Here is a 130421-nt window from a genome sequence, read left to right on the forward strand (position 1 = left end):
ATAGAAAGGAGACACTTGCTCTAAGTTGGCAGTTAAGCATGGATGTTTTCAGGTATTCAGGACAACAGTGCTCAATAGCTCAGTAGTTCCTCAAAGAACCATTTCTTTCATAGACAGTTTCTGCTGCACAAGCCACAAAGCAGTTTCTGCTTTGTGGCTTAAACTTAATTTTCGGTAGACTTCTATGCTGAAAAAAACATAAAACCATTACAGAAAATTCTAATGGTTTCCATTAAAATACTAATAGGAACCATTAGCTTTTACCATTAAAACCACCACACTGTAGTGTGTTTTGGGCCATATTCCATTAGAACCAATACAATTACCATTTAAACCAATAAAAATAGAATTTCTGTGATGATGTCTATTGTTTTTTTTTGTTTTTGTTTTTTTGCAGGGTTCTGCATAGAAACAATAATAAAATCCTTCTAGATATTTTTTTTATAACAAGCCAAATAAATAACCAGTAAGTTACCTTAGTTCAAATCACAGCTAAAGTGTATCAATGTTTACACTAAGCTAATGCTTTGTTAATCAATTTATACAATGTTAGCCACAGATCCTTAAATTCTTGCCTGCCTGCCAAATTTGCTCAGCGATGGTCCATGCTTACTGTGTCCCTTCATCTTTTGGAAACCAAAAATTTTTTATTTTCCACAAGGTATATGTTCCAGAAATCAGTTTAGTCGTTAGCCAGATCGATAAACAAGCACAAACTGGTAGTTAACTTCAGTCCCAGATGTGTAACAGTGGCAACACACTAATACTAACTATAGACATTTTCAGCAGTAACAACATAAACAAACGGTTTCTGTGGAACAAACGTAACTTCCTTTAAATGCCGCAAATAAAATCAATAAAACAAAATCCCTGAGTAGCTTATTTCTGATAACAAGCTAAATAAACAACAAGTAGATTACCTTAGTTCAAATAATCGCTAAAGTGTATCAAAAACTACACTTAGCTAATGTTACTGTGTAAAAAGTGTAATGCTATGTATTCAATCTTAACTACAGGTCAGCTGACAACCGGTAATCCACAATCGCAGTCTTCCCTCCTCTGTATAAAACCCAAAACATTTGTTATTTTTCATGAGGTATTTGTTCAGTTTAGCAACTAGTCAGAGCATTAAACAAACAGAAACGGAAGTAAAGTTCCGCTCAATTGCTTAATTGCTTCACCACACGCGCGTATAATGAAACCGTCTATAATTTAAACAACATTTTCACCACAAAGACCGAAACAGGAAGGTTATTTGGATGTTAAAGGTTTATAGAACCACTTAGACAAAAAAATTCTTCTGTGGCATCGTGAAGCACTTTTATTTTACATCAATGCCAAAATCAGAAGTATTTTTAGATTTCCAAATAACTTTTTAGTCTTAAAAGTAACATTTCTTTCTTTTTATTAGTCTTTGAGCCTGTCCACTACACTGTAAAAAAATTCCGTAGAATTTACAATGTTATTGCAGCTGGGTTGCCGGTAATTTACCGTAGATTTTAATTTATGTTATTTACTGGCAAGAGTTTGTTCAAAGTTAAATACATTTGAAATATTAACAAGTCTTTATCTTTACAGAATAAAACTATACAGTAACAGCCTCATGCAAAGCATTCTGGGAACCAGAAATCATCATCAACCTTTTTCTGTTTTTGCTCCAGATTTTGTTTCCCAGAATGTTTTGCTGGATGCTGTTTTTTTAGTTTTACTCTGTAAAGATGAATACTTGTAAATGTTTAATGTTCATTTAACTTTGAACAAAATGTTGCAAGTAAAAAACATAAAATTAAATCTACGGTAAGTTACCGGCAACCCAGCTGCAATTTCTACGGAATTTTTTTACAGTGTACTAAAATTTTGTGGAACCATTTAGACTGACAAAGAATGTTTTTAGGAATGTTTATTGTAGTGTAGTTTGCAAATATTCATGTTTTGTATATTTTTAAAAAATGATCTCACAATTTATTTACATTTTGCTACTGTAAGATCAGGCCTACACTTTTAATTTTTGTATGATTTTGGATATTTGTTATTAAATGCTTATCAAAAGTATCTTTGGTAAAGAGCAATGTCATTTTAACAGTACTGAATTTGTTGTTCCCTTTATCTATTTGTTTCATTTACATCCTTAACATCCTCTAGGATGGATAACTTATATATACTAATATTATCTAATATGCTTCAAAAAATTTTCTCACACAAAGGAATTTGCAATGACGGTCAAAAATTCAACTTGATTTATTCTAACATTTATGTTTTTGACAGATGCCTCTTTACAAAAGCCATTTATACAAAGTGCACACATTGTTTGATGCTTATCAGTTACGAATGCTGTATTGCGTCGCAGTGTTTTTCCTTCCTCATCTAAGCTTGTACACCTGGCAAAGCTATAATTGTTTGTGTTTTGGTGCGTTTCTAGTGTATTCATGGCGCTCACTAAAAGGTTGTTTGCGTATACAAATATATCCAGTATCTCATTGGCATATCTAAAAAGGAAAAACAAAAAGGTATGCATGTCCATCTGTCTGGAAACCGGGTGACCGTCCAGGCTCCAGATAGAAGGATGCTAAAACAGTGAGCGCTGCCGCTGCTTCTGCTTCTCACTTGTTTTGGACATTTGTGTTTTGCTTGGCTGAAATGACTGATATAATCATCCGAGATGTGCACTGACATGGCAGACAGCACTCTCCGATGAATGAGAGAATGAGAAAGCGTCACATCAAGTCGTAATGGCATGTGATGTGTTGCTCACGCAGGTTTGGAATCAAACTGATGCCACCTTAATGTGCTAAATTAAAGGCATTCTTTACCGAGTATTTATTTGTTTGTTAACTTATTACACTTAATCCTTTGCCATAATGTGGTGGAATGAGCCCAAACTGAAAGAAATAAATCATTCTCCTTCTGGGAGGATAGTAGGTACCCAAAACGCCCGACCCAAAATGTACCTTTTCAACCATATCATAAAGTTAGATGCAGCTTTCAGAAACTCTCCTATGACTTGCCTCTAATAGAAAGTGACACTGCTGTTTTTCTGTTGTAATCTCTGCTTTGCACTTCCGAGAAGGATGAGGTGGAAAAAATAACAAATGCAGAGCGTGATTGTGCAGGCGGTTGTGAAGACGCCAGGCCATTGAAAATGGCAGCTGTCAAGACAAGCTGACAGAGTTAGGAACTCGCGCAGGCTCTTGCTGTCTGAAGCCTTTGTCACATTGAAGTAGAAACCTCAAGGAGTTCACAGGAGATCCACAGTGGCAAGCTTGTCATATTTATTAAGGAAATATTCCCCAAACATGTGAACTCATGTGTGACCACCTAGATAATTGTTTTATTTTTTGCCACTGTTCAGAATATTTCAGCATTTCAGGGGTTGAAGTAATTGAGGTATTTGTAGTAATTTATATGTGTAACATTTAAGTGAATTTTAGCTAGTGGGCCCTGTATCCATGCTAACGATGTCTCAGATGTCTACCACATTTACCAAAGATTGCTCTTGTTAGCTTCATTAGTTGGCATGATACTTTAGCTAATAGTACATTATTAAAAAGACTTACAAATAAATAACACAGCTGATTGCAAAGATGTGGCAGACCTGTACATTCCAGAATGAGAAAAGCACCCCAGGCAAATGTAACTCGAGCATGTATAGGGAATACAGTTAAATGGCTGTTTGTTTTCTATTACATCAGCTAGTCAGTCATGAACTTGTTTCTTGCGAGTGTGTTTTCCCCTGAGGGATTTTTCTGTGTTTTGCAGCCATTAAATAGTGAGCAAGATTTTTCACAGTCATGTTGTGAGATACAGGAAAAAATCGTATTTTAAATTCTACAAATAAATCTTTTTGTATGTGATTGTATCTGATTATATTTGTGTTATTGAAACATGGCATTATTGATAATGTTGTGAATTAGGGATAATGCATAGCAGGATATTATTGCAAAAATAAGCCCAGTCTTGAAGGTTTATTTCACGATAAACATATCGAAATGGCTTAATCCCGCTTATTACACAGGTATTTAACTCATATGTACGGTAAAGAAAAATTTCCTACATATTAATTACAAATATTTTATTTGCTCATTTGAATGTAGACCTTCGCAAGGAAAACCTGTTTACTTTCGGTTGTTTTAAGATAAGACAAAACCTTCAAATGTCATAAAAACACTATTTTGTTTAATGACTTGTAAATATAATGTCATATATGTTATTCAATACATATTTATATTTAATTTGTCTTTAATATTAAAGAGCAACTATGATCCGATTCACAACTTCACCTTTGGTGTGTAAGTGTGTATTAACGATATGCAAAAGCCACAAACCCCAGAGTAAACGATGACGCAAGTTCTCTTTTCTTGGACTACAACAAACACCCGGATTGTAGGCAACCGTTTACTTTCTGGATCTGTTGATGTGGACAAGACCGACATTATCATAATTCCTCCCGTTTTGACTCACAGCCTGTAAATTAACTCGTGTCAGCTTTGCATTGTGACCGAATCTTTCAAACATGGTAAGGAGCGTCACATTTCCGAGGTATTCAGGCCAATCACAACATACAAATTAGCTGGCCAATCAGGGACACAGTGTTTTTCAGATTGATTCGTTTTTTTACAAAATCAAGGAAGGCAGGATATCTGGAGCTACAAAAATGTACGGTATGTAGAAAAGAATGTGTTTTTGAACCATAAACCACGCAAACACATTGTATTACATCAAATACACAAAATAACATTGTTTTTAGCAATAAAATAAATTGTACCTAACAATGATTTGCAGCATCGTGTGTAATTAGTTTCAGGCGGTAGTTATCTTGGAACAACATACCTTGGAATGTTGCAACAGGCCAATCAGAATAAAGCATTTTAGAGTGTCGTTTAATAATGAAATAAGTGCTATACAGTATAAAAACACATGCGATTTTATTTTCAAGCACATCCAGTTATTAATCACTGCATCAAAGAAATTCAGAGCTAAGTAAATGCGTATGAGGCTCAGGCATGCCGTTTTTATCCAGTTGGTTATTCACAAGAGCCAAAAGACATTTCGTAAGATAGAAAAGTTAAGACAGCTAGAGTAGAATACTGACATTTATCTACAATGCTCTGGACAGGAAGTTGAGCAAACAATCAAGAGAAGCAGGTGTCATTTGATGGACAAAGCTGCCAGCACAGGCTGCTTGTCAAGAGAGAAAACAAAAAGAGAGATGGAGAGAGAGAGAGTAAATGACATATTCAAATTGTGCTGAGAGAAAGATTTTAATTTGCCTGTCCTCTGAGTGCTTTCAAATGCTGTTCAGTGGGCAGATAGGTGACAGATCTGGTGGTTGTATAGTTGATCAAATATTTTTTATAAGAATAGAAATAAACGGGGGTGATTTCCAGGCACTTTGTGTACCAGCACTGTAAAAATTGCAGCTGTTATGCAGTTAGTGTAGTTATGCAGCTGTTTGCCAGTAACTTACTGTAGATTTAAATGTATATTATTTACTTGCAACAGTTTGTTTAAAGTTAAATGAACATTAAACATTAACAAGTCTTTGTCTTTACAATAAAACTAAATAACAGCCTCATGCAAAGCATTCTGGGACCCAGAAACTCTCATCAACTTTTTTCTTTTTTTCCCCTTCAGATTTTCGTTCCCAGAATGCTTTGCATGATGCGGTTGTTTTATAGTTTTATTCTGTAAAGATAAAGACTCGTTAATGATTAATTTTTATTGAACTTTGAACAAACTGTTCTGTAAATACTGTAGTCTGCCAGTAAATAACATACTTTTAAATTACTGGCAAACAGCTGCCAGTATTGCTACAGAATTTTTAAACAGTGTAGCAAAATTTGTTTTGTTTAGTTTTTTATATAGACTATGTAGCTATAAATCTGTAAAGTATACATTATACATTTTGTTATACATTTTGGTTATGTTTGTTGTTTGACCTGCAGTATCAGTAAATTCACAGACAGGTTTTTATGACAGCCCTTGCTGTTAGAAAATAAGAAAGGTATTTCATTAACCTCCTAAGACCTGGATGCCATTTTTTTGTTGTTGTTTTCACCACAATACTTAATTCTGTGTAACTGGAACCTGTTGTACACAAACGTTCAGTGTTGAACGCACTGCTTCATGTTCAAAGAAAAATATTTGGTTATTATATTTATTGGTTCTTCCTAACCCCAAAATAGCTGGAAGAAATCTGAAAAAAGACAAACCAAAGCTCTTAGGAGGTTAAAGGCAGAGTAAGAACATTTTGTCTTTAATATGTTTTTTTTTTATTTAATGTAGAAATTTATTTTATAAAAATTGTCTCTATAATAATTATAATACGATAACACATTATGATAGGTTGTATTTGATAACATCAGCAAATGCATATGGGATTGAATACAATAGTAACATATTCATGGTTTGTTTTAATGGGCTTTTTGATATGGCTGTTTGTCCAAATAAGACAAAACAAACAGAAACCTTGGAAACTCCGTAAAGACTAAATCCATTTTAAACATTTAAACAAGTTATAAATGTTTAGAATATTTACCTAAATTTTCCTGAAAGAGAGATCCTTCAGCATCTTTTACCTGCTCTGATTGAGTCTTTTAGCAGGTCAGTCCTCCTGAACCCAGCCCTGTCTGGTTTGATTTTCCCCTTTTCAGTCCTACTCAGGCACGTTCATGGACGCCTGCTCTATGCACGAGGAAGGACGAGCAGGCACTCTGCAGAACCCTCTCATTAATATGGCAGGCCCAACCATGGCAACAATTAATTCCATTCAGCCACAATTCATCCTTCTTTTCAGGATGCTCAGAAGAGATGAGAGGAGACGTGTGGGTCAGACTCAGCTGAGTTTGAGTCCTGGGCTGTGAAAGATAATATACTGATGGCATGATCGACATGGATCAAGGTCTGGTTTCTAAAACGAATTTAGATACAAAGAAAATATACTAGAGATTTTTAAGTGAGCCAAACCATGAGCCAGAGTGGTGGAAAACAAAAACATGAGGTCAAATAGTTTCAGCTAAAATTGATCTCTGCTTTTAGAATTTTCAAACTGCCCCTAGAGGCAGCAACTGAAACTACAGTTGAAATTGTGTGCACCTTTTGATGCAATGGACATAAAACATGCATCCAACAGGACATTTACCAGTGAGTTCGTGTGTAGATGAAAAGACACAGCAGTAGGTGCATATATAACAAAAAATATGTCTCAAAGTTTCTTTTCAATTCATAAGCGGGAGAGTTGTTTGCTTTGGGAAGACCTTTTAGTATTTGCAACTTTCAGTTTTTTACATTTATAATTTACAATGTAAGTACAAATAACTGTTACTTACTTTTAACCCTTGTGATTTGTATGTTCCGTTTTACTGTTGTCTTGTCACAGTTACTATAGCTCCATCGTGCACTTCTGTAAAAATGTGTACATACAGTAACAGTTAATAATTTCCTGTGAATTCACAAATAGAATTTTCACATTAACTGGCTGGATTTACTGGTATCTTATCTACTGGTTTACATTTTGGCACTGACGCAAGAGTTCTTTTGAAGACCATAAGGACATCCAAGATATTCACACCCTTTTTATGCCCAAATAGAGCATTGCTAACTGAGGTCTTAGCATTGCCCAATGTGTTGCTTAATGATTTCAGACCAAAGAATTGAGTCAAATGAATACACTGATTTGTCATTTGTTTTTTAAATTGCTTCTGCATTTATCTCCCATGTTTACGTTATATATCAGACAGTATTACAAACATTCACACATGCCCAAATCGCTTTTCACATAAAGAAGGGGTTCGATGCAAGAATTTACTTACAGTACCTATTTTTTTTTCTTGATGGTTGTTTACTACTTCACAGTGAATGCAAATGCTGGATACTGAAAATTATGGTTACACCTTTGTATTTTGTTATGGACTCCCCTGATAATGAGTTTCAACACCTCAATGCATTTCACAATTAGTTGGATTGTTTTCCCTGTCATTTCCAATTATTCTTACAACTAAAATGTCCATGACAAACTACTGGAATAGAACTTCGAAGATTCCAAGGAAATTTTCAATACATCACCATAATCAAGCATGTAAAACAAAAACAGTGTTTACAATACCACAGCACTTCAGATCCTTCATCTGGATATATAACAATTAACAATATAATCTATGCTTATTATGATGATTTAACTTTGTTTTATTATGGCCTTGATTAAAATTCATGATAGTTTATGGTGGTTTCAGCAACTCAACGCTTGACTAATTATGCATTGTTTTGGATGTGACTCCATCATAAAATGACTTTTATTTTCAAAAGTTTTAATCAAAGGAAATGCAACAATTGTTCTTTCATTGATATTGCTAATTATAGCAATTAACAGTGTGAATGAAACTAAATTGAATGGGGCATTTTTGTGCAGTGAAAAGATTGAACAGCAGTTCTATGCCCTGTGCCCATGTAAGGTGGATTATTTTATTATATTATATATCAATGTGCTGGACATAGATTCATCGATTGTAAATAAGGCTTCACTAATGTAACATATATCTTATTGAAAGTAATAAAATTGAGGGATAATCTCCCAAATATGTTTGAAATATTGGGTGAGGTATGTAAAGTAACAAAAAAAAGTAAGATATTGCACTCTCAGAATAAGAAGGTACAAAAGCTGTCACTGGGGTGGTACGTTTTTAAAAAGTAGACTTAAAAGGTGCATACTGGTACCCAAAGGTACATACCTGTACCAAAATTGTACATATTAGGACCTTTTAAGGGGTACCATCCCATTGGGCGCTTTTTTCCTGAAAGTGTGGAAAATGATTGATAACAGTTTTGCCGTTATCAACACAAGGAATTAATTAATGCTTTTGCACATAAGGTTCTCTGCTTTAAAGTAAATTCAAAGAAAAGGCACACATGTGTTGTGAAGCAAATAACTTGGCAGTTTTCAAATGAATCTGGCTTCTAGTCAGTCATATCTATAGACAGGAAGTGGTTTCTGTTAAGAAATCATCATTCCCTTCGAAGGCCCTTTACAGTGAGAACTTTATTTTTGTTTAGACAATTAACATGGACATGTTTAAGAAACTAAATTTAACCAGCCCAGATTTCTTTATTATTCTTGGTTTCTTATATATTATTGTCTTCTTTTTTTTGCAGTTGGATAATACAAAGAATTTACCTCTTTTTTATCACAGCGTGGCTTCTAGGATTGCCCAATATGAGTAGTGTGTGAATCTATAGCCGTAGGGCTTATTGCATGCACACAAAATTTCCCATAAACAATGACTCAAGGCTATGTTGCTACATGTATGAGTTAACAAAGGCTTGGCTGTTTACATTTTGTGACTTAACAAAGCACAAAGATTATGTTTAAATAAGAATATTTCTAATAAATACCTATTATAGCCTATACAATAAATTAAGTACATGTTCTCTATTATATTATATTGTACTGTTTGCTATTAACTTAAGGTGCATCTGCTGTGTGTGTGCTCGGGCCAAACAGCATACTACTGACCTTAAAAACCTCTGTTGCACAGCTGGGCGGTCGCGCATGCGCATTTACATGAACAATAGCCTTTGTGAATACCAGAAGTCGCAAGCAACTTTTCAAACAAGTTGTTCTTTTTGTTATCCTCTTACTCATTCGCAAAAGTTGCGTCCGCTGTAGTCGTGATGTAAAAACGGAAAGGTGAAGTAATCTGATATGTGACGTTGCATATGCTTCAAAGGAAGAAGTTGGACTTTTCTGCAAAGCTATAAGACCATGTTGAGCCAAGCCGGGGAATACATTGCTCTTTTTTTCAACTTCGCACTGGTTTTATTTCACATCGTTTAAGGAGATATCACTGAAGTCAGCTGAAGGCCCACTCGTGTGATTTCTGTCCGTAATGACAGCGAAAACGCTCATCGCAAACAAACACTGGAGCGTGGCAATAACCGCGACGCTTTTCTTCTGTTTTATTTCATCCTTTAGAGCAGAACATCCATCTTGCCATGGAGCTTACGACCTTTACTTTGTTTTGGACCGGTATGTACTCTCCAAACACCTAGTATTTGCTTTGTTCTGTCGTTTGCTAGTTATGAAAACAAAATAATTATACAATTTTATCATCTAATGTATACAGCGGGAAACTGCAGTAACATCTGTAATAACGTGGTAGCCTTCAATCCATGTTAGTCGCTGTTTTCCAACTCTGTAACTACTCGTGTCAGCTATTCTTTAGTTTGACCTGATTTTACATCATTGCAAGACATCCCACAAAGCAAAACACTTACGTTAGGTGAAATAAAGTCTTCTGTAAGTTTTTGTGGGCATCTTGTCGTAAATCCAAGTTATTTCAACTGAAAAAGTGCAAATAAAATACAAAATGTGTATGAAGACGGCTTAACCATGGCATTTATACACTTAGCAGACGCTTTTATTCATAGCGAGTTGCAGTGCATTTATGGTATAAGCCAGTGGTTCTCACTGGGGGCCGCGCGATGGTGCCCCCAGTTTTATGACATTTTATAAAATAAATTAATTTACCATGAATTATGTGTTATTAAACCTAAAAAAAACAACAGCACTGCTTTGTATAATTTAATGTTTTGTTTAATTAAATGTTACATTTAAGAACTGTTTATTTTCATACATTTTCTTTGGGGAGGGCCGCAAAGAAATCACTGTACACAAGGGGGGCCACATGCTGAAAAGTTTGAGAACCACTTGTATAAGCTACATTCATAATCAATGTTGCCTGGGAGTTGAACCCACAACTTGGGTGTTGCTAACTTAATGCGTGTGTCAGGTTTCAATCAAAATGTATCCACATAGTTTTTGTAAAGTTACATTATATGAGGATTTGAATGTTATAGGCTATGAACAGTTTTATAATTCCTTCCTTGTTTAGTTGAATGTTTTATATACCATTCCACCCTTTGAGAAATGTTTTGGAATAAGTGTTGTCCAGCATCCTGTTAAAGAAGATTGCAGGATGATGACACAGATATGATCATCTTAGCGAGGCATGATGATATGGTCTGTTGATCCGGCCTCAAGCGGCTATGGCCGGAAATGAAACTTTCCTGTACAACAGACTGTTTCACTTAACTGTGGTTTGGTCTTATTTGATGCTGACCATAACCTATTTAGATCCTCTGACCTTGCTTTGAGATGAAGACTATGCATAAAAATGATTTTGTAATTACCTATCGCTGTCGCTTGTGTTTTATGTTCTCAGCACATGTACTGGACTATAATTATTAGTTCAATTACCTTGTAGCTATTAGATCAAGGGCACATTTTACACACTTTTCTCATTAAAGACACTTCCATTGCATTGAGGTTAATGTCTAAGGTTTTAGAAGTCCCTTTCAACATTAGTTCAACAGTTTCATGTCATTTATTTTGTGAAATGTACATCTTACTGTATATTGGAAGCATAATCTCAATGATTGGGTATCATCTCAGTCTGTACATTAGCAGTAGGACTATGAAAATGTATTAACTTCGATAACAGTTTCATTTGATGTTGATTCGTCAGGTGTTCCAAACCTACCCAAGGCATTTCGTGGTATAGTCACAAAATAATAGATTTATTGATTCGTTTTCATTGAGAGGATTTTCCTCTTTTTTTCTTGTCATTGAGCACGAATGTCTATAAATTGGTTTTCGTGTCCCTAGCACGACTTTCTTTTTCGTGTCAATTTATGTATAGTTTTTTCATTTTTGTTCAAATTTTTAAATCATTGTCGCTTGCAGTTAGATTTGGGGTTTGGGTTAGGATGTCATTTTATGTTTTGGTTCCTAATATTTTTTTCTCCCGATTTGTAAACTATTTTTGCTTGGGGTTAGAGTTGGGGTTTGGGTTGGGATGTCGGATATCTAACAGAAAGTCATTCTAACCCTACAGGGCTCGCAAAAATTTAAAATCCCTGGTTGACACTCTTTAATTTTTGGTAGCCCGAAATGAATATAAGTAGCCCGGATAAAAAATACACTGTTTAATGTAGAATATTGATCAATCCTGGATTTCCATGTAAGCCAACTATTCCTGCCCATCCCCAACTAACAATTTGGTTCCCAAAACGTTCCCCTATTTTCCAAGGTTTTTGGTTAGACAGGAATGTTTTCTTTAAGAAAATAAACATTCCCCTAATGTTATTTTTAGGTTATTTTAACGTTCCCCTAACGTTAGAATAATTTAATTGTTATATTACTGAAATATTATATGAATGTATTATAACACAGGTAATTTTTTTTATAAAAAATACCTCAACACATCACACATTGTATTTAGATAACATGGTATTTTATCAAATATATAAACAACCAGTGACTTTAACCCAATATAGAAGACTTATAGCAGATATTTATTAAAAAGGAATAAACATTTAATTCCCTTTAGGTTAACAGATCTTACCATAGCCGTTTATTTTCGCTAGAATAATGTTAGACTCTGAGGTAAAACGAAATGACAAACACACATTTTAATCGCTTAAGGTAAACATAATATCTTACCACTGCTGTTTAGTCGCCTATCAAAAGCTTAACATCATATTCTCTTAATAGCCTAGAAGCGATCGGAAATCACTCAAATTTATTTTCCTTCTCACATATTTAAGTTACTAACTGAAGAAAGAAAAAAGAAACCCTAAAACAATGTTAGTCTATGAGGTTATAATAAAATGACGCTATTTTATTAAATGTCTTAAGTTCGCTTGCTTTTTTGCTGAGCACAAAGCAAGCAGGTGCTCGTGAAGAGGGAAGCCGGGAGAAGCGCGTGCCGTGCAGAGGGTCGCGCGCATATCAGACGTGCACATTAAAAGGATGGGTTTATTTATGCTTTCACTTCATTTCCTGACAGTTTCACTTGTTACGTGAGGATAATGACTGACAAGAGGTCGCCGAAATACATGCAATATAATGACCTAACTAAATCTGAGACAAAGCAAAAACATTAAATTATTATTTCCTCCCCAAGATAGCCCGATGGGCAGGGCAGAGATACATTTTGGTAGCCCGACAGGGATTTACAATAGCCCCGGGACGTCGGGCCTCAAGTGACAATGGTAAAAAATAGAAGCAACACAAGAACAGTATTCTTGTGTATATGTATATGTATTGCTGTTCTTGTGTTGCTATAACTGCTTCTAAGTGCACTGGAAATAGTCTCATTAAGTCCAACACAGTATACATAGCCTTGGGTTGGTTAGTAATTTTTTTCTTTTTTTTGCATTCACTTAGAGGGTTTTGCAGCAAAAGACAGTCAAAAATGTTAAATGCCACTGAATACAACCCAAACTTGTCAGTCACATGGATCAAAACGCCCACTAATGTGTTGTTCAGTTTTTTTACATGCTGACTTTTCATAATATGCAATGTTTCTAGTTGCATCTTTAGTGATGTAAAATTTTGGAGGTTTTAGCCAAAAAAGCTTGCATGCACTTAGAGGGTTTTGCAGCACAAGACAGTCAAAAATGTTAAATATCACTGAAATGACTTAAGTGAAATTTGTAAAAAAAAAGGCATTTTTGATACTGACTAATACAATTTTTATTGCATTGTCATTTAAGAAAAAAATACTGATCTTAAACATTAGAGCTTGATAAAAAATTTCTCTCTCAAAAATCAAGTCCCGTCAAAATATGTTGATCGCAGCCAAAGTTATAGGTGTATAAAACATTTGTCTGGCCACTAGGTGGCGCTGCGACGAAACTGTGCATGCACCTTCAGTTCCTGACTGGCATCACAAGTACCAAGTGTCGTCTAAGTTTGACGAAGATGCAGCCTAAAATCTGTTTTTTGCGCTCTACATAAAATTTGTTGACACGGTTTACGGAAATGGATTGACGAATCGACATGAATTCCATAACTTTTTGCCTTAAGTGTTTGTAGATGCTACATACCGATTTTCGTGGCAATCGGGCAAAAGCTCTAGGACGAGATTGCAAAAGTAGGTTTTATGAATAATTCAAAATGGCGGAAAAATTTTCATGACGGAAAATGACGTCATAGGGTCCAATCGAATCGTCTTGAGCCAAGGAATCATTTACTGTACAATAAAGCATGTCAGATGCACTTTGAGGGTTTTTGCATCTGAACTCCTCAATTCTTTATCTGCAATTTGATGCTTTCTAGATTTTTGTGTCAACACTACCCTATCTACTGTATATCAGACATTCGCTACTTTGTTGTTGAAAACCAAACTGGTCATAATTTGTAATGAAGTGACATGATGACTCATATTGTTATATCATACCATAGGGTCTGTGCTGAGCCTTTTTTAGACTAGACTCCATCATGTCTCTGAAACTTACAGTATCACTGAAAGTTAGCTGATTCAACAGGTTTGTTGCTACAGTGTAATGAACAGCACATTTCTTAAAATAACCACGTGGCAATTTCCAATTCAGTTGTTCAACTGATGGATTCGTATAATTGCATCAGGCTGTTTTTTTCCTTGGATGCTCTTATGATCAGTGCTGATTTCCATCATTCATTTTTTTTACAGATCTGGAAGTGTTTCAAATGACTGGGGTCAGATCTATGACTTTGTCAAAAATCTTACAGACAGATTTGTGAGGTAAATAATTTTCTAATTATTTTTGTTTTCAATTAATGCTACCAAGCTTTTAACTTGTGTGCAACTAATTTATATGCAAGTAATTTAGCTAATAGATATGAACCACTAACATGTTTGCTTTTAGCCAATAATACTGTAATAGTTTGCATACCTGTACATTTTCAAATCATATAGGTATATCCCTCCAAACATCCACCACAGCTACACATCCGGTTTTAAAATGGACCTGCATTAAGGGTGGGGTTATACTGTACACATGGAATTAAACAAAAAGCATAAAAAACAACAGCAACAAAAAATATCGGCAGATGAATGTGAACTTATGTAACGTTGACTCAATGTATGTGCCAGTACAGACGGTAGCGACCTAGCCAGAAGAAAGCAGTCTGCTTGAGAAAATAGCAAAGGGAGCAGGTGGGAGTGGGTGGCAAAGAGGCTCAGTCTTCTGGGCTGTGAGAATGGCCATTTGCACTGCAACCATCCAACGACACACTTATCCCTCACACATGAAAGGAGAAGACGCAGCCAACGTACTTTAAGTCATGAGTGCAGGAAGACCAGTGCAGTCTGCCATAGAATGTGATGTTCTTCTGTTGTGCCATGTGGTCTGCACTGACACTTTTAGGGTCCTATTTAAGCGCTGAATGGGCCAGATTATGAATAGATCATGTTGATGGTTTCTTTAAAAAAAAAAAACATCCCAAGTAGTTTTATGTGGTGTTTTTATGTCCGCAAAGAACACATATACAACACGTTGTGCCGTTAGAATAATTCGCCAATTTTTGTCTGAAGTAACATTCAGTCTCAATCATTCAGCTTGTTCCTCCTTTGCTTTTCATCACATTTTGGCTGCTTGAACATATTTGGAAGTTCTCCCTGAGTATCTCAAGTGGGGGATGGTTGTAGATTGGATGTCATACTGTGTGAGAAAAAGCAGCACCTCTCCTTATGCTCAAAGTCCTGAGACCTGACTTCAAATGTGTAGAGAAACCCAACATGTTCCTTTGTCGTATCAGCTTCCAGGACAGAAGGTTGTGAAAAAGACCAACTGCTTCATTGAAATGTACTTGTCATAATCAGCAAAATAGCTGTCAGATTATGTGTCAGTTATCTCTGAGAAAAAATGCTATATGAATATAAGATACAAATCCCTAATTGTTCGGCCAAGCATGCTAAAATGAACAAAGAAACACGCTGGTATTACAGTAATGTTTTTATTTCACAGTTTGGAATTTGATGGCACCTGTTTTTCAGAAAAGTTATCGTTTGTCCTACCTATATTAGGAAAGATAAGAGACAGGTATAAATATACTCTTAAACAGGATGTGTGCATGAGTCATACACAACAACCTGTTTCCTGTCTGAATATCAATTAATCACTTCCTTGGTCCAAGCAGAGGGGGATTTTTGCCAGTCTCAAGCTTTTATTAGCTAGTCGCATCACGTTGAGTATCTTACTCATAAACAGACTCTGATGGTTGAGAAATTGGCATCTTGGAAGTTGTCACAGGATTTCTCTGAATGCACTTTGATTAGATAATTTCCTCTTATTATTGTCTGTAATTTTATTTATACAGTATTATAACAATTATTATAAATCATGACTTACAATTATAAAATAATAACGGTTCGGTAAAAATAGTAATAGTATCTTATCAGATTCTTATCAGATTTTCAAAATGTTAGAGACCACAAACATGATGGAAAAAAATTGAAGATTTTCGATTCGTTTGTTCCTACAGACGGTTTCATCGGACAAATGTGCGGTAACGCGATACGTGTCTGGTCCGAACTTTACATACGGTTTCAGTTTTTTTAATGGTCTGACTAGTTGCTAAATTGAACTCTTGAAAAAAAAACTAATCGAAAATAAAAAATGTTTTGGTTTCCTAGGTAATCTACGTGTTGTTTATTTTGCTTGTTATATAAATAAACTTCATTTAAAGTGCTTAGTTGTTATTTATTCTTAGCAGAGTTAACTGGAAGTTACGTATTGACCACGAAAGCCGCTTGTTTATGTTGTTATTTTCTGCTGAAACTGTCTATAGTCTGTAGACTGACGCTATTTGGTCATGACAACGTGAGTCACTCTCCGCTGAGAACACAGGAAATCTTGCAAAGTTTTCGCAATGTTTCCCGCATCCAATTGTGACTTCACACATGGCATACAACTGGCATAAAGAAATATCATTAATACAATGGACTGCCTTTTTTACATCTCTGATGTCCATCTCACTTTGGACTGTGCATGCTGCGCCATGTAGTTGTCTCGCTTTCTGATTGGGTACAGCGTGTGTGTGCGTTTGTCTGCTTCCCCCCACACAACAGGATTTCTGATCATGTTGAATATTTACGATTTGCGTTCGGAGCGGCCCCAGACATGCTTCCGAGCAGATTCAGATGCTCTTATTGCACCGTGCATCACAGGAAAAATTTTTAAGATAATTGGTGCAACCACAAAGACGATCGGGACTCAACCCAAATTCAGCCCCATTATCTTGTGGCGTGTAACCGGCTTTAGTGAGCACTTCTCATTTGCTGAGATTATCCATCCACCTCACAGGTGGCATATCAAGATGTTGGTTAGACAGCATGATTATTGCACAGTTGGGCCATTGGCTGGCCAAAATAAAAGTCCTCGCTGTAGTGTTAAGAAAACTGGACTGTAACTATTTGACGTCATATAGTTTGAGGCAAAAAAAACGGCCTCCTAGTAAAATATATTTTTTCAAAATGTATTAAACCTAATAGTTACATCTGACATGTTTTTATCTCACATTCATAAAGCCAATCTGTAAAGCATTGTTCAATCACTACAAAACATCTCTATTACATGATGCATGAAATGATTTTCTTGATTTATCACTAATTTCTACATTTTCTTATTTTTGAATTTCAGTCCAAATATGAGAGTGTCCTTCATAGTATTTTCCGGAAAAGCAGAGGTCATATTACCACTTACTGGAGACAGGTACACATTCAAATTTGCATGAAGTGTTTGTAGTCCCATAGTGTAAAAACTATTAATAAACCATAGGGTGGTTTCCCAGACAGGGCTTATCCTAGTCACAGACTAAAATGCTTTTTAAAGCAGCCTTAATTAAAAAGTATATCTTACACTGGCATATCTTAACATATATCAGTGCCATTGTTTTGTCTCAAGATGCACACCAGTATTGTTTTTTATAAGGCATGTTTATAATAACTAAGGTCTAGTCCTGGATTAATCTAAACCCTGTCTGGGAAACTGCCCCATATTTTATATTTAACCTGAAGATGCATGTATATATGATGTTTAAAGGCTAGCTTTGACTAGCTGTTGTTAGTAAACTAGTCACTTTTGGACTTGTGAAAAGTCTTATCTTTTTACACAATCATTGCATATACGTAACATTTAGTAGACTCGGTTTTCTGTTGATTAATGTTGTTTTCTTTTCATCATCAGAAACAAAATTGGAGATGGCCTGAGAAGGTTAAGTGAGGTCAAGCCAGCAGGTGAAACCTACATGCATTATGGAATGGATGAGGTAAATAATGCCATTTTACTTTACATAAACAGTGAAATGTAATTCAGGAATAAATAATAAAAACTAAATTAAAAGGCTAGTCAATGCTTTATCAAGTTGGTTCGACTCATGTGGTGCGTTGGAACATGAACACTTTAAACGCATTTCCTGTGCCTTTGTCTCATACTTAAGTAAACAAAATTAAACTAGGTTAACTTTTTCAGTTGTTTATTCCTTTGGTGGCCAAGATAAGACATAATCACATGTTTATCTCTCTACATATACTGTACACATCCCCATCTAGATTAAAAATTGAGTCTTTGCTTAAATGATAGATAATGTATGCATCTTTGTCCCTTTTTAAGAACACAATTGATTGAAATTTCTTCTTTTTAACACAAGTTTTCTCTTGCCAGGCAACTAAACAAATTAAGGAACAGGCTAAAAAATCTTCTAGTATCATTGTGGCCTTGACTGATGGAAAGCTTACACCATATATCTATGAACTTACTTGCAAAGCGGTAAGATGGTATCTAATAACTAAAGGAGTAGTTTCCTAAAAAAATGCGAATAATTTACTTACCATAATATTGTTTCAAACTTTGCTTTTACTGACAGACTATTTTATTTTACTGAGTTTCTTTCAACATGCTTTAAATGTTTTCTTTTACTGAAAAAAGTCATAAAAACAGTTATGCAATAATGACATTGTGTTGTGATACAGGCTGATGAAGCAAGGACATTGGGGGCTCGTGTGTACTGTGTTGGTGTTTTGGACTTTGATGAAACACAGGTAACTTTAACAGACAGTTTTCTAGTTGTGTGCAATTTCAAGATCAACTTACAGTATTTGTATTTGATTTTGCTTACACACTACATACATTGTATGCAGAATGCTTGTAAGATTATTGTACAATACATATTACCATTTGCAAGTGGAGCACCACATGAAAAGCTCTATAAAGCTTCTCTGTTGCACTAAGTGCAGGGGTGTTGCTGAGTTGACTCTAATTATAGGAGTGCTGCTCGCTTCCTGTCTCTCTGGTGATGAGAAACCAAGTTAAAGAAAAAGGAAATCTCAGCAACTTTTTTTTACTTGCTATCTGCTCTGTTATTATTATATCTCTTTTTGCCTGCCAACAGCTTGCCGATGTGGCTGATAGCAAAGATCAAGTGTTCCCAGTCAAAGGAGGCTTTCAAGCTCTTAAAGGCATCGTGAACTCGGTAGGTTCTCTCTGTCATGTCTCCCCATCCCGCAAAGGTGATGCATGTCTTTGTATTTAAGTTAACCGGGGGACACTTATTACATGCACAGCCCCCCTGTAGCATCCATGGATTAATGCTTCGCTCGGGGGCAAAATAATGGTAGAAATTGTGTGGGGTTTAAAGCTAGTGTTTTGTCAAGTAAACAAACTTTGTAAGATGGTCTAGCCCAGGGGTGTCAAACTCATTTTAGGCTGAGTGCCGCATGGTAAATAACGGCACAATGTGAGGGCCGGATAATTTTTTAAACCTTAAAATGAACTAAACAAACTAATTAATTAGAAAGAAAACTAGTGAAACACACAGCTCTGTAAACTACACTTCATAAGTCACACTCATACTGTACATACTAGACACACAAATTTACATCTGTACAAAACCCACTGGCCTTAGGTTGAAAAGCCTTAATTTTACTTCCTTTGCATGAAACCTTAACAAAATGATACCTTAATGCCAAAATTATTTATAAACCATTCACTTTTCTTTGGAATATATTTGTAATGAGAACAGTCATTTAGAAAATGCTAGATGGGGCAGTGGCCCAAACCAAAAAGGGCACTAAGGGGGTGGTACTATTATCATGGTTCTAATAAAGTATTGTAAATATGATGTGTTATATTACCAGCATCAACTTAGACAAGTGATTATAATGGGAAATATAATAACACGAATTAAAGTGTGACAATCTGCTAAATATTCAATATGATTTACCTGCTGGCTTGATGGAGCTTTGAATCCATGTTTGCAATGTTGAACTGCCTTTGGCAGCATCCCTTACTGTTCTCTGTCTATATTTTCTGAAGGCATTTGTGTTTTTTGTATATTTTGTCTACAAACTCTGCCAACAACAGCAAATTTTGTGTTTATATTAACTTAGATCTGATCGGGAACATTAAATCGACTAGACAAGCATTGTAACGTTAATACTACGAATGTGGATTACTGGAATCAGTGGATCTTTAGCGGAGCGGTAACATAAAACAGCAAGATTTTTGGGCACCGTGTTTAGTCTATGTTCCGCGTTTTGCTGCCTTCCGCAAGTCTCTCATATTAAAAACGAACTAGACATCCGCCTAAAAGAGTTTTTAAAATATGTATTTAATATTTAATAATACTGTATAAATCATCACGCGGGCCGGACTGGACACCTTTGCGGGCCGTATTCGTATTCAACCCATTGTTGGATCAAATATAACCATTTTGAAGCCTGGGTTCATCCCCTATTTGACCCAATGCTGGGTTGAAAATAACTCAGCATTTTTTAAAGGAAATAAATCAAATTCAGCCTAATGCTAATATGTTATTTAAACATCCTGTATGGAGTTTGCCAAGCTGCTTCCTCCTGTGCATGCTTCTAATTTATTTGTGATGTTTTCCATTCACTTCACAATGTTTCCCTTTTTAGATGTTTTAGTGCAGTTTTGCTCCTACATATACAGGTCATTTAGCAATATGTAGCTTTAACATTGTAAACATGGTCCAAACAACAGTCTTTGCTCACGAGTAAACCACCACCAACAGCTGAGGTCAGTGTTGTTGTTCTGTACGGGTGTGTTGTAACATGACCACAGACATCAAGTTCTGGAATATTTTTCAAGGTTTGTCACACAAGACAAATGAGACACATTTTTGCAATTTATTTTTTGTCCAAAGAGGAGATAAAATTTTAAACCGTCATCTCATATTGAGTAAGACTGTTTGGCCAAGTGGCGTTTTAGGGCCAATAAAACAAGGGCATTCTCCAGTGATTAGTAATCTTGGAGGCTGGGTTAGTTGGCCTTGTGTTGCTCTCTGCTCAGTTTTCCTGGATTTAAGATAATCTGTGCAGCTTTGCAGTCTAAAGTATACTTGAGGTTTTGCAAAGGGCAAAAGGATTGATTTAGCTTAACTTTTTAATAGTCCAATAATGTTTGGTAGACGGGCATAGAATGTTTAAACTTATGACAGTGTATGTCCGTATGGGAGGGCACCACTACTGTAAAAAGCTGTTCTTCAGAAGTACAGGAAGATGTATGAGCCAAATCATAACACGAAGAAAACCAAGATTTTGTGGTCAGATTAATTTATCCAGATTTACATTTAAAATGGGTATTTGTGGTGCACACTGTCACACAGCCTACAACTCGATATCTTTCAACGAGATCATCGCACCATCATGCTAAGGAACTGATTATGCAAAACACAAGAAAACATAACAACAAGACTGCATTTTATAGCTTGGAAGACTATATTTTATCCTTCAGCAGAAATTGAAAAGTGATCTAAACATTAGGCAGGGAAAAACAGGCCAGTGTCAGATTCATGATCTCAGTTAAGTTGTGTGTGTGTATGCGCACTACAATTTAAACATAGCTTATAAAAAAAAATACAGCCCTTTACTCCCCTATTGAAATACGTCAATTGTTTGTCTGCTCGCCTCTACGCCTTTCCGTCTGTACATCAACTGTCCGCTGATCTCTCTCGTCACGTGGCATGCTCAAGTTCAACCACTAGTTAATATATTTCAATCATAAATATTGATTTTTAATCGTATTCGCAGGTGCAAGAACTGGACAATGTATTCCACTTTCAAAGCTAACCTGACTGACATTCTAACCTAGCAGTCTATCACCCAACAACAGACACAGAGAAGCTCGCAAATTACTAAACTTCTGGTAGATTTTACCGTTAAACAACTTAACATTTCCATTCATGAGGATATCAACAAGTTAAAAAAAACGTACCTGTCGACAAACCGCAGTTCTCCCGTTGCATGATATGAAAAAAGGTGACTTAAGTCTCGCCTGAATGTTGATGCATGCGCACTTTGTGGTGCCAAAGCTAATATTTTGGGGTATATGATATGTTACTTAATTCTTTAGTATTGCAGTTATTACTGTTAAAAATTGGATAGTGAAGTTAGAATGTACCCATCATTTTTTATTTTACTTGCTAGCACATATTTTTAAATAAATGATAACTTATTTTCATGGGTTATATTTAACACCCCCAGAGTACTTTTTTTTACAGTGTGCTAATCCTTTTTCACAATATAATAACAATATAAAAAAATTTTGTACCTCTTCTTTTTCCTATGATCAGTCTTTTCATGAGTTTAGGTAGTCCAATCAAAGAAAATAAGTTGCAATGAACCCTTTTTTTATTGTGCCACCTCATAGTTCATTAAAGACCTGTATACCCTATCGTCAGTATCTTTTATCTTTTATGTCCGGGCTTCTCCTCGATAATGACAGCAGAGTTGATCAGTTGTCATATTCAATCAGCTTGTTTTATATGCCTTCTCCACTTCAGTCTAAAGCCTCATCTCCACTGCAGGTGATTCTGAGCACCATATCTTTCTGTTAATATTGCATTTTTGCCCGTTGTGTACAGAGATTTGCATAGTTTGTCCTCTGTTGATTTATGTGGATGATGGGAGAGGCGACGATGGCCCCTCACAGGCCTGTTTATATGATAATGTCAGCCTGCGCTCTCTAATCGAGCCGAAGAGAGAAAACGGCACCGCATAATTTCCCCATAACGTCTGACATGGGTCTATCCCACAATGCACCGCACCGCATGCCATGCTCCCCTCATTGAGGTTGATTTGGCATAGCAAACATCGCAGCGTGAATGCAAAAGACCAGGGCACTGAGAAACAGACAGTGATAGCTGATACAATGATTCAGCGGTGACATGTAATGATTCGAATACATTTTTTATCATGCAGATCCTCAAGCAATCATGCACGGAGATACTAACAGTGGAGCCGTCCAGTGTCTGTGTGAACGGTAAGCATTTCAAGAGGTTTCACAGCTATCAGAGGTGGATGAAGTAGTGTTTGTCTGTGTGTGTGCGTGTGTGTGTGTGTGTGTGTGGATGTGCTCGTTGATTTGGGTGAACGCCCAGAAGTGCTTCTCATTATGTCCTCATCTGGTTTACATACCACAGAGTCCTTTAACATTGTTGTGAGGGGGAACGGGTTCAGGCTGGGGAAACAAGTCCTCTGCAGTATTAAAATGGATGGTGTTACTTACAGTAAGTGTTACAGTATAAATACAATACAACATGCAAACTTCACCTTTACTTCACATGCATCACACAGGAAGTGACTTGCAACATGCAAGATGTCCGCAAGATGTTTTTGTGGCTTAACGATTGAATTACTTTTGTTGAATACGTTTTATTTGGGTTACTAAAGACATAATACTGTATTTAACTAAACATGAGTTCCTTGTGTTTAATTTTCTTCACAGTGCACAATTCACACTCACTTTTGTCTCCTACCAGAATAGGGCAGCATTATCACCTCATAAGAAAGAGTCACATATGCGATGCACATGTTTCCTAACCCATTTTGTAACTAGACAGGAAGTACATATTAGTTGAATTCCATGTGCAGAGCGAATCATTTTCAAACGGGATTTGACAACATGGCTCTGATTTTTTGACTAAACTGCACACGTCAGCAGTTCCAATGAGCCTAAACTCTAACATAAGGTCTGATGTTACACAACTATTTTCCCAGGGTAGCATAACTCATAAGTTACATTTTTTGTCGTTTTGCAGGCGAAAAGTCATACGAAGGGGATGATAACTATGCGCAATGTCGTGCTCCTGTGCTGTATTCATTGGGACAGTGAGTATCCCGTGTGCATGTGTGTGTGTGTTTTGGGCAGCAAGTGTCATTTACTAATAAATGCTTAGATATAGTCTGAAGTGGTCAAGGTCATTGGAATGCACACAAGAACACCAGTGCATCAAAATCAATTAAACAAATCTCCGAACAGACTTTTACGGCCTTCAGATCACGCACAATTTCGCTACAACATTGCGACCCATTCAATTATCATGTCATATACTGGCATTTGTTGTCGTGTCAGAGCATTATGTTATTGAATTGAGTGAGAGACACAGCACCTTGTAGGTCTGGGATTAGCTGTGAGCAGCTTGTGTGAAATTATGGTCCAGATTTACCCAGGATGTTTGAACCTCCATACGTGGTCGCCATTCAAAAGGCTTGCTTAATTAACTCTTGGCTGGCAACTGTGACCCATTAAGTAGTTTGCTGCTATGAACGGCTAGTAAACACATCTGGTGGAGGGCTTTAAAAGGATGTGCGACAGATGCACCGATTCTCTTTTTCACGCTCCTATTTAAATAATTCACCATAGGCACCAAATAACACCTGCAACATGTCTGACTGAGTGCTAGAAATTTCTCTCCTCTTTTTCTCTTTCTGTCTGTCTCTCTATATCTATCACTCTCTGTCCCTTTCGATCCATCTGTCCAGTTTTCTTTTGGAAATCTCCCCATTTTTGAATGTCCAATTGTATTGTTTGTACATGTGTCCAAATCTATACTTGTAATAATATTTGTATGTGTCACATTGGTTATTTATTTTTCAAATGCTCTGTATTATAATATCGTATGTTTCTATCCAAGCATGCAAAAATTACGTGCAAATGTATAGATGTCATAATAAGATTATAAGCTGAGTTGGAACTGTCCATTGGGGAATATCAGAGTTTGTCTTTTGGATACTCCTGGAAGGGTCCTCCTGGTGACGTAGCGCCAGATATCAGGGTTTCATCTGCAATGACAGCTGTTGGTTCGGCAGACCAGGATCTAGGGCATCTGTCAGCCTGCCCATTAGCGCTGGCCGGCCCTGTCCCTCTGAGTCTTTGGCTGGAGGGGGTGAAGAACTTTTGTCTGGCAGCAGCGTGTCCTCACCTGCGCTTTCACAACAACGGCGGAGTGAGAAAAATAACTGAGGGACAGACCTGACACCTGCCTGCAGCGCGAATGGTGAAACGTGCATCATCAATAATCAATCTGATCTGTCAGGCCGCCATTTTAGTTCCATCTGCGCTGAGGGTGGGACACGAGCCCAGAACATGGCAGTGCTGCCTCTTTTAGAGCTCCTCTTCTCATTCTGCCAGATGATGGGAGGATAGCGTCACAGTGTTAAATAGCGTTAATGGGCACCTATTGTCTGATTCACAATTTTTCACTTTCTTTTGGTGTGTAAGTGCGTGTTAGTACATGTTAACGATATGCAAAAAGTACATACCCCAAAGTAAACGATCACGCGGGATATCTTCTCCAACGTAAATCTCTTTTCTTGGACTACAACAAACACATGGATTGTAGGCAACAGTTTACTTCCTGGGATTCGTGATGTAGAGAAGACCGACATTATCATAATTCCTCCCGTTTTGGACTCCTGTTAGCAGTGCATTGTGAGCGAATCTTTCAAACATGGTAAGGAGGGTCACATTTCCTGCTGACGTCAGAGGTATTCAGGACAGGTCAATCACAACGTACAGATTAGCTGGCCAATCAGGGACACAGTGCTTTTCAAATCGATGAGTTTGTACAAAATCTGCATGTTTTAGGAAAAGAGAGAAATCTGGAGCTACAAAAATGTTAGCCTGGCTCCGCCCTCCTACGTGCTTCCGCAGAATTTTCATTTTGCTTCAGCAGTACGTCTGGGATGGCTCTATAGAGTTTCGTTTTCTCCTGCAAAAATCTGCAGGACCAATCAGCGAACAGAGGGGGGTTGCTAAGAACGATGACGTTGAGGTCGTGCGTCAGTTTGAGATGTAGTTCAGTAATGGCCGCGGAGAAAGACGTGAGAAAAGCTATTCGGTCCGTTGTTGCAAAACTGACGAATATACAGAAGTTAAAGCCGGAGCAAGAACCAGGTTTGCTAAGTTTTGTTTGTCTGATTATTCTGACTTGTTGTTTCCGTCCGGTTTCGGTGCATGATATACGTCACGACCACACGTTAGCGATTGGCTTTGGCAGATCTTGAGTGACTCTGGGCATATCCAATAGTTTTAAACTTCAACAATGGACCCTCCTTAACGGAAGTAAAGCTTTGCAATGGAGCGTGGCCAGACTCTCTGTACAAATGAAATGAATGTACGAGAGTCTGGTTGGACCAGGCTACAAAAATGTAGGGTATGTGGAAAATAATAAACCACGTGAACACATTGTATTATACCAAATACACAAAATAACATTGTTTTTTAGCAATGAAATAAGTGCCCTTTAAGGAGATTATGTGACAATAATTGCTTAGTAGTGAATCTAACAAATTTCCCTTAACGTTCTTGAGGAGGGATGTCATATGTTGAAAGTTGGTTCAGGCCTGCATTTCCATTGTATTGCATCCCATCAAAGGTGATGCATTTGTTGGGCCTTCAATAATTCAGGATGTGCGATTTTATTTGTAAGGGGAGTTGAAAAGCCTTGAGTGGCATTCGTGTTGTCCCATTCAGCTATGTCGGTTTAGGTTTTCGTCAATGTGTTTTGTGACCTCGCAGGCCTTTCTCAGTCTTCTGTGGTGTAACAGTGGAACTTCTGTTATAGCAAGAGCACTTTTGTGCTTGTGTGTGTGTGTGTGTGCGTGCGTGCGTGCGTGCGTGTGTGTGAGTCATTCAGGCCAACTTCTGTCAAATTTTCTTCTGCTCTGCATTTCTGGACGAAAGAAAACAATTAGGCGGTTGATCCAGGCAGTCGGTTTCGGGAACAGCTTTCTCTGTTGTGCGTGGGATTCACCTGCTTTGAATATACATGTTATAATTGGGTGTCTCTTGGGAATGCCTTTGCCAAGTTTTCTCCTTTCATGTGAAACATTTTGGCACGCATTACAGTTTTACTGTACCTTTGAAAAAAATAAACAGATCAGCTATTATAGCAAAGTACAAGCATTATGCTGATTTCGAAAGGCATTCGGCCTTGTACAAATGCTGATTGAATGCAATTAGTGAAGATTTAGAGGTCCCGTTTTTCCTTTGTTTTCGAAGCTATGATTGTGTATATATAATTATAATGTGGATTTTACATATTATGAACGCATTATAATGTTCATATTTTATGTGGAAAAAAATGCGGTATTTTTTCCCACACTTTACATATCTCTATACCGCTGTTTTCACTGTCCTTAAAACTAGCTGATGTCTTTCTTGTTCTATGAAGTCCCTCCTTTAGAAATACACTGAAAAAAATGTTTCATTCAATTTACTCAATTTTTTAAGGTAAGTGGTTGCAATCAATTTATTTAAGCAAAAAAGATTAGTAAAGTAAAATAAAATAAAACACTTTTGTTTATATGTAGCTTAAATAAATTGTTTGCAACTACGTACCTTAAAAAAATTGAGTTAAATGAAGGAATACTTTTTTCATGGTACATAACAATTTCTAATTGTGTAGCTTGTTTAGTGTGTTGTGATTGGACGGCAGCTTAGCTTAGCAGAGCCATTTGAGCTTAGCTGCCTTAGCTTAGCAGAGCTGTTTGAGTTTAGCCCTATATATAGACTCCGTTAAAAACCCATCTCTTCCCCCATTACCTCACTTCCTAATAACAGACTTACTATCTTTCTTTAGTTATCTTTCTCTTTATCTCTTTCTCTATTTGTCCTTTCTCTTTATCTATTAAAAAAAATACTAACAAACTCTTGGCTATTGTGATGAGTTGTACTGAGTCTTCCTGCTCTTTCCTTACCCCTCAGCGTTCTCTACCTGACAGCTATGTATATTGTGTTGGACTTGATGAGACTCTTTCCAGTGCACTTATGTATTTGTTCTTGTGTTGCCATAATTGCTTCTATTGTTTACCTCATTTGTAAGTCGCTTTGGACAAAACAACTGCTAAATGACAAAATGTAAATGTAAAAAAAAAAATCACTTGGCATTGAACTTTTAGCTTTATAATTTGCAGGTATTATTTATGCACCAACAAAGGTTTAAAAAATGGGATCACGAAAAACGTCCACTTTAAATTGTCCTCAAAATATTTACTGCTTTGCAGAATTTGAGTGTCTAGTGAATTTCAAAGAAATATTAGTTTTGTGAAATACTTTTCCTTCATCAAACATACATATATCCAGCTTGATTAACAACCTGACTCTTATTTGCATGTATTGAGTATGTCAGCTAAATTAGCCTCTCCTCTCATCCATTCAGCACACGGATCTAGTTAAAATGCAAAAATCCTTTTTATAAGCTCCCTACAGCATCTGGACCAGATTTTACAGTGGCTACAATTCATGCTTCCATGTCCTTCTAATTTTTTGTAATCGCCTATCCCAGAACCCAAACTCTAGTGAAACCGTTCTTGTCATAGCTAATTCCTCTTACTGTATGCTTCTCCACTGCATCATCTTTGGTTCTGCAGACAGTGGCCTGTCTTTTTTTGTATTCTCTCATTTTGGGAGGGATCTCAGGCGTTCAGTCAGTCGATTTCCTGCTTGAGGATTCTCATTAGCCCCATGGTAATTGTCTCCTGCATAATAGACATATGGAAATTACAATGCCGTTCATCATTAGTGCCTTAATTGCAAGCCACCTTCAACTCCCTCCTTAGTAAATAAGTGAAAATCTTTTCTCAAATTTTGTACCCTGGATGAAACTTGAATAAATGCTTATGCTTTCATTGGGCTTCCCTATTGTACAGAAGGTTTACCATCAGTTACTTTTTTCTTTTTTTATCTATATTTGTTGTTATGTAGTATATGTTTTCATTGGAAAATGGTTTGTTTTTAGGTTTTGGTTTCATCTTCCCTTTTCACAAGTACTTCACTTTACAAATCACTTCATACTGGTGGCACACTTCCTTTCGGGGATTGCATAATAACTTTTCTTTTAATTTGCTTCTTTATGTATTTATACATACATACACACCCACGCACACACACACACAAATTCTGGTTTCCGTGTTTTGTGGGGACATTCCATAGACGTAATGCATTCTATACCTTACAAACTGTATATTCTATTCCCTTCCCCTAACCCAAACCCTAACCCCAACCATCACAGAAAACTTACTGCTACTTCACATTTTCAAGAAACATCATGTTTTGCATATGTTTAGGTCCAGTGTTTAAATGTTAAAATGTTCTAATGTGTTCTATTCCTACAGACAAATGGAGGTTTCGATCAGTTTGAACAATGGTGTATCATATTTGCCCAGCCTTTTCACCATCACTGCCTCCTCATGTGTAAGTCAAAATAAATTAGATTTCAAGAATAAAATTTGGATTATCATTGCACTCAGTGTTCTCTCTTTCTCTTTATTTTTTGCGTCATTAGTCAGACGGTACTGTTCTGGTCATTGTGTTCCTGGTGTTACTCCTGCTGCTGGCTTTGGCTCTGATGTGGTGGTTCTGGCCCCTCTGCTGCACTATTGTAAGTGTTTTCTAATCGCCACCTTACAGTGATCGATTTTGTCTTTTTTTTGCCAACATGTTTTATTTTGAAGGTTTTCTTAAAGCACCTATTGTACGATTCACGCTTTTACATGTCCTTTGGTGTGTAAGTGTGTATTCGTACATGTAAACGCAAAAGGAATATACTCCAAAGTAAATGATGACACGAGTTATCGTATCCAACGTAAATCTCTTTTCTTGGACTACAACAAACACACGGATTGTAGGCAACAGTTTACTTCCTGGGAATTGTTCTGTAGACAAGACCGAAATTATCATAATTTCTCCCGCCTCGGACTCAACCTACTGTATAAGTTAACTACTGTCAGCAATGCATTGTGAGCGAATCTTTCAAACATGGTAAGGAGCATCACATTTCCGGCTGACGTCAGAGGTATTTAGGCCAATCACAACATACAGATTAGCTGGCCAATCAGGGACACGGCGCTTTTCAAATCGAGGAATTTTGTACCAAATCAGTCCATTTCAGGAAGAGAGTGAAATCTGGTGCTACAAAAATTTACTGTATGTGGAAAATAATGTGTTTTTTAACAATAAACCACGCAAAGACATTGTATTATACAAAATACACAAAATAACATTGTTTTTAGCAATGAAATGGTTGCACTTTAAACATATTAATCTCTTATACAGGGTTCCCACGGGTCCTTGAAATCCTTGATAGATTGTAAATCTTGGGGGGGGGGATTCAAGACCCTGGGAAGTTTTTGAAAAATACATGCATAGATACAGGTAATTGAAAGTGCTTGAATCTATTATGTGCAAGTAGTTTTTTGGAAAAATCCATATTATTCCCTGTCTAGTGTAGGATAATGACATAAAAATTATAGACTTTTTAAGCACAAGTGCTAAATTGTTAGCTTTAAATGCTTATATCTTCCGTATGCGAATGTTGATGAAAACGTCTAAGGTTACATATGTAACTGTTGTTCCCGGAGAAGGGACCGGGATGCTGCATCTCCCTTGCCATACTTCCTGCGTCCCTGTAAAGCTGTTTTTGGCAACATTTCAGATAGCGAAATACTTCCTGGTTCCCCCGTCACCCTTGCTGCGTCCGAAACGTTGGATAACTTTGTTGGAGTTATCCAACGAAGAAGAAGAGGCATGCAGCTGTTTTCGCGCTGAAATGACATGACGTGATGACGATGTATGTTACGTGATGTAGCAACATGGCGGATGTAGTCCGAATCTCATTCATACTACCAGGATTCATACTATACAGTACCTACTGTTTTAACGGCAAGTAAGTAGGTACTTCATCTTATTCAGTACCTACTATACAGTATGCGGTTTCGGACGCATCGCCGTCTTTGTCATTAAGCCTCACCATTGGTTGAATTTGATAAACTGTACACATTCAGATGCACTTACCCTTGGAGGTGTCCCCAAAGTGTCACCGCAGTGACGCAGCGCGAGTTCCCTAAAAAGGGAACTTTAACAATGTATCTTTAAAGGTAACGCGATGTAACCTTGCTCTCACTTGAGATTTATTATTGAATTTGAGGGTATTGGATCTGGAAAGTATTTGAAAGGTCCTTAAATTTGAAGTTAACTAAGGTGTGGGAACCCTTTTATAATTCAAAACCCTATTTCTTTCTTTCCCCTGGTTTCACAGACAAGGCTTAAAGCGGAAGTCAACCCTAAAACAACATTATGCTCCAACACTATATTTCATGCCATATATGTAGTTGATTGTGCTGCCATCAAATGTACTAACTCCATATAAAAAATAAAAGCTTTTAACTGCTACAGTAACGGTGATTTGACGCGTCATCAAATCACCGGAAGAAAAATGCACGACTACATTAATTCTGAATGTTTTAAATGGGGGCGGGTCTTGAGGCGAGATGATTGACAGTAGATGATAACGTTTTTGATTGACAGCTGCACAGGAGCTAACGTTAGCTTGCTTTGCTCGTGTTTATAATAACAACAACATGATAATAACTTTCTACGTAGTATGTTTACCGTAGTTACACAAAACAAGCAACAACTAAGCCAAATGATGTTTTAGATATTTTAACAATTTTACATTACCTGAGTCCGCGGAAAAACTGGGCTGAAAACAGTACTCAAAATCTTCCTGACGAAAGTGCTGGCTGCATATTCAAAGTAGTGTAGTGGTGGGTCAGCTGAGGGTCGCGTTGATGTCAACAATAAAAACTCCCGGTGGCCTGAATTTGTTGTCCTTACATCCACATACTGCACAGGTTCTAGTCATCTTTTATCGAGGGCTTTGGTGATTTCCCCCTCAGAGACGGTTAAAGCGGAGTTACTCTTTGGATGGGTTCGTCTGCCGGCTAACTTCAAGTTGACTTGAGTTGATTTGAGAGCTAGTTGAGCGGTAAAAGACGTTATTAGGCTTGTTCAACTTCATGTGGCGTTGCAAGAATCGACAGCGGGATGACGTCAAAGTACCGCGAGAGCGATTCGCGAAATCATACGGAGGAGTTTGCTTTTAAATCCCTTTCGCGGAACCTTGACGTCATCCAGCTGTCGGTTCCTGCGGCGCCGCATGAAGTCAAACAAACCTGACGACTGCATCGAACAGTGGTTAGTGGGTGGAGCTAATGACTCAGTTTCGCGCAGTGCATTCTGGTTAATTGTGTCCATTAAAGACCGTTACGAAAATTCCGCTTCAACACACTATCAATCTAATAATCGAAATCGTGCAAATTTATTTATTTTTCCTCATGTATAATGCAAAGTGGACATAAATTACCCGTGATAAACAGGCTAAAATGTCTAGATTGGACTTCCCCTTTAAGGCTAGTCCTAGACTAAAACACATGTTTAAGCAGCCTCAAATAAAAATAAATTTCCATGACATATGCCAGTGCCATTGATTTGTCTCAAGATATCAGTAATGTTTTTTAGGCGTGGTTTTAAAAGATGCCTTAACCTCTTAATTTAAGGCATAGGCCTAGTTCTGGCTTTAGCTAAGCCTTGTCTGTGAAATCAGGCCTGTTATTACGATATAGATTTTTGTGGTTTAGATCATTTACAGGAATAATCTTATAAAAATATGTGTTCTTTAAAAAGCACATAACAGAGAAGCTACTTAGGAAGCGTTTTTTGTTATTTGTGTCTTTCATTTCTCCTTTTTCCACATGTTGGCAAGCAGTCCGTTTTCATTTCATATTTTTGTATGTTACACATCCGACTGCATTATCTACATTATAACACATCACAAAGCAAAGTAAACAGTTCACTCTCCTACATTTTAAATAATAATTAAAATATAAAGCAGCTACACTTCTCCAGCTTTAATGAGCATGCACATACAGATGGTGCACAAAATATCTAGAATTGAAACGCCCGGCGAGCGTCGCTATGGCAATCAGCATCAGAGCACAACCGAATGATATGCACCACCTCTCTTTGAGAACCTGGTGGGAGCCATTCCAGGATGAGATGGAAGCATATTTTGGAAAACCAACAAAGGCATTAAAATGTAAACCCCCCGCAGCATGTCTGGACTCGGCCCTGTTTGTCTTGGTGGAGGAGCTGCTGTTCCTCTCCATCAGGGACCCCGGCACAAGAGAAGGGCCATGTGTGCTTTGTTAATATTTAAACTCAGCCTTGCCAGTTTTCAGCAATCAGAGAAATACTGGAGCACCAGCAACCCCCCAACTCACGCACACTTCTGCGGATATGTCATTTTGGACAAATACACATCAAATTGAATGCGGATGTTCTGTTTTAGTTGTGACGGGAAAACGACGGGTCAGATGAGGTTTAATGTTTTTGGCACTGTAAAAATGATCAGCTCAAGGAAATGCTTTTTAAAAGATGCTCTAAAAGTTTAGTCTTTGGATACAAGCATCAGTAAATTTTTGTTCTAATGCCAGACATTCTCAGATCATTAATTTGCCGTTTTAATACAAACGGGTTAATTTTATGATAATGAAAGTGCACCATTTTAATTTGCAAATATGCTACCTGCTACTTGTTCATGATCGTGTTAAGCCTGAGAAACAGCTTGACACAACAGTGTGTTCAGAGGGGTGAAATGGACAGATTATAAACTCCAATTGGACAATTATCCCGAAAGCCATATGGGGATGTTGCACAACTGGACTGTGATTGGTCGATTCCACAGCTGTGCCGCTGGTTCTTAGGCTCTCGTCCGAGTGTCAGATGGCTAAGTATACGGGCATTTTGGATTTAATTATCTGCACTTCATCGTCCAAACCGCGTTTAAAGGGTTGTCTCGCACCGCAGCTGTCTGTCAGGTAGTTTAAGAACCTAACAGCCTAGCGTGTCATTTGTGTAATGCCTTATTTATCCCACAATATGTCTCGCAAATATAAATCTGCTTTTTAATTACTCAATAAAAAAGCTAATCCTTTAGCACAAGGTTCTGTCCAAAGTTATGTTAATCATTGCACACCGGGACCCCACGGATGGATATGACTGGATTTGCAGACAGTTAGTTATGAGTCAAAGAGCAATTAATTAACTCTAATTGATCATTTTCCATCATTATAATGGTAACACTGGTGAAATGGTGTCAGTGTGCTTAAATGTGAATGAAACAGCTGTTCGACCCATGATATGTGATAATTAAAAGGCATTTTTTTCCTGAAAACTAATTTAGTAAATGCGTAACCTGCAATGGCAGCGTATCCATCCTTCATATTTAATGAGACAAGGCTTACTTTCATTTTGCATTGATTCTGCAGCTGAAGGAGTTGCATGGTTGACAGGTTAAATCCAAGGCGTTTTATCTAGATTGTTATATGTGCTATTGTGTAAATTAAAGGGCTCGAGTTTCTCCTTTTAGCCTTTTATTTTATTTATTTATTTTTAGGCCGTTTTATTGTTTTCATTCACAGTGTGAACAACAGAGAGAGGACAAGGATAAGAAAGGGGAACAAGATTAGCTAATGGTGACAGATTTCAACAAGTATCGACCACATGAGCTCTATACTGTAGCTCAACTTTGAACCTCTGCTAGGCCCCAGCAATAATGAGGAAATACACAAATATAGGAAAAGAAAAATCACATTTAAGATCTTTTTATATATAACCTAATATCTCATTTGTTTTTTTTTCTAAGATGACACAGACTTCACATACAGTAAACACCTTAAAGGAAAATACCACCGTCTTTTAGTATTTTACTATGTTCTTACCTCAACTTAGACAAATGAATACATCTTTTTTTAATGCATGCACTTAATCTTTGTACAGCGCGTTGTGAATGTGTTAGCATTTAGCCTAGCCCCAATTATTCCTTAGGATTAGAGGTGTAACGGTTCAATTTACTTACGGTTCGGTGCGTATCACGGTTCTAGGTTCAGGGTTTCAGTACGATTCGGTGTGTGTATGTTTCTGAGGACAAAAAGGCTAATGTTTACAAATTTAAATAAAATAAAATAATTTATTGGGTTACAAAAACCTAACACTTTGGTCACAATAGGCTTCTTTACAAAAATAAAAACCTAAGAAGTTTTTAACCTCTACCAAAATCAACATTTTCACTTAAGTGCACTTGCATTATCATACTACATGTACCAACATACAGTGCACTTTAAAAATGAACATAAAATAGCACACTGGGTTACTTTTTATATTCTATGCCGCTATCTTCTTGTTTTTTCGCAAGAAGATCAGTTTGTTAAAGGAATAGTCTAGCCTTTTGCCATATTAAACTATGTTATTACCTCAACCTAGACGAATTAATACATACCTATATTTTTTTCAATGCGTGCACTGTACAGCGCATTGTGAATGTGTTAGCATTTAGCCTAGCCCCATTCATTCCTATGGTACCAAAAAAAAGTTTTATTTTGTGGCACCATACTTGCTGGTATAACTCCTCATGTAACAGTCTTTAAATAGGGAAAACACGGAAGTGTTTGGTGGCTTCCCTGTTTGGTACCATAGGAATGAATGGGGCTAGGCTAAATGCTAACACATTCACGACGCGCTGTACAGTGCACGCATTGAAAAAAGATAGATATGTATTAATTAGTCTAAGTTGAGGTTATAACACAGTTTAATATGGCAAAAGGGTAGACTATTCCTTTAACATTTAAACACGGAAGGCAATGTGTGCTGTTTTTGTCTCACCTGTGATCGCGTGCTATCAATGACATGCTGGTGATGACGGAGCAAGTGATTTGTCATATTAGATGTATTGCCTTGAGCATACGCCACTCGTGAATTTTTGTTAAAGATTGAACGATTTTACTCATTAGTTGTTTGGTTCACAATAAATAGAATGCACATGTAGACAAGAACTTTTAGGGTCCACATAAACTCTGCAATCGAGTGAATTCAGTAGGATTGACAAAAATAACTCTCATTTTGTCCTGAAAAACAGATTTTGGTAATGTGTGTCCTGTAGAGTTTCACAAGAGATCACAAAAATGTTGCATAAATTGGCAAGGCACCAAAGTCTTAACATTACAACATTATCAAAGATTTCGACATACTGATATTCAAACCTCAAACTCATAGACCAAATTGTAAGAGCTGGGCTTACTCTGTCTTCAATTGTCTTGTTATTTTCCTAAGGGACTTTACAAGAAACATGAGACAAAGTTCATACATCAATTAAACATAACTGAGAACACATATTTCCTCAGGGTATTTCTCCATGTTATCCGGGGCAAAAGGATTTGTTTTCAAGTCTGTTAGTAAGGTATTTTCTGACCCATCACTGATATAATAGCAGAGCTACAGGCTGCCAAGGACAGTAATGAAGACATTATCAGTGAAGAAAATCACCTGCTGATCTAAGCTTCATGTTTCTCAGAGCAGATATACTGTTCAGTGATAGGAAATGCTGCAGGAAGGCATCTCATCCTGTTAACTTGCCTCTCCTTTGCACTAGGGATCAGCCTGGAGTGAAGCCCAAGTTTCCCTTCTGCATTTCATTGAGACTAATTAATTCCTCAGGACTTTATGACTGTGGGATTGCTGGGGAGCATTGAACCTCATCCAATTAATTAAGAGATAAACGGACCACCACGCTCACCCCAAAGGCTCCCCTGTCAACAAGTAGATTTTTGGGCTTCCTTTATTTTGCACCAGGGGCCTACAGTGTTAGTTTACAATCAGATCTCTGTAATCAATTGTGGCGGAGCAGGGTTCCAGTTGTTCAATTGTTAATCGGGTCTTTAGAGTACTCAGGAAGACTGATAACAGCAATCCTCTCGCATACTAAATGTAATTTCCATTATTGCTAAAAGCACCTCTTTACTTCATTGTCAAAATTTCCATGAGTTAATTTAAATGAACTTTTCTTCTCTCAGGTTATTACAGACCCACCTCCTAAAAGACCTCCTCCACCACCACCTGTAAGATCAGCTTTTTTTATCATATCATATTTAGTCTAAAATTCTTGACATCTTACACTGATCCATTTTCTGTTGATATTTATTATTGCTGCAGGCGCCAGAGCCCAGTCCAACACCTAAGAAGAAGTGGCCGACCGTGGATGCGTCTTACTATGGTGGGCGAGGTGCTGGTGGAATCAAACGAATGGAGGTAAAATATGCGTTATATTTTAATGATGCGCAGTGCCCTCGAGACTGTAAAGGTGTATCATAAGCATTTACTATTTGTCTACATCACTCTTTTGAGAATGTTTATGACCTACCTCATTTTAAATGCTTTGCAGTTTTTACAATCGGGGCTAACATGGCTCTAATTTATAATATTTCTAACATAATTCTAGGTTATGCAGATCATTTGATAAAGTATTAGTCTTCTGGTCGGGTAATTTTTCTTTATTAGTTTCCATTCCTAGATTAATGACTTCAGTATTGTATTATTCTCATTTGTAAGGTGTCTTATACAAAATATCTATAAATGGGTTCCTCTGTAGCTCAGTGGTAGAGCATTGTGTTAGCAGCCCAAAACGTCATGAGTCAAACCCAAGGAAGTTGGAGCACAAATGTTGATAAAATGTATACCTTGTGATGCACTGTAGGTTGCATACAGTAAATAAATACAAGGTATGTGAGCAGAGATTTGCAATACAATACATTAATACTGATGTTTAGGATTTAAAAAAGTGGACATTTTTGCTTTATATATATTTTTTTTTTTATACATTTTTTCAGATGTATTGGAATTTTTGACTTATTTGTTTGTCTGTGCCGATTTTGCTGCACACTTTAAGAATATACAATAATTTTTGTAATTTGCTTATTACCTTGATCCAGTACCAAATAATAATGTAAGAGGCTGTTTACACTTGGCATTAACATGCGTTTTCGTTGATCGGATCACAAGTGGACGACGTTAATGCCAGGTGTAAACGGTGTTCAAAACGTTTTGAACGCATTCACTTTCGACCACTTTCAACCACATCCAGAGGTAGTCGAAAACACTTTCGATCGGATCGCTTTGGAGTTGCGGAACGCATATGTGGTTGAATGTGTTCGAACAGCCACACGCGACCGCCTTCTCTCCGCCCATTTATCTAATCTGAGGTATTAAACACAAGTTTTACGTCTTTTTTTTTACTTCTGGCTTGAACATACGGTGAACAGCGCTATTTTTAGCCTTTCATTGATAGAACTACTGCGGGTGTTCTCCGTAGTTTCGTTTTGAAAGCGTGAAAGTTGTGCGATCCTATTTCATCAATTGCGCTGAAAATTCAGAGAAAGCTCCAACATATAAACGTACAAAACACTGTGCAGCATATATACTTGCTAAACAAGCAGCGGACTCCGACATAATATTAGTTTGCGTCCATATAAACTCATAATTACTCCCGCTCGCGTTTGAATGACAGCAGAGAGACTCGCCCACCGTCTCACAGACCACTCCCTCACAGTATTCAGGACAGAAGCGGTCGAAAGTGGACAAAAGAGACTGATTTAAATACCAGGTGTAAACGTAATGTGTCTCTCTCGTGCACTTGTGATCCGATTGATGAAAACGCATCTTAATACCAAGTGTAAACAGCCCCTACAAGAGTGCATGCTCGTCTTACCCATATGAAAGTTGTTACGCTTGTGATGTCATTCCTAGCAGACCTCAATGTTTTCTATTAGACATCTTCTTAAGTGTAGCGCAGCTACTGACTGATGGTTTTGACGTGACAGGACCCTGCCAGTTCAGCTTTCACAATGTCCCGCTGTCTTAAGTCATGTGATGGTGAAGGATTGAGGAAGGCTCTGACGAGATAAATTCATCTTGCTGACTTCCATTCTGTCATCTCACTGTGTTCAGATGAAATGCGCACTGTGTACAGTAAATCAAAAAGGAAGTGGTTTTGAAAGGGTTAGTTGCTTAGCTTCCATTTTCTCAGGCCTTCAAAAATGGAAGGATCACTGAAGATCTTTCAAAAATCTTTGGAAATCTATTCCCATGAGTCTTCATGGCAGTGAGAAACTCGAGACTGAATCACAGCATCTTTCTTTCATATCTCAAGAGCTTTTATTCGTTCAGACAGCCATCTCCATTTCTTAAGTTGTCTGTGTACCTGGGGAGGAGGTGTATCTAAGATCAACTTGCTTGCTTTTTCTTTGCTTAAAACATATGCTGACATGTGGGAAACATGGGATGCAAGGAATGTTTTATTAATTGAGAGCTGGGATGTTCAGGGACATTGTTGAAAAGCTGTTCTGGTTTGTTGCGTCTTAACTTACAGCTTGAGGACTGCAGGTTTAATTAAGCCTTCATTAATATTCTCATACTGAGAGGTTTACTATCATAAAATATTTGATAAACAGCATTAACCCTGGGATGATGAGAGAGACAACGCATCTACAAAGTAAAGTTACTTTCCATCATGGCAGTGCCAGTCCTAGATGCTTGGAGGCCCTTAGCAAACCTTTGGACAGCTCCGTTTGAAAGCCATGGTGGGCATATGATATGCACTCTCCAGCGTCATCGCATATGCATGCTGCATACATCAGCAAACTTGGTTGATTTAAGTTAACTGAGCATTTCATTTGCAAGTCATAAGCATATTATAACTATTTACCATTAGCTAAGAATAATAGTCCACTTTATAATTGTTAATATTCTGAAATACATCTTTATTATGTATGCAGCCTACAAATGCGACATCTGATGAGTTCGGATTCTCTGAGTAAATATCAGTGATTAAAGAAATCAAGTATTTTTAAAAACCCGCATAAATCGGCATGTTTGCAAATTATTAAGATTATAGCATCTTGTTAACATTAAACATAGTAATCATTTTGATCTGGTAATTAATGGTATTTAAATTATTTTGAGATCAAGGGGCCCCCTAGTGGTGCGGGGGCCTTATGCAAATTGCGTAATTTGCGTATAGGAAGGATCGGCACTGCTACTTAGTTTCTAAGTGTACTTAGATTGTGGTATTTAGGCTTTTTAAACACTACAACACTTTTTTGACCACTTTTTGATTACTTTTACAGATGTCAAAATATCGAGAGATGAAGTTCATCACATTTAGGGCCAGATTTACTAACAGCTTGCGCCAGTGCAAACCATAATTTTGTTGTTAAATAACAACTATCGGGATTTACTAAAGATGTGCAGTAGATAATTAGCGCTGAAAAGGTGTTGTTAAGTTATTTTTGTGACTGACCTTATTGCATATGCATCAGTGATGCGCGGGGTTGAACCAAAATGAGTGCGTGCCTGCGGTTACCCGCGGTTATGAGTCATCCAAAAATATTTGTAAAGATATTCCTGTCACGATCGTTCAGGTCATTTGAAATAAAGATGCCAATTAAACCTATGTAATTTATATAGTACTAAAAATGCGTCCAGGAACCGGGTCGGGTACAATATATAAACTCGAGTTGTGGGCGTGTTAGTTAAAAACGTTGGTGGGGTCCGGGTTGTTTATAGATTGACCCGCGCATCACTGATATGCATTTCTAGGAGTTTACCTTTCAGACGCAAAATTTATGGGAGGAGACTATTTAAATGATTAACGCAACGTGATTTACTAATGTTTGCGCGTGTGATGTTACTGGTATTTGAGCCATTATTTAACGCTTTAAAAACTTCTTAAATCATTTTGCGCCTGAAATGGCTGTAATTGTTGCTGATAATAGGAGGCTTGGCAGAGACAGTAAAATTGTTATTTTTTTGAGTCACAGGAGAAGTCGTCACAAAAAACCATGTTGTTCAAAACTTCTTGTAAACCTTTATTTTTTTGTGCCCTCCGTTTTTTTTCAGTGTACAATGGCTTCATTAGCTGTTTTTTTTTTTATTGCGCTCTCGTGCTTATTTGCCCGTTTTGTAAATCTGTCCCTTAATGTGAATATGCTCTAGCAACATTTCCCAATCATAAACTGTTTAAACATTGTGCTTTATTTATCAGTATATCTTTATTCAGACTTTCTGTGATTTAGTTACTTTTTGTGTTGAAATCTGTGTTTGTGAATTACATTTGTATAAAGTTCAATTTGTTTTATTAGTAGCGATATGTTTATATACTTGAGCATGTTTAATATTTAATGCAAATGACATTCATACATTTTTAGGTGTGGCTTAAACGTTCAAATTCTTTGAGGCCACTCTATATGACACTGTACATCTATACAAAAGTTGCTGTATGTTCTTCTGAAAGGTCAAGGTCCAGATTTGTTTAAGCCCTTAATAAGTTCAAAACCACTCAATGTTCAAATTTCTGTATAGGTGCGTTGGGGAGAGAAAGGGTCCACAGAGGAGGGGGCAAGGCTAGAGTTGGCTAAGAATGCAGTGGTGTCTATACCAGAAGAGGCAGAAGAGCCTATGATCAAAAAGCCAAAATCACCCCCACCCACATATCAACAGTCTGAATCCAAATGGTATACTCCAATCAGGGTGAGTCACTTCCTGTTACCCATGAAAATAGTGTTGAGAAAAGATACCATCTCTTATTTGCCTCGAGTTTCATTCTAAACTTGAAAGCACCAGTTTACATATCTGCCTTCAAGAGAAACCAAGCTGAGCTGTCTCAATATTTCTCACTTCCACACAGGGCCGTCTTGATGCACTGTGGGCACTTCTGCGGCGGCAATATGACCGAGTTTCACTCATGAGACCCACAAATGAGGACAAGGTATGCCACTGACGCTTCGCCTCAATGTTAAATACAACCAACTGTGGTAATATGATTCAACAGGTCTTGTGGTAATATATTCAAGACGTCATATACTACAAACTGGAGCTTTCCAGTGCTAAAAATTGGGCATTTTGAGTCGTCACTGTGTGTTGTAACAGTTCAGGAGTTATTCGTTTAATGTGTTTCTCTGTGTGAACATGCAGTTGTTTCATCACTTACACCAAACCGGTAGCTGCAAAGATTTAAAACAGGATGCGACTCTCATGAGTTTGTTTGCAAAGCATCCTGTTTTGTAACAGTACGCATTGATATGTATGTACAAACAAGTTCTGATGATTGCGCAAAGACACCGAGTTTGTTGTGGCTTTGGTTTTCGAAAGATTAAAATGGGGGGAAAATGACATGAATAGTGTTTTATTAGACAAACTGATCATCTGCTTTTGAGATGATTTTTGTTGTGGCCTAAAGTAACCAAACTTTAGAAACCGAGCAAAGTCTATACTTGTTTTCAAAGTAGGACATAGTTAGCATAGTTGTTTTGGTTCGTTTCATCTTGAAGAAGTCCTCGCTGCATCTGTGCCAGCGCAGCATCCCAGTCACGCTTGAGCTACTGGTTCTGTTTTACTTTCTTCAAAGAAACTATTAAAACCTTTGTAACTGAATTCGTCTGAGAGGAGGGTCTGGAAGCCTCTGAGCGGGTCCCTGGCACACATCAGTCAGACCACAACTCGATTGTGCAGACTTTCAAGCCCTTGATCAAGTGCACTGGGTGCAGGCATGAGCTATCAAAGCCTGAGGAGTCCCTCGTCAGAGCCAAGGTGGGCTGCGTACGCTTGGCTTGAGAGATGGGGGCTTTGATGCCCGACAGGAACCCTCCGGGGTCATGAATTTTTCAGCGCCGGATCTGTGGGGTTACGAGGACTCATACAGGTGTAAGGAAGCAGGTTGTCGCAGACATCTGTTCAGCTTTGAGACCCCCCGGTCCCTCCCTCCCAGCCGACCCACACCCCGCCCACAGCCAGACTGCTGGATTGTCAGCAGATGTAGTTTTTTCAAGACAGCCTGAACACTTTCTGCTCTCCCATTTACCGCCTGAGGGGCTCCAACACCAAAGGTAGATCGGAGGGTGGACACAGCTGCACTGCCGAACTTGCCTGGGGCACAAATAAAGAGATCTAATGTGGTTTGACTGTGTTGTTAGGGAGACCGGGGAACCAGAGAGGCACTTCAGAGCCAGCTTAGTGCTGCAACATCTGCCGTCAAGTTTCCGGAAAAATCGGCAGGGGACAGCAGGTAGAAAAGGTGGCAGCGCGTCAAGGGCTGGCCTATTACTGGCGGGGGCTCTTTTGAATGCCTGCCCGTCCCTCCCTATCTCTCTCGTCCCTGCCTCTAACTAACAGTCTCAGCAGGGCTCTGTGTTATTTTACAAAGCGGCAGTCGGCAAAACACACTAATAAACACCTTTATAAATGATACATTAACCCCAAAGATCCACCACACAAAGGCAAAGTCAAGACAAGGCCCATGGAAAAAGCTATTGTTGTTCCCATCGGATCTTAAGTCGGATCTCTGCGTAGTTTATTGCTTTTCCAAACTAAAGACTTCTTGGGGAGGTATGAGGTAATGATGATAACTGATGGTGATTATGGATATGCTGGTTTGACCGTAATAGTTTTCAGGATGTTGTTCGGCAGGAGTTTTTGTTTTGAGGAAATCAATCCTCATTTTCCTCTTTCCCACACGGGCCGAGACATTATTGTCAGATGTTTATAGCCAAGGAAACCTGTGACACATGCTCGGTGCGCATGCAGTCTCTGCAGATGAGAGTCCGTTGCACAAATAGCCCCTCACCCCCGGAAAGCATTCTGCCCCATTGTTCAAGACGTATAATGTCACTTTAGCGTATAGCCTATGCATACATTAAACCCTATTAAAATCAGTCTCTGTATAACATGTACCTTATTAGCCCATGCAGACTGCTTGCTTCCTTAGGGCAGTGCTATAATGAGGTGGTGTGTATTTTTAAATGGTGTAAATTCCGACCTCAGACAAAGAAAACATGTCAGCTCGTGGTCTCGAGGCCTTATGCTCACGGTGGAGCGCAAAAAAAATAAAAATGTACCGTCGTGGCCCAGTGTGACAGCATCTTAATTTAACAGTCATCGGTCACATAAACAGAGCAGTGGGAGCATTTTAATTAAGAGACCGCGAGCGGGTGGCTCGGCGGGCCGGTTCTCTAAGAATGCGGGAGAGGAAGAGAGGGAGCCATCGCTGGCATGGACGAATAGCGACGGGTGGATGACAGAGAAGAGAGTAAGAGATTAAGGGACTATGCTGGCGGGCCGGCTCCCTCAGGTCGTAGGCACACATGGCCGGGCTTAGCCGCAATAGTGTTCAAGAGCCCAGTCTCATGACTGGATTAGGGTGGAGAGCACCAGACCCCGAACTGTTTGTATTTTATCCTGGGAGCCAAGAGAGCTAGAAGTGTCCTAATGAACTAGCAAGGCCAGTATGAAGTGAGCCTGGCTGCTTTAGTGAGGGACAACTGCCTAATGAGTCACACAGAGATTTGCTGAACAGCTTCGCCATACAAAACCATCAGAACTGTGGTTTGCTTGGCAGCAGGCAAAAGCAGCACAATTTAGATTAGTGACATTAGATTTACTTTTATTCTCATGGTCTGTATCTAGAGCTGGGAGGTTCGATTGTATATGAGGAGTACAGATACAAGTGCGTCTGACATGTTTTCTTCTAAATTATCATTTTTTTTATGTTTAGGTTCAGTAATTTAATTTTAATGGCAATGAAAAGGTTTGGACATAGGTAACAGTTGCACAATCACTAAAGATGCAACTAGAAACATTGCAAATGATGAAAGTCAGAATGTAAAAATAAAGGAACTGAACCACACATTACGATCCATGTGACTGCCACATTCGGGTTGTATTCAGGTCCAAGTACTCTGTTTAAATGTGATCACGGTCATTCATCCAATTTGTCTTCTGTGCACTTAGAGGACTTTGCTGAAAAAAATCAATGTGACGTTTAGCGGATTCTGCCAACAAAGCGGATTTGAAGTAAAGGCATTTGATAAACTTGTAATACGTGCCGAGAGCATTCGGTTTATATCATTTAATTTTGATATAACATCTAATTTTTGACGGCGTGGTGTTTAACGGCTTTTGCATCTGAGGTCCTCATACTGTATATTGTCTGATAGAAGTGTCAACCAATATATATCATTTATACAGTACTGTGGTTAATCTGCACAGCAGTTTTACACATCTGACGGCTAACAGAATACTCTGTGGCATTGTTATGGACAATACATTACATTCATGCATTTGGCAGATGTTTTTTATTTCAAAGCGACTACCCGTGCATTTAAATGGATAGTTCACTCAAAACTCCAAATCCTGTCATCATTTACTCACCCTAAACCTGTATGAGTTTCCTTATTCTGTTGAACACACAAGAATATATTTTAATAAATGATGGTAAGCACACAGTTGATGCTACCCATTGACTTTTTATAGTATTTGTTTATCCCACTATGGAAGTCATACCGTCACCTGTGTGCTTACCATCTTTTTTTTTATATCTTTTGTGTTCAAAAGAATAAAGAAACCCATACAGGGTTTAGAGTAAAATGAGGGTAAAGATAACCAAATTTTTATTTTTTATTATTTTTAGGTAGAGTTTTCCCTGGGAATTGAACTTATGGTCTTTATGTTGCTGATACAATGCAACAAATCCGTTGAGCTAATGGAATGTATTTCAAATGTATGTAAGCCAAAAGATCAAAATAAAATGAAAATAAATTAATGAGAAATATTTAAATTAGATTGTTATGCCGATTTTGTATAATCAATCGATTAAACAAGAAAATAAATTGTACACTCAATTCTCAACACAAATTAGGATAATAGTTCCTAATAGTATTTAATGATTATCAGTTAATCTCATCTCTGATTGCGTTATCACAGAATGTTATGTGATGAGACAAATGCAACCGTAATTTTTGTCTCTGTAAACAAATACAAACAAGCACTGGTGTCTGTGCAAAAATCTGGCAAATGTTATTAAGTTGAAACATACCAGAGATCAGAGGGCCACAAGATTTCTAATTAATGGGCTAATTGAAATTAAATCGGAGCATCGTGAATAATAAGACCGAGAACAGCACTTGTTTATGGATGCATGGAGCTGACCGCCTAACCAAACATTAACATATTTATAGAAGTATGATGCTTTCTCCATCTGCTCTAAATCTTCACATCTCTTTAATTTTTTTTACTGACTACCTAATTTTTCTAGCTATTAGTGCATTGATGTTTTTGGTGTGCAGTGAGTTTTGTTGTGACAGTCGGTGTTGCATCAGAAACAAGGCTTGTGTCTTTTTTTCTGGTCCTCATTAGTGCTATCAGCACACCGGCCTGTTACCCCTAACAAGCATTAAGTAGAAAGCTGACAGTTTATTTAAACCGCGCCGACCGCAGAGGAGAAATGACAGCTTTAACAATGAATGGCTTGCCGATTTCATGAAATGGCCCCTTGCTCTTTGAACCAGGTCTGTCTATGTTTTTTTTTTTTGGGTATGTGAACTGCAGAAAGTAGGGCAGATGTCCATGTGGCTGGTTGTAAATTCGAGGATGTCTGCCTTGTTAATCTGTGAGCCTCTTCAAACAGCCAGACCTCCTGGTAACAGGATTAGGTTGGGGACCCCAGTGAGCTGGTTTGGAGGGTGGTACTGGGAACTAAAGTGAGGGGGTGCCAAAGTGCGTGACAGAGCTGTTGGGTTGGGGCAGGAAACGATCATGTCTACAAATGTGAATAGATCGCATGTTTCTTATTTGATGCGGTTCCAGCCATTGTCTCCAGAACATTAAACGCTATTAAATTGCTATTAGCAGCATTTTATAATCCTTAGCAGCAAAGGTTTATGATAGATGTCCATTTGCATCCAGTAAAATATGTTAATCAGCAGATTTAGTTTTTTCATGGCTTTTGTCTTCTTTTTTTGCATGTCATCATCTTTATGCTGTATGAGCTTTCCAGCGTGGCTTTATTGGGTTTAAAGTGAAATGGCACTTTGTACTCTGGATTGAGTGCTTGATCCGAGTTTAACAAAATGCAATCCATTAACAATCGTGTTTTCTCCGTCTTCTACATTTGCATTCTAATGTTTTACCATATTGAGGTTAAGCGTTTTATGTTAGTGATGTATGTGATAGAGGCATGTGCTCAGAAATCCCCATTCCTTCTGTATCTGAACGACGCATTGTGCTGATTAGCTTGGTGGGCTGGTACCTGCCCCCTTTAGCAGCCTGTTTTACACAGGCGCACGCTTCTGTGTACTTCCCCTTAACCTCCTGATTCAATCTGAGTTGATGTCCTGCTGGGTTAGTATGTGTGTGTGCGCGCGTCTGCGTGTGTTTTTCCTTTGGCCGACTGGGTCCAAATGTGGTCGCGTCAACGCGCGGGCCATTTCTTCATCGTCTATTAAAATCAAAGCCCCTTTGCAATGAGAGCTGGAATCTTGGCTTTAATTAAACAGCATTACTGTTAGTGTCAGACATTCCCTGGGCTGCTTTGTCGCATTGATTTTTCTCCTTAAGTGTGACAGACCTATGAAAATCATACAGGGAATCGGTAATGTATTGTAATTCACTCCTTCTCTCGTCTGATCAATTTGAATATTTAAAGTGATGAGTACAGTGCACTTTACGTAGATATAGTGCTTTGTTTTTCTTAAACATATTTAAATATGCACATTTCATAACAATGTTCAAATTAAAATATAAAAATGAATTGCGTAATTTAGAATAGCATTCAAATATACAAAATTTACATCATGCAATTTTTTGAATGTACAAGGTACATTTTCATAAAATAACATTTAAAACGCATTGTACTGCAGCTTCAGTAAATCCACTAAATCAGTGTAGAAAACCATAATAAAAAATGCTTATTTACACTATTTTAAAACATTTGAACTTTTACACCTTCAGAAAATAACTGTATGGTTATTAAACACACTGCAAAAGTATGTTTTTTACATAGTGAATGGCAATCATTTAATAAACAATGGATTAATTTCAGTTTGTAGCGGCACATTTTCATCTTTTTTGAAAACTAGGCACAAGACAGAGTGATTATGCTAATTAGTTTTAATATGCAAATCTGAGAGGCCTCTTTATTTTAAATCGGTGTCCCAAGCAAAATTGAATGCATTTTTAATCTTTATTAAACACTAATTAATTGTGCTCATATAAAGAATAACCCTAACAGTGTTACAAAAGCAGGACTTTAAAAGTGTGGCACTCCCCAAAACACACAAGCATTTGGCTGAATGATGTAAAACAGCACCACATATTCTCCCCCTAGAACTTGTATCACATGGTATTATAGATAAGACTCCCAGCCCCTCAATGTGTGCACAAAGTCACTTTGTTGCAGATCTGATGTACTGTAGCATGTAATTTTGAGCAGATGTATTTTTTAAGATGGCAAGCTTGGCATCCCTATATCACTTTGTATTTGGAGTGTCTTTAACTTTTCATCACTAGAGCCTGAATTGGCCATGAATAAATTACAACTTGTGGTTCATAATTGATTGGAAGAAAGGACACAGATGTGACAATTATCGTGCAGCTGTTAAAAAAATGGTTTATTCATTTATGTATCTGTTCCGTTCTGTCAGTCAAAGAGTCTCTCGAAGGAGAAAAGCTAGTGCCTTTAGAAAAGTAAACTAAATCTAAGTCCTGGTTCTGTTCTGCTGTCGAAACTTTTGCTCACTGATATCCTGGTTTATCAAAACTGAAGGCATGTGTATCACAATCTATATGGCATCATAATGGATCATTATAGTAAGTTTAATGATGTTGTCATCCTTAATGAGGTCATTACAGTATGTCCCATATATATCATCATATCAAGTAGGAACAAAAGCCTTTCGTCAGCGGAGAGAAAAGATCTGTGAAAAATGGCATTGTTTATCTTCTCTTGTTTTGAGCACAATCATCTGGATATGTATCTGTGGGTCTCAAAACAAATGCATGTAAGTAGTTCTGAATCCTGATTTTTGTGTGCACAGATGCAAAACTGCTCTCATAGTCTTAATAGTTTTAACCCATCAGATGGCCCAAACCCCTTTAAAGTGGCAGAATTTTCCAAGAACTTCTGAGTATTTCACCCATCCGTTCTCTCTTCTGGTCCAAAGCAAACATTTTACACAGTAGAGATTCGGCATTGGCAAGATTGCTACTCATTACATCCACAAACATACACATAATTATTTAGCAAAATATGTTGTAAAACCAGTATGAAGGAGGAATTGATATTAGTCTTAAATTGTGCCACTAATTAATTCATAAAACGGTGGTCAGCAGATTTTTGAAGGTTATTTTTTATAGTGAGGGATGTGATAAAGGATGAAATCACTGATGGCACGTGATGATCTCATTTGCTGGTCAAATGTGTGTGTGCTACTAAAGGCAGGAACTCAGGACACAGGTGGACAAGAGACTATGTGTGTGCACGCGTGCGTGTGTGTGTGTGTGTGTGTGGGCTTGGGCTCCACCAGTTACACTGATTAGAAGCAGAAGGTCTTGCATGTTTTCTGGTTTTGGGCCCAGTGGAATCATGGGGAAGAATTTGTTGAGATCATGGCTTTGTTCACTTTAGTCTGTGTGTATGTAATAATTTTATCACAAATATAAACACTTTGCAGTAAGGGTGTTTGAGGACAGAGACATTTTCCTATGATTTTGTTAAAACTTCCTGATTCGTTTACAAGAAAAACAAAGGCGATCACAATTTTGTATCACTTATTTTATATCAGGTTTCACCTTGATGGGTGTTTTTATGATTTTTTTTATAAATATATGCATTATAGCAGAGGTTTTCATTTTGATTTGCTTCAGGACACAGGCTGTTTCTCAACCTGAAAGCTGCAGCCTCTGGAGGTCAAATATTCAAGCTTTTTTGCCTGTATTAAGGAATTTTTTTTTTTTTTTTGAAAAACAACCTGCTGGGAAAACTATGCCATTATAGCAAATATACCATGTAACACCCACTTTGAAAGACCTTTGAAAAAAAATCTTAGCAATTTTACATAAACATTTCTATTTTTACTGCAAACTTTCCATGCAATTAAACTATATGTCCTTCATAATAATACATTGTTCATTTAATTATTGCCATTCGTATTTAAAATAATAACAGCAATAAGAGCTAGTAAAAATCTATAAAATTTTACCATTACTTGTGGTCTCTGACCTGTACAACAATTATAATTTCCAAAAAGACAGCAAGTTAAATTAAAGGGGTTGTTTTTCATTAGCCAGTATACAAGCTGCATCCATGGCCGGGCTAACCGGTTTTAACGGGCACCCTGACGGTGGCCCGGTTAGTGCTGTGGCAGCGGTGTGGGTCGGCCCACCTGGGAGGGAGACAGCTGTCTCGTCGCTATCCAGCGCATGTCAGGCCTAATGACTCGCAGCTGACACCTTAACCCAGCCACGCTGCAAAATAGCGTATTAAAATAATTACTCCCTGTCAGCCTCCATTTAATAGTCAAGCCCACCACCCAATCCCACCTCAAACATACTAAGTTCTGCCTGGTTATTTTTAACCCAATGCTGGGTAAATATTGGACAGAACACATGCTGGGTTAATAAATAAACCTATGCTGGGTTGTTTCAATGCAAAAGTTTATTTATTTAATATTCTCAAATACTGTCAACTCTTAGAGCGCAGGCTTAATTTCCATCATCATGTATTTAGACTTTTTGAATATTTTTTTTTCAAACTGCATTTAAGTAAAATAACAGATGAAACAGATCAAGGCAATTGGCAGACAAAAATGTCCTATACGTACAGATAGAAATGTGCAGTCACAGAAACAGGCAGCTCATTATCATGACATCTGCATAGCTGAATGCAGACACTCCTCCTTCTAATACAATGGGAACAGAGCCACACAAGAGCCTTGTCCTTATAGACCGCTCAGAGCGAGATACCTTATTTTTCTGCATCCCACTTGTTTGCTGTTACCCCTGACAACCTATATATATATTCAATATTTAATTGAATATATGTGTTTATTGTCCAAGTAAATGCACAAAACCTCTCTGCTGAAATATCCCATTTTCATGTTGCCATTTTGCTTTACAGGCGACAGTCTATAATCTATAATTTGAACCTTTGAAATTTTCAACAGGTACTTAAGGTATATCAATCGTTAAGAAATCATCCATTCCAATGTTATCTCGATATAAACCTCTCTTTTAAGATGGATATCAGCCTGCCAGAGTAGCGAACCATGTCTCTTGAACCTAGGCCCCTTTACCTCAATGAGAGGGGTAGGCAAGAGCAAGATTAGGATGTTTTGTATGCTTTTAAATCGCTCTCCTGGTACTTTGATGTTATGCGCTGATTGGTCTATGTTGTGCCACAAAAAGTCTATCACACTAACTCTAATCGAGAAAACTGGCCAACGTTTATTTAGGGCCCTGTTTGTTCGCTGCTGCAACATAAGTTAGTTAGACTGGAATAACGCATGATTGTCTTTAAATATTGAATTCAAAGATAATGCTTAACAGTCTGCAGTATACAAAAGAAGTTAAAGCCGGGGTGCATGATTTTTGAAAAACACTTTGGAAAAGGGAGTTGGGCCGAGTACCAAAACACACTTGTAGCAGTAAGAGGCGTGTCTACTTACCAACATCTTTGGCTGGGTTGCGTATGTGTGGGGCGGGTCTATCAAAAGAAGGTACAGATTCTATTGGGGTAGGGGCGTGCTTGTTTAGGTGATTTCAAATGTCAACATTGGCTTTAAGAGATCATGCACCCCACCTTTAAACATTTTCTGCATTTTTTACAGTTTCTTCTTGACATAAGCCTACTGTATCTTATTGGTTTAGCCAGGGTTGTAGACACTGAAGTAGTTTACATTCATATTAATCCCTTTTTATGGTTACAATGATTTTCTTGAACAGTTTTTTCTTGTTTAAACTTTTTTTAAAGGTGCCGTAGAACGTAAAACTGTATTTACATAGGAATAAATGAATAATAAGAGTTCTGTACATTGATTATTACGATTGTTTTCTCCTAATGTAAACTTGCATGCAAAAGACCGGTGGAAAACAGGCCAATCTCAACATAACACCTATACTGTAACGTTACAATCGAGATGAACACCCCCACATTAAATTTATTACAATGTTGTTACAATGCTAAGACAAATATTTGACTGCTGAGTTAGCACTATATGCTAGTTAATGCTATCTGTTATAAGGTTTAGTGAAGATACATTTTAAAAGGTAAATGTATGCTTTATTTTATAGCTGAGCATTGTAAACATCATCAATACCATTGCGTTTACTGCAATGGAAATGTAGCTAGTTTTTACGTGAATGAATAGAACCGTATGAGAGGTCTGCCAGATATGGAGATGTGTAAGGTGTGATGTAGTGACTGTTGTCTGGTCTCCATAGGAGTCTGGGGTAGATGCTAGAGAGGAAAGGTTACTGGTTGTCTCATGTGGAGTGAATGACTAAATGGGTTTATTTTCGTTTACATAGAGATAACTAGCTGTAATTATTGTGTTGTACCTGAATGGCAACTGTTTCGGTTTTCTTTATATGAAGATCTTGCACTGTTTTTAAAAGAAACAGATTTCAATTTCATACATTTATTTAAAAATTGTAATGCCGTATATTCGAAGTATGATGGCCTTTTACAGTACTGGTGTTATTTGTTTTATATGTGTGTTGATTCTCCCCCTGACCAGTCTGTTGTCTGACCCGCTTAGGTCACATTAACCCAGTTCTCACAGTTGTAGTGTGGAAAAAAACTCACATATACAGTGCTCCTTAGTAATGTAGCGTAGCCTGAAGCTGCTACATGCTGCTAGAATTTCCACTGTTGCTGTGCAATGATCAAGTTATTTACTGCTTGCATTACCATGCGGCTTGATAAGCATATTTTCCTCAGTAGACATAACAAGATGGTTTATCACCAGGGTTACTACTGAATATAGCTGGATGTGCAGCCAGTACGTATTTACACTCGTGTGCTTTATAGCGCCACATAAATAAATCTTTTCTCTATGGTAATTTAAAGCTGCAATTTTTGCATTAAATAATGAGGAGAACTTGCTCATAAAAACATCATGAGGCCATCAATTAAAATAAAAGAGAATATGTGCAGACTCAACTGTTTCAAACTTTTTGGGAAAGTATATAAACATTTCACTATGAATCGAAACGTTTTTTTATTTGTTTTTCTTATTTTGATTTCTTAACACCCAAGGATAGATTGAAGTTTTATATTTATGAATTTGGCAGACACTTTTATCCAAGCGACTTACAGTGCATTACAAGCTATACATTTTTTATCAGTATTTGTGTTCCCTGGGTTCGAACCCATGACCTTTTGTGCTGTAAATGCAATGCTCTACCACTGAGCTATACAGGAGCATGTTTTTGTTTTTAGAAATATATGTAATTATTAGCATATACATTAAATAGGCATTGATCATCTTATTTTGATGATGATTAGCAGAAATTACAGAAACAAATAACAGGCTATCACAGTTTACAGCATCTTAACTCTTTCTCTGCCAGTGTTTTTTAAATAAAGTTGCCAGCCAGCGCCAGCATTTTTCATGATTTTCACAAAAGTTTAATGCCTTCCAGAATTTTTTTTCTTTAAATATATAATATATAAACGTACAATATAATGAAAGAACAGGCCCTCTGCTGTCAAACAAACAAACAAAGAAACAAACAAACAAAAACGTTTCATTCTACTCTCATTAGTTCTCTTGTAATCACCTGTTAAATATGGGTAGGTTTCTTCAAAAACACCAAATTTTGAGCAAAAAGCTGAGATAATGGCAATTTTGTGAAAGACTTTCGATAGAGATCAGATTCAGAGTGATCTTCAAAACATACACAGAGTTCTAATGCAGGGTTCACAGCAGACGCGGTAGAGGTGGCAAGCGCTAGTGATTTACATGTTTAGTTAATGCTGCGCGAATGCCGCAGAACGGAAATTGAGTGTTGCCGCGGGAAACGCGCGAGTTAAAAATCTTAACTTTGGGAGATTTCCACGCCATGCTAACCAATCAGGACCTTGCTGTAGTAGTGATGTGAATACAGGAAGTGAGCAGAGTCTCAGCGGAGTCGCAGAAGCCCCTCCCATGACATGAATTTTCGCATGAATGTCTCAGATGACTAGAATTTCACGCGTGAATGAAGCGATTAAACTCAAAATGTTTAAGCGTCCAACTACGGGCGAATAGCGCATTTTTGCCATCTCTACCGTGGCTGTTGTGAATGCACCCTTATGGCCGTTTCACACGGTACGCGGTAAGCGGCAAAATCGCCGCGCAGCTTCAGCTTTTCTCTTGTATTTGAAAGCGTTTTGTGCAGCATTTAGTGCAAATAAGTTTATCTTCAACGGCGCCTGTCATGAAATACCATGTCTGGAGAAGGAATAGGATTTTGGGTGCACGAGCAAGGCGTGTGGACCAACTCCGCTTCACCTCTGTAACCCCCCCCCCCCCCCCCCCGTTTTGCCGCTTTCCACACGTATACTATTGAAAAAGACCTAAACACATGCGGTTGCCGCGTAAAAAAAAAGCATCAATTATGAGAAGCACTTTCTCATACTTGACGAGTCAGTGGCGGGGTAAGAGATAAAGGTGAAATATGAGTTTTTTAGTGACATCTAGTGGTGAGATTGTGAATTGCAACTACCCTCAGTTTTGAGACGCTATTGTAGCTGCCACAGGACAAACATGTTGTTGTCTGAGAAAACGTAAGAAGGAAACACGCTATGTAGAACGTCAGTTTTGTGCTACTGTGGAAACATGACGGCGACTTCCATGTGAGGAGACCCGCCATTCATGTAGATAAAATCGTCTCATTCTAAGGTATTTAACACAATACAGTTCATTATGTAAGGTCTTTAAACACCACTGCTAATATAGCTATGTATATTATATTGCTTTTTTATCAAGATATCCTTCTAAAAGTCCCACATTGCACCTTTAAATAGTTTTTTTAAATAGCTGCATACTTTCCTTTACATTACAGCTCCTTTAACAGGTCGCCCATTGACCTCTTTGTGGGCTGGGTGCCAGAAACAATTCCGCACACATTATCCTCATCACTAGCTTTAATGCGCGCCACCCCATGGGATGGTACAGTACGCGCCCTAGCACGTGTGTGTGGTCACATCCAAATGGCAGGAATCTCATACGGGCACATCGCTGCTCTATCCTGACAGCTCCTTCCAATTACAGCCTCTCCTGTCGCATGCCGCCCATCTCTTCCCCGGCCCAGATCTCACGTGACCTCGCCCACCATCACATGGGTGGAAGCAAAAGGGGGAAACGAAGTACAAAGGGAAAGACACAAGCACACACTTGGTTATTAACTCTTCTAGTTACACATTCATCTATTCTGAGGAGTTACTTGTGTTTATGTGGCTTTAGTTAGTACGCTTTTTCTTGGATTGTGAGAGTGTACCCAAGCTTATGTTTGCAGCTGAATGTCTAGGGGGCTGACTGCAGGCCAGCTGAAGCTGCAGAGACAGGCCAACAAATGAAAAAGTACAGATGAGCCCGATGGCTCTGTTTGGATGCTCATTTGCAATGTCGTGAGATTTCTCTGAGGAGTTTATGAGGGTAATGGTCATGTACAAGCCGAGGATTGAGGAAACGTGAATTTTCTGTGGATTGAGGGGCTTGGTGACTACAAACACGTTACAGCTCTGATCTTCTGCTTCTGTCTGTCACACAAAACACTACTGTGTGTCATTTAATTTAACAAATTTTAGAGGTTGGACGAGATTTACACATGCCTAATTTAATATAATGTAATATTTTATTTGTTTTAGAATAATTATATTTGAATTAAATTGATGGAACAGCCAATGTTTATGGCACAGCGGTACAATAATAAGCAATAAGCATCCTTTTTCAGTACTGCTTTATAACTTCCAATGAGCTTTTTATGCCACATAAGCCTATTATATTTGGAGACTTTACAATTGCATGTTAAGTTTGCACTTTTTTAATTATTTGTTAGATTATTATGTATTTGGCAGACACTATTATCTAATTCTACTTAAAGTGCATTCAAGCTATAGATTTTGTAAAAAGTGAAAAATGACTTCAATTGGTAGCATCATAGTACGTACTGTACAGAAGTAGGAGCATAAAAATGTATTTAACGTTACCTGCTACACAAATGCTAAGTTAAAGTAGATACCTGCTGTATCAAGTTTTGGTTAAGAACAATGAACTTCCCATCTGATGCATGGCATCCTGCCAAACAGATTTCTCTCCCCCTTTTGATGATTTTATCACTTTAAATTCTTTATGAAACGCTGCAGTGGTAACCTTGCTAAAGCTGAGCAGGGCCTGGCTTTAACTGCTGCTATTTGGAATAGCTCTCCTCGGTGGCTCGTTCTCGTTCCCTCTGTTGGATTCTGCTTGTCCATTAGTGCCATCTGTGCCCGCCTGTGCCGTCTGTGAGCGACTGCGCTCCGCCAAAATGACTGGCATTTTCTCTCAAACAACCAGGGGACGGTGCCCAGAGCTGTTAGCTGGCAATGATGTGCACTTATTCTGACAAACCTGGGCAAAGAAAGATAGAATAGGGAGCTAAAACATCTGCACATGTAGTGCAGATTTCACAGGAAAAGACTTTTGTGGTGACCATGCGGCTAAGCTCAGCTTTGTAATGTAAACGTGTTTTTGTCTAACACATTGGTTCCCTGTAGTGTAAAAATCATCGGTAACACTTTATTTCGAAGACATTTTACTAATTATAAGTACATTTGCAACTTCTTATCAACTGCCAATCTTTTGAGTACCATTGGTTTCATCAGTCGCACCCGCGTTGCCGAAGTTAACTTCTGGTCTGTGCTTGTTTATCACTCTGCCTAGCAACTAAACTGACCTCTGAAACGAATACCTTGTGGAAAATTATTCTTGTTCATATAAGTAACATGCAGGTATTGACACATTTACAACAGTTTTGTTTGGTATAAATAGTACTTGCTAATCTTGGATTAGTCTGCTTTTCAATGCTGCCCCTACAGGTGAAACAGCAGGACTATAAGCAATAGTTCACCACAAAATTTAAATTATTTCATAGTTTACTCACCTGCATGCCATTTACAAATGTATATGTAACATTATTTTATATAATAAAATGCTGTCATGTTATCTTCTTAAATGGGACTCAACATGCTGAAGCTATCCATCATAAGAGGTATCCAGATGACACAAATTAGTTAATAAATTTCTTGTGAAACAAAGCAATAGTTGTATGTGAGAAAACAACTATTATTATGAGCTTAGAAAAACTGAAACCAAAATAAAACACATGTCAGCGTTAAATTCAAAAAAATTTCAAACAATTTTGTTTAGAAGACATTGTTAACCTTTTTTTTATTATTATTACTTAAATTATGGCTTTTATGTGCTTTTTGGAGTTTCATCGTGTTTGGATTCATATACATTTATTAAACCATATACCTGTGTGTGTCAAAGACCATCCAGCATTGTAAAGTGTTTTTCATACTTTTTTAAACCTGTTTATTATTTGAGCTGGTACATTCAACTTCTTTCAGACATCAAAAAATTAATCAAGCATAACATTTAACCATTAAAGCTTATTTATCTATTAGGAGTAAATGATTGTAATTGGGCATCTGAATAAAAACACATGAATAACAACAATTTTATTTTAGCATTAGAAAAACTGAATAAAGAGTTTATACTGTACCATTTATTATTGGATTAACCATTTCAGAAACTTAAAATACAAATTGCTGCGTTATTTACCCATTCAGAGTAAATATTGGACAGAACACACCACAGTGCTGGGTTGTTTCAACCCAACGGTTGGGTTATTAACTCTTTCACCGCCAGCATTTTTAAAAAAAGTTGCCAGCCAGCACAAGCGTTTTTCATGATTTTCACAAACGTTTAATGTCTTCCAGAAAATGTTCTTCTTCAAATATATAAACATACAATATACCAAATGAAAGAACAGACCCTCTGCTTTCAAAAAAAAAAAACTTTCATCCTACCTTCAGTAGTTCTTTTGTAATCAGCTTTTGAATATGGGTAGGTTTCTGCAAAAACACCACATTTTGAGCAAAAAGCAGAGATAATTCCATTTTTGTGACAGACTTTTCATAGAGTTCCCATTCAGAGCGATCTTTAAAACAGACACGGACATGCAGCTGCTTGCCATAGGGCAATACTTCCGGGTTTAAAAAGTTGTGGAACCTAGTGGATAATAGCGGTATTGCGGAAAGACGGAAAAACTCGTCATTGGCGGGGAAGCGTTTTCTCTTGATTGACGAGATATCTCGTCAATGGCGGGGAAAGAGTTAAAAGGATTATTAACCTAAAAATGAAAATGATGTTATCATTTACTCACTCTCATGTTGTTACAAACACAAAGGAAGAAATTTTGAGGAATGTTTGTAATCAAACAGATCAGAGGCCCCATTGACTCACATAGTATTTATTTTTCCTACTTTGGATGTCAGTGGGGTTTGTATACAAACATTCCTCAAAATATCCTCCTTTGTGTTCATCAGAACAAAGACATTTATACAGGATTGTTACAACATGAGGGTGAGTAAATATTTTCATTTTTGGGTGAACTATCCCTTTAAAACTCATGGTGTGTTATAACATCCCAGCATTGGGTAGTTTTTAACCCAATGGTGTGTTCTGTCCAATATGGGTAAAAAAATAACCCAGCCATTTTTAGAGTGTACCGTCTAAAAAATGCTGGGTTATTTTTAACCCGGCGTTGGGTTTAAAATGGACGAGCCCAGCAGCTGGGTTAAAATGAACCCAACTTGTTTATATTCAACCCAACAATAGGTTAAAACAACCCAGCGTTTTGGGTTAAAATAACCCAGCTTAAATGACAACCAAGCGGGCTCGTCCCTTTTGACCCAACGCTGGGTTAAAAATAAGTGTATGATTACATTGGGTGGTGGTCTTGTTAAACACTGTATGTAAATAACATTATGGATATAAAATATGTCTCACACATCATTCACAGTGTTTCAACAATTAGATACATGTAGACTGATGACTTCATAACATCTACATATAGACATTTACATTTAGCAGACACTTTTATCCAAAGTGACTTATAAAAAGTGAATAAAAACAATAGAGCAATTTAGTATGAGAATTTCAATGTTACTTTAAAACTCCAATGCGGCTTGTTAATGTCACATTAAAACATATAAACAGATGATTTTCTCTGAAAGAATGGATATTGTGTTCATTATGGGAGCTATTATGGCACTAGATAATTCTTTATTTAGATAACAACTTGACAAACAGTCTACGGTATACTAACATGATTCTTTACATTTACAGTCATTCATTTAGCAGACACCTTTATACAGTGCGACTTAGAAATAAGAGAGAAATGTATTAAAATGTATAATACGAATTTATTTCTGTATTGAAAGAGCAGCTGATTTGTGTTGTATTATAGAAGTTTAACAATTTATAGCACTGCACTGTATATGTACAATGCGCAATGTGCTGTGCTTGAGGAAATGAACTTGTAAATATAAAAATTGATCTGCTAGTCCAGCTTAATGGAGAGGCTTTGCTTCTAATGTTATCACAAAAATGCGAGGCCGTAATGACCAATTTGTAAACATCATGACACCCACTGCCAGAGTAGGATTTTTACTGGTGTCTAGAGATTAAAAACCATCATTCTCCTGCTGTCTCCCGGGTCAATCCGGCAGTCATCAGGCCTTGATTGCCGATCATATGCCAGTTTATTTACCCAGAAGACTTGATTTGAGCCAGTAGGACTTGCTGTATAAATATTGTGTCAGCAGGAGGGGAATTTTATACACATGTAAATTACAGTGACGATGCGCCTCAGAGAGACATTGTGGTTCATTGTGACTGTGGACTTAAATTACAGGGATCACCCACACGCTGTCAAAATCAACGCGCGCTTTCAAAGCAAGCTGAGGCCAGACCATTATTAGATCCTCCAGAGACTTTAAGATCCATGCTGTTATGTTTTTTCCCAAATTTAATGCTTATCAAACGATGGGTTTTGAATGCCCTATATGACAGAGCTACAGTATAAAATCAAGAGCCTTTTCTTTAAGCTTTTAATGTATGCACTGTTCTAGAGCCTATATCACTTTTTAAAGACTGGAAAATTTATCCAAGTTGTCAGCAGGCGTTCGATTTTAGGCTCTCTTGGCTTGGTTCTGAATCTCCACCAGACCAGATGGCGGTGCTATGTGGGCCGTATGTGGACCATGGGTGTGGAGATAGTGGGGGCCAGCTCTAGTGCAGGATTGCTCACATTCTGGCAATTTCCCTGGGCCTGTTTGCAGCTGCACTTCCTGTCCTATTTTGAACTTTTAATATGTTCAGTATGTGGAAATGGCTTTAAAAGAGAGACCTTTTTTCTTATCAGTGTCACAATCGTGTTACAATACGCTTGCAATGAAATAATTCCTTTTGCAATTACAGTAAATATTAATGCAAAACCTTTGCATTAATATTTTAGTGGAATCTGCTCAATTAAAACTTTACAAGTACCATTTCGATAATACAAGACAATACGTATCCGAGCTTAGATGTGGACATCATTCGGTGAGAATTAAGAAAGCCTTTTTATTGCTCGGGATAGTCCCGAGAAGGACTTGGGCTGATATCCAAGTTCTCATTTCCACCCTTTAGTTCAATTCCAAGATCTCACTCCTGTAAAGAACTGAAAGTGCAAGACGGCTCCTCTGGGGGTTCTTGGGTTGGGGGAATCAAGCTGTTCCAGATAGTGGCTAGCAGAAGATTAGATGCAAACACGCGTGCAGATTCCTCTTTTGGACTGGTGCCCAAGCTAAATCAGAGTAGCAGACATGGTTCTGTGAAGTGTGGTGGCCGTCGGACTGGTGTAGTATATTGAGATCGCTCCAAAGAGTTGATGTGGAGGGGTGACGATGTCCCCCAACAGGCTGTCTCTGTTTGAATGATCTGTATAGGTGTAGCATATGCACTGGGTTACTGAGGTGAAGCTCTTGATGAACGAAGCTTGTGTGTTCTCTTAAAGATGGCGTTTTTTGCCAGGTTTTAATTAACTGTATGTGGTGTTAATATTTATGGGTTTTTATAAATCTGTTTGATTTTACATTAGACATCACATTTTACATCAAGTGGTGACCCAACAATTAAATTAATTTGAACAAACATACAGTAATATAAATATGTAAAATAGGTGTAAAATACAGCATAAAAATGTAGTTGCACAAAATAAAAAATGTGACTGGAGTGTTACATAGGCCGCATCAACACTGCATGTTTGAAGTGACACAATTCCAATTTTTTTCTCTCATGTGGGACAGATCAGATCCACGAATGTAGAAAAGCGCATAGATTCAGATATTTTTATATCGGTTTCAGGCTTCATTCATGTGTGAACAATAAATCAGATATGACTTGGATACTTGTTTCGGCTAAGTGGAGTAATGCTAAAGTTTTATGTGTTGTTACAGAAATAAAGCGTTATAATTTTACTATCGATATAAACATTGTATAATAGTTTTGTCTGTGTCCACTGCATATTGCAACATTTTAGTTCCTCAGTGGTTTAAGCTGTCCCGGGTGGGTATCTACAGTGGCGTGAAAAAGTTTTGCCCCCTTCCTGATTTAAATTTTTATTTTGCATGTTTGTCACACTTTAATGTTTCAGATGAAACAAATGTAAATATTAATCAAAATAATACAAATTAACACAACATGCCGTTTTAAAATAAAGGTTAATATTATGAAGGAAAAACTAAATCCAATTCTACATGGCGCTGTGTGAAAATGTGCTTGCCCCCATCAGGGCAAATAATATTATTGGATACAAAATACTTTTAAAAGATGATGTAAGTTCGTCTTTAAAAAATCAGATATAGGCAGCAAATAGGAATTGTCACAGCCTCTGAAGTCAACAAAACAAATGAAAAGCCTACACAGGATCCATAGCTGGGTCACCTGCTGTACACGGCCACTGCCCGGGTCAGCGGAATATAGCACAAATATTTCTGACTTGAATAGAATAAGGAACCAGAATTTTTATTATTATTTTTTTTTAAATATGACACGTGGAAGTAGACACAGAATTGCAGAAATAATCATTTATATTTCTATAAGGAATTTTTCTGCAAAATACACACTTTTAGGCAGCCTTTAAATTGAAATGGGCTCACTAGCCCTTAGTCACGCTGCTGGTAAAATTAGCAGACAAGCTTTAGTGTGAACGCAAACACTTCCTGTAACTGTTCTGGGATCGCTCCCGGAAAGAGGACCTAGTAACATTGCGGTAAGGTAACCAGAAAGCCCTCAGTGTGAAGGAGATGCAGAAACAGTGCCGTAAGGGGCGTGTCGTATTGAGGATGTGCATGTCATGGCAACATGACACATTAGAATTCAGCTCTTTAAAACAAGGGGTTTACAAGCAGATTAACAATCACGCAAACTGGACTAAAGGAGATATCAGGGAGCTTGTCATTCTCCGCACTGAAGCAGAGATCATTCAGCAACATAAAAGATGATCGCGTCACATGCTCATATGTAGCCTAGAAATCTAGACGCACCCTAGCGGCCGCGACTTTAGACTTATGTTTTTCTTTGAGAGAAGAGCAAATAACCCTACTGAAGTCCTTTTTAAGCAAGAAAGATGTGTTTGGAGTTTTGCCGACTGGTTACGGTAACTACGTCACCTTCTTCGTTGCTCTGTTTGTTCATAGCGCTATCCTATTGCGTGCAGAGGCATTTTGAGGGACAACCTTATATCCCGCCCCTTGCATTGAGCCGTTTGTGTGAAGAGTTGCCAGACCTTACATCTTGATGTAGGTCTGGCTAACCAGGCTAGCTCATATGAGTTTATAATAAACAAAAATGCATGCCCGTCATTGCAACCATATATCTCGTTCAGCTCTTTAAAAAAGGGTTTATTGCACATTAACAATCACAATGAGAAATGTCTGCAAACTGGACTAAAGGGAACTCGTCAAATATCCTCTCTGAAACTGATATCATTCACCAGCATACTAGGACGGCGTGTCAACCGCTCCGTTATAGTCTTATCATAAACAAAAATGCATGTGAGTGCACGGTAAAAAATACTTTGCTGCCTTACATTTTTTTTTTATTAAAATGACTTGTAAATCCGAGTTGACTTGATTCAACAAAATGTTTTAAGTCGGCAAAGTATTTTTTACAGTGTGGTTTCTGGATAGAGAAACAGTGGATAATAAGTAAATTTAAGACGCTGTGGAAAAAAACTACCAAGTGCAGGATTTCATGTCACGTGTCTTTCCAGGATACACAGATTTCGGCAAATCATTGGCAGTGTAAATGAATCAAAAATCGAACGATCCTGGAGAAATCCTGGAAGCATTTCCCTTGTATTTTCCATAATGCCTGTGTGAAAAGGGCTTATGTGACCCATAAAATCATCCTAATTAATTTAAAGAACATTCTGTAAAAATATACCCTTGATATCTTTAATATTGACTTCATAAGGCTTTGTCAAAGATTGAAGTCAGTGTAAAATCATTTATTAAAATCAAACTTTGATGTTTTAAATTATGAGACTTTAGCCTGGATTTCACATGCAGGGTCTCATTTATCTGCAGATCTATCCAGTACACATCATTCCTTTAAATCAGCATTTTTTTAACATGATATCTATCTAGCCCATGGTTTTCTCATTCTAGTGACACAAGTGAGCTCTGCCTGTTTTAGTGCAACATGGCATAGATATAGTGTATAATGCCAAAAACCAAACAAAGAGTTAACCAACAAAAGTTTGGGGTCATTTGCTCATTTTTTATTTGCATTTTTTTACAATTTACAATAATAGTAAACTCATTAACAACTTTAGACAACAAAATGTACGTACAGTATGGGTAAATCCAAAATAAATCAAAATGTTACATTTTGGCATATTCAAAGCCTACAATTTGCCTACTCATACCAATTTATAAAAAGTCATATTCACATTTATCAACAGTCTTGAGGAAGTTCCAATCTATTCTTGGCTCTTATTGTCTTCTTTTCTTCATTATTTTATTCAGGTCATCCACATTTTTGTAAAAACAATTTTATTTTGCATTGAAGGGAATTATTACTGTATAGTGCCACCATTTTATCATTTTAAACATTCAGACAAATGCCTTTAGATAAAAATGTGTTTAAAATCATGAAAAACTACAGTCAATGACCCTAAACTTCTGAACGGTGTTGTAAGTCTGACCATGAGTCTGTGTTTGAGCGTATTGATCAGCACCTGCTCGACAGTTTTGACAGACTCTTGTGGAGCCCTTGTGGAGAAGACAGCTTTTCAGAATTCCTACTTTAAAGCCGGTAAAATCCAGTAAACTTAGCCACACTATCAGCCGCGGCCAAAACAGCATCTGATGCGCCTTATTTGTTGACGGAGTGAGATCTATCGCAGAGGGTGCGCCTCGCTTGGCTTACAATGCAGGGACAATGTAAAGCCCCTTATTCATGGATATCGTATGAAATCCCTGGGTTTCTTCCAATAAGTAATGCCAATTGTGACTTGAAAGTAGGGCAAAGGGAAGTGATTCACTCTAGTTGTAAACCTAAGGTGTTTTAATTAATTCTGACACGCTAGTTAACGAACTTACATCTTTGAGAAATATATTCATTATCAGTTATGATAGAACAGTAATGAATTGTGTGTGTAAGTCTGCGTGCATGAGTTGTGTGTAAGATGGTAATACGCGAGGCGAGAGCTCCCTCTTGGTGCCAGTGCACCCAGTTTCCCCAGTAGTCAGTAGCTTGCTGGAGTGTTAATACGTTAAAGAGCAGTTGGAGAGTCTGTACTATAATAACACCATACTGTAAGTTAACATTTTTTGGATTTACTCCTTTTTTTGCAAACCATATACCTTTTAAAGTTAATCTTTTATATGTGTTCAAAGAAAAATTGTCAGGGTAACAGTTATATTTTTGTTCTTTGTTAAAGGAAAAGTTTTGGTTCGCTGAGCTTTGGTTTTGCAAAAAAATTTATTTTATATATATATATATATATATATATATATATATATATATATATATATATATATATATATATTTTTTTATATATATTTTTGCCACAACATTTCCACAACAAGTGCCTAATGATGATAATAATTGTGAATTTTCTTGCAATGTTTTTTTTTTATTTAAGTATTATTATATTTAAATGGATACTAATGAATTAATCTACATTCTTTTAACTTTTTCTTCTAGGGAAAATGTATAAATTTCAACAGGATACAGCATCAATAGATGACAGCCTCCAGTTCCTGATTTCCAAACAACCCGACGGGACTGCAGAAAATTTTCTTCTAGAGCACATAGCTTGTTTTGACCACTTTCCTTCTTCAGATGCCTAGTATTGGCCTAACAAAACATAAATAGATAAAAAGTGAGCTCTCTCCAGCTACTGAATTGAGTCATAAAAATGGTCAGATTTTCCTATGGATCTTGTAATGCACAGCAAAATAGCGTTTTTTATTTTGACCATATTGTGCCTTATTGTGGAAAAAAATACTAATCTTATGGACACAGGCGGAGGCTATTTAAAAAAACAGCAGAATAAGATTGGGCTCTTTGCCGTTGGCTGGGAAGTAGAACTAATCCCAGTAGTCTCACAGAGAGCAGAAGTACTTTGCCTCTTGGCAATGTCTCTTCACAAAAATCTCTCCAAGCCCACTATCGTCGGATGCCTAGCGGGGCTTCTTTGACTGGAGATCTTGTCATTTTAACGCCGAGAAATGCACACGCGTGACAAATTGTAGACAGTACGCCCTAAGGTACTGGAAGCAGTACGATTTTGCCCTTTAGTTCATGAAGACACCTTTAAAATCAATGCGAGAACAGAACAGAGAAATTAATAGAGCGTTATTGCACCGCAAGACACCCTGTGACCAAAGTGCTCCGGCAAGGTTTTGAGGGACACATTTCCCTCTGGTGGCTAATGCCTCCTCCCCATATATTTGGCAGTCTGTTCTGTGCTCACTAATGCAAAGACCTTCACAATTCATAACCGTGCCCATCATTTAAAGATTTTAGGACATAAAAACACTTCTCTAAGCACCAGATTTCCAGAATTTTCTCTGGTAGCACTTTTGGCACAGGAATATCAAACTTGGATTGAAGTAGTAGGTGCAGCTTGTGAAGTTTTCTGTCAGGGTTATATTAAGGTCTGCCATGTAATGACACACACTTGCATCAATAGAAATTAAAGAAAGTTCTTCATCTGTGCTAACATAATGTCCTCGTCCCAAGTGCTCGAAAGATTAAACGGAAAGGGTCGACGGACGGTTAAGTATTGTTCATTTCCAGAAATTATGCTCATTGCGCTCCCCCCTCCATTGGCGCTCGGAAAAGCGAGCAATAGATATATTTATTTCAGATTTCTTCAACGCGCTGTCACGACGACGATCGCGAGTGATGTCAGCGCGAGTGGAAACACTGTGGGGGGAGGAAGAGGGCGGCAGCTGAAGAAAAAGGCTCGAACGATCCAGTCACTTTCGATACGCTACTTCAGATGCAAAATGGATATTCGAGTCGAAATCTGACAAAGCGTGCCGGCTTTGACGGAAAGTGGTATAGACAATGACCAGTGGCTGGGTCAGTGGGATGTCTCGGTGCAAGCAGGGAAGCTTATCAAATGACACTAAAAATAAGTTCAACAACCATCAAGTTTGAGGGGGGAACAGAATCCGGGGTGGAGTGGCTTACATTTGGTGGGTGTGGAAGATGGCAGAACCATTGGGGACACAAGAAAGCCCTGGTTAAATTATTTCTTTGTTGCGCTTGCTATAATTGTAGAGACATTAATTATGGCCCTTGACACCCCCTCCCAACCTTATCCCAAACATTTTCAGGACAAAATACATTTATGGAAAAAGTTAAACATTGCAGTCATTATTTGAGTGGCACTTGAAATTCACATCTTGGATAGCTAGGTGAGGGTAATTTCCAACATTATTTGGAACTATTTTTTTTCTTTTTGCGATCACAGGACATCTGACATCAGTATTACATCTAAATATTATTTGCTACACAGCGTAATATCATTCGCAGCTCTTTCTGTGGTTGTTTACCCACCTATGTCTTACCAAAATCTCTGCTTTGCTTTTTATTGTAATTTTTTTTTTTTCATTTTTAAAATTTGTATTTTTTGTTTAATTTCCTTTTTTAAGTATATTTTAGTTTTATATTTAAATGTTGCTTATGATTGTGGTAAAGACATTGTTTTTCTGTTTTTTTCTGTTTTGGGTCGATTCATGTGTGGAGAGGAACTGGTTTTAAATCTTTTTGTTTAGCATTGGTTTTATTCTTTATAATATCAAAATCAGAGTACCATCTTTAAAAAATAATATTAGTATTTATGTAAAAACATATTATTGAGTACGCCTGTTTAAGCTTTAAAACTGGGAACATCACAAAGTAATGGTGTAAAAAATCAGGATTCATTTAGTTTTTTAAACAATTGAATGTTGACAACTGTGCACTATTTTTGTAAACAATGTAGTAATAATAATATTTTCCTAATATAAATGAAAACAGTCTTCTTGCAAACATTAACTTGGTTTTAGGTTAGAAACACTATTAGTACAGCCCTAATAATTGCTGTTTGGTCAGTGAATGTCATTTTAATAGCTTATTTTTAAACAAATACTTACTAATTATTATTTCCTGATAAGTGACATTATTTGTTAGTATTATATAATATAATAATTTCATGTTTATTTCTAAAAATGTCAATGGTGCACGGGTTATAAAGTTATTTTAAAGTCATAGTTTACTTGTATTGAAACATAAATTGAAATATATATATATTATTATCCAACTGAGAAAACATTAGGATAAACTACCATCCAAATGCTACCAATAATTCTTTGATATTCAGTTCCACTATATGCAGTTAGACACATAAATCTCAGAAGCACATATAGATGAATGCAGGGAAGTTATCATAATCATATACCATAATCATTTCTGAGCATAGTCACCTGGTTTTATCCATGTTTTGCACTTTTTCTTAATGCTGAATTCCTGAAAAGATATACTAATCATCACTGCGTGAATGATATCGATTGAGTATTTAGTTTATTTCTTCTTGTGCAGTTTCCTCTTTTAGTCATTATTAAAGTTTCAGCTTGTTTTGTATCTTTTGTACTCTGCAAATTATTTGTATGAAATAAATGGCACATTTTTTTTTACATGAATCTGTGTCCTTTTTGTGCACCTGAACTTGAAATGATTCATCAAGCTTCATCACACTTAAACGGTTTACTCACTGCTTATTTTTTTCTACAAACATTGCAGTAATATTAAATTAAGCACATATTTTATATATATTTTTTTATTCTGTGCATTTATAAAGTGCTGTAAGCAATACGTTGCTTATCTGTTTTCTTTTTGTGGAACTTGTTTTAAGTAGCCTATATATTTGTTTAGCTCAAATGTATGATTTAATATTTAAAAAAATTTTAAGATCCATGCTAGCTAAATCATTGTTCGTCCATTCAACCCCTCAAGGTTCTTGTTATCCACAGGATATATAATTCAACCATCATTAAACCCACCGGAATTCCCACCTAACCCTACTCTCCGGCTGTGCCTCGTACAATGTGTAACTGGAAGCTTCAGACTATTCAGTTCTGCTCATAATTTTATCTTGAAATGAGGCATAAGAGAAGTTTCACATACCTGGTTTTGGCTCTTAAACTACTTTTATGTCATACTTGTGCTTTTAACACAACATTAGGTCACGAAAGGAAATTTTCCACTAAGCAAAGAAAACACTTTGGGTTGAGTGGCATGGATCATTATTAAAAATTCTTACAGATGTGTTATGAGGTGTAAACGTTGAATTATAGCATCTTTTAAAGTTTGATGTAGTGGAACTTCAAAAGTTCATCTAAAAAAACGGCAGAATAATTTTAGAATTAAATGGGTGATGTCACATTTTTATCATATTGATCCTCTTGTGGTTAACTTAACAGCTTTTCAACCACTCAAAATTAAATTGCCTATATTTCTGCTTTACGTTTAACTCTTAATTTATGCATTCCCTCTATACATGACCTCTAAAGTTTTATAACAAAATAAATGTTACGTAAATACAGAAATAAGTTTACACTGTTCTGAGAAAAAGTGAGTATACCAAAAACGTGTGCAGCTGTTTGGTATTTAAGCCTTTCTTAAAGGTTAACCCAGTTTTCTAAGCTGTCTAAGAATTGTGAGTAATCCTAACCTTTCAAAGAGGGTCTGCTAGAGACCATCTTGTTAGAAGTGAAACTTTATTTTATGCATTGCATTTCAAAGCACATAAAACCTAATCCACCCCATCCTGTAAAGTGTTTTGTTGCAGGAAGCAACATGTGGAAACTGCAGGTGGAGGATTAATTTGTTATGTTTTGTTATTCAATGTTTTTTTAGCACATGGAACCATTACTTTCTGTTTTAGGAGGGTTTTTTCCATATAATCTCTAATACGAAGTTGTTTAGCATCGCTAAAAAGCAACTCAACCTACTGGACCGTAAGGCATTAGCTGACCACTGACCACCTCAGTGCTGGGAGTGTTAGGGGATGTGCGAATCGTTCCGTCTGTTAATGATAAAAACCCACATACGACTGTCAGATTAGTTATGGCTCAAAAAAATAGCTTTTTCACATAAGCTAAATGACAAATCTTCCAGCCAATTGTAAATGAGCAGCTAAAGTTACCACTAATGAGGGTGGGACTAGCAGCAGCTATGTAAGAGTCACCTTGCCACTAGTCAGAAAGTTCAGTTAATGGGCATGGAAAGCAACACTGGCTGGAGGTGATTTTCTGCTGTTGTTTTTCCAGGCTTGTGTCATGTAAAGCCCAGAACAGCTTTTAGAATTTTAGAGCAGATGTTTTTTGCACTAATACTTTAGGATGCACCAAAAATGTGATGTAAAATTTGTGGACAGTCTTGCTGACCCCACTGCATTTGAAACTTCTTTGCTCTGTCACAATATCTTAATAATATTACAAATTATTCAGCAGTAATAATAATACTGTTAAATCTACAGCAGCCAAAATTCTATATTGTAATTTATATTACAGTAATAATCACAGTAATTGCAATTTAAGTAAAAGAATGCGGTATTTTTAACACAGCAAATATGAACTTTCTGTAATAAGCATTACCGCTGTAATTGTGTGTGCTGTAAAATTAAGATCACACTGTTTTGCCACAAAAATAACATTTATTGGCATTAAAATATAAAAATACATACAAATTGCATAAAAAAGATTTCAAGTGTTTTTCAGACTGTAAAAATATTTTTATTTTGCATAAACCTAACAAAAATTTGTAGTTTTAACTATAACATCTTTTGTGACCACCTCTTCACTCACAACCACACACCTCAACTACTCATAACAACTTGCCTTTTTACATAAATATATATTTTTAAGAAATAAAGCAACTGAAATAATGAATAAAATAACAAACATGTAATATGTGTGAAAATACACACAACAAATAGAAAGATAATCAAACATAAAGGGACACCCTTTCGATGTCACACGCTATTAGCATGAATGTATAGTAGAAATAAGTTTTAAAGTGTACTTGACCTGTATTGTATTGTATTCTAATGTAATGACCGAAAGACAAGTCTGATAGCATTATTCTTAACCCCCCCCCTGTAATTTATCTTAAAAAAATGGAATTGCACCAAATCTATTGGAAATGGAAATATAAAAATTGTGCAACAGACAAAGGACTAAATGTTAGTGGTTCAATTGGGCTTTTAATGGGTCATGTGATGATATAAAATCTTTGGCTGTCTGGTTATAAAAAAAAAACAGAAAAAAAATTCCCATGCTTTTTTATTCTTTTTAACGGGGACTAGTTGATGTTTGCATTTCCCCTTGCTAAGCCCCTCCTGGCCAAAGTAAGATATGATCCTGGATCAACATTTATTTGGTCCTAGATCAACATTTTAACCAAATTACCCTTAAATCAAATCCTAACCATTTTTACCCCTCAAATTAATGTGAAATAATAGTTTGAGAATAATTTTTTTAAAGGCCCCTAACCAAAACCTATAATCTAAATCTAACAAACAATCCATAAAACAGTGTTACATGTATTTCAGACAAAAATCTTTTAGTTTATTTGCAAAATTGGAACAAATAATGGACAGTATCGCTTTGTGTTGTGAGAAAATCATGTAGTATTTTAATTTTAATAAAACAATATGCTTTATAGGGGGTCCCTCAATGCTTATAGAAGGTCCGGGACAACACCATCCCCCCTCAACTCGAACACTGACTATACTTTACTGACATGGACACTATTTCAGATTCATTTTACAGTCTTAATCCTTTAAGATTAAATGGCGCCAGATAAGAAAATATATAAAAAATTCATGCATTTTTTTCCTTTTGTAGCCTAATAATATGCAAAAACTAATCAGTTAATATGGATTCCTTCTCCACGTCTCTCTCGCACTAACAATTTTCCCTAAAAGTTAAAGGCTAAGATGTCAAGTGTAATTTATAGTCGTGTGTAGGTTCTACTCTGTAGCTACGCCGTATGCTGTGCATAGCGTGCAACTCGCCAAAATTTTAACAACGTTTCCGTTCTACGCAGACCGCAAGCACTGTGATTGATCGGCTAGAAGCCCTCCTGTCAGGTAAAAAAAAATCTGCGTTGCATGTCTTCATAAGCATTCCTGTATGTGTATTTACCTGCATCACTGGTGGTCTTCTCATAGTTTACACAACAAGCTGTTTATCTTCTTCATTTGTAGGTTTACTGGCCAAGCTGCTTCTTCTTTGGCTACTGTGGGTTACACACATGGATACTGCCTACTAGCGATCTGCATGTGTGATTGCACGTCGAGGCTATGCTGTAGGACCTACTCACAACTATAATGAGCCCATAACTTCAAAAATAAAAACTAATATAACAAATAAAAATGAATATAACAAAAATAATGAGCAACTCAGGTAAAATTGGACAAAATATGTGTTTCACGCCAGTTAATCCAACTGAGAAAAAACTATAAATGACTGAATTATGATTCACAAGATAAATGTAGTTACTTGCAGCTTTATACATGTTTAACAGTAAGGATTTGTTGTTTTTTTACACTTATAATGCTGTGAAAACTACAGAATTGTGTTAAAGTGAAACCAGACATGGTGACACATGTAGGACAGTGCTCTAACCGTCCTTATGAGAGCTATTGGAGAGGAATGCAGACCAGTTTGCTCCATCTTAGATTGGGCTTATGAAGCCAACACCGCCCATAATCCAGGCTGCCCACCAGAGAGATGCACAGAGAGAAGGCGCTTTACTACCTCAGCTGCTCCAAGTTCTCCGAGCACAAACACAGCCCACCCACACAGCCAGCGGCACCTCTCCCCGTCGCTGGCATCATTTAACATTACGATATTTTCCCTGTGTTTTTTGACGGATGATGAGGCCTCATTGCTATGCAAGTGCCAGATGAATCATAAACCTATACCATATGCCATCGCAATTTGCTGATGGGACCAAGCTGTTTTGTTGGATATAAAAATCCGGGGATTATAAATGCTTGATCCTCAGTGAATGGTAGAGACACAAGGTGGGGTGAACACAAGCCATCTTACTAAATGAATTGGGTCAGTGAACAGCAAAAAAAAAAAAAAAAAAAAATGAAAACATTCACTGGTATCAGCGTGCAACTTTTACTTTGGTTAATCCCAAAAACAGTAGAATATTATGAAGAGTGGCATCGTGGGTGAAAAACAAAAGCAAGCAAATAGCGACAACATGTTTATAACCTTCAGCCAATGTCAAAGCTTTGCAAACTAAATCAAAATATAATCTGTATTATGGTTTTATTTTCATTAATTGGGTTTAGATCACTTTCAGACGAACTCAGGATTACCATGTCTGCCTGCTCACGTATGTGCACCCTATTCAGAATATTTAACATTTTAGTCCTGCCAAAGCAGATAATTCATATGCTTTTGAAAGCCATACCGATCAAGAATTCATTGTTTCTCTTATAAACAAAGATTTGTACCAAGTTATGTATCTGTAACCCGGGTTATCAGGTTACTAGTTAAGTTTAAGAATTATAAAATAATAATAAAGTGAAATATAATAAAATAGTTAAGTGAAGAAAAGTGAAAAAGTAAGAAAGGAGGAAAGCTCTAGAAGGAAAACTGTTTTGCCCAATCACAGCCCTTATTTCAGTGACTGACTCGCCAACGAGCCAATGTTAGCAGCACTTTCATAAGCCCCACCCACAACCTGCAGCAGCGCTGCTGGACTGTCAGTTTGGGAGACAGAGCGGGAGAGTGAAATGGAGCAGCTACACAGAGCGATATTCAGAGATCCTCTGTTATAAAGTTTTAAAATAGATCGCGAATAACTTTGAATGCAGTAAATAGTCATATTTCTGAACGGATTCGATTACGTGAAGTTGTCATTGGAGTGAGAGGACGACAAAGCGAAGATTTGTGAACTGAAAGTGGATGAAATCCAACGGAGAATTGGAGTGTTGCAAATGAGCTTATTTGAATATATATGAAGTTATTGCCTTGGTGAGTCACATTTTTCGTAATACATTATCTGAGAAAAGTGTCATTAACTAAATAAGCTATTGATATGCAGTGTTTACATGGGCCACGTGAGCACAGCGTGAGCTGTAGTATTAGCACGAGGGCTAAAGCTAATTTCACGTGCAAAGATGCTGATGAAATGTGATTGTGAAATTTAAATGTTAAAAAGTTAAATAAGTGTTGAAACATGATTTAATACTTTAATCGAAGTGTATACATGATTTTGCTGTTAAGATTTTTGCTGTTAAAAAAAAGTTGAAATTGATATTGATTGTCTTTCTGCCTTGTATTTTTTCAAGGCTGGGTTTTTTTGTGTCTATGATTTATTCTACGTGATTTCCTGTGAGAGATTCCTGTTTTGTGCCATATTTAATCCTTCTGGAGAGGAATCTGTGTATCTGACGTGATTAAATATGCACAATGGCGAGCCACCAACGAACCTGTTTCCACTTTGAACTGTGCTAAAATTCACCAACTGGTAGGAAAATTCCATTTTTTTCTTGCTTTCGGACACAAAAGACTTCCGTTCTTGGAACTTTCGATATTTTCGCTACCAAAAAGGAGAGATGGTCTTTTGAACTTGAGCTTATTGAAAGAGTTTAATAACTCTTGTTACTGAACTGAATCATTTGATTCACGAACTGTGTTCAACTGAGTCGTTTGATCCTTATTTGAACTGAATTGAATCAATTTGATGCATTTGTGTATTTTCAACTCATATTGTTGAATATTCTGTTGAGTCTGAAAAGAAAAGTGATCTGTTCCGAGAAATTTGAATCACATACAGTGTTCTGAGTTAAATTGAATGTCCAACAATACTTTTTTGGGTTTATTGAATGTAATATTTTGTTGAAGGTTATATCATTTGCAAAATATTTTGGCTGAAGTGAAAGAATCACACACTACTGTTTTATTTTGAGAGTTTTATTTATTTTTACATTTTGTGAAGAGTGTGAAACTTCAAATTGAATTGAATCTGTCAAAGTGTTGAATTTTTTGGTCCTATAAGAAATGAAAGAAGATCTTTGTTAATTGTTGATCTTCACTGTTAACAACTGATTTCATATCTGTGAATTATTCATTGAAACAAATAACAAAATAGAAATTTTCTACAATAATACAATTCACTGAATCAGAACAAACTTTGTCAGTCACTTACTCACCTGCTGTACTGCCTCCACTCTCCAGTAGACGTTCCTTGCTTCTGATATACATTGGCCCATACTGAAAATTATTACTAGCTGTAGCGCATCAGTCACGTTGCACGCTACATGTTACAACTTTGGCGAGCCAGCCAGGAGAGAGGACGCAGCAGAAATTAAGGTGAATAACTACTGAGATCGACGTACAGTGAATCAGACAAACAGACAAAATGGATGTTGTAGGGAGAGAAAATGTCAATGTGCAAAATGCAGTCATCGTTAGTGGAGTAACACTGACTGAAGAGGACCAAGTTCTAGAAACATACCTTTCAAGATTTGGCTCTGTACGACGCAACCTGCTAATTGATGATCCGCAGTCAGAGTTTCATCGCAATGCAATAGTAGAGTTCACACACAGGTCAGCTATGAGCAATCTCGAGCCCCAGCTGCCTCTTACTTTAGTGAGCCCCACTAATACAGACATTGTGTTCCGTGTGCGCGCCCTGGGTACGGTTCACACCCCCACCATTGGTACTGCCACTGTTGAGTGCTTGGAGAAACTACAAGGAATAGCAAGCGCCAACGGAGAAACTTTACAAGATGTCCTCCAACGAGAGTTGATGAAGGTTGGTGGGGCGAAAACTCCAGTTGATATGCCACTAGAGACAAACCCCTTGACAAGCGCTACTAGCACCCCCTCAAGGTTGGAAGGATTCAGGTCACCCTCTGTCTTGAGATTGGAACCCGAAAACCCAGCCAAAGCAACTAAAGGCGCAACGTCGCCCCACTATTTGAATGATGCTGACTCTGTTGAGACCATATCAGTGAAATTTCCCACGTCTGCTTTGCACCCCCCAGGTGTCCAGAGAGTAGTAATGGAGCATATTGTAAAGACGAGTGATCCTGTGTCCCCGCACAACACCTCATTCCGCCTTAAAGCTTTCTCTGGACGGAGCCCACGCCCAAGCAATGAGCCTGACTTCGACACCTGGCGGGCAAGTGTTGATTACCTGCTAAACGAGCCATCCCTTCCAGAGTCACACAAAACACGCAGGATTATAGATAGTCTGTTACCACCAGCTTCTGACATTATCAAACATGTGAGCCCACTTGCCCCTTCGACAGAGTGCCTTAAGCTGCTTGAGTCTGTTTACGGTTCAGTGGAAGACGGAGATGAACTATTAGCCAAATTCATAAGCACTCTTCAGAATCCTGGCGAGAAGTCATCCGTCTACCTTCACAGACTACACGTTGCCTTGAGTGCTACCATCAGACGGGGTGGAGTTGCAGAAAATGAACGAGACCGATGTCTGCTAAAGCAGTTCTGTCGTGGCTGCTGGGACAATATTCTGATTGCCGACCTGCAGCTCGAAAACCGAAAACTGGACCCACCTCCTTTTGCCGAGTTAGCTATACTTATCCGTACGGCTGAAGAAAAGCAAACGTCGAAGGAAGAGAGAATGAGAAAGCATCTTGGTGTGAGTAAACACCAACCAGCTCCACTCAAACTGCGAACTGCAGCCCACCAACAGTCTGCTTATTGTTGTGACGCAACAGAGGAGGATTTTAACAACACTCTAGCCCCTGACACTCCTAAGCAGAAAACACCTAAGCAGAAAACTAAAACTCAACACCCTGAGATGTCTGAAGTAAGCATTCTGAAGAAAGAAATCGTTGCTCTCCAAAGCCAAATTGCGGCCATTAAAACAGCTACTAACAAGGAAGTGAGAGAGCAAGGAATGACAAATGATCTTCAGGAACTAAGAGAACAGATAGCAGAACTTAAAGTCCAAGTTGTTTCTTCTGGAGCGCACAGAAACCGTTCTGAAAGATCCTTCAGTCAAAGAGATAATTTGAGTAGACCTGGAGCCAGTGAGATCGGCAGAGACAAAAATGAGAGACCAAAACACACCGAGATTAGAACCAATCGGCCCCGGCCATGGTATTGTTTCCACTGTGGAGAAGACGGCCACCTAGCCATTAACTGCGAAAGTCCACCAAATCCATCTAGAGTGGAAGAAAAGCGAAGGAAGCTGAGAGAAAGACAAGCTGAGTGGGATCTCCAGCATGGATTCGCCACAGAGCCTTTAAATTAAAGACGGTCTCTGTCGCAGGGCTGACGGGGACTGAGAAAAACAAACAACGCCCTAAGCATCGACAAGTGTTTAACAAGCAAGCTGACACCAGGAACTCCATGAAGTTACCAACCGGTCTGGTAGGAATGAAATGCACTGCACAAATTAAAGTTGAAGGGAAGAGAGTGAACTGCTTGTTGGACACAGGATCACAGGTAACAACAATTCCCTTGTCTTTTTACAACAGCCATTTGTCACAGCATACCATGCAGCCGTTAAACCATCTTTTGGAAGTTGAAGGAGCAAACGGCCAAGCTGTTCCCTATCTGGGATACGTCGAATTAATTCTGCAGTTTCCTCAGGAATTCCTCGGGGTTGAAGCTGAAGTTCCGACGTTGGCCTTAGTGGTTCCAGATCTGACATATACACCCCAAATTCTTATTGGCACCAACACTTTGGATGTCCTGTATGCCAATCATGCGCCAGCAATCATGCCAAAAGTTATGTCATATCACCATGGGTATCAAGCCGTAATAAGAGTGCTTGAGGCAAGACATCGACGAGCTGGTGAGAGTATATTGGGTCAAGTTAAAGTGAAAGGAAGCATACCTGAAGTTGTAACGGCTGGAAGTACTGTAGTTCTTGATGGCTGTGTCAACATCATTGGGCCGCTGACAGAAACCTGTGTGACTGTAGAACCATCAACATCGTCTTCCTTGCCTGGCGGACTGCTAGTGGCTAGTAGTCTGCACTCCTTACCTTCGAAACGCAATGTCCAAATACCAGTAGTATTGAGGAATGAGACACAGACTGATTTAATAATACCTCCAAAAGCGGTACTGGCTGAAGTACATGCTATCCAGCACGTGATTGAAGGAAGAAACCCTATGAGTGCTTCAGAATGCAAAACTGTGAATCCTTCACAAGTTAAAGTCGTTCCTGATTTTGGTGACTCTTGCTTGTCAAGTGAATGGAAGGAAAAGATAACAGAACTAGTAAACTCCATGCCAGATGTTTTCGCACTGCATGAGCTAGATTACGGCCACACGGATAAGGTGAAACACCATATCAATCTTAATGACAACACACCTTTCAAACAACGTGCTAGGCCTATTCATCCGCAGGACATGGATGCAGTAAGAAGGCACCTGAAAGAGCTCCTTGATGCCGGTGTCATAAGAACGTCTGAGTCCCCCTTTGCCTCTCCAATTGTAGTCGTGAGGAAAAAGAACAATGATGTACGCTTGTGTGTTGATTTTAGAAAGCTAAATTCCCAAACCATAAAGGATGCATACGCGCTGCCAAATTTGGAGGAGGCCTTCTCAGTCCTAACTGGCTCCAAGTGGTTTTCTGTCCTGGATTTAAAATCCGGTTTCTATCAAATTGAGATGGAGGAGGCAGATAAACAGAAGACGGCATTTGTGTGCCCTTTAGGCTTTTGGGAATTCAACCGCATGCCACAAGGGATAACTAATGCCCCAAGTACATTTCAAAGACTCATGGAGCAGTGCATGGGCGACCTTAACAGGAAAGAAGTACTTGTATTCATTGACGATCTCATTGTCTTTTCTAAGACCTTAGAGGAACATGAAGCCAGACTTTTGCAAGTCCTGAAGCGGTTAAGACACTACGGATTGAAGCTTTCCCCTAAAAAGTGCAAATTCTTTCAGACGTCAGTCCGATATCTGGGCCATATCGTGTCTGAGAACGGTGTCGAAACAGATCCATCCAAAATTGAAGCCCTCAAGACCTGGCCGAGGCCCAGAAACCTTAAAGAGCTCAAATCTTTCCTTGGATTCGCTGGATACTACAGGAGGTTCGTACAAGATTTTTCCAAGATAACAAGACCTCTCAATGACCTTACTGTTGGTTACCCCCCTCTGCAGAAAAACCAGAGACGAGACCCCAAGACAAGTACGCAATACAGAGATCCTAAAGAGCAGTTTGGGGACCGATGGACTCAAGATTGCCAAAACTCTTTCAACACTCTGATAGAGAAGCTGACTTCAGCCCCAGTCCTCGGATTCGCAGATCCAAGCCTTCCCTATGTGTTAACTACAGATGCCAGCACCATTGGACTTGGAGCTGCACTTTACCAAGAACAAGAGGGCCAAATGAGGGCAATCGCCTTTGCCAGCAGAGGTTTAACCAAAAGTGAAATGAGATATCCTGCACACAAACTAGAGTTCCTCGCGCTCAAGTGGGCAGTTACGACCAAATTCAGTGACTATTTGTATGGAGGAGAGTTCACTGTAATAACAGACAGCAACCCACTCACTTACATTCTGACATCTGCAAAGCTTGATGCAACCAGTTATCGGTGGTTGTCCAGCCTCTCAACATTTAATTTCAAGATCAAATATCGTGCAGGCAAGCGGAACCTAGACGCAGATGCACTTTCGAGACGTCCGCATGACAGACCTCTGGATGACTTTGTCTTTCAAAAAGAGTGTGAGAGAATCAGACAATTCACCCTTCACCATTTAACAGAATCGGATCAACCAACAATTCTGCCAGCAGCGGTGAAAGCGCTCTGTGAGCGGCACCAAGTGTATCAAAGCTGTGCTGACCCTAGCATTTCATACTTCCAACCTACTGTCTTTGAGTCACTGTCCCTAGGAGTTGATGCGATACCCCAAGAGTTCCAACGGGAGGACGCCCATGGCCTTCCAGTACTTCCTCGAATGTCTGAAGAAGAGCTGAAGAAACGTCAGAGAGCAGATCCAGAACTTAAAGTTGTTATTAAATGCTTGGAGTCTGGCAAGAAACCAGTTGGGAAAGTCGAGCCTGTAGAAGTATCCTTATGGCTGAGAGAGTGGGACAGATTTGAGTTCAAGAACGGAATATTGTTCAGAAAGAAACAAGATCGAGGAGGTGTGCTGTATCAGTTGGCGTTACCCGTGGATCTACGGGAGACAGCGTTAATGAGCCTGCACAATGACATGGGCCATTTAGGGATTGAGAGGACGCTAGACCTCATTAGGTCTCGTTTCTACTGGCCAAAGATGGCGATGGCTGTGGAGGAGAAAATAAAGACCTGCGAGCGTTGTGTGAGACGAAAGACCCCCCCTGAGCGAGCCGCACCTCTGGTGAATATAGTTACAAGCAGACCTCTCGAGCTAGTCTGCATGGACTTTCTGTCGCTCGAACCCGACCAGAGTAACACAAAGGATATTTTAGTGATCACCGATCATTTCACCAGGTATGCTGTAGCAATACCCACCAGAAATCAGAAGGCTGAGACCGTGGCCAAATGCCTGTGGGATAGCTTTCTAGTTCACTACGGATTCCCGGGGAAACTCCACAGTGATCAGGGGCCCGACTTCGCGTCAAGACTGATTAAAGAGCTCTGCACAATGGCAGGAATTCATAAAACAAGAACAACGCCTTATCATCCTCGTGGCAACCCCGTGGAGCGCTTCAACAGGACATTGCTTCAGATGTTGGGGACCTTGGATGATAAAGAAAAGACCTGCTGGAAGAGTTTTGTGAAGCCATTAGTCCACGCGTACAATTGTACTCGTAATGATTCGACTGGATTCTCACCATACGAGTTAATGTTCGGGAGACAACCCCGACTACCAATCGATCTGGCTTTTGGTTTGCCCGCTGATGAGTCACCCCAGTCTCACTTGAGTTACGTGAGGAATCTGAAGGATCGCCTGGAAGAGAGCTACAAGATAGCAAAAGAGAACGTTGCAAAAGTAGCGGCACGCAATAAGCGGAGGTTTGATGAGCGAGTGGTCGCATCGTTCCTTGAAGTTGGTGATCGTGTCCTGGTGAGGAACGTTAGACTAAGAGGAAAGAATAAATTGGCAGATAAGTGGGAGAAGGAAGTTTATGTTGTGATCAAAAGGGCTGGCGACTTACCAGTTTATACTGTTAGACCTGAAGGAAAAGATGGGCCCCTCCGCACATTGCACCGTGACCTGCTATTACCCTGTGGGTTTCTGCAAAAGAAAGATGAACCTGATGAAACAGTAGGCCCACACAAACCCCGCAGGCCTAGGACTCGAGCAAATCCTGTTTCAAAAGAATCTGAGAGTGAAACCCAGAGTTCTGAGACCGAAGATGACTATACAAGTTACATGCCTGCATACTTACCTACCATTGAGAGCAGAATCATCTCCAAACATAGGCCTGAGAAACAGTCAAAACCTGAAGTGACAACAGAAGTTTCTACTGAAATGAGAAGTACAACTAATACAAACATCATGCATCCTTTCTCAGTGGAATCACAAAGGAACTTACCTGACCTACCCGATGACGAAGACAGAACGTTGCATGATGAACCTGAAAGAGAGACAATGCAGTTTAAAGAACCTGTAGGAACTGATGTCTTAAATAACTTACCTGCACAGAATAAACAACAGGACCAGGAGTCTGTTGAGCCTCCATCTGAAACCCTCAATCAGGAGGATGAAAGGAGTGATGGCCTGATACAGGATGAATCTGTAAATTTGAATACTCAAGACAGCCTAATGGAGACTAGCCAGAGGGTAGAAGATGTCCCCCGGCGCTCTCAGAGACATTGTGAGCCACCAAAGAGGCTGCAGTACCCTAAATTGGGTAATCCCCTTTCATTAGTCGTACAGTCATTACTGCAAGGGCTCAGTACAGCCTTCACTGTGTCATTGGAAGAGCCTGATTCCCTTAAGAGTACGTCTGTGGAAATGTATGGCGGAATTCCCTCTGCGATTGTTTCGCAGCCTAAAGGATGCAGCGGGACCTGCATATCTTCCAGACGGGGAGAGTGTAACCCGGGTTATCAGGTTACTAGTTAAGTTTAAGAATTATAAAATAATAATAAAGTGAAATATAATAAAATAGTTAAGTGAAGAAAAGTGAAAAAGTAAGAAAGGAGGAAAGCTCTAGAAGGAAAACTGTTTTGCCCAATCACAGCCCTTATTTCAGTGACTGACTCGCCAACGAGCCAATGTTAGCAGCACTTTCATAAGCCCCACCCACAACCTGCAGCAGCGCTGCTGGACTGTCAGTTTGGGAGACAGAGCGGGAGAGTGAAATGGAGCAGCTACACAGAGCGATATTCAGAGATCCTCTGTTATAAAGTTTTAAAATAGATCGCGAATAACTTTGAATGCAGTAAATAGTCATATTTCTGAACGGATTCGATTACGTGAAGTTGTCATTGGAGTGAGAGGACGACAAAGCGAAGATTTGTGAACTGAAAGTGGATGAAATCCAACGGAGAATTGGAGTGTTGCAAATGAGCTTATTTGAATATATATGAAGTTATTGCCTTGGTGAGTCACATTTTTCGTAATACATTATCTGAGAAAAGTGTCATTAACTAAATAAGCTATTGATATGCAGTGTTTACATGGGCCACGTGAGCACAGCGTGAGCTGTAGTATTAGCACGAGGGCTAAAGCTAATTTCACGTGCAAAGATGCTGATGAAATGTGATTGTGAAATTTAAATGTTAAAAAGTTAAATAAGTGTTGAAACATGATTTAATACTTTAATCGAAGTGTATACATGATTTTGCTGTTAAGATTTTTGCTGTTAAAAAAAAGTTGAAATTGATATTGATTGTCTTTCTGCCTTGTATTTTTTCAAGGCTGGGTTTTTTTGTGTCTATGATTTATTCTACGTGATTTCCTGTGAGAGATTCCTGTTTTGTGCCATATTTAATCCTTCTGGAGAGGAATCTGTGTATCTGACGTGATTAAATATGCACAATGGCGAGCCACCAACGAACCTGTTTCCACTTTGAACTGTGCTAAAATTCACCAACTGGTAGGAAAATTCCATTTTTTTCTTGCTTTCGGACACAAAAGACTTCCGTTCTTGGAACTTTCGATATTTTCGCTACCAAAAAGGAGAGATGGTCTTTTGAACTTGAGCTTATTGAAAGAGTTTAATAACTCTTGTTACTGAACTGAATCATTTGATTCACGAACTGTGTTCAACTGAGTCGTTTGATCCTTATTTGAACTGAATTGAATCAATTTGATGCATTTGTGTATTTTCAACTCATATTGTTGAATATTCTGTTGAGTCTGAAAAGAAAAGTGATCTGTTCCGAGAAATTTGAATCACATACAGTGTTCTGAGTTAAATTGAATGTCCAACAATACTTTTTTGGGTTTATTGAATGTAATATTTTGTTGAAGGTTATATCATTTGCAAAATATTTTGGCTGAAGTGAAAGAATCACACACTACTGTTTTATTTTGAGAGTTTTATTTATTTTTACATTTTGTGAAGAGTGTGAAACTTCAAATTGAATTGAATCTGTCAAAGTGTTGAATTTTTTGGTCCTATAAGAAATGAAAGAAGATCTTTGTTAATTGTTGATCTTCACTGTTAACAACTGATTTCATATCTGTGAATTATTCATTGAAACAAATAACAAAATAGAAATTTTCTACAATAATACAATTCACTGAATCAGAACAAACTTTGTCAGTCACTTACTCACCTGCTGTACTGCCTCCACTCTCCAGTAGACGTTCCTTGCTTCTGATATACATTGGCCCATACTGAAAATTATTACTAGCTGTAGCGCATCAGTCACGTTGCACGCTACATGTTACATATCCATATTTACTATCTTCTCTTGTTTACCCAGTTTGTTCAGTTAAATATTGCTGGTTCCCCAGAGATGAATAAAAAAATTCAGCCATCAGATAAAGCTTTGTCTTACTATGCATGTGGGAGGAACTACATCGCCATTTCATTGTATCATTTTATGAGAATCTATAAATTTGCTCATGGGTCTTCAAAGACTTCCATCCACTTTTATCTGTGTTTCTTTTTTCTGATATATTTATTTTATGTAATTATTTATGAAATGCAGAACAGTTAGCAAACCATGTTTTTATGAATCTTCAAAGTTGCAATTCTGTGTATGGTAAGTAATGTGCTGCTGAATATGCTTTTCAAATGATAAGCATTTCATTTTATTTATTTAGCACTTTTACACAAAAGCCCATTGAGCAAAATGCTGTACAACAAGTACAGCACATAATAAAACAAAAACATAAAACACAACACTAAAACCACAATAAAATAACTCCACAATTTTAAGTATACAGAAAAATACCCCATCAAATGCTAGTGCAAGGAAATGTTTTTTTAAGCTTGTGTTTAAAAACACTTTATATAGGAGCTGATCTGAGAGAAAATTATAATTTATTCCAAAGTTTGGGAGCTATCGCTACAACCCACTTTGCCGTTTAGTTCTAGGAATCATCAAAAACAGGTGGTCAGCTGACCTTAGAGATCGTTTTGGCTCGTTTTTCTTAATCAGTTCCACCAAGTACAGTGGACCCCTATGCAATTAATTATAAACAAAAAACACAATCGGTAACCATTGTAAAGAACTCAGGAGTAATATGACCTCTCTTTGGAGGACTTGTCAAAAGCCTCACTGCAGCATTTTGGACCAGTTGTAAGCAGTTTAGCAATTATTTATTTTTGCCAACATGCAATGAGTTGCAGTAATCTAACTTTGTGTATACAAAAGCATGGATTACTTTCCCCAAATCACGCATGGACAGAAATGGTTTCATCTTGGCTATTAATCTCAAGTGATAAAAACAAGACTTAACCACAGAATAAATGTGTTTCTCAAATTTAAGATCATTATCAAATAGAACTGCTAAATTTCGCATTGCTGACTAATAAAAAAGGGCTAAACTGCCCAAATCAGACAAATTATGTGGAGCATCAAACACAACTTCAGTTTTCTCAGATTTTAAAAATTTAAGGACAGCCATAGCTTCATTTATTGTATACAGGCTAGCAAAGATTCTATTTGCTTTTTACTATTCTTTTGTATGGGAAGATACACTTGCATGTTATCTGCATAGAAGTGAAATGAGATTCCATGCTTACGAAAAATGTATCCAAGGGGTAACATGTTCAAAGAAAATAAAATCGGGCCAAGAATGAACCCCTGTGGAACCCCACAAAATAAAGAAACAGGGTGTAAGTAATCTTGACCAACATTTACAAAAAATATATTTTTGAAAGAAAGGGCTTAAATGGTTTAAGATTAAGGTAGATTGGTCTAATTTGAATCCAAATAATAATACTGATTTGCCCTAACTAATTGCTAGTTAGTCAGAATCATTCTTAAGACGCAGTCTTAATGTCAGGGCTATGTTTATGCAACCGGCCAGTAAATAAAACAACTGCTGAGGATTCAGAGTCAAATGCAGTCAATAAATCACTTAAAACCCTGATCAAAGCCGACTCAATTTTGAAAATTTCATTTTGTAGCAAAAAAAGTATGTAACTGATTAACAGCAGGGTCTAAATGTTATGGGTGAGTAATAAATATACAATTCACAAGTGTTAGGAATGTTTGCTGACTATTCTTGCCATAGATGAATCAACAACAACAACAACAACAAACTGCAGTCACATAAAGAACAGACTGTCAGTATTTCAGGTTTGCCTACATTGTAAAATGTTTAAGTTTAAACAACTTGAATTAATTAAGTCATTTCAAATTTTCCTATAAATTATAATATATAATTTTTATATTATATAAAAAATAAAGTTACTATGACTTGTTAATTTAAGTTGTTTAAATTTACATTTTTACAGTGTATTGATTAATAAGAATGTTTGAAAATCTCCTCAATAATAATTTTTGGTAATAAACACGCTTAAGACGGTTGTATAAAAGCATTATTGAATGCATAATATTACGGCTGTATTGCATTATATCCTAAATGTAACGACCTGCTAAAGGCTAAAAGATGTAAATCATTCAGAAAGCAAGTACATGCTTTTGAACAAATGTGTTAGTTTTTTTTATTTTTTTATTTAAGTAAACCAAAATGATTTATTAACCTACAAAATCGCTTTACTTGCTATGATAAAATGTTGGTTAAATAAAAATGTGCTAATCCTCTGGCTAATGTCACCTTCCCCATAATCCTTAACAGCCAACAGCTGCAATGTGTTATGTGATTATTATGTTCACAAAAACAGAATTTAAAGCTCATGCACCCTCACAGCAAACTGTTTGTTTGTCTTTGTGGATTAGTCATACCCCAGGTGGTCAGTATTTATCCAAAATAGGTGAGATAAGCTTGAATATTTAAATGTGTTTGAATATATTTAAATGTTTGAATAGCAAGGATAGTGCATTTTTTTTGGGAGGGGGGTCACCTTAACATCAAACTTTTGTGGTTACATTAGTTTTTAAAACTCATTCTTGACCCAAATCACACTCAATCTTAAAATAATGTAATATGGATGAAAGATTTAGCAAAGAATAATGTAACCTGTTTGTGTTACTTCGCCTATACCCTTCACTTCACTTCACTTAACTAGTTTTCTGAACTTTAACATTAAAAGTCGCATTGGCCTACATAATTCATATCCAGAGAGGCAGAAGGCTGACCACCACCCTCCCAGTTTTAATTGAGCAGGATTGAAGCAGACTTTATGTCTTACCTTTTATGAGCTGAGGATCCATTAAAGGCCAAACTGCTTTAATTCAATCATTTTCATTGTGGTAAATGACCACGATCAATGTAACAGGTTTCTTCATCAATCAGTATTACACACTGTAGGATCACAGGCTCAGATCCCTGGACAAAAGTGGTCAAGTCATGAATTTTATTTTTATTAACCGGATCTTTACTAAAAGTTCATTAGTAAAGCCTTCTATGCACTGATCTACGGCTTCTTCGAGGCTCGGTTAAATTAAAAGTTGGACTGATGTCCAGTGGTGGCTCGTGACTGCTCATCCGAGGGGCGCAAATTCAAAATATGTGTTCGGAGTGTCATGTGTGTTGCTCGTGTTTTTAAAATATGTGTTTGTTGCGTCATGTGAACCATGTGCAATTGTGCATCACTTATTTTGTCAAAATAAGTGCCTGCTGCACATGCGTCAAACCCGTTTATGATAAAAGAGACGCTCACGTTCACAAAATACACGCAAGACACTCCCTTAACAGTAAACTCTGATTACGCATGAGATTATGCGAGTATCTGGCCAATGCGAGCGTCTTTTTTAATGATAAACCCTTTAGATGCATCTGCAGCAGGCACTTATTTTGACAAGACACGTGATGCACATATGATCACTCGACGCGCAGAACACATATTTTTAATTGACAAACCACACACGGGCTACATGCATGTTCTGACGAACTTCACATCGAGCGCCCTTGAAAAAAGAAGTCACCGGCCACCACTACTGATGTCTCTAGGCAACTTGGGGGTAATTTGTCATTGTGTATTTTTAAAGAATGACTTTTATTTTATACCAAACCTTTCTGTTATTGTTTCTTAAAAACACACCTGTCAACATCACAATCTCATCTATGGATTCTGTCTGTGATAATACATTTACTAAATCCTGTTTTTATTTACCGTTGGGTTCAGAAAGTTCCCCACAATCAAACATCCAATCAAATAATCTGATTTAAGATCATTCTTAAAGCCTATCCATATTCATTTAATTAAAACTTCTTTACTCGGCTGTACACACATAGAAAATGTAACAATTGTATAGTAGATCATTTGAACTCAATAATTAAACATATATACAATCAAATCCCTCATTTATCGAAGAGAACACACAAATCATAAGACAAATATCAGATATGCAGAATCAGATGTAACATCCAGCTGTATGGGAAGGGCACAGTTTCTTGAAATGTTTTGTTTTTAAACTGCTGTCTGTGCTAACGGGTTATATCCAGGATGTTTTGTTGTGGTGGTGAAGACAGCGAGGGGCTGGAAGTTGGGGGCAGAGATCACTGACAGTCACTCGCATCTCCCACCCCAGGGCACACCAGGTGAGATATGGAGAGAAAGAGAGATTCACAGCTTTGGAGTTCTTTACAGGCAGGCGAGAGGGCCCTGCAGGCACATCTCATTATATTTGAAGGTCATTCTTTTTTATACATGGAAAACCCAGTGACATGTTAAAGTCTGTCTCTACCAATCTGCTGGACCCCATTTGATGGTCAGGTAACCAGCAGTTAGGACAAGGTGGAACAAGCAGAAATTACAACAGTATTGTTTTTATTCAGTATCATTTTTATTCAGTCTGTTACATTAAAGTTGTATTTTTCATATATGAACACATTTTATAGAATAAATTTTACTTTCTGTTTAAAAATACAATGGTTGGATTTTTTTTGTCAAAGTTTGTTATGTAAAATTTAGCTTTAATTTTAATCGTTTAATTTGCAGTTTTATTTTACAGGTATTTCTAAAAATATATAAAATCTAATATGTTCTATTTAATTCCATCATGTTTCAATATGTACATTTGAGGTACTAATATGCACTCTTTGGTGCCAATATTCTGAAGTACTAATATGAACTGTAAGCGGACCACCCCAGTGACAGCTAGTTTGAACATTTTTCTGACAGTGTATTAAGCTATTCTATACAGACATTAACTGGAGTAAGAAGTGTAAATATTGGCCCCAGTCTGCCTTACTTGATATGCATAACCATTGTCGTCACTGTTTTTACAAGAATTAAAATTACAGATGTTAAGCATAGACTGTAAACAAGTAATGATGCAAACATGAACCATCTGTACCTCATAAAAATAAGAAACTGAAACGGGGAACAGTAGTATCTTTTCTCTTCAATGGCTGCTCCTCAGGGTCCAGGCATATAACCCAATTAGTTTATAATTGATGCGCTTTGAAAATTAATTAACTCCAAAACCAAAGGCTGGCTTATAATTACCTGTCTGCTTTACATACTGCATTTAGAACATGGCTGCTCTTATTGATTGTGACTGATGCGCTATGGTGTACTCCAGAAGCCCAATGATCACTATTGTCACCCATAAAATCATATGTCAGTATGCAGGTCACAGTATACCAAAGTAATTTGGATCTAGCTATAAGCTAATTTGTTCATACCAGGGTTTTACTCTGGGTGTGTCTCAACACTTTTAACACTGTTGATATGCTTAAGTGAAGAGAGAATAATAGACTGTTTAACATTGCAAGACAGGACACTAAATATTACTCTTTCAGAATGGCCATATGGGGGATATAACAGGAGATACGAAATGTTCTCTGAAATCCAATGACCGTCTGGCTTAGCAGAAAATGAGAGAAAAACATTAATTTATGCGTAGTGAAACTGCAGAGTCCATTGTACAGTATGAGCTACAAAAACGTTTTTTAATGTGTTAGGAAAAGACTTAGCTGACATCGATAGACTTGACTTTCAGTTTATAAACCGTATACAAAGATAACTAAAATTTGTCGGTTTGCCAGTATCATGCAGGGAATTTATTTTTTTTGCACATATAAGAACTGTTCTTGCCAGCAACAGGTAACACGTGTAAGCATTATATCAGAATTTTGTAAATGTTTTTCTGGATAAAAATGTCCCTCATTTAGTCCTTTTAGTCATTGTATTGCACAACACTGAACAAATATTAAGCAATATTTATCCAAACAAACATGTTTCTGTATTTCTCATCACAACATCTGAATGACAGCCATACATGCTTCTCTCTGTGACCTGGCAACGGCCATGGCACAGTGTGTGTGCGACAGGGTTGTGTGTCAGTGCCATCTTACAGATGTCTTTGTCAAAGAATCGCCGTGGTGACTCTACAGGCTGAGATGGCTACTCTCTTCTGCCCTGATAGATAGCATGAGACACGCAGGGTGTTTGGGAAAGTTCAGCATCTGTTTTTCTTATGCAGCTGCATGCACTAAAATACTGTTGATGGACTACTTCTAGATCTATAGACCCCCACATGTAAAGACCAAATGTCACATTTCTTCTTTTATTGAATTACAACAATTTATTGCTGTTATTTTTTATTGCATCGCTTTGGACAAAAAGCTTCTGCTAAATGACAAAATGTAAACAACAACACAGGATATTAGAACTTGTAAATATTGAAATATTATGGTTCACATAACTTTAATAAGATTGAACATGAGCAAAAAAGTGTTGCTGTAGCTCGACATGATGTTGCAAGCAACACCAAAGTCATCGATTTTGCTGAAAAAAGCATGTATTGGAACGATTTCAGATCCTTATAGTGCATGTAATGGTGGCTACTGCGTACTTTACCAAGCACTATTGCACCACAGCTGTGTTTGTTGTGCGGCCCGTCAGCCGGAAGGCATATTTCACTTTACACAAACACTAAAGCTGACCAGCCCATGCGAAGAAGCCTATGTCAGCAGTCTGCATCTTTTCAGGGCCTATATTTATTCCTCCTTTGGAGGACAACATTCACACTCACTCTGTCTCCCAGACCAGATCCAAGAGGACAGACGGACTACTCGACTGTCTCCCACAGATAAAGGGAGAGAAGTGTCCTCTCAGCCAGTGTCATAGGGAGACACTCAGTGTATGTGACAGGGCCAGTCCAGAGTGGAAGAGCCCCGCTGCAATATTAACTCTCATTTGGAGCAGCTGTGGCTGAGAGCATGAAACATTGAACAAAACAGCTGCCATGGATCTACTGCCATCCTGCCAGCTCGCACTGTCTGTTAGCACAGAGCAAAAACACATGTACACAAACAGATGCACATGCACACACAGACACACACACACTGACCTTTTCTGATTCAGCTGTGAACTTGGTCCGATGTCACGGTCTAGCATACTGAAATGGTTCTGAATAATGCCCGCTATTTTCTAGAGAAAGGTTATAAAGGAACGCCTTTTTATTTGTGAGCAAACTTAAGATTAAAGTGAATTTAATAAACATGACTTATTCTTTATCTCCTAAACAATTGCTGAATATAGAGTAAAAAAAAGGTGATGGAGAGGTTTCAGTAACATTTTAGTATGGGGATACATATTAACAACTAACTACGAATTTTGCCTCGATAAACTCCTAATTTAATACTTTGTGCAGTAGTTGTTGTGACAGCGCAGTGTATACCACTATACCAGGATCCACTAACATTTTAAATGTAAATATGAGAAAAACACAATTTTTTTCTTATAATTGTGTAGTTTTTATTTTATAAATGTACATTTAAGTAAATAATGTAAGTGTAATTGCAGTATCAAAATAACTTATGCATTCTGAAAACTAACAGTGCTAAATAGCGCTAAAAGTGGTTCCCTGGCTCGTAATCATAGGGGTGCCATATAGCACCTGTGTAGAACCATATGTGGTGCTATAGTGTTGCTATATCACCCCCGTATGGTTCTTCATAGGTGCTTTATATTTGTAGGCGCTATATAGCACTAAAAATGATTCCCATATGTTTATGAGCTTTTAGTGCATTTAGCACTGTAGCCAAGCAACTTTTCACTCTTAGAAAAAGCGTACAAAAGTTGTCACTGGGTTGATACCTTTTAAAAGTACACTTTTGTACCTAAAAGGTGCATACTGGTTCCTTAAAAGGTACATATTGGAACCAAAATGGTTCATATGAGGACCTTTTTAAAAGGTAATGTCCCAATAACAACTTTTGTACTTTTTCTCTTTGAGTGCACAATATGCTACAGTAGTAATAGGCAAGCTACATAAATAGGCATCTATAAAAGTGAGAATTGGTCCCCATATGTAAGTGTTACCTTTGACAGCATTGCCATAGGAGAAACGGGTCCTTTGGTGTTATTTCTACCAGCAAGACTCTAATGGTACATCATTCTTTACAATTAAACCAACCAATCATCACTCAACAGTTAGACTACACTCTCAGAAATAAAAGTATAAAAGTTGTCACTGGGACGGTACCTTTAAAAATAGGTCCTAATATGTACCATTTTGGTACAGATACCTGTATGTTTAAGGTACCAATATGCACCGCTTAGGCACAAAATTGAATTTGTTGAAAAGTTACCACCACAGTGAAAACTTTTGTATCTTCTTGTACCTTTTTCTGAGAGTGTATACAACATACTGTACATGCGGGGGTAGTATTCACCCCTGCCTTCTTAATGCAGGAACAGCTAAAATCTGTAACCCTCCAAATATGAAATCTGGACAGGGTCTACTACGCCAAAGAACTTTTTTCTACATGTGCTGTTTATTTTGTTGTTCCATAAGGTGACTTTCAGGTAAAAGGTTCTTAAAAGAACTATTTCTTTACTAACTTTTATTTGACTGTAGAACCCTTATCCACTAGAAGGAACTTTTTGTTCAACAGAAAGGTTCTGTTCATGTCAAAGTTTCCTAATGGAACCATACAGTGTAACAACTTTTAGTAACTATTATTTTAAAAAGTGTATTAACCAAGTTTAGCAGTGAAAAACATCGACATGCCAAGAATCAAGAATGCCATTCCATCTATAGGCTATGCTTCATTGCTCCCGTGTTGAGCATTTGTTTGATTCGCATTTACAATGATGTCACGGCAGTAAAGAGGTGCATCCACCCACTCTGAAGCGGCATTAAACTGCAAGGGAAAAGCAAACCAAGCAAAAGTAAAGCAAGCCGAGCCACGTGGTACTGCCATCATTTACGCTCATGTTATTCAAATTATATGACTTAGACGTTAGTCCCTTTCACACATACAGTCTTTACTGGTAATTTACTGGTAAATTGCAGGTAACAGGTCATGTGTGATCTGTGAACAGAACCTTTCCGGTAAATCAGTGCTGCCAATTTACCAGAAAGAGAGGTTGTAAGATTACCAGTAATTTACCCGTAAGCGCTATGTGTGAACACAAAAATATAGATTACCGGCATTTAGAACGGACAACGTCAGACTGTAATCTGTAGAGTAAAAAACAGCTTCGGGCAAATCAGAACGTTTAAAACAAATGACGCGTTTATCCCCGCACTGTTTACGGATTCCACACACATGCTGATTAAAAGTCGAGCACATCTGAAGATTACGTCCACATTTCTTCACCAAAGTTGTTTAAAACAGCTTACCATCTAATTGCCGACGTCCTTAGTACGCCCTCTGTGAAGCCTAATGTGCAAGCAGTACTGTTGTTTAAGACGCATTTTCGGTTTGACGTCACCTAATGCAATGTTGTTTGGTCACGAGCAACTTCGCGACCGTCAGCGTTTACCACAGACGTGAAAACAACAAAATACGGACCGTGGATATGAACGACGTGGGTTGTTTACAAATACAACACCTTGCCGCGCGCCACAGGTAACTTCTGCTTTCTCAACGAATTTACCGGTAGTTTGATTCTGATGTGTGAATGATGTCTTACTGGTAAAAAGACGGAATGTCACTGCGTGTGTGAACAACATTTTTGTATTCACTGGTAAATTCATTCTGGTAAATTCATGGTAATTTTCCAGAATTACTGTGTGAAAGATGCTGTACTTTCAGTACTATAAACATAGTGTTTTTCTTCCAAATTCCTCACAAATTGTTAACAATTGATATCTTTACATAACCTTAATATCTTCTTAATATCTTTATCTTTCTATTGACTGAGTAAGGCCATGTTAAAGATTGCAATCAATGTATGATCAATTAATGAATTTGATGTTCATAATATATTTGAACAGTTGTGTAATATAGTTTGTCAGCGTAGTGTTTGACTCATACATGCAACTGAAGTTTTGAACAACACAGCAAATCGCTTTCCTATTTTACATGTCTGCTACAGTAAGATAAACAAGCCATATTTTAAAAGACCTTGGGGTATAATATGGTTTCCACAAGACACACGTTTATTTATTTAAGACAAGGAAACATCCTCGCACTGAAGAGGTTTCTCTTGATTTTAAGTGACATGTCTAAAGTAGACCCAGCACTCCACAGAAAATAAAACTCTATAACCTCTCTCGTGGAGGCGGGGCAGCCGCTGTCTATGATGTATCCGGGTGCTGCTACAATGTAAAGTGTCAGTGACAGATTCAAAGGCAAATGGGCCTGAATAATTGATTGGGTGGGAGATAGCCGTAGCGGTAGCGCAGCGGCTCACTAATGACGGTGAGTGCATCAATTTTACAAGAACAATTAGCAACAGGAGTAATTACACTTATCACCGTTTTATAAAATCACCTCTCCTACACACCTCCTCCCCTACACCCGTCATGCAAAGGAGTTTAATCAGGGGAGTCAGGCTTAAAATGGATATAGAGGGTTTCATCAGAATGGAATTCGATGAAGGGGATCGCTTGCAAATTATGGTTATAATACAAAGCTTTTATTTTCATGGCTAGATTTATTAATGCCTTTAGAACACGTGAGTCTTTGCACATTAAATATCATGAACAATGAATGAACAATTACCCCAGTCAACCTTTGGCCTGTAAGTTCATTTTTATAGAAAAAAATACTATTTTTATTTCATTTTAGATTTTTTAAAAAGGGCATCATTGAGATAATAGACACAGACACCCATGATAACAACGGGCAGTTTAATTTTGCACTAAATTTTGCACTAAATGTTGCAGAAGGGTCAATCAAGTGACATCATGGATCTCTTAAAAAATTTTGACACTAGTGTTTATGAGCGCTCGTGATGCTAGGAGAGAAAATCAAGACCTCTTTCGCAGTCAGATTGGACACCGGAAAGTGGTCAAAGGCAGCAATTTGCATCTATCATGTGCAATTTGAAACCAGTCCATCACATCTGGTGTTTGCCCAGCCAATGGCCACAGCTAAAAGACTCCAGAAATGAACTATTAGTTCTCTCCTTTTCAGCTCACCCGAAAGACTGGATATTTAAACGATTCAGAAATATTGCCACAAACAAAGAATTGAACTAGGCACCTCCTAAATTGTGCTAATTTGTGTACACTGACTGTGGTTTACCAGTGAAGACACTTGTTAAGTGAAGGTTAAAGCATAGAGAGCGTGAGCTATAAGGCTATTAGTTGTAAATTTTGTGCTGTCACATTTCTAATATATAATCCAAAATTATGCCCGTAGAATTGGTTTATGTAAACAAGTCTTTCCATTGTTTTATTTTGGAAAAATTTACAGTATGTGTACACACTGTAAAAAAATGCAGCTTGGTCATTTCAACATAGCCTATTTAATTTTTTACCTGTGAATAGTTGACATGCAGTTACTATAAATACTAGTTAAAGTTGTTTAACTTAAAGTGCACCTATTTCATTGCTAAAAACCAACGTTATTTGTGTATTTTGTATAATACAATGGGTTTGCGTGGTTTATGGTTTTCAAGCTCCAGACTGCCCTCTTTTCCTAAAACGCCCTTTGTCATGTACAAATCTAATCGATTTAAAAAGTGCTGGGTCCATGATTGGCCAGCTAATCTGTACATGGAGATTGGCCTGAATACCTCTGACGTCAGCCGGAAATGTGACGCTTCTTACCATGTTTGAAGGATTCGGTCACAATGCAATGATGACAGGAGTTAACTTACATGCTTAGTCCCAAGCGGGAGGAATTAGGAAAATTTCAGTCTGGTTTACATCAACAAGCCCAGGAAGTTATGTTAGTTAGTGTTGTAGTTCTCGAGACCGGTCTCCTTTTTAAAGATCTTGGTCTCGTCTTGGAATCGACCATTTTTATGTCTCGGTCTCAGACAAAATGGACTCGGAATTTTATTTCAAGACTACAGTACAACTGATGGCACATCACAAATTAATTTTTTATCATTCATTTTTTGCAGTTTATTCAGGTTTGGCATATGATGTTGGCATTGTTTAAGCATTGTTTAAGTTTCTCCCAATGACATTTTTCTAATTTTATTACTAAAAACACCTGCATTGTGTTAAGTGGATGGCAAGCCATGGAAAGACACTTCGGAATAAATGGTTAAGTTGATTTCAGCTCTTTAGTGTTTGTTCACTTTTATTTGCTTATAGACACAGATAAATTCCCACACATCTGCAATGCCTTTGATTATTTGATCAACTTCTCTGATAGCATACACACACACACACACACACACACACACACACACACACACACACACACACACACACACACACACACACACACACACACACACACACACACACATTCTGGTTTCCATGTTTTGTGGGGACATTCCATAGACGTAATGCATTTTATACCACACAAACTGTATATTCCCCTTACCTACCCCAATCCCTAACCCCAACCATCACACAAAACTGTCTGATACTTCACATTCTCAAGAAACATCATTCTGTTTGATTTATAAGCATGTTTCCTCATGGGGACATCAAAATGTCCCCACAAGGTCACAAAAACACTGGTATTCCTATCTTTATGGGGACAATTGGTCCCCACAACGTGATAATTACCAGGTACACACACACACACACACACACACACACACACACACACACACACACACACACACACATGCACACACAGACAAGAAGTGCCTAATCATATGCATATTTCACATTTTATCATAAGTGTTTTAATGCAGTGACTTGCACTGGTCTTGGTTTTGACTTGGTCTCTGCCTTTCTTGGTCTTGTTCTTGTCTCGACCCTTTAAAGTCTTGGTCTTGTCTTGGTCATGACTTGGGTTTTGGTGGTTTTGACTGCAACACTAGTTGTAGACCAAGAAAATAGATTTACATTGCGTCATCGTTTACTTTGGGGTTTGTACCTTTTGCATATTGTTAACATGTACTAATACACACTTAATGTAAAATAGTGAATCGGACCATAGCTCTTTAATAGCATAAAAATGTATGTTGATTTGACAAAAATGCTGCCTATTTTTTTTTACAGTGTGCAGTTGCTTATAAGAAATCTACAGTAAATATAAGCTTACAATATTAGCTTATCATGAGCCTCATTCAGTGCCATAAAAGTGTAACTGTGCCCTTTTTGCCCTAAACAAAGCTTTTTGAACACATACATATTTTATGAGTTGCAAGTGAATTGTACATAAACGTATACCGTAAAAAATAAAACAATAATGAAACCCCACCCCTAACCCCCAAGGTAATGGGGTGAAAGCAAATCGTACAAAAACATTCAAGTGTGTTAACTTCTGACAACTTAATACGAATTAGTCAACTTGTAAAATAGGTATAAATTGCCATGATTGCATTGGCTGGACCAAATATTACTAATTAAATGCTAAATAAGACAGGTCATATGTAGATGACCATTATAAGGAGGGTTTCATTTAAAAACTAAGAAAATAGTGGACAGGTACACACCGTCCACTAGTCAAGTAAAATAATATGATAAATATGATAAAGACAGTAACACCACAAATTGTTAATATAGAAGAAGAATCAAACGTTGTTCAAATGTTACTTGACAGTCATTCAAATACTGAAATAGTTTTTTTGTATTTTAAATTCACTATACAAATATATACATTATGTACATTTTAATTATCCGGCTGCTGCTAAATCTGTTGAGGAAGAGCATTTGTTTTTAAGACTTTAATAATAAATCACTTAAATAAGCATCTTAGCAGCTGGGTTTAAATATCAAGTGTTAAACAGCATTTATCATCATTTCAGCACTTTGTTATAGAATAATAGTTTCAATATCAATGGTAATGTTATAGAATCTGATATCATTTAATTACAAGCTGAGAAAAAAATATAATTGTTATAGCTTTTAAACATTTGGCTAAAAAAATCATGCATTATTTTTTGTGAATCTGCCTATTTTATGCCATACAAATGATGTTCTCCCAATGATTTCTATGTATTATTCATCTCAGTAACTTTCAGTAAAACTTGCTGTTAATTCATTTAGACTTGTTTCTAGTTGAACCATTGTTCAAGAACGTGGGACTGAGGAGAACACATCATTCAGCAAGTGCTATTCTTTCTTACTTTCTTTTCAACTTCTTGTCATGTTCGTCACCAGGATCTTCCTCTACAACAATTAGCATGATGTTTCACAGAGCAATGACTTGTTCCTCCTCGTTTCATCTCAGCCCAGCATTTCTAGGCCACATCTTTAACCCCATTGTCATAGGCCGACACCGTTACATTTAGCTTCCCTGACATGTCCAGTTAGCAACAAGCAGGGAGTTTACCTGACACAGGGTGGCATTGCTAATCACTCCCCATTCAGCCCATCCTCCGTTCCTCCATGCCCATTATCGTTTCTCTCATCCCCACACATCTTATTTGAGAGAATTAGGAAGGAATCAATCATTTGTCACGTCTATGTGTTGTTGCATGCCTCCCCGCCCGGATTTCTGTCTCCAGGCTAGCAGGGAATGGGAAGGATCATTGAGCGTGTGGAAGAATCCAAAGTGACGCAGGTTGAAGCTCTGGTACTTACTCTGACAAACAGACTCCGGTTTTCCCTTGAGGCTTTTCTCTATGCATTGCAATATTTCTTGAGCAGACTCAGAGGAGTTCTGTTAAGGGCGTGTTATTCAACTCTGATTGGACAATACAGGCGAGTGTTTAAGACGTTCATTCAACTGTGGGTTACATGGGCTGATAGGCTCCTAACGATAATTGATTGAGAAGATTCATAAGTTGGGGTGGCATTTGTCTGAGAAGTAAAGAAAAAAGGATTTTAATTTATACTTTACAGCCATGACTGTTATTGCATGAACTATAGGGCAGCAAGCTCCTTTTTTGTAACACCATGATATTAAATCAGATAATCCGCTCGCCATCAATATCAGTTTAACTGTGTGGTCTTACTTTTGTAGATGTAGTGAATAATATTAATAATTATATTATCTTTTTGATAATATATAATTATTGTATTTTCTATAAATTGTTGTCTATACAAGGCTTGGGTGTAGTTCAGTGCAGTGCATTCTGGCTCTACAGTAAACTTTTTTATTAATATGTGTGATCCATGGGAATCAAAACTGCAGTCTTTGCGCTGCTCTACAAATTAAGCTACAGGATCTAAAGGGAATATTTAAAGTAAATAATCTGCAGATAATCTGTTTGAACATTATGCAACATATTTTACATTTCAAAAAAGATTTAAATGAAATTTACATAATTTTTTTAAAAAATAAATCCTATATTTAAATTGAAATTGTAGACTTTTATGTTTTAGATTTGTATTAAGTATGAATTAAATATTTTGCTTTTAAAATGTTATAAAGCAAAATGAAATGATCAGAGAGCAAGGTGTTGCTCAACCTCTCACATATGATGTTACTCAAAACAGATTTTTAATGTTTTCTTAAAATGTATTTTCTTAATTGATTAATTTTATCGATTTTAAACATATTCAGTATAAAAGTGTTGATTTACTCTATACTATGGGTGTATAAATTGCCTACTGTATCAAATATAGGGCCTGAACTATACATGCTTCATGAATGCTGTATTTTTCAGTCAAAACAAGTCCACAACTTTCCAGTGTCTCTGTCCCATGTACTTATGAAATGAATATGATTTCGTTATTACCATAATGACATTTTCATTCATCTGTCTGTATAAAATATAAAATCAGCTTAAAGGGGTTCACATTTATCCTCTTTAGGTGTTTGTTTTTCAGCTTATGTAGAGAATATGGTTTATATTATAATGCATGCTATCGCAAGACTTTTGTAGTGTATTATTACAAAAACGAATCACAATGAATAACAGATTTAAACTGAGCGTCTGTGAATGTGGCTGTAATACTAAATCTAGTCAGTAGATGGCTTCATAAACTACTGCAGTCTGAGGATGGAGATCAGTAAGGCCTGGTGTGTGGATGCATATGCAAAATGCAGTTCCCTTTTTGTTCTAAGTTTAACACTTTGACATGTTGTTAGAAAATATTTTGTGTAGACACCTTAGGAGTCCTTTTTAGGTAAAAGCTAATCCTGTCATGACCAATGTCCCCCTTAGTAAAACAACATTCACCACATCATCCTTATAATTTTTATTAACCCAAATGTGTATTCAATTAAATGCTATATACATATATGCTTTATACATACACAAACAAATGAAAACAGGTATTCATTTATTAAATCAACATTTGTCTCCAGAGGCATTGCTGAAAATGACAAATGTAAGTAACATCCTATTCAATTGATTTCCTGTTATCTGTAGTTCACTGTCAGATGTGCTTAGTATAGTATAGTGTGGTATGGTATGGTATGGTGTAGTGTAGTGTAGTGTAGTATAGGGTCGCTCTTAATTTATATATATTTTTAAAAATGTAATATTACAAATTGTACTGATCCATTTAATGGACATGCCCCCTTATAATCTACATGCACCTCTAAGTAGAAATCTAGCTGTCCAACAATAATGTGAATTAAAACTACAGGCTTAAGGTTCACTTGTAATCTCTGTAATAGCAAGTGTTAGCGTTTGTCTTGCTAGTCAATGAGATGCTATTGGAATCTGCATCCATTATCAGAGGGGGGGAGTTTGGGACCTAGAGCGGCTCTAAAAGGATGTAAAGCTTCAGATCGTGTCAACCACAGTGAGATATGAGAGCTGCCTGGCAATCTGTGTCACCAAAGCCTCTTTGCCAGATATGAACGCGATGTAAGTCTATTGTCACTCAGCATGTTAAGAAGTGTATAAGCCTCAGCACAATGGACTAGTTTCACTTTGAGATATCGGGTTCAAAAGGAACCTTAAGACCTTATGGGTATTTTACACATATGAGGATTAAAAAGAGAAATGTAGGTTATCCTTTAATTTATTGTGGGACAAATGCTCAGCCTTGTCACATCTTTAAAGTACTGCTGTATTATGTCGATTAAGCTGTGTTTAAATGTTATGACATCAGCTTTTTATGTCTTTGTTAATTTGTGGACAAATCCACATTTCTCTTTGTTTTTAAATAAGAGCTAAATTTTGCTTAAAGGGCATGCATTAGACTTCACGGCATTTATTACACAGCTCATTGGAATGCTTGATACTGATTGGCCAGTCGCGACATTTGCATGCTTAAAACTATGCTGCAAATCTTTTTGACAGGTACAGTTTAATATTTCACAAAAATAAATATAAATATGTGTTATATGACATTATATTTACAAAGACTCTTTTAAGATGTAAAATAAATCTTTGGCGTCCCCAGAGTACATACTGTATGGCAAGTTTTAGCTCAAAATACCATATAAATAATTTATCATAGCATGTTAAAATTGCCACTTTGTTGGTGCAAGCAAAAATTAGCAATTTTTGGGTGTGTCCTTTTAAATGCAAATTAGCTGATGAAATGCAAACACTGATAGCTACAATGGTGGTTGGTTGAAATTGAAACTCAATTGCTAAGTTTGGATAGTGCAGATTAAGAGGCGGTATTATTATAATTAGATCCCCTTCTGACATCACAAGGGGAGCCAAATTTCAATTACCTAATTTTCATGTGCATGCAGGGAATGGTTTACCAAAACTAAGTTACTGGGTTCTTCTTTTTCACATTTTCTAGGTTGATAGAAGCACTGGCTGGGGATGCAATTATAGCACTTAAACATGGAAAAAGTCAAATTTTCATGCTATTGCCTCTTTAAAAAAAAAAAATACTAACAAACCCTTGGCTATGTATATTGTGTTGGACTTGATGAGACTATTTCCAGTGCACTTATGCATGGCTGTTCTTGTGTTGCTATAATTGCTTCTATTGTTTTCCTTACTTGTTAGTCGCTTTGGACAAAAGCGTCTGCTAAATGACAAAATGTAAATGTTTAAACCAAATAGTATGTTTGCAGTCTTGTTTTATCTTAAAACCGAAAATGAATGGGTTTTCCTCACGGAAGGTCTGCTTTCGTTAAATATAAATAAAATATAAAAATATTTTATGATCCTTACATTACTTATGAGGTAAATATCTGTGTATTAAGCGGCATAATGGTTGATATTGCGAAATAAGCCCCTTTAGGGTAATACAAGACCCTCCACTTCGTGTGGAGTCCGCTGCCTATACATTATCCCTTACATACTGTATATATTTGGTGATATAGTTATATGACATTTATGCATTTGGCAAACACTTTTATCCAAAGTGCCTTGCATGTAGGCTACACATGTTTTCTGGAATTAAACCCAAAACCAATGCAATGTTCTACCAACTGAGCTACAAGAACATGGGCATTATGACAATAATGTAGTCAATTTTAAATATGCATGTAAGTATTTTAGCAGTATTACTGCAGAGTATTTTTAACATTTTGTACCATTTTTACAGTTATTTTTTTAAATAATTCTATTTAGTTTTAAACAAAAACTGAATGGTAAAAAATATTCATATTTGCAACACTGATGAGATAATTAAGACATTCATCATTTAAATGGGAACTCATAAAAGCCTAACAAGCATTTATTTTGATGACAGTTAAATGTAAGCAGCACCTATTTATATTTGTTAGCGCTTATGGGTCATTATGCTGCTGTCATTTGTCAGCATGGGGGTGTTTTGTTCTTCAGGATCCCCAGAGGGGCAGCGCTCACTACAGTATGCAGTAGCATGGGGTAAATCTGTCTCTAACCTGAAACACTTCTGCTTAGGGGCTTGTATTTGAAATTCTTGTGAACAGTTTTGCCTTATGATTCAGCAAGAGGAAAACCTGTTTAAATACTATATGTGGATTTGGAAAGTCTTGAATGATGACGCATAAAGAAGATGCCTTGTTTTTTCTTAAGATTATTTTTAATACACAGAGGAGACAGTGGTTGATGATCAGGATTCAGCTGACTGATAAGATGAACACAAGAGTTAATTTTATTACATTAGTCTGTTTGAATGTAGGGTATATATCAGGAGGAGCGAGAGGAGGATAGATTTATCTAATCGCAGTTATTATTATTATTATTTTAATACCTGAGAGTTTCCCTCTCTCTGCAACAGACGTCTTATCAAACGTGACTGATTACTGTAATCTGTACTCTGGGCAGCCATTAAGCAAATTACCTGAATCATTGCAAGGATTAGTCTCATTAACACATGATTAGCATCAAATTAAAATAATGAGTGTTTAAGTTGTGATGTCTTCCAGTTGTTTGAGCGGCTTGATCAGCCACGCTGGGCGTCACTGATATGGGAAATATGAGGAACGGTGGATCAGTGATTGGAATGGGACAGTTAAAGTACAGTACAGGATTGTGAGTGTCAGTCATGGTTTTAGTTCAGCAAGGAATAATGTTGATATTCAATTATTGTATTAAATTCATTACAACTAAAATTTGACAGATTTTTGAGTTTTTTTTAGCTGTAATTTTTTATTTTATTTTTGGAATTTCATGCTTTTGAAACTCGGGATCGTGGTAGCTACTTAAAAAAATAAGCAGGATTTTTATTTTTTAAATTAAAATATATTTTTATGTTACTTTAACTTATTAAAATTAAGTCAAACTATTTCAACATGTTTTTATAAGTTATGTCCACTTATCACAAGTCAATACGTAAAATAGTAGGTTGAATTGACTTGCAAAGCAAGCTGTTGTAAAGCCATCCTGAATTTTTTTTAAGTGCACTGCTGGAACACTGTAGAGCAGTGGTTCTCAAACTGGGGGATGGGGCCCCTAGGGGGTGCCAGGGGGGGCCCAGTTTTATGAAATTTTTTTAAATACATTAATTTATCATGAATTCTGTGTAATTAAACCTAAAAAAAATAAGGCTATTAACCAACAGCACTACTTTGTATAATTTCATATGTTTTGTTTAATCAAAATGGTATGTTTTAGAACAAATTAGTTGCAAATTTTCTTTGGGGGGCCGCGAAGGAATGCACCGTACACAAAGGGGGCCGCACGCTGAAAAAGTTTGAGAACCAATGCTGTAGAGCAGTTTATCCATTTAGAGTTACTGTACAAATGTGACTTTCATGTAAGGTGACCCGTGGTGTATGTAGATAAAAACTGTAAAAAATGTAAAAGCTGACAAATGGCTGTTCAGTGTTACGTGTAGTGCTCCTTCTGCTTTTAGATTACTGTAACTGAAGATTTATCTTAATACCAAAAAAGCATTTTCCAGCAGTAAGCATAGTGTAGTTAAAAACTCATAATACTGAGATTAAAGCTAAAATAAAATTGCATTTCACCAAGATGACAGCTTCGCTCTGTGTTACGTGGTAGTGAACAATATATTTAGTGCTGATGAAAACAATAGCTTGAGATAAATACTCAGAGCTTACATTTAATTTAATCTACAAGGGATTATGGGTCTCCTAATGTTAGTAAGTAAGATCCCCAACTGAATATTAAATACATTTCTCTGCAGATGGTTGTACACCATTATCTGGTAATGTTCACAGATTTTTTCATTCCTAATACTGCCATGTGGTTAGAGCATCTTGGTATCAGCATTAGTGGGGCAGGTTTTCTCGCTGAGTGCTGCACTTGTGTGAAGAGCCATGACAGAAAACATACAGGGCTTTTTAGTGCAAGCTGTGGTGGTAAATGGAAAACACTACAGTATGTCGAAGCTTAGCGTACACTTTAAAGATAAGGTCGACAAGGTGTTGTTTTAGGGGAATTTAACAAAGCACGATTGTTGTATTATTCAGTTGGTTACGGAGTTTAAGACTTAGCCTACTGTAAGTGGCCGTGCACGTAGTGGGTGTGCACAAAGCTTTTACACTGGCGGCCGGCGTATGTTTCCAATGGAAGCGTGGCGTTTTTCAAAAAAGCCAGCAGCTGGCAGTTTTTTTCCACCCTGAAAGTTGGCGCTCGGCGAAAAAATATTCAACTTTGGGTGAAAGCTCAGCTTGTCAATGTCAGCTCTCACACGGCCGTCCAATCACAGTGGAAGAGGGGTGGGACAAATATCAAAACAACCAACCCGCGCATTGTACAATGACTGATAAACAAAGCAGACATATCACAGCAACCAAAGCGCTCAGCTAAAGAAAGCTGGCAGTCGGCTGAAATAAAGCTGTCCGCCGGACGTTTGCAGCTGCGTAAACTATTTTCATTGTTTAAATGTCTCATTGTTAAAAAGCAAGTCACTTAATAATATAAACTTCTTTTTTATTGAACATTCAGTTCAATCAGATTCACGTTTGCTTATATTTGTGAAAACCACTTTGTTGCATTGTTTGGCAGATGCTGTTATCCAAAACCACTGTGCATTCAACTGGGTTTACAGTTTTATTTGTGCTCCTAGGGATTCAAAACGTTTGCACTGCTAATGCACTGCTCTTGTAGTTGATCTGCAGGAACACATTTTTTTTTTTTAATTGCTGTTGAAACAGAAAGTTTTATATCCTGTTACATTAATGATGTTAACAAATACATTGCACCAGCAATTCTCACAGTAGTTATCTTGGCTGGTCTTGAAATAAAATCCAGAGTCCTCTTCTGACACCAAGACAAAACTAAGTACAAATGCGGTTGAGACTGAGACAATATATAATAATGGTCTACAACAATGATATATATCAGTGGCATATGTTGACTTCTCTTCCGAGGAGGCACGTATATGATAAGCACAGAGTTTACGGTTCCCACTGAATTCCATATGATTTGTTTGTCACTCTATGGAAGTCAATGGTTTCCACCAGCTGTGTGCTTATCATCATTTATCTAAATTTGTTCTTTTGTGTTCATCAGAAAATATACAGGTCAGAAGGGTGAGTAAATTAAGAATGATTTTTTTTGGGTGAACTATTACTTTAAGTGAGTGTCTTTCGAGTATTATGTGAATGCAATACTCGCAATACCCTTATTTTATAAACCATTTTGATGCGTCCGCAGCAGGCACGTATTTTGACATGATGTGTGATTAGGGTGGCCATTCGTGCCAGTTCCGCCTGACACGTCCCGAACATATTTTCGGGTGCGTTCTCCGGAAGTCGCGTTGGTCGACCGCATACGTCATCAAGGTTTAATATTTCGGGTTCAATTTCAGAAAAGCAACCATTACATTTCAAGGTAAGAATGAAACTACAATGATTGTATGTCTTAAAAGAAATAAATCTTAATTTTCTAATGTATTTTAACTGAAATGTGAGAACCTCGATGACGTATGCGGTCGAGCAACGCGACTTCCGGAGAACGCACCGAAAACATGTTCGGGAGGTGTCCGGCGGAACTGGCACGAATGGCCACCCTATGTGTGATGCACAGGTTTACTTGATGCACTGAACAATTATTTTGACATGACGAGTTACACACGACATGCCAAACACATAAGGTTCGATTTCATGTGGAACCGACAGGCGGATAACATAAAGGTACAGCGAGAGCGGATAAGGAAATCATACGGACAAATCTAATTTCAAACCCCTATCACGGTACATTGACGTCATCCGCCTGTCAGTTCTTACGGCACCGCTAGAAGTCGAACAAACCTATATTTTACATTCCTTTCTCAGCATGAGGAGTTGTCACACGCCATTGCTTATTATGTATACTAAAGGGATAGTTCACCCAAAAATGAAAATTGTGTCACCGTTTACTCACTCTCATTTTGTTACAAACCTGTTTAATTGTCTTTGTCTGCTGAACACAAAGTAAGATATTTTGAGAAATGTTTGTAATCAAACCGTTCATGGACCCCATACACTTCCATAGTATTTTTCCTATTATGGAAGTAAATGGGGTCCACGAACGGTTTAGTTACAAACATTTCTCAAAATATCTTCCTCCGTGTTCATCAGAACAAAGAAATTGATTTAGGTTTGTAACAACATCAGATGGAGTAAATTATGACAGAATTTTCATTTTTGGGTGAACTATCCATTTAAGTGATAGTTTTATAAAAAACACTGCACTCTAAAAAAACAAACGGTGCTATATAGCACCAAAACAATTGCTTTGGATCGTAACGATAGAAGAACCATTTTAGTGCCATATAGCACCGGTGAAGCACCAGTGAAGCACCAGTGAAGCACCAGTGAAGCACCAGTGAAGCACCAGTGTAGAACCATATAGGGGCCATATAGCACCACATATGGTTCTACATAGCACTATATGGTTCTACACAGGTGCTTCACTGGTGCTTCACTGGTGCTTCACTGGTTCTTCACCGGTGCTATTTGGCACTAAAAATGGTTCTTCTATCGTTACGATCCAAAGCAACTGTTTTGGTGCTATATAGCACCGTTTGTTTTTTAGAGTGTGTGTTCAGCTGAAGAAAGTAAGTCATAAGCTATACATCTGGAAAGGCACAAGCGTGAAATATTTCTTTAACCAGTTTTAGCAGTGCTGCTCTGAGTCCTGTAGAAGGAAACTAAATCTTCAGGAACAGAATTCCAGAAGACGCCATTGTCCTTAAATTTAAATTGTTCAGGTTTGATGAGTTAATGAACTTGATGAAAAAGGTTCCTTTCCTGCTACAGCAAATAGCCAAGGGCAATAGCCGATAACTAATGTGAATAATATTGCAATTAGCATAGCAAAGTACTTACAGGGAGCAAATTAAAAAATTCATTAACGCACGCACTTAATTAAGAAACAGTTTTGGGTTTACATGATAAATTATGACACCTATTAAATCTTCCACTACAGGCTGTAATGGCTTCTTTGCTCCTGGGTACAGGAGTGTTTCCTTTAGGTTTTCAAGAAGCCTCAGAGGACCTGTGTTTTTTGTCACAGCTTTGTTAGGGGTGATGTAAAAACTAAACAGGCGCAGTTTTTCAAAGACTTTAATGGGGCTGAGACCAAGTCTGCAGTCAGACTTAACCATGTCCTCTTTACCTACTGTTAAACATGGTGCTTGAGTAAATATTGAACTGTAGGTATTTGTAACCTTTAAAAGGTCTTCGTTATTCTATTGGTTGGATATTTAAAGAAGTCTCTCAACGAAGTATTAAATGGATTTGTGGATGGATTGTAGGCTGGTTGTACTCTTGCTGGTTAAGATAGTTAAGAAGCCCAAACCAGCATCAACCAGTTAAAACTGCTGGTGACTAACATTGGTCTTTCCAACAGAGGAGAAGGTGACAATCGCAGTGTACATATTGTTGATACAGTTAAATATGATTATTGATAGTATCATCTACAGAGAAGCAGTCATATAAAGATAAAGAGATTTGTGAAGTGCAGCTGCTGTATTTACTGACTGTATAATTTCACATGAGCTACAACCATGGTGTGTTAATTCAAAATGAATAAGCTGAGAGCCATTGAAAATAAATCAGACATTTGGTATACAGAGATTGTTTCTCTCTTGGTTGTAAATTTCCCATCATGATACAATCACTGGTTGCCAATATCAGTGTAATAAAAAATGACCTCCTATGGTGGATGTGTTCCAGTGGAATATAAAAGTAATTCAACCCTGATGGGTAGTAACTATCTCTGTCTTTTACACTCAGATCTCCAGTTGTGTTTAAATTAACATTTAAAGTTGGGTCACGGGTGACACTGTGTGAATATTTGAGGAGCTTAGATGCAAAAGCCACTCAATGCCATCTCCGTCAAAAATTAGATAATGACATTATGGGCCCTATTTTACCGATCTGAAACGCAAGTGCAAAGCGCAAGTGACTTTGTGGGCGGATCTTGGGTTATTTTGCTATTTTCCCGGCGGGAGAAATAACTCTTGCACCAGGCACAAATCAATAAGGGGTTGGTCTGAAGTAGGTTCATTATTCATAGGTGTGGTTTGGGCGTAACGTCAAATAAACCAATCAGAACGCTATCCAACATTCCCTTTAAACGCAAGGGCGCAAGTTCCATGGCGGTTTGCTATTATTATGACGGATTTACCAGGCGCACGCCAGGAGCGGTTCACAGCCGAGGAGATCCACGTTCTTGTAAGAGCAGTCAAAGGCAGAGAAGTTGTTTTGTATGGGGATAGAAACCCACCCAAAAAGCCACAATTGTCTCATCAGCTGGCATCCCCATTGTTGCACCAAGCGCTACAATGATGTCAGGAGACGGGGGAATCCCAAGCTTGCCAGCATAAATCGGGCACGCCGTGTAATGGGAGGTGGATCTGCCTCTACAAATGACCTGACGCCAGCAGAGGACATCGCTGCGTCCACCCTCACCGCTGAAAGGGTTTGGGGGCTTTGAAATCGGACAGAAGAAACGCAAGCAGTCCAACCCCAAAGTACACTTACAAATCAAGTTCATATACATTAAGGTTTCTTATAAAAACATTTTTATAATAATTATTATTTACATAAAATAAACGTAATACAGCCACACAACAAAATTATGAAAATATTTTAATCGTTATTTACATGAGAATTTTTTAACGCTTCCACAAAATAAATAAAAACTATCACCACAATGCTCACCACAATGATTTCCCTTATCTCATGTGTTAATATTTTTTATTGTAACAATTTATGATTTCCAAAAATAACTGTTGCATCTGTGTAGATTTGATAAGCAAAGTGTGTACGCGTTGTGCACACTATACATTATGGTCAAGCATGCGCCCGTAAAATAGCATAATGAACCAAGCGCAACGCGCCACTGACTTTAGACTAGTTTTTTTTGTCAGTGGCGCAATTGTTTTTTTGAAACTGCAAAATAGCATCAGGGATGGTTTGCGCCCGAACACGCCTCCTTTTTTGCACTGAACCGCCCAGGGAGCGCAAGTTCATTCCCTAGTTTGCCGACATGTGTCTGTGGAGGGAAACACCCGCTGTGCGCCGGTGCAAATTATGAATGATACATGCGTCACTGACAAAGTCAATTGCGCTGGGTGCAAGATAGGGCCCTATATGTTTATCCAATTTGCTTCAAATCCGCATAATCTGCTTCAGGATGTTTTTTAGCAAAGTCCTCTAAGTGCAAGGAAGAAGAATTGGATTAACAACTGTGGGTCCCAACACAACAGTATAGGATGGGGACACTATACTGTCAAAAAGCACCGTCCTTCAGGTGAGATATTAAACCGAGGTCCTGACTCTGTGGTTGTTAAAAATCCCAGGATGTCCTTCAAAAAGAGGAGGGGTGTTCCCCGGTATCCTGGCCAAATTTGCCCATTGGCCTACTAATCATCCCCATATATACTGATTGGCTATATTACTCTGTCTCATCTCCACTAATAAGCTGGTGTGTGGTGGGCGTTCTTGCGCAATATGGCTGCCATTGAATCATCCAGGTGGATGCTGACTAATAACAATTTTATTGCCATTGCCAAGATTAAATTATTGAAACTAAACATAAGAGTCTGATAAAAATGCTTATTTACAGGAAAACATGTCAGTTGCACTTAGAGGGTTTTGCATTTGAACTCCTCATTTGTTTCAAGTTCATTTATTTATGAAGCACATTTAAAACAGCCACAAGACTGACCAAAGTGCTGTACAATAAGAATATAGCATAGAAAAATACAGCAAGAGTAAAAAATCAAAAACATTAGAACCATAAACAGACACCCCGTGCCTTCTCAAAATTGAGCCCAGAGGGAGCATGCACAAGGAAAAGAGTATTGGTGCTAAATCTGACCCTAGGGAGGCAACATGAAAGAGGGGCAACAGATGAGGAAAAGTTATCTAATTTAATAAAAAAATTTCTATCAGTTAAAAATGACTGGAACCATATAAGGACCATACCTGTGCTGTGGGCGGGTTTAAAACCAGACTTCAAAATAAGTTTGTAGGCTTAAATAGCCCAGCATATTTTTTATATCATTTTAAAGTTGGTGCCATATAGTCAAAATGTGCCACACAAGCTGTTTAGGTCTGACCTTGTCAAAAATAAATTTAATTTAAGGTTTACTAACATTGGAGTCTTTCACAAATACTCTACATGCAGAGAACATATTGTCTCACCCCAAAACATTACAAGGGTTGGTGAACCTATATGTTACCCCTATCGTTCTTATACTGTACTTAGTTCTTTTGGTTTAAGGTGTATTTTGGTGTTCAGGAGGACCAAAGGCACCACCTTACTTCGTTCTTATTGCTTCACTTCAGTTGGACAGGGAAAGTTGCTTAAGAGGCATTTTAAGGGTTGGTGTCAGGGATGGTGGTTCAAGTTCTTATTATACAGTATGATAACCATAGTCTTTATTAGAAAAAGTCTGTTTTGGTAATGTCCCTGGCTGCTATTTCCCCAGGACACTTATTCAGTGGTTATTCCATGTAGGCAAGATTCAATTGGAAGTAACTCACCAATAGTGACATGAGTAGCAACCTAGGTGCAACTTTCGCAGGTGATAAAAATTGCCTCGGGGTTGCATCATGTGACGTCTTAAGTCACTTCCTAAAGTGTTGCACAATAATTTTTAGCTCCATTGCCAGAACTGCTTTTGACTTTTAGCTAAAATAAAGTGTGCACTCCTGGCATGCTTTTAATCTAAATACCGATCTGCTATTTGCATAATAATATTTACTAGACATGACACATGTTAATATATAATAAAATTATTCGATTCTGAAAGCACCAAACATTGGGGTTAATTCAGGCATCAAGATGTGCACCTTCGCTCATTTTGTATCCTTTAAATAAGTGGCCAGAGTCGAGAGCATGACTGAATTATTAACTGTGTATTTCATAACGTTAGTGACAATATGTTAACGTGTTTTTTCTTCCTGTCCCCCTGCTGGGAACAGATGGCTCCTTTTACTTTATTTTCCACATCAAGTATGATTATTTCTTTGTGCCAAAAGCCACCTGCCGTTCCTTGTTCTCTGCACTAATTATTTATGTTGGTAACACGCAGCAGGACTTGTTATCAGTTGGATGGTGTCTTAATAAAGGGAGGCACATCAACATATTGACATCGTGTTCAAGGGGAAAATTTATCATCGGCCGAAGCGATGGCCGGCGTAACGGTGCTCGGATGTAGGCTGCTTGCCAAGGCTGCCAAAGATGACCTCCTTTTGTGACTTCTCTCTCTAGCCCTGTTCTGGACCATGTGATGATAATTAGGTAAAAGCCTATTAAAAAGTCAAATAAGGGGGAATACATTAACATTGAGAGCAGGAAGCGGGTGATTGTCTCGGTTGTGGTGTGACAGAGAAGGACGGAGGGTCCAACTGCTCGGTGCGACGTACAATATCGCAGATGAATCCGGCTGAAAGGGGTCTTTCTGTCAAAAGCAGGCTTAATGTTACATCATCTCTCTCTGACTCTACACACATCCAGACACGGTCGCACAAGGGCCAGAAACACAAGTACCAATTAACTTAAGTATTCACAGAATTTCAAAGCAATTTGTATGAGGGGTAGGTCAGCTTTAATCACAGATACAGCCTTGCTCAAATATACAGCACTTAATAATTACATATCCTCAATGCTTTAATTCTCCAGAGTAGAAAATAGACTATCCAATAATTAATGCACACTTTGTACATTTTTATTTTCCCTAATGTGACCGGAGACAGGTTCACATTATGTCATTTGTAATAACTATAAGTATTGTGAATAATTACGCTTTTCAGTGTTGAGCGATAAGCTCTATCCTCTTTGGACCAAATATAAAACCAGGCCGGCACCCAAGCTCTCATCTATTTAAAACTCTTTATCCACCCATTTAACTGTGTATAGAGGTTTGTGGTACTTAAGAGGTAAATGCAGAGAGAATCAGACATACTATTGTAGGGTCAGACAATGTCCCGGTGAATCTATAATAGCTTTAGGATTAGAAATATGCTGGCTGAGTTTAATTACATATTGCTTTAGAGAGGTTTAACATTGTGCTACTGAGAAACAGGCAGTTGCAGACATTCTGTTGCAGGAGGCTTGTACTGTGTAAGCAGATGTATTCTTCATATTAAACAAGGAGATTGCTGGTACGATTAAGACAGTGCATCTGTTACAATCAAAGGACATTTATTTCTTGCTTGGTACCACATCATCTGGTAGGCTAGCATCGCTCCTGTTGCATGCCCAAGTATAACAGGCGAACTCCTCACTCAAAACTCAAAAAGTTTTAAAGAAACCCTTGTGTATTTCAGGGGCGTTACTTTGCATTTCTTCACCGAGTTTCATTTTTCATTAATGCAAGTCAAGAAAAAAATGAAGAATACGTAGCATCTTGTTGAAGTTTTGATTAAAAGTTAATGCATCGTTCCATGAAATTAGTGCAGATGAAGTGTCTGAGCTCCACATTAAAGTGAGTTATGAAGCTTAATTCAGCACAACTTTAAAAGTCAAAAAGTACTTTGCGGAAAACGTGTGAAAATGTGCTCATGTTAATGCAATCAAACCGCAAAGTCCTGACTTAATTAGTAGACGATTCGTCAATAAATTACCCCAATGCCTTTTTCAGGACAAGAATATTGGCAAGTGTATTATTACACATTGTTAATTAGTATGCAAATGTATTTTTTATGATCACCTTCTTCATTATATTTAATCTTTATATTTATCTGATAGATTCAATTCGTGTCTGCCATGTACAATGATGTAATTTATTACTACTGCATAAGTTAATTTCAGATGCTTGTTAGTTCTGTACAGTAGGATTATCATTTTATGTGGATTTCAGTCATGTACACATTTTTGCATGGGTGTTCAGAAAATAATATTTTCTTTTCAGAATGCATGCATAACGCAGATACTGGAATATACAACAAAGTGGGTGATGCAGTAACAATGAATTATTTTTATTATTACAGTGCATTACCCAGCTTAGGATTCAGAATTTAGCAGTAAGCTTAAAAATGATGTAAAATAAACCTTATTTTAATTACAAGAAAAAATGATTTAAAAACAAACTTAATTATTCACAGATAGATTTCAGTGTATCGGTGTCAGATGGCCAGTCAATGTAGGACACAGCCCGTCTTAGACACCTTGATAGCCCACTAATGGGGATTTTTTCTCTCTCTTCACAAAGAGTTATTATTATGGATCAGTAGACTCTTAATCCCAGACTGTCTGTCATGAAGGGTCAACTGTTATCACTGTTATTATTTAGATACTGTCTAATGCCCATAATCCTCCATAGAAACCCTGAATTAATATAAGCCCCAAACTCTTACTGAGGGGGAAACCAGCTAACAAAACCCACCTGGGTTGTTGTCAAATAAAATTTATGCCAGCATATTACATGTAAAACAATAATCGAAATTCCAGACACCACTTCCCACCGCGTCAAACACCAAAGCTTCATCTTTAATCACACCCTGTCTAATAAGACCCCAGAGAGTAATCTTGCCGCAATTTCCGCCTATAAACAAGATCATATTGTGGCGGGTCACCTGCGCTAACCTTCTGTCGAATTACAGCCTGGCAATCCACCCTGATTGCTTCAATCACGGGAGCAGATTTGAATAGCCATGAGAACTTTCCAGTAAAGCCCTCAGTCTCCTGATTTATCTCCACATTGAGAAAATTACATTCACTAGCTGTCCTCTCTGTTTGGAATCCATTATAGTTTATTATTATCCTTGCCACGCACATGCACACACACACTGCCACATGAAAATACAGGAAAAGAAAAACAGAAGTTCAAGCCGAGATTGAGGCATAAATTGTGGCCACCATGCTGTGATCTGAATTTGATTAGGCTTCCTTTTACTCCAAATGTTTGTGTGTGTGAGTATATGTGCACGCGTGCGTATGTGAGCATGTGTGCATGCGTGTGTGTGTGTGTGTGTGTGTGTGTGTGTGTGTGTGTGTCAGCTACTCATGATCCATTTGTACTTTATGGTTATTCATGATTAATGATTATCAATTGTGTTTTCAAGAGTGTTTAGTCAATAGTTGCAGAAAAGTTGCATGAAACTTTTAATAATCTGCAGTTTTGGTGCATTTAAAGGAACATCGAAGACTTTGTGTACTGTAAGTGACAAACGTCTGCCCGATTTAGCCACATAATTAAACTATGTTCTCTCCACAAGATCCTGCCCCCCCCCCCAAAAAAAAACCCCCAAAAGCAGCAAAACCCCCTTCTAGTAAACCACACTTAAAAAAAAGACACTTAGTATTTTTGCCTTGTTTTCAGCAAGGCTTTGAACCGGTTCACGGAACGAAAACCAGAAACTTTTGATGTTTTCCAAGGAACAGAAACAAAACCAGAAACTTTCAAAAAAGATATTTTCCGGAACAGAATCATTTATTTAAAATAATGGTAACCGGTTAATACCGTTATTTTTTTCGTTCTTTGACCCTCACTTCCTGTCGTCGTTGACTCATCGGAGAAATTGAAATTCGTCCTCCGTCTGTGTGTATGCACGTTTAAGTGCACTCAAAAGTGCATACACGGAGAGATGCGTTTCAAAAAGCAAGCGAACAATCTTTTTATTCTTGACAGGACACATACAAACAAAATGATCTCGAAATACCACAGTATTCTTTTTCTAATAAAAACATTTGTTTAAGTTGTTTGCCAATAAATGACATGCAGAAATTGTTCTTGTCTTAATTGTGTAATTAATCATGTATAATGCTGAAATAAATGTAGACATGTCAGAATGACAGTTATGCTCCTTACATAATATAGCCTTTTTTAAAGTTTGATGACAAAATAGAGAAAATTATGTAGACTAATAATTTAAGTTTAATGTCCTAATGATAAGCCTACTTATTTGTATGTCCCACAGCTAACATGGAACGCTATTAACTGGTTCGGGAACTTTATTTTTTGTTCTTCTAACCAGGTCAGGAATGTCAATTTTGGGCTTGAACCGGAAACGTTAAAATACTGTTTCTGTTCGGAATGAACCAATTGGGGAAAAAATCTGGTTCAAAGTCCTGGTTTTCAGTAGAAATATCTAAAAATTCTTAAATTAAGATGCTTTTTCTTGATAAGCAATATGACCTTAGAAAATAATTCTAGTTTTTAGACAAAAAATATACAATTTAAGTGAATTTGTGCTAAAAACAAGCAAAAATATCTGCCAATGTGTTGAGAAAAAAATCTTGAAATAAGTTTTTGTTTTTCTGAATTCAAGCAAAATTTTCTCACCCCATTGGCAGATATATTTTGCTTGTTTTAAGCACAAGTTTACTTAAATAGTATATTTTTTTGTCTAAAAACAAGACTTATATTCTTAGGTCATTTTGCTCATCAAAAATATACATCTTTATTTAAGAATTTTTAGATATTTTTACTAAAAACAAGACAAAAATACAAAGAAAGTAAGAGAGTCATTTTTTTGCAGTGCAACATTTGCATGCACTTTAAAAAATAGAAGTTGACTCAAATAAATAAAAAATACTTCAATTGGTAATGCCTAAAAAATTTCAACTTAAAATTTCTTACTTTAAGTAAAATATGTAAATTGATAATTACATATTTATAAAAAAATGTGTAATTTTTTAAAGTTTTTCCACCTTAAATTTTTCACTTTTAGGTGATACCAATTGAACTAAGTTTTTTAAGTAGAGCACAAATTTTTATAAATAGTTTTTCGTGTCTAAGGAACAAGTTTCTTTTTGTTTCATTTTTTTGTATTGTTTTCTCATTGTTTTTTCTTATTTTCTTACCATTGTCGCTTGGGGTTGGGGTCAGAATCACTTTCTGGTACATTTTTAGACATCCTAACCCAAACCCCAACTCCAGGTGAGAAGAATTTTAAAAGCGGAAGATAAACATGTAGAAACCAATATACTGTATTAAAGTATATCCTAACACAAACTCCAAATCTAACCCCAACCCCAAGCGACAATGATTTAAAAATATGGAACAAAAGAGAAAAAATACATAAAATGACACGAAGTTGTGCCACGGACACGAAAAACAATTTTATAGAAATTTTTGTGAGTGACACAAAAAAGACATTCTTGCTCAAGGCACGACAAAAAGCAAATTTTTGTGCCATGGACATGAATCACATTTTTCGTGACTATAACACAACTTTCCGTGAGATCATGTTGTTTTAGAGGCTTGAACTGCACAGCAACAGGTGTAGGGATACCTATTGCACAGGCAATTTTTTGTGCATTATTTGCAAGTAAATAATAAATAAATAAGTGCTTATAGCACATGAGCTTATAAAGGACTTTTAATTATAAGAAATAATTGTCTTTATTCCCTTCCTTACACTCCATATTTCACACCTCTATTCATCCTTACTTTCCCAGCTGCAGTCTCTGACAATCACTCCATCTCTTTCACACACACAAACACAACAGGGGTTTCTTCAACAGCTGTCCCACATTCCTCTGAAACCTTAAGCCACTCTGTTTCCAGTAATCAGGTGGTCCTTCAGATCAAATAAAAGCTGAGGTAGTGCCATTGTAATATGGATTAAACCCCTTAAACCCCACGTAAAGCTTGTTGTTGGAGAGAAGTGCAATCCTTGCACAGCTCTATCTCTCTGCCGCATAGCCGTTCCCTTAAGGGACAGATACTAAACGTGTGTTTGGGGTCATCTGCCTCAGACAAACATCTGTGTCTCAGGGAGCAGGTGAAGACAGGAGGGTGTGAAGGAGAGGTGACACTCCCCAAGCCACCAGGGGGAGAGGGAGGTCTTCATAAATAATCCTCAAACAATCTGCCTCTCTTGACTTCCCATATTAATTACTTTTATGGCCAAAATCAAACATCTGTCACCGTGGAATCGACAAATTAATTATGCAGCTTCTTCCAATCAAGAACGTTCGAGCTCAGCCTGTGAGTTTTTGGCTGGAAAACCGAGGCGAGATGCTGCTCGAGACGCTTGGTGAAGATTTTCGGATTCTATGTTTAAACAAAGCAACATTTAGTGTCATTTCTCCCAGAGAATCAAACTTTTGAATATAATTTGTGTGCTGCCTTTGTTCTGATGTTACATTTCTTCATAAACCAGGCTCATCGGAAAATATAATGAGGCAGTAAAGATAATCCAAACTACTAAGAAACACATTCGCAAATGCATAAAAATGGAATAAAGGATTTGAAACCCCTCAACATGTTTTTAAATTTCATTGATACTTCGGTTATTTCATCAGAAGTTTCCTCAATATTTACAGGGTGGTGGAAGCTCTTCAGCTGGAGCGAGCTGACAGAAGACAGCTGTCTGCCTGTCCTCCAGCTCTGCAGTGAGGTGCCCTGAGACTTCTCCCGCTCAAGGGTCAGCACCTTTGTGAGACGGCAACATTTGGTACTAGTTATTGAGCGGCAGGGGTTCGCCTCGCCCTCTCCCTCCATCCTTCAAGGGAAAGAGGCAACGCTGAGACAGACTCTGGGCTTGCCCATCATCCTTCAAAGCTGAAGGAGGAAGTGACCTTGAGATGGTGTGGGGTGTTGCCACGTGCTGGGTGTCGCTGTGCTGTAACTCCAAGACTGATGGTGAGCTGAGTTGACTGAGTATGTAGGGCTACACTTTGTCTTGCAAGTCTCATTACTGAAATTGTGCTGGTGAAATAGGATTTAAATGTCTTCGAAAACAAACTAATTTGATAATTTGAGCTGTATTTAATAAATGTAAGATCAGTTTCAAGTTCATGAGGTCAGCTGTCTTTACATGCAGTAGCAGCTTAAATCTCATACAACACCAAATCTCACTCATAAGACATTGCAGTGGAATCTCAATCAACGTTTCTGAAGTTCTACACGAAGTTGTTAATGTAAACAGCCAATAACTGCTAAGCATGGCGTCGCATATCATGACAAACAACACATGCTCTATTATAGCAGCTGGTGTAATGATGTGATAATGTCAAAGACTCATTAATTTCAGCACACAGTTTACTGTGGCTTTTTACGACACTATTAATTGACTCACAAATATATTCAAACTAAAATAACTTGACTGAAATGCAGGAGCGAGCTTGCATCTCTGTCATAAACACTTCTGGTGGTAAATTTTCTGGTGTCTTAATAATAAACCATTCTGAAACAAGCACGTGATTTAACTATCAACTTCTCATTTACTATCTTTAACAAAGTGCTTTCACTAAACACTGTTACGATGTGGCAATGTCAGCGTAATTAAAATGTAATAGTCGTCAACAGTGACTGTTTATTTGCTTAAATTTAATAAACTTCAATGTAGAATGTCTCGTTTTATGAATATCACATACCAAAATTTGTTCACTTATTATTTTAAGCGACGCTTCACTTTTTTCAATTCATCCAGTCGTCACTTTTAGGATAGCTTAGCATAATCCATTAGACCATTTAGCAGTGTGCTAAAATATGATTAAAGAGTTTTTATATTTTTCCTAATTAAAACTTGACTCTAAGACCGACAAAAAATTTAAAGTTGGGATTTTCTAGGCCAATATGGCTAGAAACTATACTCACATTCTGGCGTAATAATCAAGAACTTATATATGAATAGTCCCCTTGGTAACTTTCAATACTGTAGCTGGGGACTATTTTCGGGGGCTACGTAATATCATCAGATTTATTATTCATCTTGTCAAGAGACAAGTTTTTACGACATAAAACATAGTTGAAAAGCGGCAACTTAATTTTATAAGTTATATAAACTTATCTGTAGTTATAACAACTCATCTCAAGATAAATATTAGTAAATTGAAATGACTTGTAGCCTAAATTTGTGTTGATCAAACAATTTTTTACAGTGTAGCTTTGGATAAAAGCATCTACAAAATGCATAAATGTAAATGTTTATACTTGCTCAATAATTGATTCTTGGTTATTATTTAATCAAAAAGGTGCATACTTTAATAAAAAAACTACTTTTTATTTATTATTTTAGCTTTAGACATACAGTAAATGCAATATGCAAAATACAAAAGTTTGTTATAATAGAAAAAGTTGACAATATAAATAACGAATATTATATGTATTACATCTGACTGATGCTTGCTTCTATCCAAAGAAACTTACAGTAAATTCAAAGTACATTTTGTGTATATGGGAATCAAAGCAATTATCTTAAAATTAGTATGACAATGGTCAAATGAGATACTTAAACAGTGTATCAACCAAAATCACAATATTTCACATAAATCAAAGGACTCCATTTTGTATTTTCAAAAGAGAAGATTTGTATCATTTCCAGACGTTTGACATTCATTAAAGAAAATTCCCAAGGGACTCAGGACCTCCTCGAAGACAAGATCACGGAAATCTGACATTTAATCATGAATGAAGACAGCTTGAAAAAAGAAAAATGATGCAAGCTGCTGTGTTAATCTGTATGACTTATGTTACCATGTTATTGCCAGTAATTTAGGGCCATATGTTTAAGCATTTTGTTCAGATCTTCAAGATGAAATGAAAAAAGGATTTAGATATTATCTGAGCCCCTCTGATGAAAGTTCAATTAAAGTGTTCCAGTACTGAGAATTTCTCTTTATATCTTAAGTCTGACTTAACTGTAATTGTCCTGTATGCTGCTGCAAACAAAATGAATGATTTCTTTAATCCAATATGGTTGTTATGAGCTATGCAATTATATCTTGAGTTAAATAATTCATTGTTATGAGACCTGATTGATTTTGGTTTTAGTAAAAGATACCATGCCCAACAGGAATTTCATTGGTGCTTTGAAATATTGTTATTTATGCAAATATTAAATGCACATTCATTTCTCATTTATTTTTCTCTATCCATATACTGATATTGTACTAAGTCTAAGCTTCATTCCATATCCCTTCTGAAATACAAAGTGTCAACATTTCTTTATTGTGAAGGAAAACTGTTTAGTGATTCAAGCCTTGGTCATCGTGTGCTTGCAGGCCCCAGACAGATGTCAGCGAATCAGTGACAGCCGATCATGCTGATCCTCCTGTAATTATGTGCAATGATCCTGCCGTGACAGAGCATGGAAGAAATCCTTCAATACTTTCTCAGTCTCAATATGAGTCCTTGTAAGTCCCGCCCTCAATTCCACCTGTCTCTTATTGTCATATCCTCCAACGTATTCATCCAGATTAGATCATAACTGACCAGACAGATCAGAGTAACATTATTTTCCAAAGCACTTTTAGGGACTTTTTACACCTGATCACTTCATGCGTTTTCTCTGATCGGATAGCTACAGTATCCGATATTAAAAAGACCAGGTGTAAATGCCCTCTAAAATGTTTTCGAGATGGATTTAAATCCGATCACTCAAACCACTTCAGGAGGTGGTCTGGGACGCATTTTAGATGAAACTGGATAACGTGTAAATACATCTGGTTGATGAAACCACATATGTCAGCGCATAACTCCTTCCAAAACATAAACACGTCACCAGGAAGTTAGCTGGCAAAGAGGCAAACAAAGACGACATGCTTATTGTTTATGTAGTGACGACAGTAGGTAAAAAAGCTTTCTAGAACCAATAAAAGAGTCCAATGACAAACTCGAATGATATATGAACAAAGAAAAAAAACTTTGAGGGAGAGTTTTGTGAACGCTTTTCCATGTTTAGACATATATTTGGTACAGCTCCCACACACACACAAACACCCTATAAAGCTATACTGTCTTGTTTAGGTATTTAGGCATTTAGAACAAATAAATTTAATTTCCACCATAAATGTAAGCAACATGTTTAAAAAAATGACAAAGTTTTATGAATTCGCCGCACCTGTTTTTACAGCCAACCGTTTTGGTGTAGATAACAGCAGCTTTTTTATTTGATTCAATTTTAGTTTAAAGTCCCTGTAAAGTCAATCTTGAAAATTGTTTCTAAACACTATATATGTTCGAAATGTATTGCTTAAACAAACAGTTCACCATTTCTGAGTTTAGGATTTTTTAGGTGAGCCTAAAACGGTGGCTAAATGATCTCACGAATTTCCCGCATTCTCACGGATTGGTTACTATTTTCTTACCATTGTCGCTTTGGTTTAGGGTTAGATTTACATAAAATGACATCCCTACCCAAACCCAACTCTAACCCCAACGCCAGGCGACAATTGATTAAAGTTTAGAACATATAAAAGAATACATCAGAAAAAATAGTATAAACCAATACTTAAAGTGACATACTAACGCAAACACCAAATCTAACCCTAAACCGAAGCAACAATGGTTTGAAAATAGGAAAAAGCAGTTGGGTAACCAATCCGTGAGAATGCCACGGAAAAGAAAGTCTGTGGCAGGGCCACAGAAATATGCGGAGATCCGTGAGAATGCCACGGAAAAATTAGCAAAAAAATTCTGTGACTATCCCACGGAACTTTGTGAGATCATGTTGCAACGATGCATTTGAGTCACTGCACAAGGCCCCGCCCCTAACACAATCGCGAGCATCCATTCAGCTTGCAGCACTATTAATCATTCAAATTTGGCTGGGTGATTAATAACACATTTTTCTGTGGTCACAAACTCGGAACACATTTAATATCCGGCTTAACAGGGACTTTAACTAGATTAACATTAAATGACAAATATGGGCATGTTATATTAAAAAGTTAATCACATATAACAATACCACAGTGAGTTACAGTAGCTGAAACAACACTCTTATAATATCTTTTTGTATCAGACTACATTAAAGACATCTGGACCATGAGTCACAGATGATTTTGTTTTGCATCGTTGTGTCTTTTTATGTGTGTCCTCTGCGACATCACCATAAAAGGACACTAAAAAACAATACCGTTCTGCATATTTAGCAGATTTTGACATACGCTTCACTAAAACCGAGGCATCGGACGTTTTTTGCAAGCCCAAGCAGTCTGTGACACTGGCCAGCGATGCCCCTTTGAGGCAAAAGGTTTCCAAACAATTTCCAGTTTTTGTTCTGAAAGCACAAACACGAGAGCTTTGCATATTCACAGTTTGCTGCTGGAGGGTGATGCTGCTCACAGTTGCTGCTACTTTCTTCACTGCCAGCTAAGTCCTTGACTATAAAGGTCACAAACTATTTGCCCCGCTCTCTTATTTAAATAAAGACGGGAAGTTGCGATGATCACTCTGCCCGGCGGCTACTGTAGCTGCCATCATTTGTAGCTATTTCAGCATATGCTTGCATGATAATAAAAATGTAGCGTTAAATATGGTGGCAAATTGAATTTTGTTTCAGGGTACATGCAGCAAACTAACCAGTTTTTTTCACAGAACCTGTTATGCGAAGACTGTTAATGCCATCCCCGATGATGATGTTTTTTGCATAACATAATTTATAGCAGATCGAGGTCCATAAAGGGGAAGCATTGTAAAATATTTCCATTATGCCAGAATGTCACTAGGTAATAAAGGCTTTATACCATTTTTATGGGTCTCAATCTGTTGTTGTTCACGACAGTTTTAGAATCTGTTAAAATTCCCCCCATTATTTTAATGCCTCTCTTCACAGGAGGATATCAGTGTTTTTTTTTTATTATTTAAAGAATGCACGTTTACACCTTTTGACTCGACATAAAAGAGATGGCGAGGAAAGTTATGTTATTGATGTTATTATAGAAGGTCTTTCTTTTATAGAAGTTATATATCTTTCTTTAACAGGGCTGTAAAGGTTACACAGTCATTTAAGCAGCGGTTGAGACAGATTGATGTTTATGTCATTATAGTTACAAATGAAATGTGCCTGACTTGCTGCCCCCACATAAAGCAGAAATGAGCTTCATCTATCATTAAACCTGCTGATGAACTTACTGTTTACTTTGGCTTTTGTTTACGGTTTATTGTTTTACCATTTATATAAGAATTATTGTGTTTTAACTGAGTTAAACTGTACAGTGGTTTGTTTTATTAATATTTATATTTATTTATTCAGTCTTGCCTGTGAAGGGATTGATAGTACTTTAGAGTAATATGCAAATGACTGTTCCCCTTTGCCTTGATGTGTATATAAACGAGTTGCAAATGTGAGCTCAAATGCTTAGGGTGATTTACAATCTGTAGACGTTTTTACGTAAGTCTACGAAGCTTAAACAGGACTGATTCAATGAAGCACCGTGCATTCTGTTTAATGCCGGGCTTCCGTAGGGAATATCCTCACGTGAACCATATGCTACAGAAATAATGCTGCCTCAAGATACACCTTATCTGATTATGCATTATTTAGAAAGTCTATAAGAGTCTCATATCGTTATTATCATGCACGTAAAGTTGCTGATGTGGCCGCCCCTCTTCAGTGATCTAATCATTTTTCGGAGACAGCCTCAGGGTCCTTCAGGAAAATCCCTCCATTACCACACACCATGTGTTGGGCTGTTTATTTATATATATATTTTAAATATTACAAAGCCCTGTAAACATCTGTCTACTCTGTGTATAATCTGTCCATTGAAAATATTCGTGTTTTCTTGAGCCCTGTTTCAATATGCTGCACTCTTATCAGATTAGTTTAGGTACAGTGGAGAGTCAAAGCCCATGAGGACTTTCTCTGTGAGTCATACTGCTCACTGTTAGTCCTCAATGACCCCAGACCCCTTATCATGCTCCCAGTGTGGGAGGGCATAGGAAAGACAGATTTTAAGACATCTGGATTAAAGTATTGTAAACTGGCGATATGTTTTGCAGATGCTGTGATGTTTGAGAGAATTTTTTTTAGCTGTTTACTATGGTCAGATACATGATCAGACATTTTGAGCTAAATTTGTGATTAGTTCAGGAATTGAATGATGAAATAATTGTAAAGTATATTAATTTGACTTTGTTTAACCTACGTATATTATGGCACTAATGGTTTTTCTGTTTTTGGTTTTAGACAAACAAAATCACATTTTATTTCACTAGTTTGTGCAAATATATAAAAGAATACAATTTGTAATGATGGGTATTTTTCATGATTTTTTTTTTATATTATTTAGCTATACTAGAGCATTATACATAATATGCTCGAAACAATACATGGTAATGTCAACATGATGCAGTTTTTTATTTTTGTACTGTATGAGATGGGATAGGATATCTCCCCGTAAACTACTTCTGTCTTCAGAATCAAAAACAAAAATATGTTATTGAATAAGCAACCATAAAACAAAATCAGAAGAAGTCCTGAACACTGACATGATTGTAGCATTAAACATGATTAAATCCAATCTAAATGCCACTACAGAATTGAACTGAAAGAAGATTGAAGAAGTCTGGAGGGAATTATGACGTGGTTCAACCCAGTCTCATGAAAAAACGTACCCTGACTACGTTGGTCCAATTTGCAAAACGTAGAGGGGTTACAATAATGGCCCTAGAATTGTATGACTGTTACATTTTTTTTCGCCTATTCTTTTAATGGCCCTTGAATTGTATGACTGTTACGTTTTTCTTTCGTCCAAGTCACGTGACTTTCAAGCTACCGGCCGTGAGAACAAAAAACATGGCGGACATTTCTCTCATTTTTAGGGGAAAAATCTATATTGTGAGTTAGTTTCTGCATAAAAATAAGTTTTGATTACATTTCTAGCGAGAAATATATATTTTATTTTCATAATATGCACTCAGTGAATTTACATAATCACTCGCTTGCTCGATGTTACGCAGATTTTTCAGATCTCGCCAGAATAATGTAAAACTGATACGTTTAGGTTGCTATGGTCGCTGCCAGGGCTCGTCACATGACGTCTTCTACAGACTATAATAAATAAGAATAAATAGGAAGAGGCAACAATAAATGATCTATGCCAGCGCAAGTCAATATTTATCTGGCCAGTCAACTGGTTTTTAATTTAAAAAATCCCTCGCAGTCTGAACTGCAACAGCACGGTCTGCGGTGAGTTAAACAACGTTCAACTGCAGGATCAATAGCATTCAGCGGTGAGTTTAACCATAGACATCATATAGGTAGACGCCCTATCGACCGCTACTGCCTACTGGCGCGGTGAGATATGGGGTCGCCATCTTAGATCGGTCACCCGCTCCACTCAGTGTAATCTGTATGACTGGTGGATTGAGCTATCAGCGCATTTAATTAATCATATCTCAGTGAATACCGAACAGATTTTCACGCGGGTTTTTTTGCTGCAAAGGTCATTCATGGAGCTATGATATAGGACACATGGTTCGGCGTATTTTAACCCCTTATGTGCCGCAAATCCCGTTTGAGTGGGGGTGACAATGTGATGTACATCTTTAAATGAATATTTCTCTGGGATTCTTTGGGCTAGAAACCTAATCTTGGTCTTGTTTTAAAGAAGACAATTTAGGGTTTTTCACAAATGAGTTAGAACGTAAAAATATTAAATATAAATATTTTTATAGCCGTTTACCTTTATTTTAATATATCAAATTATGCAGTAACATATTAATTTATAAATAAAATTACATAAAAGTTAATGTTTCACACAATAAATAATGTTAACATGAAGCAATATGTCTCAAGTAGTTGTGATCCAAATCACAAAAAATGATGTTTGGGTCACAATTTTAATGGTTTTACCAACAACTGCCACTAGATTTTGCCACATACTCTTGTACTCTTGTATACTCACAAACTAATAAATTACTGTCACCGCAATATTATTCATGCAAAAAGATTTTGAAATATTAAAACTACATTCTGAGAGCTTTCCGGTGATATATAGCTTGCCATGATTTTTTAGGTTTAGAGTAGGGTTTTAGTGTTATATGCAAAAACAAATTTGGCCTACCTGTGGGCCCGTAACATTTTTAGAAACTGACTCTCATTGTGTCATAATTTTCCCCAAATGGTAATGAAATATGAAAATTATACTATTTGAGCTTTCCAACAATATATAGTTTGTCAATATTTAGGTTTAGAATCTTAGTGTTACCAACACTAATGTGGACAGCGCCACTTAATGTTCATAGTAGGAATAAATGAATATTCACTAAACAGTAATAAAATATTCTGATATAAGATATAAAGTGAGTCCAAAATCAAAATATGTGGTGTAGGACATAATATATTTTATAAATCACACACTATAAATATGACAAAGATGCAGAAACAGATAGTTGCAATAAAATAAGACTTTTTAATATGGTGAAGAAACAATTTAAAATGATTTGTAAACCCCCCACACACACACACGCGCACGCACACACACACACACACACACACACACACACACACACACCCCTGAAAGAGGACTGTTTTCCAGAGATTCTTTCCCGTGCTCCCTTTCTGTAGTTCAAGAGAGGTGAGTTTGGCAACATGGTGGAGCCTTATCTTTAAAAACACAGACACAACCAGTGACAACGAGTCAGACTGATAGTTGTCGATTCCAAACCGAGTCTACTCAATGTCCTCCCTACGAAGGAAAACATCCTCTGTTCCTGTTGACATCTCAGCTTTTTAAAGCTCGGCGGATCACGCAGCTCACAGCACCTTATAATAATAATAATAATAATAATACACATTTATATAGCGCTTTACACAATACTCACAACAGATAAACTCTTGTAATTATTACTTTACTTTACCCCACTCTCCTTGCAGGGTGAACAGCGGCTGGTGCAGTAAACATAGCCTAGCGAACGTTAGCTGGCTACGATTTCAGTACAGTAAAATCAATAAGCTGGCTCTTTCTCAATTTTCTGGTAATATTCTATTCACAAAATACAACCAATAGTACCGCGATGTTAAAAAGTACTTGTGAAAATAATCCTCCGGGCTCTATTTGCGGTCGTCCGCCGATTAGAACAGGAAAATGCTCCACAGTGCTCTGACATCTTATCTGCTGCCATGCAACGAAACTAGGAGAACGACCGGTTTAAGATGGCCGCCGTATTTCTCAGTCCCCAGCGGCCAATAGGGCATCTAGTCTTCTATATGATATCTATGAGTTTAACAACCCTCAAATGCGGTTAAAACAACATTCAGAGGGAAGCTTTATTTAAACCGCGTTCGACTGCAGATAAAACAACATTCAGAGGTGACTTTAACAACGCTCCACGGCGCGTGGGAGTAGCATTTTAAGCGTTTTCTGATCATGTAGGTAAGTGCTTTGATTAACTTTAGACGTGATGCATGCTGGGTGGCAAATATTTTTTATCAAAGGCTCGTTGATGGTAATAAATATACATATAAATATACATTTTACTATAATACGATTGTGTTCGATTAATTAATGGGTTGTTTAATTATTAATTTGTTTATTTTAAATCCTGTAATTTAACAACTCTGACGTCATCGAATGCGACGATGCCAAGGTCCATTGCGATTTCCACTCGGTAAGTTGATGGAGATAATTCTTACATTTACACAGCAAAGAAATGTTTAATGTGACAATAGTTGTGTTTGGAACATTCTAATGTATAAGGTAGCAATCTTAGGATGGTAAATAATATAAGTCATTAAACAAATAACTTTGTTGCACCACATATGCATAGGCTAATAGCAAAAGTAGCTAATTAAACTATTTTTTTGTCGCAAATAAGTTGATAATGCAAGATACAGGGAAATGCAAGATTTTCAGTAGCGATATGTTACCTATATTACACTAGCTCGCAACAATTAAGCCTCTTTTAGCCAACATGATCAGATGAAGAACAGTGTTGCCAGATTGGTTTGTTTTCCAGCCCAGTAATTACTTAAAATCCACACAAAATTATACAATAAACTCCCAGAATGATCTATAATAAACAATACAACTTAATTCATACCAGCACTACTTTTGTGGCTTGTCATGTTTTAATATGAAATAATGAATAATTTAAGTGCTCTTTCAGATATTATATAGGAGCCTACGATAGACACTGCGAATGTAAAATTATTTTCCATTTCTGTACTTTCCCTTAAAATAGCAAAATTTCACCTGCCCAAGCCCATTTTAATACACATAGTACAACCCAGAACCAACTAAATGGGTGGAAAACATTCTGCCTGACAAGACTGATGGAGAATACTGGTGAAAATGTAATGCTCTTTATCTCCTACAGCACACACACACACACACACACACTGGGGGAAATCTGTCCTTAAAAGCAAATGCTGGTCGTATGATCTGTATCCACACATCCATCCAGTAAAACCTTTCATAGAAACTGCCAGTAAACAATAAATACGATAATTGTTTATAAACAAATAATATTATGCTCATAAAAATATGCCAATTTAGCTGTTTTATTTATTCTGCTATATATTATTACAAAAATGTGATTACAGTACAGAATATATATGACATAAACTGCTTCACGTTCACAAGGTCACGTTCTTTCTGATCCCATTTTTAAACCCTAGTTAGTGTGTAATGTTGCTTTCATAGCATAAATAATACCTGTAAAATGATAAAGCTGAAAGTTCACTGCCAGTCGATTTATTTTCTTTAACAGAATTCGCCTTTCAAAGCCTACAGCGAACGGCCGGTTTGGACTTCAGCCCTCTACTTTCTGCTTTAATGATGTCACTAGAACAGTTTTTTGACTAAACTCCGCCCACAGGAATACATCAGTGGCCAGCTAAGCTAACGGCAAGCTAATCTGCTATTGAATCACAACACACTAAACAAACTACACAATCAGAACTCGTTACTTATTTCTGAAGGAGGTACTTCACATAACAAGGAAGACTTCAGCCCATTTTTAGGACAGTGAAAACAGCCCTATAGAGATAAGTAAATTATGTGAAAAATACAGCGTTTTTTTGAACGTGAAACATGAACACGTTATATTGCGCACTATAAACACAATCAAAGCTTTAAAAACACAGAAAGAACGGGAGCTTTAATGTTCATAACAGTTCTAATTGTGTTTGTCCGTTCTTTTGTTATGTTTTAAATTAAAAAGCAAATAATTTTAAAATAAGCAAATAATTCCAACTCATATCTCTCATCTTACCTCCTTGGTACCATCTAGTGCGTAAGAAACAATGTAATCATATTTTCATAAAACGAAAACAATATAAAAAATAGTTTAATATGTTTATTATGGTTTGATAAAATAACTTACAATGTGTTGTATGAGAAAGATACTGCTGACTGTCAGACCACATGAAGCATGATGTATCGCCATAAAAACTAAAATTGAATTTTTTATTAAAAATTTTTGTTTAAAAAAACACCAGAGGGACAATTTAGACCATTGCCTGAAAAAGTTAAAAACACAAAGTCTTCTTGATATATTCCATGTACAAACTCTCGACTGACTTTCCCATTGTAAAGATACTGGTATGTCCCTGTGCTTTTATAGTTGCACACTGAAGACACGTCACCCCCGATTAACAACACAAAATCACTGAATATATCTTCATATGATATATCAAAACACTTTAATCCTGACACTGGTTCATACATGGCAGGTGTAGTAAATATTTACAATTACTGTTAAAATCATGTTTTATGTGTGCTTCCACGATACTGTTTTCTACCGGCTGGTTATTGAAACGGAGGTCTTGCACAAAGAAGGGAAATACGTCAAATCACTTACGTCCACATTCAAAAATAAGGTGGATACAGTTCAAGACTAATATTTCTTTTAATCTTTTATGGTAACACCTCATTTACTTGTTCATTTCAGGTGCGAGCCAAGCCAATTTTATTTATTGGGAAACAGGATAAAAAGGCTTCGAATAAGTGGGTTGCATATATTATTACCCATTGGCACCCCACTCCTGTCACTACAATTTTTTGGAGGAGATGCGGAGGGCTTTATCTTGACAAAAGGTCAGAGTAATGTTTATGTTTATAAATTTAGGATTTAAAATACATGTATATTCCTTTGTTGATATGTACAGATTTTATGATGAAAGTAAACTTGTATTATAGCAACCTCCACAGGACAGCAGCCTGAGAGCCTTGCCATGGAGCGGCCTGAGAGCCCTGCTGTGAAATGGCCGGAGAACCTCACCAAGAAGTCTGAGGCTATATTTGTACTAAATCTTGTTCTTCTGTCTTCTAGACTCTTTCCAACCTATCTTGCTCCTACTACCTCTACTGCTTTTACAACAATTTTCTCTCCACTTTTTTTCCCCACCTCCACTGCCATGCTCTAAGTTTTTGCCACAGAGGAAGAGGAAGATAAAGAAATCTACCTCTTCCCACTATACCACACTTGTCTCTCTTCAATTTGCATCTGTCTCTTCCAGTTCTAAATCTCAGAAGTGGCCACTGGTGAAGAACAGAATAAAGGATAACTTTTCCTGTTACATCTTACTCCACAATTTGCTCCTAGTCAAATATGTCTTCATGTTAATTAAATTCATTTAGCTAACCAGGTATTTGTTAGCCAGTTCACAGTGTTTTAGAGCCCAATGTCCAAGGACTGTGGTCAATGTAAATTCCTGACTTAAAGGGACACTTCACTTTTTTTTGCTAATTTTCCAGCAGTAAGTTTTACCGTTTTAGAATCCATTCAGCTGATCTCCGCGTCTGGCACTACCACTTTTAGCATAGCTTAGCTTAATACATTGAATCTGATTAGGCCATTAGCATCGCGCCAAAAAATAACCAAAGAGTTTCGATATTTTTCCTATTTAAAACTTGACTCTTCTGTAGTGACATCGTGTACTAAGACAGACGGAAAATTTAAAGTTGTGATTTTCTCAGCTGATTTTCTAGGAACTATACTCTTATTCTGTCGTAATAATCAAGGACTTTGCTGTCGTAACATGGCTGCAGAAGGCATAATGATATAACGCAGTGCCCGAAAATAGTCCCCTTAGT

The 130421-nt window shown here is 37.4% G+C and overlaps 2 protein-coding genes and 2 long non-coding RNA genes across 4 annotated transcripts; 2 read left to right on the forward strand and 2 right to left on the reverse strand.

Annotated features, from left to right (window-relative positions):
* Positions 1 to 6318: 6318 nt before the first annotated feature.
* Positions 6319 to 9629, reverse strand: LOC135748940 (uncharacterized). The gene is made up of 3 exons (XR_010532263.2): positions 9506 to 9629; positions 7326 to 7399; positions 6319 to 6854 (listed from the first exon to the last, which is right to left on the reverse strand). It is a non-coding gene; the product is annotated as an uncharacterized lncRNA (long non-coding RNA).
* Positions 9571 to 67894, forward strand: antxr2a (ANTXR cell adhesion molecule 2a). Its single transcript, XM_065267276.2, has 17 exons — positions 9571 to 10018; positions 14487 to 14558; positions 17458 to 17529; positions 18004 to 18085; positions 18481 to 18585; positions 18789 to 18857; positions 19208 to 19288; positions 23037 to 23097; positions 23258 to 23344; positions 23876 to 23945; positions 29235 to 29313; positions 29405 to 29500; positions 36807 to 36851; positions 36946 to 37041; positions 41149 to 41316; positions 41474 to 41554; positions 64905 to 67894. Exons 1-17 carry the CDS (start codon positions 9879 to 9881, stop codon positions 64941 to 64943), a joined length of 1443 nt encoding a protein of 480 aa, XP_065123348.2. The 5' UTR covers positions 9571 to 9878; the 3' UTR covers positions 64944 to 67894.
* A 4854-nt stretch (positions 67895 to 72748) lies between these two features.
* On the forward strand, positions 72749 to 76508 carry LOC135746124 (zinc finger CCHC domain-containing protein 12-like). Its single transcript, XM_065264639.2, has 2 exons — positions 72749 to 73252; positions 73570 to 76508. Exon 2 carries the CDS (start codon positions 74643 to 74645, stop codon positions 76506 to 76508), a length of 1866 nt encoding a protein of 621 aa, XP_065120711.1. The 5' UTR covers positions 72749 to 73252; positions 73570 to 74642.
* Positions 76509 to 125775: 49267 nt separating this feature from the next.
* Positions 125776 to 126604, reverse strand: LOC141282239 (uncharacterized). The gene is made up of 2 exons (XR_012336762.1): positions 126244 to 126604; positions 125776 to 126148 (listed from the first exon to the last, which is right to left on the reverse strand). It is a non-coding gene; the product is annotated as an uncharacterized lncRNA (long non-coding RNA).
* Positions 126605 to 130421: the final 3817 nt, after the last annotated feature.

This window comes from Paramisgurnus dabryanus, chromosome 5 (genome assembly GCF_030506205.2).
Source record: "Paramisgurnus dabryanus chromosome 5, PD_genome_1.1, whole genome shotgun sequence".
NCBI lineage: Eukaryota > Metazoa > Chordata > Actinopteri > Cypriniformes > Cobitidae > Paramisgurnus > Paramisgurnus dabryanus.

Excerpts from the sequence above, each read along its gene's own strand:
- LOC135746124 (XM_065264639.2), top strand. The coding sequence starts at position 74,643 with ATGGATGTTGTAGGGAGAGAAAATGTCAATGTGCAAAATGCAGTCATC.
- antxr2a (XM_065267276.2), top strand. The coding sequence starts at position 9,879 with ATGACAGCGAAAACGCTCATCGCAAACAAACACTGGAGCGTGGCAATA. Across the intron at positions 17,530-18,003 it reads TTACCACTTACTGGAGACAG|AAACAAAATTGGAGATGGCC; the intron begins GTACACATTCAA and ends TTTCATCATCAG. Across the intron at positions 36,852-36,945 it reads GACCTCCTCCACCACCACCT|GCGCCAGAGCCCAGTCCAAC; the intron begins GTAAGATCAGCT and ends TTATTGCTGCAG.